This window comes from Adiantum capillus-veneris, chromosome 14, assembly GCF_014529385.1.
Source record: "Adiantum capillus-veneris isolate H3 chromosome 14, ASM1452938v2, whole genome shotgun sequence".
NCBI classification, from domain to species: Eukaryota; Viridiplantae; Streptophyta; class Polypodiopsida; order Polypodiales; family Pteridaceae; genus Adiantum; species Adiantum capillus-veneris.
Window position 1 is genome coordinate 79,983,836 of NC_140944.1, and position 144,179 is coordinate 80,128,014.

General features: G+C 39.9%; 1 pseudogene; it reads right to left on the bottom strand.

Moving 5' to 3' along the window:
• Window positions 1–90,415: 90,415 nt before the first annotated feature.
• Window positions 90,416–91,033, bottom strand: LOC147442656 (transcription factor ILR3 pseudogene; annotated as a pseudogene).
• Between the last annotated feature and the right edge of the window lie 53,146 nt (window positions 91,034–144,179).

The window sequence follows — 144,179 nt, forward strand, 5'->3', positions numbered from 1 at the left end:
TCCAAGCACAACTAGACGAACTCCGCATCTCCATTGAAGCTCGAGTGCCAGGCGTAACGGTAATCGATTTGCAGTGGGAGAGTCAACCAACACGCCAAACGCAGTGGATATACATAGGCCAAGTGCCAAGAAGAAGAAGGAGAAGGTCGAAACCATGTCCGCAACCTACAACCAACCCACAACAGCAAAATGGAAGGAGCTCTACACAATAGAGAATCAACACTATTCTACTTTGAGAATCGGGTAACTCAAGTCACCGAGGTAATTATCACAGTCAGTTTTCAAGTCGCACCTCATATTGCAGCACAGATAACGGAATCATTGGCTCACACTCTCACTAGAGAAACTAGGGATCTACTGAGTTTGTTTCACGAAAGAACACCACCCTCTCCCACAATCAGTACAACCTACCTCAAGACAGATCACACATACCAACACCTGTACGCTCAATCAAGGTAATACTGGATTTGAAGGCTCACTACCAGCACGTCATTGACACCATGCTGGGTGGGGAGCGATTTTTTGAGGTTCTGGAATCGGATCAACCATTTGTCTTACCTTTGGTACAAGGCAATGTACCGTTTGAAGTTTTAATCTATGTTCTAGTATAAGAGGGTATACACGTCTCCTTGTAAAGAAGAAAAAAACTTTTGCAAGTTAAGCAGTGTGTCTTTCTAGCTCTCTCCCAGTAATCATGGCAAGTGTAGCATTTCCAACATTTAAAGGAAACAAGGGGGAGGATTTGGTAACAGACTTCCTAGATGACTTTGAAGTAGCATGTGTAGTGAGCAACAAAGATACGGATGAATCCCGGGTTAAAATCTTTAAGCATCTCATGAAGCTAGAAGCTAGATCATGGTACAATGCACTTCCACAAGCAACCAAGGATGACTGGGAACCCTTAAAAACCGCTTTTAAGAGGTGCTTTGGGGGAGGTACCACTTCAGAAAAGTTGTGGGACAAGTTGAGAGACTTGAAGCAGGAGGGTCTTTTAGAATATGCCACCTATGAGTCCAAATTTGTGGATTTGTGGGAACGGTGGGTTGAGTCACTGGCAAGGGGGGAAGACGCACCCGATTTCCTAAAAAAATATCGGTTCACGCATGGGTTATGGCTGCTTCTCAAGGAGAAGGTGAAAGGTAGATTCCCGGCTACGTACGAGTTAGCCGTTGAGATTGCTCGCCTTAAGGACAAGAACTGCGAATGAAAGCCAAAGAAACCGAGTCAACAGAAGCAGGAACATGGCGTCGACCAGCAACTACGACAACCACCATACCACCACCACCGGTTCTTGGGGGAAGAGATGACCAACAAGATATGTTGGCCCATATTACTGACCAACTGAAGAATTTGTCTGTCCACTTAATACAGCAAGGGAGGAGTCAAGAAAGAGATCAAGACCCTGGAAGAGCACGACAACAAAACAGGGAGTATCATTGCTACAACTACAGAGAAGACGGTCACGGTATGTACTACTGTCCCAAACCACGACAAAACTATAATAGAGGAGGTAGAAGGAACCAATGGTCACCCCCTAGAGAAAGAACACCCCCACCCCGAGCACCACCCCCACCAACACAAATTCTACGTCCACCCCAAACACCACTACAAGCATCCATCCCACCTCTTCCACCAGCCCCACCACCTGATCACCCTGTAAACATCATAAGGCTAGAAGAGAAAGGAAAAGCCGTAGTAGTGGATCCACCCAGAGCAAAGGAGAGGGACAAGGGTAAGGAGAAGGTAACCTTTTTAGAACCACTTGAAGCCATGACTGTGAAAAGAGCTAGGAGGGAGAAATCTACACAATCAGATGATTAGAGAAGCATGAGAGGAGAAGCTAGCAAGAGGCCATCCAGGCCACGACGGAAATTGGGCATCACCGACTTCCAGCTAGGGGAAAGTTCTAAGCCCTATGATCTAACATTGGATGTGGCAGAGCAAGGACCGAAGATTACATGGCCACAACTGCTACATCTTGCACCAAAAGTAAGGCGACAATGGTCTAAAATGGTAAGTACAAGACGCTCCAAAACAAAGGTAGCCGGAGCAATTTCGGGATGCAACATGGATGACATCCTTCCAATTGTCGACGTAAACATAAAAGGAAAGAGAGTTGGAAACACCTACATTGATGGAGGTGCACAAATCTGTGTAATGAGCGAAGCTATGATGCTTCGATTAGGGCTCGAGGTTGATAGGCCTTCTCCATGCAAGGCAAAGATGGCAAACAACGCAAAAGTAAAGTGTGTGGGTGTGGTAAGTGCCGTAAAAATAAAAGCTTTCAACACTGAGGTAGAGGTAGATGTTTTTGTAATGACTACTAAGGGGGAGGGCTATCCACTAATTTTGGGAAGGCCATGGTTGATGGCCATGAAGGCAAAATAGGACTGGGGTACTGGCCTTCTACGCATGACCGGTAAGAAAGGGGAGACAATCTACTACGACATGAGGATTGGCAAGCAGAAGCAAATGAATCTGGAAACATCGGCAGATGAAACCACTAGTGAATCATCCAGTTCTGAGGAGGAGACCACATCCACCGACGAAAGTGACAGCTCCATTGATGTGATGGGTATCATTATGAAGGATCCACAAAGGGTAAGCACAACTGGTGATCCATCACCAAAAGGGAAACCCAATGAAGAGGAGAGAAAATCACCTGGCCTAGGAGGAAGCAGGTTGAAGGGTATGTTGTCTACGGAATTAACACTTGAGGAGAAAGATAGTTTTTTGCAAATGTTGATGGGATTTCCTAACCTCTTCATTGACAACTATCAAAGAATCACAGGCATTACAGTGGTGGAACATCATATTAAGCTGAAGGAAGGGGTAAAACCAGTTGTGCAAAAGCTACGACGACTGGGGGTCATATAAGAAAAGGCACTCTTCGCCGAGGTAAGGAAACTGCTGGACGCGGGATTCATCTATCCTATAGAAAACTCATAATGGGTGTCATCCGTAGTGGTGACGCCTAAAAAGAATGGTAAGTGGAGGGTCTATGTTGACTACAAACCACTAAATGCAGCTACAAAGAGAGACCACTTTCCTCTCCCTTTCTTGGATGAAATTCTGAATGAAGTAGCGGGTTTTGAATGCTATACCGTCTGTGATGGTTATTCAGGATACTTTCAAATACGCATAGCCTTGGAAGATCAGCTAAAAACCACTTTTATCACACCATGGGGTTGTTTTGCATACAGGGTTATGCCATTTGGTCTCACAAATGCACCTGCCACATTCCAAAGATATGCCACATATGTTTTTCAACCGTTCTTTGGAACATCCATAAGAGTGTTCATTGATGATTTTTGTATATATAGCTCCCGTATTTCACATTTAGAAAAGGTAACTGAAGGATTGGCCAGGTTGCAGAGCCTAGGTGGGCAAATAAATGTGGATAAATGTCACATTGGGGAGAGTAAAGTCATTCTACTAGGCCATGAAATTTCAGCAAGAGGTATCAACGCCGACCCAAGTAAGGTGTCCGCACTCATAGCCCTACCTTCACCAACGACCGCACGTCAACTGGTCTCTTTTCTACAGAAGGTGAGGTACTTAAGTAGATTCATACATCTACTATCACAACTTGTTCTACCACTGCAACAACTCACTCAAAGATCAACTTTCACTTGGGACGAGGAAAGTGAACATCACTACAATAAGGTAAAGGAGGTCTTAGCCACTCTGCCAACTATCTCACCACCTAAGTGGGATGAAAAATTCTATGTCACCTCAAGTGTTGGTGATGACTCATTGGGGGCTGTGCTACTCCCAAAGGATACGACGACATCTTTCATGAGGCCAATCTACTTCTCTAGTCGAATGATGACAGCAGGAGAGAAAGGTTTCACCCATGTGGAACACTTAGTCCTACCTCTTAGATTTGCAACTACAAAGTTTAGGTCATATTTGCTGCCTAAGCAATTTGTGATTCTAACCACGGATGAAATATTTCCCTATGTTGTACAACACATGGATGTGTCGGCTAGAATTACTAAATGGCTAGTTCGTCTGCAAGAGTTTGACTACACGGTACAGGTAGAAAGCACGACAAGGGCAAGTTTGGGGGGACTCATGACCTACCAAGTCTTTGAAGGGAAGGAGAAGCAATCTAAGGAAGGAGAAGTCCGATTATCTCCAGTACCACCGATGGTAGAAGGAGCATACTCTCTCTACTTTCATGGAGCCTACAAGCGAGCATCCGACAAAGCAGCTGCAGGCATAGTGGTCTTTGATGACAAAGGGACAAAGGTATTTTTGTTGGGCCAATTGTTAGATTCACATTCTAACAATGAAGCTGAGTATGCAGCACTAACCAAGGGTCTACAATGGTGCGTCTCACAAGGTGTACAATGCCTTAATGTATTTCGGGATGCTCTACTTCTGGTAAGGCAAGTAAATGGAGCATGGACATGAAAGAATCCTAGTTTAAGGACTCACTTAAGTGGTGTAAAAAACTTGTTGGGTAAGTTTGAAGAAGTTCAAATACACCATATCCCAAGGGCTCAAAACCAAGAAGCAAATGCCCTAGCAAGTGAAAGACTACAGGAAGTGGTGGTTGGAGCAATAAAACTAAAGCTCCCTCTATTTCAAGAAAGTGATGCCTTGCCTGACATCATGCATTTTTTGGAAATAGGGGAATGCCCATCAGATTTAACAAAGGGACAGAAGCAATGGCTGACGCGGAAGGCCACAAGGTATCGACTCATCAATGACGGTTCGTACTGTAAGGGTAAGGACCAAATACTCAGGAAGGTCCCTCTCTCTCAGGAAATCACGGGAGTAATTGCTAGTTGTCACGATGGGGTTTGTGGTGGTCACTTTGCCCTAGACATAACAAGTAGGAAAATCTTGCAGGCAGGCTTCATATGGCCTAGCCTCAACCGTGATGTACACCACTGGTGCAAAACGTGTAAGTTGTTTCAAAAGGCCGGCACTAGGTCACTTATGCCTGAACCACAGACACCTATTCTCTCATATGGCCCATTTGAGAAATGGGGTATTGATGCCATTGGGCCATTACCTAGGGCCAACTCAGGAAAATTCTACATTATCATGGGGGTCGACTACATGACTAGATGGGCAGAGGCTACAACCACCACTAGAATAACAGCGGTAGAGGTAGCTAAATTTATCTACGAGCACATATGTTGTAGGTTTGGCACACCTTTAGAGATCATCTCTAATAGAGGGCCAGGTTTCAGAGCAGACTTGGTAGGAGAATTAATGCAGAAACTGGGCATTACAAGGAGGCACTCTTCACCATATTACCCTCAATGTAATGGCCTAGTTGAAAAGGTAAATGGAATGGTTTCCAAAATTATTACCAAGCAGGTAAAAAATCATCCTGGAGACTAGGATAAGTATCTACTTCCAGCTTTATGGGCCTACAGAACTTCATTTTGTACATCCTTGGGATTCACACCATATCATCTAGTATTTGGTAAGGAAGCAATCTTGCCCATTGAAGTGCAACTACAAAGTCTCAGAGTAATGGCAAGCCAGCTTCAACAGCCCAACATGCATTTGAGAGATCACATCATCAACTTGGAAAGACTGCAGCTGGACAGAGAAGAAGGAATAAATTATTATGCAGCACAAGCAGAGCATAGATGGCTTAGCTTTAACGAGCATCTCCAGAAAAAAGAATTGAAGAAAGGAATGTTGGTGCTCCGCTACGACAATCGCTTCGACACGCGCAAGGATAAGAAACTCCTACTCCGATGGGAAGGTCCTTTCATTGGCAAGAAAAAGTATGCCAATGGAAGCTACCAGCTTATGGAGGCTGATAAAAAACTTCATAAAACCAGGGTAAATGGTTGGCGACTTAAACCTTATTTTCTCCATTTGACCAGGCTCCACCAATTGACATTCTAGATGAGGACACACCATCAGCCGCCACCTCCGACGATAATGATCAAACAGATGAGCTAGAGACATGAATGCCTCTAGCCAAAAGGGGAGGGCTAATGATGGGGGCTTTTCGCAAGCCAATCTCCCATACCCCTCTTCTCTCGTCCCCACCCCATGAAAACCCCCTCTTAGGGAGGGAGTGATAAAAGGCATTGGAAAAAGTAAGAAAAAAATAAAGTATGATTATGTCAATATATAAGAAAGGTAAAATAGGCCACCTCATGCCTGCGAGGTAGCCCATCCCCACCTTGCCTCCTTTTTCTTCACTGTTGCCCCACCGTGTGTCCCTTTTCCTCTCATCCACTCAAAAGGTCAACCCCCTCTCTCTTCCCCTTGTCCTTTCTCCTTTCCTCTCCCCTCAAGCTACCCCACCTCTCACCAATAATGCATTATAACTCACCAATAATGCATCCTAACTCACATGCAACTTACCCTATCTTCCAAAATAGTATACCCCACCCCCTCTTTCTCTCTCCTATCATATCCCATGACCCAAATACCCCCCTCTCTCTCTAAAGGGCACCATATCTCTTGTCTTGTAGCTAAATAACCTTCCCCACACTCACACACACTCAGTTTCACTAAAAAATGTGCCCACAGACCCATCCCCACCCAGTAGTTACCTGATTTTTCTTGTGTTCACACACATCTGCACACAGATTCACCTCTGAACACACTCCCCTCTCTCCCCTCTTGTAATTACTTTATTCTCCATGTCACCTCTCACTTTTTTTCATCAAACCATCTCTCTCTCTTAGTCTCTCTCTCATGAGACTGCTATTCTGGCACATATACACACAGCCAGACAAGTGGGGCCCACAGTCACATGGCCTATGTAGATAATGATTTCTTCATTTCTAAATTCTAGAATTCCTCCCTCTCCTCCCCTATATAAAGAGGGGTCACCATCACACTAAATACACACACAACATCACCAAAGAGGACACTATGCACTGTGTGTGCCTAGTGCACACACACACACCCACACCATCACTATCACCACAATCACCATGCTTGTCTTGAGCATGACCTCTACACCCTTGGCTATGGAAGATGAAGGGCAACTAAATGAAGGATGATGGCCATAACCCTCGTGCGAGTCTTCTCCATCAACTCCCACCTATCCGCCATGTGCTCTACCACTCTCTCCCTTCTCATTCCCCTACCCTATGCTCCCCATTTCATAGCCTTATTCTCTAAGTAAAGCTTGAGGTTTTGTGAGTATGTTTTCTTGCAATGTTTTGCCCATGTGAGGTGTGCGGAATCGCCACCTAGTCTTGTGTTTTGGAGTGAGCTTGTGTATGTGTGAAGGGTGTGCGGATTCGCCATCCTTTTGTGGTGCTTAAATACTAAGCCTCTATACCCGCTCCCTCACTCTCTCTCTCTCTCTCTCTCTGACTTGATCTCATTCCCTTTCTTCTTCATCATTACTCCCAAGCATCCATCTCTCTTGGATGAAAACTTTGTTATGGTGGTGTGTTGTTTGCGTCCTAGCCGCAGAAGCTAGGTGGTGGCCCTGTTTGCTTTACCATGATAGGCTCGAGGCGCGCCATTCGGTCCCCGGCGTTTTAGAGGCCGTTGGGGTTCGGGGTTCGCTTTGCTCCCGTCAGAGGGAAACCTATGACCCTAGGACTAGATGGTGGATTAGGTGTGAATGTAAAAGATCATATGGTCCTAAGGCCATAAGATCTTTCATTATAATAGAGGGAAAACTATGGCCCTTAAGCTTCTACATTGGCACCCTATGACCCTAGGCAATTGGATATCGCATGAGAGTAGAGGGAAACCTATGACCCTAGGACTAGATGGTGACCTAGGTGTGAATGTAAAAGATCTCTAACAACATTTAGGCCATTCAAGGGAGTCTACATACGCACCATGGCAGTCCTACTAGGGCCATAGGATCTCTCATATGACATCTCAGTCTACATACGCACCATGGTAGTCCTACTAGGGCCATAGGATCCTATCTAATCAAAATAGATAGATATGAGCATAGAGTCAGATGTGTCAATGTGAAAGATCTCAAAGAGAATTTAGGAAATTCACGAGTACCTACATGCAACACCATGGTAGCTCTGGGGCCGTAAGATCTGTCATTATAATATGAGGCAACCTATGGTTCTTGAGCTTATACATTGGTACCCTATGGCCCTAGGGCCATATTATCTCTCATTAAAATAGAGGGAAACCTATGGTCCTAAGGCTAGAGGGTGGCCTAGGTTTGTTAATGTAAAATCTCTCAAAGTTTAGTATTTAGGACACTCAAAGGCAGGTACCTGCATGGGCACCTTGGTAGCCCTATGACCCTAAGACTATAGGATATCTCATTGGAATAGAGGGAAACCTATGACTTTTGAGCTTGTACATTGACACCCTATGGACTTAAGGCAATAGGTTCTCTCAACTAAACTGCAGAGGGCAACCTATAACTTACCTATGATCAACATCATGTGTCCTAGAAACCATAATGAGAGCCCCTATGGTCATAGAGTGTCAATATAGAGGTGCAAAAACATGATCTTGAGATCCCTTATTCTTATAACAAAGCACATTATGTCCATATGATGATATAGAAAACATCTTATAATTATAAGGCCAAATTGTGGCAATGTAGAGGGTATAAAGTATTCTATGGTCCAAAGAATATAGATTTCTTCCTATTTTATTTATCTATAAATATAAATCCTTATGGAACTAAGACCATAGAAGACATATTTTAAGCTCCCATACAGTCTTCAAGGTACCTATAAAGTTTACCCTATGACCCTTAGGCCATAGGCTAAAATGTGGTTTTCTTCAAGTAGCCTATTATCAACACCTTGTAGTCATAGTCTACCATGCGGCCTCAAGGCATATTAGGGTGATCCTTCAATTTCTACAAGCTATATTGCAATGGCATCAAGGATTATAAAATATATTCTTAGATATCTATTTAATATTTTCTTAGATATCAGATTTGTCATTTGGATACTCTCGGATGAGTGTCTAACCTCACTCGTGTCTTATTTCACATGTAGCGAGAACCACGAATAAATTTTCAATCCATGGAACAAAGCTGAATCAACTAGTGCATAGAGGCTACAAGAGGTTGTCAGTCTCTTGGAAAACAACAAACAACTCACATCTAACTCGGGCTACACTCAAATGACAGAAATCACCAAGAGCCAATCGCTCATCAGCAAACAAATCACATCCATTATAGCATCAAATGACATCCAAACGTAACAAAACTTCTAGGACATGTTTATAAGTCCTAAGCACACATTACTATGGTCTCAAATCTCAATTTAGGTCAAGTGAAAAAATCGAGATTATTAACAGCAGTGAGTTTTGACCTAGTCATTTTTGACCCAGAATGCATCTAAATGCTTAGCGATGATGCCTCAATACCCCACCTATACTTAGTTTTTTATTTTAAAGATTAAATTTCTACTTATGATGAAATTAGACCGCGGGTCGGTGATGCCAAAAGCTACAAAATACCATGAATTGCTTACGTCAATGCGTAGAGCTCTTACCTGTGGTTGCAACGCAATAGACTGCAATGCAATGTGACAACCGGGGAGGGAGTTGGAAGTGCGAGAATGAGATAAGTGGCTGCCGTTAGCTCACACTATGTTTCTATTATCCAAAAAGTTTTTAATAACTTACAAAAATTGGCTTTTATACCTTAGCCAAGGTCTTTGGTGGTCAAAACTAATAATCTAGGAGCTCTAACTAAAGACAAGGTTGACACAATTTAGAAGCTTGTAGCCCCGGCTCATCTATTACAGAGTTTATCCATAAAATAGGAGTTACAATATTCTCGATTCATCAAAACAGTAAATGGTTTTACAATGAGAGCTACAAAAAATGGTATCCGAGTTATCTTGCTGCTAGCATTCCCCCCCTCCTCGCCCATGTCGTCCCTTGACACAGATTTATGGGCTGAAATAATCCTCAAGTTGACGGCTGGCGAGGTGCTCTTCAAGTGCATGTAAAGCTTTCTCATATCTGATCTTTCTTTCTTTGACTGAAACATGCAAAAATTTCATGGTGACTCTGTTCTTGAGCTCGATGGCTAAGTAGCCTACAAATTTGGAGGCTAGGTTGATGATCACTGGCCCAAAGATCTTCATTCGCCAAGTGAAGAACCCCGTATAGAACGCTTCCTCAAACCCCAACACATTGTGAGATGGCAAGAACATGCAGCGGGCGTAGAAGCCATAAAGGACTTCTTTGGAAGGCTGGCCACTTAGGTCGTAGCAAAGACCCTTATTACCCTCAAGGAATGATATCCACGGTCCTCCTGCTTGCTCTGGCTCATGAAAAGCTTCAATGCATGTGAGCAGCATTCGGACAATTTTGTAGAGCATAGCACATGAGAGATCAGGGAGACTTTTGAAGAATGCCATGCCACCCGTTAGGGTTTTCACCATGTATTTCTCTGTCAGTGTTCTCTTTTTTGGAGCTGGCAATCTCGGATAATTCAGCCATGTAGGCCACTTCTTTGTCATTGCTTCATGTGCTTGCCATGTCCTTACCCTTGGTACAGGACAAAAGGTCAGGTATTTTTAAAGTGCTACAGGTGCTCTTGTGAACAAAATCAAGTATCTGGGATTGTTGTTCAACCAGCTCTTTCTCCACTTGGGGTGGACCTCCTGTGCGCCTTCTTCCTGCATATCTTTATATAGTCTTTCTTTGACTTGTAACAGTTGTACCTTTATCAAGGGATATTGCAGTGATTGTTGATGCCATTGTGCATTGATTTGGTTGGGAGTGAGTTGAGTGACGTTGATTGAATGGACAAATCTCAACTCCCGATCCATCACTGGTTTCCATTGTTGATCTGTCTCTTGAGCCACCTGCTCCTTGAGTGCATCTTATTTGGCTTTTGACAGTTGGATCATTGGCACTTGATCAGCATCTGTTAGTGGTACCTGAAAGTCTTCTTCTTGTCCTAGCCCTTCTGCTGGCTATGTTTCCATCTTACAAAAAGAGAATGAGGGAATTTCAATGTGTGGTTTTTTTGATGTACCTTTTTCGTCCTGCATCTCTTGTTGTCTGTCTCGCAGCATCTGATTAACTCGTTTGAGATTTGCTATCTCCTTGAGGAGTTGTTCCTCTCTTTGTACTCGTATAAGTGCAAGGTCTCTTTGTTGTGACTGCTCTAGCTTGATATCTTTATTCTTCTTTTGCAATGCTTATATACTTCATATGTACCTTTGATCGAGGCAACTGCGGGATTTTCCCTTATCTGTCGCAAGAAGGTTTCCTCATCATTCATCCTTTGCTCTGAGTATTGCAATGAAGAATTTGCTACGCGTGCTGCACTTGGATCTTTTGAACTGACAGAGTTGTAGTTAAGAGTTCAGTGGTAACCTCTATCAGTTGTTCGTCTTTGGTCTTGCAGGCATCAGATAACTTTGTGAGAAGTTCGCCTAGTTCCTCCATTTCCTTTTGTTGCTTTTCTCTGGCCAGCTGGTGTTGTTCAGCTTCAGCTCTTAGCTCTTGGATTTGTTTCTGCAAATCAGTGAAGACAGTCATTCTGTCCTCTAGCTCTCCTTGGAGAGCATCGATAACCATCTCCAGCTCTCTAGACTTAGCACTACGGCTAAGTGTTGTTGCTCGTATTTTCTCTGTCATCTCTTGCATCTTCTTGGAATATTTTTTTACTTGTAGAATAACTTCATCATTTGTCTGCCAGTCTTCATGTTCTATAGGTTGTGTAGATGTTTTAGCAATCTTTGTGTGTGGCTCCTTGGGTGGGACTGTGGTTGCTTGGATTTGCATCAGGGTTTCTACCTGTCTTTGAGGTTGTGCGGTTGCTTCCGCTGCTTTGTCTTCTTGAGGCTTCATGGACGCCTCGGCCATTTCCCATTGGGGTGGTTGTAGAAGATGTGGTTTCTATTTCTTGTGCCTTGGGTTGCTCAAAACTGACAGTCTCTTGTGGTTCAGGACTTGACTCCTTTTGTGGTTCAGGCTCCTTTTCTTTGGCTTGCTCACCCTTAGACGTGGGTCTAAGTGCTGGTGAAGGTGGAGGGATTGGCATCGGGTGGTCTTGTTGTTCCATAGCAGGTATGATGGTTTGGGAGACATCTCACCTTGTTCGTGTTGGGCTTCACCTTGTTGGACCACTTCAGCTTGTCTTTTCTGCTCCATTGCATCTTCCTTTGCCTTTGTTTCGCCTTCTTGGGCTTCTTTTAGTTTGAGGGCTTTTGCCTCTGCATACATTCTTTCCAAAAAATCAGTGGGGTCCTCTGTCTCTTTCCTTGCAGGGTTCTTTGCTCTAGGTCCCTTTATCTCTTTTGGTTACCACTTTTCAGGGTCCTCTCCTGCATCTTGGCGGCTTCTTTTGTAGGTTTGTTTCTACCTTTCTAACCTTCCCTTTTTCTACTGAGGTTCCTCTTGGTTTGCAGCCAAAAATTTTCTCTTCATCTCTTCAATCTGGGCTCTTCTTTCCTCGTTGTCTAATCTTTCACTGCTATGTGCTTCAAGAGAGCTCTATGCTGCAGATTCTTCATCGAATTTGTAAACTCTTTTTGTTGACCTTGTGGTTTGAGGAGATGGCTGTGCAGACACAATCCATGTGTTATGATTTGGGGAAGGCAAAAAATTATCTGCCATGCCGATAACATGGTATGCTAGTCTTGTTAGTACCTCAGGTGCACCCAGATAAGTTATCTTACCCTCTTTCTTGGTACCCTTCAGTGTTGATAGCACATAATGCGTGTGATCGATGGGTTGCATGGTTGTCGACCTCAACACTTGGGTGAATGTAGTCGCAACTGCATGATTGGGTTTTGTATACCTTGGCGGTCTCTTCGTTAGAAAATGGAAGTGTTGATGATATAACCGTGCTGGTTCTTCCACTTGCTTCTCTGGATGTGATCAGCAAAGGTTGCCGCAGCAGTCTCCTTGGTGAAGGTACTCGCTGTCTTTCTGTCTCGAGCCCTCATCGTCATCCCTTCTGTTGGAAACTTGAGATCCTCGCCCACAATTTCTTTCCTTATCACCACTTTGACCTTATACCCTTGTTGGTCAGTAATTTGGGCTGATCCATCTTCCTTGATTGTAGACAAGATCTCATAGGATTTGTGGAAGTCTACACCACATGGTCCTTGGTCGTAGAATTCTCTGAGTCCGAGCCTTCTGTTAGCTTCTTTTGTGGCGGGATTTGTCGTGACATCATAGATCTCTTTCGGCAGCAACTGCAGCTCTACCTGGTGTCCTTCTTCACTTTTAAACCTGCCTGTGAAAACTGTGGTATTGTTCTCTTCAAGTTGTTCTTTGGACAGATATGTTGCCTTGGCTGTCTTTACTGAACTAGGGTCCAGTTGGCAGGGTGGCACTTCTTGCAGCTTATCTTTTTGGGATACCCTCTTCTTGGCCTTCTCTGCAACTTGCATTGCTCCTGTTAAGTGAATAGAGTGCAAAGTTATAAAACTTTTACCATTTCCGCTCTGAAATGCCCTTCAGTCGCAATTGCTAAGAAATTGACTCCAATTTGCTTCAAATCCATTTTTGAATTGCAAAAAAAGTAAATAATCGTGACTATTTATAGTTGATGAATTTTTTTAACTTTTTGTAATTTTGGCATCATAGGCTGGAAATACATACCAATTAGATACTCCGAGTGAAATGTGGGCTCATTTGAGTGCATAGGGTGAAAATAGTGCCACATTTAGGCTTTCATTCTCTGAAATAGTAGATATAAAAGGATTTTGAGCTTTTGAGCTCCAAATTTGTTCAAACTTGGTCAGTGGGATTGGGACATCATGTGCTTTGGTCTCATGAAGGCAAAGTTGCAATTTCCACCCATCTCGGCAAAAAATGTAAATAATCACGATTATTACCTTTTTCATCAAAATGAATATTTTTGGGTGCAAATCTAGGCATGATGTAGACCTTGTGTATGTGATATGGGGTGATTTGGATCAAAACATGTGACTGATAACTCAAAATTTGCATCGGAAAGGTTTCTTGGAAGTTTTTGACAATTTTCGAAGTTATCATTGATCATTTTGGCTAGAACTTGAAATGTGGCATGTAATAGGTGTGCACAAACGATGGGTGATGTGAAGGTACCATTTTCAAGCCAAAAAATTGTTGAAATTAGGGTTGCAAAGAAACACACACAGCTTGGAGAAGACGAAGGAAGCTCAAGGAACACAATAGATAGTGTTTAACTTAGTGTGCAATGGAAAGATAGATAGCCCTAGAGTGATGGGCATATATACAATGCACGGGGGAAAAAACCTCCTAAAGAGGGAAAAAATGCCCCTGTGGACCTAGTGTATTCACACACATCACTACCACATGTATATGGTAACAAATCCCCCCTGGAGTGATGCGTTGAACGAGAGCTGGCACATGATTAAAGGGAAGTGACATGCCCTAAGGACATGATCAGTCCACAAAGGCGAGTAAGCCCAAAGCTTTGCGGAAAGCTTCAAGCTTCTCAAGAGACAATACCTTTGTGAAAAGATCTGCAAGGTTATCTTGAGTTGGCACATAAGCCAAGTTGATCTCTCCTGCTGAGAGCCTCTCCCTAACATAGTGGTAATGCACCTCAATGTGCTTTGTGCGAGCATGAAAAAATGGGTTCCTCGCAACTACCAATGCGCTTTGACTGTCAGTGTAGATAGTGTTGGCAGTTTCTTGTCCAACACCCAAATCAGTCGTAAGGCGTCTGAGCCATACACACTCAATCGTAGCTATGAAGACTGTCCTGTTCTCAGGCTCACAACTCGAAGTGGCCACAGTAGGTTGCTTCTTGATCAACCATGATATACATGAACTGCCAAGCATGAAACAAAAACCACTTGTGGACACTCGCGTGTCAAAACGACTAGCCCAATCTGAGTCCAAAAAAGCATGTAAGTTTGGCGGCAATGATCCCCCCTTGGGATAAAACAAGCCAAGATGTAAAGTGCCACTAAGGTAGCGGAAAATCCTCTTGATAGCACGCCGATGCTTGGACCCTGGGCTATGCATAAATCTGCTGACTTGTGAGACTGCAAACTGAATATCTGGCCTCGTGTTGCATATATAAATGAGGCAGCCAACAATAATTTGGTAAAAAGTGACATCAGTAGGATCGCCAACATCATGTAGACTCAACGCAAACCTGTTTCCATGGGAGTGGGAATAGGTTTGCAATCCTCAAGTCCAAACTTACATAGAAATGTCTCTATGTAACTTTTCTGAAACAAGGCAATACCACCATCACACTGCTTAAATTGTATACCCAAGTAATGATGCACCAGCCCCAAATCTTTCATCTTGAAAGTAGCATTCAAATCAGCCTTAAATTCAGCAATATATCTCTCATTTGGTCCAGTGATTACCAAATCATCCACATAAAGAACCACAATGAGAAGTACATCACCCTCACGCTTTACATACAATGTGCTTTCTGTTGGACTCTTACGAAAGCCTTGTTTAACCAAATGAGTGTCATCTTTCTCATACCAAGCACGAGGAGATTGCTTCAACCCATACAAAGCCTTCTTACATCTGCACACTTTGTCTTCTTGTCTTTTTATGACAAAACCGCGAGGCTGCGTTACATAAACTTCGTCAAATATGTCACCATTCAAGAAAGCAGTAACAATGTCTGATTGATGTACATCCCAAGCAAAATGAGCTGCCAATGCACAGTAGTCATAAGACAAGTGGGAGCAAAAGTCTCTTCATAATCTATGCCTTTTTGTTGTGCATAGCCCTTTGAAACAAGTCGAGCCTTTTGGGGATCGATATCACCATCCAGCTTGCATTTCAACTTGTAAACCCACTTTGTACTAATGGCCTTTTTTCCAGGAGGGAAATCACATAAAGACCATGTGTCATTTTCTATAAGTGCATCATGTTCTGATTCCATGGCAGCCATCCAATTTTTTGAATTCTGTGCTTCATCAAAAGACGGAGGCTCCTTAACATCATGTAAGCTAGACACAGCCAAAGCATAACAATCTGATGCATAAGATGCATCGCGAGAGCCTGAACGAGTACGAATAGACAAAGGTGCATCCAATTTACTGTCACGCAAAGTGTGCACCAACCATTTTGGCATACCTCTAGCCTGCTCATTTTCATCCCTTTCCTCATCAAGTACATCATGTACATCTGCATCAGTAATAGGCTGATCTGTAACATTTTCAGAAACCCCCATAGGCTGTACATTTACCTCATTGGAAATTACATTCGTATTTCCACCACTGAAAAGAGGCAACAAAGTGTCATAAATGTCCTGTGATCTTACATTACTGTCTCTAGTACATGACAGCAAGGGCTGAACAGAATCTTCCACAAACACTATATCTCGTGAAACCAGAATACGTTTTGTTTGCGGATGATACAACCTGTAACCTTTGCTTTCAGCACTATAATCAACAAAAATACATTTGACAGCCTTATCATCCAATTTTCTACGCTGTGTTTGTGGCACCAAAGCATATGCCAAACAGCCAAAAACATGCATGTGCTCAATAGAAGGCTTTCTATCATGCCATGCTTCATATGGAGTAATAGACTACAAAGCTTTTGTAGGACACCTGTTTAGTACATAAGTGGCACACATGATGGACTCAAGGCAAAAAGAATGCGGCAAAACTTGACTTTTGACCATACATCGTGTCATTTCCGTCAGTGACTTGTTTTTCCTCTCAGCAAAACCATTTTGTTGAGGTGTATAAGGCACTGTACATTGGTGTTTTATCCCACGACTAGCCAGAAATGCATTAAATTCATGAGACATATACTTTCCCCCTCAATCGGAACGGAGGGTGCCCATAGTACATTTGGAGACATTTTCATCCATAGCCAGAAAGTGTTTGAAGCACATACAAACTTCGGACTTAGCTTTAAGCGGAAATACCCATGCATGCCTGGAGTAATCATCAATGAAAGTCACGAAGTATAGGTAATTGCCAAAGGACGGTGTTTGCATGGGCCCACAAACATCACTATCCACAAGCTGCAACCTGCATGTGGCCTGAATTGAACCATCCTTTGGAAACTTAGAACGCTGCATCTTACCCAAAATACAACCTTCACAAACATGTTTGACAGGTGCTTCAAGAGGCGGCAAAGAAGCAACCATATCAGATTTCTTCAAACACAGCAAACTGACAAAATTCAGATGACCAAAACGTGCATGCCAAAGTTTTGCATCTGAAATAGCCCTCGAATCTGCAACAACATTTGCAAAATTTTGTCCACACTTGTCATACAAAGTGAGCTTATACATCCCACGGCACAAAAGGCCAGATGCAACAATTTTATCACCAAAACTGAGATCATGAACTGTACATCTGTCATCCACAAATTTGACTACAAGTCCAAGTCTAGCAAGTGCCGATATAGACAAGAGATTCTTCTTGATCCCAGGTACATAAAGTGCATCAACATGTGTGAAGGAACTGCCATTAGCAGCAGTAAACACAATCTTTTCAACTCCCTGAACTGGATAAGTGGCATTGTTGGCACAAGTGAGGGACATACTCGAGAGAGGTAAACAATTCACGATGTGAGGTAATATGCTTTGTAGCACCACTGTCAAAATACCACACATGTGAATCTCCAGCAAGTGGCAAGCATGCATCATGAATAGCAGGATTGTAAGTGCACGCTGCGCTAAAAGCCCATTCTGCATCAACATCACCAACACAGTCTCCTTTCATAGAAGACTCAACAATGGCTGCATTTGTAGTGGAAGCAGCATTTGCAGTGGTACCACCCTCTTTCTTCTTAGCCACTTTGGCCTTCAACTTAGGACACGACTTGATCAAGTGATCATTAGCTTTACAATAATGGCAACGCATCTTCTTTTTGCCCTTATCACTAGAATTGCCAGACGAAGTGCTGCCAGCATAAGCATTAGGAAAAGAAGTTGTGTCACTCGTAGTAGAACCATAAGAAGTGGGTGCATTGCTGTACCACCCTTTCTTTGAGAAGCAATAAAAGCCTGTTCAACTGCACGCTGTCTAGTCCTGTTTTCTTTGGAAAGTGACTCTTGCAATAGCAATGTGCATAATGTTGAGCTTATATATGAAGCTACTCAATATATGGCTTCTCTATATATGGCACCCAGGTCCCTTCTATATATACATCATCTCATGTGTGTATTCTACACACTTTTGGGTTCTATTTCTGTGCTCTCTCCTTCTCTCTCAACATGATAGCAGAGCAGTACATTTTTGTTTTCGATTTTTCTCCTTATCTAAAACGATTTTGCAGAAACTACTCGCTTGAGGGATCGGAATCAATGTGGTCTACAACTTTGCAGAAGAAAGTTTTTTCAAATTCTGCACCGATTTTGAGTTATCGTTCGCGGATTGCGTACATACCTGAAAAACAGTTTCCGCTTTTTGTTTTTGATTTTTTGGCTAATTGAAAACGATTTTGCAGAAACTACTCGCTAAAGAGACCGGAATCGATGTGGTCTACAACTTTGCAGATGGAAGTTTTTTCAAATTCTACACCGATTTTGAGTTATCGTTCACGGATTGCGTATATACCTGAAAAGCAACTTTCGCTTTTTGTTTTTGATTTTTCTACTAATTGAAAACGATTTTGCAGAAACTACCCATATATAACACCGAAATCGATGTGGTCTACAACTTTGCAGAAGGAAGTTTTTTCAAATTCTGCACCGATTTTGAGTTATCGTTCACGGACTGCGTATATACCTGAAAAGCAACTTTCGCTTTTTGTTTTTGATTGTTCTGCTAATTAAAAACGATTTTGCAAAAACTACTAGTACAAGGGACCGGAACCAATGTGGTCTACAACTTTGCAGAAGGAAGTTTTTTCAAATTCTGCACCGATTTTTAGTTATCATTCACGGACTGCGTATATACCTGAAAAGCAACTTCCGCTTTTTGTTTTTGATTTTTCTGCTAATTGAAAACGATTTTGCAGAAACTACCCGCACAAGAGATTGGAATCGATGTGGTCTACAACTTTGCAGATAAACTAGCCACTGCAGGCATCGGAATCGATGAGAAACTATTCGCTTAAGCCATCGGAATCGATGTGGTCTATAACCTTGCAGAAGAAAGTTTCTCTAAATTCTGCACCGTTTTTGGGTTATCGTCTCGGACTGCGAATATGTTTGAAAATCAAAATCTTATTTTTTTTGCTTTTGATTTGTCTCATAATTGAAAACTTTTCAATTATATTTTTTCTTCATGAATCATATATTTGTTACTGACGTAACTTTGCTGCAGAAGCCAGTTACACATCGTTCCAATTCAGTCGAGCCGTTGATGATCGTCCAAATTCTATTGAGCTACTGTTGGTACATGATCTTTTGTTATATGATATACTCGTTCATTGATTCTCGTATAATTATTCTTTTAGAGATATAGTTTACATTGTTTTATTGATAATTTCTCATTGATACCATAGTGATTTTGATGGTACCATGATGATGTTTTGTTAATACTTTGGTCATGGTGATTTTCGTTGATGCCATGATGATATTTCGTTGATACCATGATGATGTTTTGTTGATACCATGGTTATTCTCGGTGATACCATGATGTTGTTTCGTTGATACCATGGTTATTCTCGGTGATGCCATGATGATGTTTCGTTGATACCATGGTTATTCTCGGTGATTCCATGATGTTGTTTCATTGATACAATGATTATTCTCGGTGATATCATGATGCTTTTCGTTGATACTATGATGATTTATTCATTTTTATTGATACAATGATGATATTTTGTTAATACTTTGGTTGTATTCATTGATCACTACGTTGATAAATATTGTTTTATGTAGTATATCATTTGCTTCACGTAATCACACAATTTGTACTTTTACGTTCATACTTTATGTACTATATGTTGTCGTGCGTATATATGTCGTCAAAAGAGTGGCGTCGCGAACCATCTCTTATGGCATTGTGAACGTAATTATTTCATTAACGATGCTAATAATTTTCATGACTATGTTTTTTTTTTTTTTTTGAGTCTATGATCTATGTAGGATTGATCAAAGAATTGATTTTATGAAGACAAACTTGGTGACAATAAAAGATTTATGAAGATATGTTTGGTGATGCCATATTGATGACAACATGAAGACATGTTTGGTGATGCGATATTGATGACAAGCTACACAACAGATTCACGGAGACACTTTTGATTACAAGCTAATCGGTAGCCTTTACACCTCTTTATTGAACCTTTGTATTCATTATTGTATTTGATAGGATAGGAGTAATGTAACTCCTCATAAAACATTCATTGTAAAAGGAGTAATGTAGCTCCTCATAAAACATTCATTGTAAAAGGAGTGATGTAACTCCTCATAAAATATTCATTGTAAAAGGAGTGATGTAGCTCCTCGTGAACATTTGCATATTCAATGATTTTTATAATATAACGGTGGGTGTATATAGAGCTGTGGGTTTTTCCCTTGATCCCCCAAGGGTTTTTTCATCCACAGTTAGGGACCATTATTTGAGCGGGGGTGTTGAACTTATATATGAAGCTACTCAATATATGGCTTCTCTATATATGGCACCCAGGTCCCCTCTATATATACATCATCTCATGTGTGTATTCTACACACTTTGGGGTTCTATTTTTGTGCTCTCTCCTTCTCTCTCAACACATAATGCATCAAACTTGACAACTTCTAGATTTCCTTGGGTCATAAGTCTCCAAGTACTAGCAAAAGTCTGGTAAGAATCTGGTAAGGCATCAAGAACAGTCTGCACAAGGGAACTGTCTAAAATGACTTCACTTGCAGAAATAAGTTTCTCATTGATATCCTTGATACTAGCAAGGAAAGTATCCATATTATCTTCCTCATGCATAATCTTCGACTACAGCTCTTTACACAACAAAGAAATTTTAGCCTCATTGCGGCTTGCATAAAGACCTGCTAGAATATCCCAAGCCTGTTTTGCAGATTTTGCTGAACGAATGCAAGGAACAATGGTGCGCTTCACAGACAAAGCAATCAATGCATGAGCCTGCGTATCCTTTACATCCGAGCGAGCTTGTTCTACCGTAGGCAAAACAACTCTAACAGCAGCAATCCTTGCAGCAAGACCTGCAACATCCTCAACATCGCCTACATCCTGAGAACTAGGACGTATATCAATGCTCAACACAATATTCCTGACGCCCTTTGACACAAGAATGTGCTGCATCATATAAGCCCACATAGGGTAGTTGTCCCCATCGAACCTGTCCTCAATAGCAAACATCTTGAACGCATCTGTATTGTTGTTGTTAGCCATGGTAAATGCTGCACCTGATATGAAAACTGCCCAAAAATAGGAGAAACGGAGAGGGAACAACACGTGCTATATAGCACAACCCGTAGAAGAATAAAAGGCACCTATTATGCAGAAAACGACACTGACATAAATTCTGCACAAAATGACGAAATCGGCTGTGCAGACCTGCTTGTAGTGGAAACGGAGACTCAAATGAGCCCGAATCAGAAATCTGAGCAGACTAAGCTCTAAGAGCTTACCTGAAATTTTTGTCGACCTGCGAAGGCTTGCCAAACCTCACTGTAATCGGAGAAAGTGAGCAGGCGTGTGCTGGAGCAGCTAGCGACTAAGCCTGGGAGGACGTAACCTGTTCTGATACCAATTATTGGAATTAGGGTTGCAGAGAAACACACATAGCTTGGAGAAGATGAAGGAAGCTCAAGGCACACAATAGCGAGTGTATAACTTAGTGTGCAATGGAAAGATAGATAGCCCTAGAGTGATGGGCGTATATACAATGCACGGGGGAAAAAACGTCCTAAAGAGGGAAAAAATGCCCTGATGGTGGTAGTGTGTTCACACACATCACTACCACATGTATATGGCAACAAAAAGTACAAAAGTAAATAATCACGATTATTTACAGTAGTCAATTTGTTTTTGCAAAACTTGATAAATTTTGACCTAAACATATTCAATACACCTAAAACAAGTCCTAGATTGAATTTGGTAAAGTTTTGTCTTGTCGGAAATCACTTATTGCTTTCTCGACTCTGAATTCACTGATTTTTGTGACTACATGGTCTATGGAGTTGGTTAGTCACTTTTGAGGCTATGAACTCGTCTGCTACATAGTCCTGAAGCAACTCATCCATTTTTGGCCCATGTGGAGTAAGTTTGACTTCGTATATCAAATTTGACGCTTTGTAGCCTTCGAGCTATTTTCTGCTTTTGGAGAGCTTTCCTTGATTGATTTTATGAAACCAACCATATACATTGTGTATAGACCTAGTCTATAAGTTGTCTGTGGAGTCAGAATCCAATTCTGGCATCTGCCAATAACCTAACTTTTCTACTTGGGACCCTCTTGACCCTTGCCAAATGGTCAAATGTTGATATAGAAGTGTTCTATTATGTAGGGGCATAATGTAGTTCAAGTCTCATCCGATTTGGTTGAGTTGACAGTCCGATATGGTCAATTTTTGGTCGTAGGACTTCGTGCACTGCTCGGATTCTAGGGTGTTTTTTCTTGGTTTTAGACTAGCTACCGGCCATATAGAATGGATCATTGATAAGTATAGAACCTATCCCTTATGTCTCGTGTGAGACAGATCTGTAAACGGGTGACTGTGGACTCTGGAAATTGAACGCGAAGAAGGTAGAAAACTCTCTCTCCAAGGGCGACAAGTGGAAATGAGGTGATTTTAGACTACCTTGGATATCTATACTCGGATTTCCCAAACCATTTTTCCCCAAATTCCCATGTTAGTCCTACTAGGCAATGAAGCCTTTGTTACACTAAAAGTTTTTGCAAAAGTAGTCCTTGGCCGCCTAATTAAGGCTTCCCACTTTCATTTGCCGATTTGATTGAAATTTTTTGTGCATGTCCGCCTTGTCCTTCTGATCATCATTGTATCTTTAGTTTTTCCATCTGAGCTCATTTGTTATTTATTATTAATTTTTTAACATGTTTATTGAAAAAATCAAAGAAAATTTCAAAATGCGCTAAAAAAGCAAAGTAAAAATCCAATAATTACAAAAATCCATTGGAAACATAGCTTTATTATTTTTTATTTGATTTTTTCATTTTTAAGTTTCAATAACCAAAAAAGACTACTTTGATGATTTTCTCATAGTATAAACACTATTTACACTCATCGGGGAGATGTTATCAGTTGAATTTTCCCTGTTGATGATTTGTAAGGGCATTATTAGGTAATTTTGCAAAAAGTCACACGTTAATATCAAAAGTTTTCCTCCGTCTTCAAAAATTTCCCTTAATTACTTAGCTCCCTTCCACCCCTCCTAGATGGCATACTCCGGGACGACTGTGTGCATGGGTTGAACAATCGTGGCTCTACCATGCTTTGAAGATCAATGCAGTGAAAACTCAAGGGTTTCTAATGTCAAGGTTTTCTTTTGCTTATATCTTCCAAAGAGCAAATCTTGTAGCTTGTGTGCTCTTGCTTGGTTGTGCCATCACGATGCTTTGGCACACTGATTCCTGAGCTATTGATATCAATAATGGTTGTTGTTGAGCTTTTAGTGGTATCCTGGTTTGATTTGGTTCGAATGGTGTGGTTGAGTCTTCTAAGACTTCTCTCTCCATTGCTTGATTGGTTTTACAGTTTGCGGAGAAGATAAGTGCTCCTTTTTCTTCCAAATCCATTTCGTGCTCGGTTCCCTGCTCGGAGATGCTCTTCTTTGTGTTTTGAACCTTGGAACCATCTTTGATACAGTCAATGATGTTCTGGGCACCCAAATTTGAATTGGCTTATCCTTAAGCTGTGCTTTTGGTACCAAAATTTGCCTGACTCCTTGCATGCTACTTGTAGCATTTGCTTGTCAATAGGATGGAGAAGATTGATTGCTTCGTGGTTTGGTCTGCTGGTAAGATACTTTCTATTCCTCTTTGCTTGGTGCAATTGTTACAATGAGTTGTCCACCTTTAGGTGATATCTTGAGCTGATTGGTATCCCAATCTGGTACTACCTTGTATGTCCGCATCCATGGAATTCCAAGAATCATTGTCTCATTCATGTGTTCATCTGGTAAGCATACAAACTGACGAGGACATGAACTTCCATGTACTATCACATTTAAGTTGACTATTCCCAATGTTAGTGTTGGGTTCTTGTTGCATCCTTTAATAGTTGCTATTCTTGTTGTCAAAGACTGACTTGTTGCTTTCTTGTACGTGGAATAATTGACCGCATTTACTCAAGCTCCTGTATCCACCAATGCATTTGTGCTCTGATTGTTTAGTTGTACTTTGATGCGAAGGTCCATTCCATCTAACCATTCATCATCTGTTGACATTGCATCTTTCTGCAATTTCCATTGTCGCTCATCTGGTTTCAGAGTTTGGATGGGAATAGGTATTTGTTGATTCTTGAAAGTAGCTTTCCTTTTGAGTACCCAAAGCCGAGCTTCCTCTTGGGCTTTATCAATAACCTGCTGTCGTTTTATCTTTCTCTGCTTAGCTGCATGCATCCATCTAGCAATTCTTTCGTTAGTGGAAAATTTTACGTCTTTAAACGACCTCCACTAATCCAATTAGCCCCATTGGTACACCATCTAGGGTGGACAACATAACAACTCCACTTGGAGATACATCTTCAATGATAAACGGTTCGTTTCTCTTTTTCTTAAACTTGGGAATGTGTTGCTTACATCAAATTTTGTGTGATCACAAGGTCTTATTGACACATTTACATGATCACAGTAAACATGATCACATAGAAACCGGTTTCGGGTGACTTGCAAACCCACAAAATTCCCGTCGGGCTTTTCAGTTTCCCCGGCGGGCCCACCGGGGTTTATTATTTTCCTTGCGGGCCCGCCAGGGAAACTAAAAAGCCCGGCGGGCTATTAGAGTTATATATACGCGGGCCCGATCGGGCCCGCTGGGTGTATTAGCGCTTTCGTCTTGAGAGAGAGAGAGAGAGAGAGAGAGAGAGAGAGAGAGAGAGAGAGAGAGAGAGAGAGAGAGAGAGAGAGAGAGAGAGAGAGAGAGAGAGAGCGCTTGCGCCACCTTTGTAGGTACGTCGAGAGGAGAGAGGAGAGAGGGAGAGAGGGGATCATGTGGGAGCGTGCTCTGTGTTGCACCTGACCATACAATTCGGGTATGTGTTGTGTGTGTGTGTATGCGATGTGTGGTAGCGTGCCTTTTGTCGTAGTGCACGGTAGTAATAAGGTACCTTACCACACAATGGGAGTGTGTGTAAGCTGTTCTATGGAACAATGCTTATCACGGGGGCATCACCTCAGTGACGCGGGGAAGATGGTGTCCTTGTGGTAAGTATTGGCTTACTGTCTGGGTACTACGTCGGTAGCGCGGCGAATCAAGTATCCTTATGGTAAGTCAACTTCCCTTCCCCTTTCCAAAAAAACATATGAGCATCGATCGGTAACGCGGCTATATGATGTTCATACGTAGGCCATTGTTTTTCCTTAGATCAGGCGGCAATCGGTCAGTAACGCGGCTAATAGAGTGTCGTTTGTTAGAAGCATATGTTTTTGCATAAATGTGGCATTCAGGTCGTTAACCTGGCCGTACAAACATCATGTAATTTGGACGTGCATGTGTAGTTAATTTTTTAAGTATTAAATATATGAAATACTTGGTCGGTAACGCGGCTGTGAAGAGTATTTCATATACAAAATGTATGAATTGGTCGATTTTGTTGTTTTTAACTGTCCATTTGAAATTATATACTAGCTAATCATATTCAAAAGAATACTTTATTCATCAATGATCGCTATTTTAAATGTTCCATTTATATAGAATACTTTATTCATCAATCATCACTATTTTAAATGTTCCATTTATATAGAATACTTTATTCACCAATCATCGTTATTTTAAATGTTTCATTTATATAGAATACTTTATTTATCAATCATCGCTATTTTAAATGTTCCATTTATATAAATTACATGCAAAAAAATATTTGCACACAAATTGCATGTTTAATATTCGTTTTTAATCTTTTTAAAGGACTCTCAAGCATTATCGCTAGTTTTAATGCTTCATTTACATAAATTCTCTGCAAAAAATCTAAATACATATAATTTTCATGTTAAATATTCTTTTGTATCTTTTTAAAGAGCATCAATTATCATCGATTTTTAATTGCTACATTTACATAAATTCTATGTAAAAAAGTGTTTCAACACAATTTGCTAGTCCAATTTGTATACTTCCAATGCTTTAAATGTTTTTGAAGATTTTAAGTCGGTGTGTGCTTTTTTTGAATTAGTATGTGTGCACGGAGAAAAATATAAGTTAAAAATTCAATATATGCTGAAATGTTAAAGACCGTTAACATGTATTGCTTGATCTGAATTAAGTTCTTATAAACCACTTGTTTGAACTGCTTTTTACACGTGTAACAGATTGCAGTTTTAAGTGAAGATTATATTCAATTTTTATCAATATTTCCTTGCACATTTGTTAAAGTCTTCAAGTGGTGGTTAAGAGTTTACCTCAGATAGTGTGAGAGCGGTAGTGTCATTCGCAACCATGAATTTGTATTTGATATGCTATTTTTGTATTGTCCAGTGCAAATATGACGCCAGATCAAAAGAAATGTATTATGCGTGCCATTCGTAAAGAATGTATTTTGGAAATCTCATCATGTGCAGCTGATCGTATACATCAGATTAGTGAAAGTGATGTCTACATCAAAGACATCACTAGCACTATATGGGAGAATACAGAGCACAGGTTGCGACTTGAAGGCCAATACGAGTTGTTGAGTCCAGCTGGGATATGAGAAGTTGACCCCACCACAAGGTGAGAACAGTGTTGGGCATTGCAGAGACTTAAAGAAATATATCCCACCTACTTGCGACATGTCAAAATTAGAGCTTTGGGATAAATTGTGGGAAGAACAGAAGGCAAAGATGAAGTGTGTGAAAGCGCAGGACCAAGCAGCTTTACCCAAGAGATTGAAGATGGCCAAAGATGCGCAAGCAGCTTTGGGAGGTTGATCCGATGCCAGCGGCATCGGCCTAATCGTGCGCACTGCTTTGAATGCAAAGTGCGCTCATCTTGTTAGCATCCCTCACAAAGCCTTGGTAGAAGGTATGAGGCCCTTGGAGCAGGCTCCTTTGGTGTGTGCACATTGTACACTATCAAAGGCATCTCATTTTTTCTAGACCACATTACATATGTGGGAAAATGTTACAAGGGAGGGAATGAGGAAAAATTTGACAGCTTTCAGACAGAGTAAGGAATGCAAATGCTTCACCCCTCCATTGTAAGGTGCATTGGGTTTACTACAGAAGCTCCTTGGATCACGATATTCCCATACTACAATGGAAGTACTGTGGGCGACATGATGTGCCGCTTACCGTTTGCTCACGGATTGTTCAGACGACACATGCACAGGCTACAACACGGCTGGAGGTCATTGCCTGTAGCAAACAACCCTCTAAGCGAGATAGACACGGTGCGGATCAAAGCAGTGGTCGAGAAGATGCAGGCAATTTGTCATGCCTTAATCGACGGCGTTGCGCCTGTCCACTTGGCCGGTATAGTGCACAGTGACCTGCACCCGTTCAACAAAATGTTGGACTTTACTCGCACCAATAAACCGCGCGTCCGTATCATTGATTGGGATATGATGTTGAGAACACCTACTAAGCGCGTAGCAAATAATTATTTGTCTCCAAGCGCACAGTCGGACGAAGCAGTTTTGAATGCACAGAGAGCAGGGAACGCCGAGATGGCTAAGCGATCGTGAATTGCTCCCGAACTATACGATCCACGGTGGGTATATGCATACACAAAAGCGAACGATATTTATATATTGGGCTACCTGTTTGACATGCTGACAGATTTTTGGAGTGCAGCCAAAAGAATGTATTTTCCAGAAGAAGTTTTTCACACCCGGACGAAGATGTTATGAGGGCTATTCGAATTAAAGTAGATTGTTGGATGAAGTTAGAAGAGCCGGGCCAAAGAAGGAATTCTTCTTGTTGGAGCTATATATGGCTCACTCTATTGAACTTGGTCTCACCTATATATTTGTATCTTGTCCTCAATATGAATCAGTCTTTGGGAGCGTATATGGTGTGTCTCTTGTCTCGTCTCTATCTCTTTCTCTCTACATCTCAACATGGTATCAGAGCGGTAATGATCACGCGCCGATTCAATTCATGGTGACAAGAGTATGTGTATGCGATTCGCATGTAAGATTCAAAATTGTTACAAATTTTATTTTTGAGCGTTGATTCTTGTTAACTGTGGTTGTGTTGTGTTAAGAAGAATATGATTAGTGTTTTCTTGTTAATGACACCCTGAACTTCATCTCAATTTTTCTTGTTGTTCTGCTCAAACTTGTTCGTCTCCTCGAGCTCTTCGATTTGAGTTCTAGCTTTGTGTCAATCGGAGTTCGCAGCAGAAAGTTATGTTGTTTTCACTGCAATTGAGCTTGACGCAGATTTCTTTGTCCTACTTCTTCGTGAAGCGTCCGCGATCGTTTTTCTTATTTTGGCACTAACTTTTCAGAGAAGATTTAGCTTTTTACTATTCGTATTGTGGTCGTCAATCTTGCGTCTCACGCCACTCTATTTTGAGGAATCGTTGATTATTAACGTCTCTCACATCTTTGAACGTTCCTTGGGCATCCTTCTTACATTTATCGTTGACAGAACGCAATACTCATATCTCTCTCATTCTCAATTGCGGCCTTCACCATATATGGTGTGCAGATTCTGCGATCTTATCTTATACATCTTCTCGCAACAAGATATGGCTATGAATATTCTCGTTAACGGCTTTCCTTTTGGACAGCGTTCTGTTCCTCATTTCCAAGGTCAAGGATTTCCAGGCTGGAAAGTAAAGATGTTGTTAATTCTTGAAGGCGATGAACTCTCCGATGTTGTTCTTGGAAATCGTGTTTGTACGCCTCAGCCTGTTGATACGGATAATGATAACGTGCTTATCACTGAAGGACCTATATTTGAAGATTGGAATGTTGCCTATACGGATTGGCAACGACGTGATAAAGCAGCTCGTTGGTATATTCTTTCTGCTCTTACTGATTCCCTTTTGCTTGATATGTATGAACTGCCTACTTCCCACGACGTATGGAAGTACCTTATTGCAAACTTTCAGAAGAAATCTGTTACACAAATACTTTATTTGAGAGGTTTGCTTAACAAGTTATAATATTAAGTTGGTACTGCCATGACAGGACATATTGAATCTTTCAAATCTATTATTAATCAACTTGCTGCTGCCGGTGATCCTGTTCCACAAAGGCAACTGATTACACTTCTCCTTGATACGGTGAAGGACTCTTCTTATGATAACATTGTTACTATTCTCTCTAATAAAGATGGTCTTGATTTTGACCAAGCTTGCATATCTTTAATTGAATACTCGAAACGTCAAGAACGTCCGAATGCTGGTCACGATACAGGTATGATTTCACAAGAGGAGACTGAGTCACAACAGATGGAACGTGCTTTTTATGCTAGAAGGCATCCATTTCAAAGAGGAAACCGCAGAGGTGGCCGTCGCGGTAATATTTTCTCTCGTTTCAAATTTCCTAATAAGCAATGTTCTTACTGCAATAGAAATGGCCATACTGAAGATGATTGTTGGGCACGTCAATATGATGAAGAACACAATATTACCACAAAAAAACCACGTTTATCTAGAGACTCTTCTTCTTCTTCTTGTGAATATTGTGGACGATCTGATCATCCCACTCATATGTGCTATAAGCGTCGATTCAACACAGATCAGAATAGAGCATATGCTACTGAACATCGAAACAACATTGTACCAGAAACAAGCTGCGTCCTATGTTCAGTTGCTCCAGACAGAATACTTCATGTACATGATGGATCACTTTTTATTGTCGATTCTGGTGCTACAGAAAATATGACATATCAGTCTAAGTGGCTCCATAACTATCATCCACTGCCAGTTCAACGTGTTGTTTATCTTGCTGATGATACTACTTGTCAAGTAAAGGGTATTGGAGACTTATATCTTGGTACCTTATCTTCTTCCACTAGAATTTTGCGAGGAGTATTACATGTACCAGATCTTCAACGTAATCTTCTTTCAGATGCTAGACTTGTTGATCTTGGTCTGTTTGTTGGATTTGATCATACCAAATGCCGAATTGAGAAAGATGGACAGACTATAGCCACTGCTTCTCGAAACGGTAATTTGTTTGAACTCTCTCTCAACGATGCTGTAGCAAATATTGTAACTGCTCCAGGTGATCATGATTGCAAAGTATAGCATCACCGTTTTGTTCATGCTGATTTCTCAAAACTCCTTGATCTTCAACGTCGTGATCTTGTTCATGGCATGGATCTTAAAGCCCATCCCCATATGGGAATTTGTGAATTTTGTGCTCTTGGGAAACACAATCGTAAACCCTTTCCTCTTTCAAATAAAACTCATTCTCATGACATATTGGATCTTGTTCATACGGATATATGTGGACCTCTACCTTCTTCGAGATCACAATATCGCTACTTCATTACTTTCATTGATGATTTCTCAAGGTATACGACTGTATTTCTACTTAGACAAAAATATGAAGCCTTATCTGTTTTCAAACAATTCCACAAGGCTGCGGAACTTCAAACTGGTCGTCGCCTTAAGAAGCTTCGTAGTGACAATGGAGGCGAATATGTTTCTCAAGAGTTTGTGAGTTACTGTGCCGACAGTGGAATTCATCATGAACACACTATTCCGTATTCGCCTCAACAGAATGATGTTGCTGAACGAAAGAATCGCACTATTCTCAATGCTGTAAGATGTATGTTGATTCATTCTGGCTTATCTCGTGTTTTCTGGGCTGAAGCTACTTTGACAGTAGCATTTATTCAGAATCATCTTCCTACTACTGCACCCTCTGGTAAGATACCCATCACAGCATGGACAAGTGACATTCCTTCTGTATCTCATTTTCGAACCTTTGGATGTATTGCTTATATTCATGTTCCCAAAGAAACACGAACAACGCTTGATGCTCCTGGTCTTAAAGTTATTTTTATTGGATATTCTGAAACTTCCAAAGGCTACAAATTCTATGACCCTTCCTCCAAGAAAGTAATTGTGAATCGTGATGCTACTTTTAACGAACAGCTTATGGGAGGCTCATGGTCCATGTATGATTCTGATGATACTAAATCATTGCTTCAGGATTTTCCATTTCTTTCAGAAGATGAAACTCTTCCTAAAGAGCAACTTTCCTCTTCACAACCATCCATTCCAAATGTTGCCAATGATGATATTGATATTTTTGTTGATCTCCCTATTGATTTTGAACATGGCTCATGTCATGTTTATGATGACGATATTGCTGATAATGCTTTTTCTACTTCTGAAGATCCCGTTACTTATGATGAAGCTATCTCTTCACCACAAAAGGATCAATGGCAAGAGGCTATGGAAGCAGAGTACGATTCTCTTATCTCTAAAGGTACATGGATACTAACTGAATTACCTCTTGGTCGTACAGCTATTAAATGTAAGTGGGTGTATAAGACAAAAGTAAAAGCATATGGATCTTTTGACAAGTTCAAGGTGCGTTTAGTTGCAAAAGGTTAATCCCAAGTAGCTGGTGTTGATTATCAAGAGACTTTTTCACCAGTTGTTCGCATTACAAGTGTTCGAGTTTTATTGGCATTTGCTATTCAATTTGATTTAGAAGCTCATCAAATGGATGTGCGAACTGCTTTTCTTAATGGTGACTTGTAAGAGGAAATTTATATGGAACAACGAGAAGGGTTTGTTATTCCAGGTAAAGAAGACCTTGTTGCTCAACTCCATAAGGCACTATATGGTCTCAATCAAGCTTTGCGAGCCTGGTATACAAAATTTGATCTTCTTCTCACTTCTAAAGGATTCATCTCTTGCTCGTCAGACCCCAACTTATACATAAAACGCCAAGGTAGCAGTTTTGTGATTCTTGCTCTTTATGTGGATGATACCATCCTTGTTTCCAATGATTTGGGATTTCTTCAGCAAGTGAAAAAGTTATTGTCTTCTGCATTCGATATGGTGGATCTTGGAGAGATTCACTCTTGTCTTGGCATTCAAATCCAACGAAACCGTACAAATGGTATTTTATTCATTCGACAGTCAAAGTTTATTGCAGATACTATTCAAAAATTTGGTATGGAATCTACACAGTCAGCCAGCACACCTTATCTTGTGAGCTCTACGAAGAATACTTCTGAAAATGGCGGTCAACTTGTCACAAATCAACCTTATGCTAACTTGATTAGATTTCTTCAGTTTGTTGGCATGAACACTCGTCCTGATATTCTGTTTGCTGCTAATTATCTTGGACAACATCTTGCATGTCCTTCTCTTAAGCATTGGTCTGCTGCAAAGTGTGTATTGAAATACTTGAAAGGCACTACAGATTTTGGTTTAGTCTATCGACGACAACTCACATCGGATTCTATGCAATCTCTTTCTCTTTTGGGTTACACAGATGTAGATTGGGCAAGCTCACATTTATCTATGCGATCTACTAGTGGAAATTGCTTCTTTATAAATGGTTGTCTTGTTTCTTGGACCAGCAAGAAACAACGTTGTGTTGCAGTCTCTACGACTGAGTCAGAATATGTTGCGGCATCACTTGCAGCTCGTGAGTTGATTTGGCTTCGACAAATGCTGGTTGATATTGGTCACTCTCCTCTTTCTAGCACACCCTTGCGGTGTGACAACCAAAGTGCTATTAGTCTTGCAAAAGACTATGTTCAACATAATAAGTCAAAGCACATTGTTGTCCATTATCATTATGTCAGGTATGAAGTACGTAAAGGAACCATTATGGTTGAACACTGTCCAAGTGACCAGATGATTGCAGACATTTTGACCAAAGGCCTCAATGAGTCACGTTTCATCCTCTTGCGCTCGGAGCTTGGAGTTGCTTCGGCCTCACTCTTTCTAGATTAGCTTCTTTGCTATTGTAATAGCTGTGTACATATGACATTGTAATCTTTTAGGTGCCATGCACTATGCACACTCCACATTTTCACCTTGTGATATCTAAGTCACTTGAATATTTGTGCATAGATGCACAATTCACTTTCACACCATCACTGCTGGTTTATATTTCACATTCTATAGGGGCTTGGGTTTTTCCCTTGAACTCCCCAAGGGTTTTTTCATCCAAAGCTAGAGACCTTTGTTTGAGTGGGGGTGTTGGAGCTATATATGGCTCACTCTACTGAACTTGGTCTCACCTATATATTTGTATCTTGTCCTCAATATGAATCAGTATTTGGGAGCGTATATGGTGTGTCTCTTGTCTCGTCTCTCTCTCTTTCTCTCTACATCTCAACACTTCTGACGTGTTGATATTTTTCAAAGAACATTTAAAGACAGACCCTAACCCTGTGCAATGTCCACTTGTTGAACTTGCACCATCATTTTATCCGATTTAAACATTTCTATGATATACATGTCTTGTCAAGTGTATTCTTTTTTCTATTGAAGTGTATTATCTGGTTTGAAGTGGTTCACCTAATTGAGTCAATTATCTTTAGTCAATTATCTTTAATCGTTTCAAATTTGTCATTTAACTGTCAATATTTCAAATTTGCCTTGTGGTTCAATTAGTCGCATTTGTTGTGGTTTGATTTAGTGGATTCCGTGCAGTGTCCCAATGAGTGAGAATATATATTTTCCACTCTGTTGACTGCAGCTCTAACAGAAAATGGCCGATCACGAACAAGATATTGGCACCCAATCATTGCCCGATGATCAACAATAAGTGATTGTTAATGCATGAAGTCTTTGGCACACGGCATGTCGGCACAACAAGCGACACATACTGCTCGCCGACTCTCAAAGTGGGAAAATCCAAACCATATGCAGTGGAAAGTGATCACTAAAGAAGTGACAAAGGACATGATCAAGACAATATGGCCATGTGAGGACGGAGAGATCAAGAAAGGAAGGTGGAAGGTTTCGAAGTGCAACCATGATGGTATCAAAGATAACATTGAGAGGATTTATTTGGAGGTTTATGGCCATCCCCTGCACAATGCAGATTATGCGCTATATTTTGCCAAAATGTTATATGTTCACTTTGTGCAACAGCGACCAGTAGAATTCTCGTCAAAGGAGACAAATGTTGCCAGTCATGATTTAAGGGAGAGTTGTGTCACTTTCACCCGAGATGAGCTGGCATTGATAGTGGAAGGCGCCGACCTATAGTTAAAGAGAGAGAAGGATATTTACACAACACAGTTGGAAGAGAAAGATGCAGAAATAACACGTCTTTCTATAGCCACCCAGGCACCGCAACCTTCACAAGTCCGGATGGAGAAAAGCATTCACCACTTAAGTCAGGACGTTCAAAACCTGACACAGCGAGTGAATCCAACACCTATACAAGGTACACACATCAGCCACCTTGTCTTGCATCCGGATTTGGTCCCCTCGTCTACTTCACATGCATCCTCATCTTCCCAATGTCCAGTTTGCTACAAGAATTTTGATGGATGGAGTGGATACTATACATTGACATGTGGTCACTATTATGATTTAGTTTGTCTTATTCGTTTGATGCAAAACTGTAGTCGATGCGCAATATGTTCACAAGATATTCCAGAAGGAATATATATTATGTTTGGCATGGCAAAAGAAAATAAATTGAAGCAAGCACGCCCTGATATCCATAGCACAATTAGAAATCTGTTTGATGAGCAAGATGCTGCTTCAGGGCAACACAATTGATATCGACAAACTATGTAATATCGCGACAAACTATGTACTATTGAGAATATGAAGCATTGTAATTACTCAAAACACATTTGAATACAAGGTCTTTATAATGGTTTTTGACATTTACTCATTCTACTCTCAAGCTATATTGAATGAGTTGAGTTGTTATCTGGTTCTAAGTCTGAGTGTTGTGGTTCTCCTTGTAATTCAACCTCCACATCTATTATCAAATTCTCTTCTATTTTGTCTACACTGCATTGAGATACACCAACATTGAAATCTTCTTCATTTTCATTTTGACAATCATACAACCAGGTTGGCATTTCCTCCTTGTAGCCATCACTTTTGATGTGATTCAGTATCTTATCGCTGCAATACATATACATTAATTTCTCTGCTCTGTCTGCTAATAGTCTGTTGCGAATAGTGATGTGAACATACTTGTACATACTCCAGTTTCTCTCTGAACTTGAATCTGTTGCACATTGTGCGAGTACTTTCATTGCAAGAGGACGTAAGGTAGAGTAATGCTCTCCACCATTCATCATCCACCACTTATATGCAGGTTGCTCTTTTGCCATTACCTGTAGAAAATTGTTCACAAAAGGACCTTCTTTTAATCTAAATGCACTCATTTCTTTGATGCAATCAATTCGGTCCTGAACGTTGGAGTAGAACATGTGGACCATGTGATAGAAATCGCCTACCACCTCTGTATTGGACATCAGATCTAAATTCCAATACTCTCGATCTAGCATGTAAGCCACGCTATGGAGTGGACTATGAGCGCTCTTCCACCTTGCATGAAAATACTTAGCTAAAATTTTTCGTTGTTTGCCAGAGAATGGTAATCGCCACTCCTTCTCTACTACAGACTCTTTCAGCTCTTCACGATTTTCAAGACTCCGTTGGACTGACCACCATGTCATCCACACTTTGCCCAAGTTTGGCGTCCTTTGATCAAGATTGCGGATCGCGAACATAACGGGCATCATTACATGGTATGCATCCATTACACTCCTCCACCAAGCAACCTTGTTTACATTGCCACGTAGACATGTAATTTTATCTTTCACTGTTTCTTTCTGCTCAAGCTGCCATTCATCAAAGGCCGCACAATTGAATGTGTCAATCACATCACATTTATTACGGAGAAGTGATTCCAAGGTATAAAAGTGTGCAGAACTGAGTTTCAGCAGGAAGTTTCAGCATCATTGACATGCTTATCCTATACAAATCGAGCACTCTTTGTCGTTTCAAGATAGATTTCACAACCTGACGTGCTGTATCAATTATTTTGGCGAGCCATGTGGTTTCTTCGCTAGTGTACCAATCTTTCAGCACCAAGTTCAAGCTGTGCGTATTACAACTATTGGCGAAAGTGTGTGGAAAGCACTTCTTTATTAAGTTACTGGCGTTTTTATAATTCTTTGCGTTGTCCATCACAACTTGAACGACATGTTCATCACCAATTTCTTTAATTACATCAATCAAGACCTCAAAAATATATTTGCCACTTTTAATTGCACGAGAACTATCAATCACCTTCATATACGTTTCTCCCCTTGGACAAACCAGCATTACATTGATCAACGGTCTTCTCTGAACATTTGACCAGCCATCACTCATAATCGTACATCCTGAAAGCGAAATGTTCCCAAGTATTATTTTGCCAACACGCTCTATGACTTCGATGTAACATTTGTCCAAGAAAAAAATTCTTATTATGTGATAAGAAGGAGCTGAAAAATCCTGGACCAAACTCACCGATTTTCTTTCAAGTAGCCTTCCAATGATTTCTGTCTACCATGATCAAAGCACTTCTAGTATAGAATATTGCTTTGGCAAGTGCTGTTTGTGCTTCTTCTAGAGACTGCACTCGAAAGCTTTGATGTAATGATTTTTGACGCATTTGACAAAGTCCACCTTCATTGTGACGTTTAAAAGGAACACTGTCTGGAATTTCCTCTCCTTGCGTGGGTTGTTCTCCAAGGTCAGTTGGCGTCACTACAGGATCTACGGAGTTAATATTTGGCTCTGGGAACTCTTGATTCGAAGGCATAGAGCTATATATCTGTCATCTGTTGCCACCCTTTTTGGCGAGCTCTTTTCTCAAAGGCTTTGCAATTGCAGGTGCCTGAGAATGTTCACATTTTCTACAATTGTTTTTAGCGCTACCCAGAAAATGATCCCTAATACATGGTGCACCGCCAGATTTTGTTGTGTGAAAAAATTTACATTGCCACTCCATATGTCAACTGCATATGTTGTGAGCATAATCCCACTCTTTGCCAAGAGCTTTTTTATTCTTTGGCTTCTTCGTACCACTTGTGCCCACAATTTTCTCCATTGCTAAAACTGAAGAGAAAAGAACAAGATGTTCAGTTCTGGAAATATTTTTTGTATTTTCAATATATACTTTAAACCATTCAATATGAAAGTAACCATGATGCACAATATGAGATTTTTAATGCATGCTAGTCAATCCACTTTGATTTGCAAACAATAAGACACATCTAATTTCATTTGCTATAAAAAAAAGAATGAAAGCAATAAAATATATGATTGGTCATTTCATGCACTAATAATCTATCGTAATAAATAATGCACTCTCTGTATAAACCAATGCATGAACTAACGCAAATAAATCTTCAATATAATCACCCAATTGGGGACTACTTGTACCCAGTGAAGGATTGTAGCCCACCCATGCAACCAATTCAATATATAAAAGCTATTTTAATCCAATCAAGGATTATAGCTCTTATATTGTAAATCAACTCAAATGTAAGACTTCAAGGATCTTTATATGCCCGGTACACTAGTAGAGGACATCCGACCCTTGACTATCGACTCGTCATTTACATATGCTCATCTTCTAAAACCAATTACAGCCCTCATTTGGACCAATGGCTTCTTCGCAATGAGCATGATTCCCCAAGTTTTCATTTGTTTTGGTTTTGTACCTTTATGTCGGTAAACGAATTAAAATTTTTTAGAAGTGGTTACCGAATTAAGAATCATGTTCGGCCCAAAAAAAGGACTTGTGACTCTATACCTTAGGTCAATTCACAAGGAGATGACAATACCCAACACTCAGATACACTCCCCAAGGATTTTTCTAGCTAAAAGACCGGGGTTAGCACACTATTTACTATATATAATTACACCCGCTGGGCTTTTTCGTTTTCCCGGTGGACCCGCTGGGCTACTTCATTTACCCGGTGGGCCCGTCGGGAAAATGAAAGAGCCCGACAGGTCCCGCAGGGAAATTAAAAAATCCCGGAGGGCTAACCAACTATATAGGTTTTTGTAGGTCAAAATCAAAGTCACGTTAACAATTAACGTGATCACGTGATTTTTTAATGTAAATACTATAGTTATTTACGTAATCACCCGATCGTGATTACGTTAATGAAATCCCGCATAAAGGAAATTTATTAAAACTAAGTCCTCTTTTTTGAAGATTTTTGTTATTAGATGGGAATCAATAAACTATTTCTGTTTCCGCTTTTGTGCATAGATGTGAGCCACAGCAGTTAGCCTTTGCTCATCAAGATTTTCTAAACCTTCAATCCTCTCTGACAATTCATGTCGAGTCCACTCAAGATCCTTGACTAACCTTGTTGTCGGCAATAGAAATTTCTATTGGCAGTATGGCATCAAGACTGTAAACAAGGTTAAAGGGTGTAGCATTTAAACCTGTTTTGAATGAAACTCTATAAGCCCATAGAGCAGGATGGAGATTCATTTCCCAATTTGTCCTTCCTTAACTAACCACTTTAGTCAATACCGAGCTAAGAATTTTATTCATATGCTCAGCTTGTCCATTTGCTTATTGGTGATAGGGAGCTGATTTGTTATGGATGACCATAAATTCATTTAGCAAATACTCAATTACCTCATTGAGGAAATGAGTTCCCCTCCCCTATCACTAAAAACTTCTATTGACAGTCCATATCTTGTGAACACATACTCATATAAGAATGCGGTTGTGGTTCTGTCATCATTATTTTGGGTTGCTTTAGGCTCGGCCCAATTGGTCAAATAGTCCATAGCTACAAGATATATTGAGCTTGGGTTCTATAAGTAGGTGGCTATATTGGCCCAACAAAATCTATACCCCATTTTGCAAAATCTCTACGTACGCCCCATCATTGGTCTTAAGGGCATGATATCTACACGGGTTGGCATTTTTTCTCGTTGACATGCATCACACCTTATAAAATATTCCTTGGAATCTGCAAAAAGTGTTGGCCACCATATGCCTGCCATTAAGATTTCTCCTGTGGTGGTCTCACTAGAAAAGTGACCTCCAACTAATCCAGCATGTGCTTGTTCTATAATAGGAATGTATTCGTCTTCATTTTCAGAAAGACGCAAGTGTTGATATTTACCCCTCCAATACGACTGGTTTCCAATAAGGGCATAGTCTCTTGCTTCAATTTCAATTTCTCTTTGACGGTGTTTACTTATATCCTCAGGAAATGTTCGGCTTGATAAGTAAGTAACTAAATAGTTACTCCACTTAGGAACAAGTGATATTTGGAACAATGTTACATGAGGTATGGGTGCTTGTTTTTGACATTGAGGATAATTTTTCACGAAATAATGAACATCACTCCTCATAGTTATCCAAACTACTCCAAGTCTCAAGATCCGTCGCATAGTTTCGTCTTTCACAAAGTGAAGTCGTACTATGGTAATATGTGCTTGACTCAGGTATTGGGTTTTCTCCTTAGGATTAATGCATAAAAGAAATATTCCTTCATTAATCCGATTGTAATAGGAAGTGGTACTTGAAAATCCACTTGAGCTATGGTCATCAATGATACCATGTTTTTCGACCATCGAGGTATCATTTCCACGGAGAAAGATATGCATCTGGTAGATCATCATCTACTCCTTTAGGTGGTTCTCCTAAAAGAATACTTGAAAATTGATCAGGTCTTTATTGAGTGGTGCCTTTTCCCACAACTATGGGTGAAATCAAATTCCAGAAGAATGATGAACCATCTCACTATTCTTCTTGTGTTGCATGGCTTGTTGACCAAGTACAATAAGGCTTGGTGGTCCACAAAGAACACAATTTTTTTTGATAATAGGTAATGTCTATACTTTTTTACGGCATAGATCATTCCTAGTCCTTTCCTCTTGGTGGCGGTATAGTTCTTTTCTGCCATGTTCAATTGTCGGCTAGCATAAGAAATAGGAAAATCAATTTTCTCGTCTCGTGGTTGAGCTAGTATACATCCGATGGCAAAATTGGAAGCATCTACATGTATGTTGAATATCTTATTCTGAATCTAGTGCTTTCAATATTGGAGCTGAAATGAGAGCTTGCTTAAGGCTCATGAAGGATTCTTCACACTCATCAGTCCATTCAAAGTGTTGGATCAAGCTATACATGGGTTTTGCAATTATAGCGTACATGTAAATGGGTCGTCTATAATATCCACAATGTCCCATGAAGGCTTGAACCCCCTTGACTCTTGTTGGTCTAGGAAAATCAAGAATAACATGAATTTTATCCATATCAGAAGCTATTCCATTTTTAGACACTATATGTCAAAAAAAATTTCCTTGTCTACCATTAAATGTGAACTTTTCAGGATTTAAGCAAATCCTATAAAGTCTACATTTTTTGAATACCTTTTTGAAGTGTTCAAAATGATCAGCCCGAAAGATTGATGAATGTATACATAGATCATCCATATATCCTTCCAAGAAATTCCAAAGATATTGTTTAACACTAGGTTGGTAATGGGACACTTTTATGTCCTGTTAAGTGACCATTTTCCTTGAATTATGTCAAGAGTTTCAAAATGGATTTTGAGGTGCTATCTATCTAGAAAGTTGTCTCATGAGCTGAAAAAAACTCGACATTCTTTTGGAATATCAATTCTATCTTTAACCTTGTCCTTGGACAACATTTCACAACCTAAACTGTGTGAAAAAACGGGCCCTGTTTTTGGCTTTTTTCAACTTTTTGCAACTATACCACTCTAGAATTCATGTTTTTGAGGTCTATAATGCTAGAGAACTATCTTTAGTAGTCCTCAACATAACCTGATGTTTCTAGGAAGAAATAAATGTTAAAGTTGTAAGTTATGACCAAATTACAAAAATTGTCAAATCCTGTTTTTTAGCCAATTTTAGCTCTTCTATGATTTTTTTGGTGGCTTTCATGATATCCAAATGCAGTTTTGATTTTCTATGTTGCATATTGTAACATAAAGCTAATATTCCTTGAGTTTTGGAGCACCTAATACCCTATTTTGCATAGTAGACAACGATGGTTGATTTTTTTAATTACAGAAGAAAATGAAACATTCTAGTATATCAAGTATAGCCTTTTCAATATTGTTAGTTTCTTGTGACAACTACATGCATTTTGTAGGTAGTAACCATATCTAGTGATAAGGATCAAATTTGGCTAGATATTGAATAGTTTCTATGGGATTCTACAACTCATAATGTTGAACCCAGTTTTTTCATGTTTGCTGTATATAGCACTTCATCTTTGTCCCCAAGATTCCCCTTGGTGAGAGATGCAATATTCTTTTGACATGCTCCATGGCTCCTTATGAACCTAAAGGACAATAGGGAACTAACAAAACATGCATATATTATTTGTATTGAGCGTGGCTATAGAAACTTTGATGATAGCTTTGCAGAATGGTAAAAATTCAACTTTTTTGTACCTATTTCTTTTGGAAAAACAAAAAATAGTGAGTGATAAGCAATCATATGTTCTGATCACCAACCCATTGAAGTTAACTAGGGAATTTATCTCAAGTCCTACAAAAATCCCTAATGTTATTTTTATGCAACAAAACGTAAGAAATGACTGTTTTGATGAAAATGTACTAGTCCATAAACTTTGGAGGCTTGGTGTGACCAAAAGATTAGAAAATTTACAAGTTTATTATTTTTTACATGTGTAGTAGTCCTTGAACTATAACCTCATGAAAGGATTTTACAAAATGAGTGGATCTACTATGGTTTTGGAGGTTTTTTTCAAAACCCTGAAAGGACACTTTTATGTCCTGTTAGGTTACCAACCTAGTGTTAAAAGAATAGATCATCACTCTTTGAAAGGTGGCAAGAGCATTAGTTAACCCAAAAGGCATAACCCGATAGGCAAAAATACCCCATTCAGTTGCAAAGGCAGTTTTATGTTGATCTTTGGGGTCAACCAAAAGTTGATTGTATCCTGAAAATCCATCTAAAAAGCTATAGGCTTTCCCTACAACTCGTTCTAAAACATGCTCAATGATTGGAAGAGGAAAGTTGTCTCTAATGGTAGCTGCATTCACCTTCTTGAGATTGACACACACTTGTAATTTTCCATTTTTCATGGGTACTACCACAATTGGAGACACCCAATTTGTGTGTTCAATTTCATAAATGAATTTGGCTTCCTTTAGCTTTTATATCTCTTCTTTGATCTTCCTGGAAAATGTTTCATCATATGTGTATGGCCTTTGTCTACTTGGTTTTGCATCATCTCTCATGGGTATGGTATGTTGATAGATTTTTGGATCAACACCCTTGAGATCCTTATAAGACCAAGCAAAGATATCTTGGTATTATTTTAGTAAGCTTAACAAAATCTCTTCTTCTTATTCCGTAAGGTCATTTGCAATGTAGGTAGGTCTAGGCTCTTCTCCTGGTTCAGCCAGATCTATCTTTATCGCATTTTCATGTCCCTCATAGGACTCACCCTGTTTTCATAGTTCCTTGACAGGTTGTTTGACTATGATTGTTTGGTCTTGGAGAGTATATTTCTTGTAATGGGATGGGACACTCATTACATCTTTACCCTCCTCGTCATTGGTTTCCATTTGAGTTGTATATATCTCCTTTAGAGTCTTTTTCAACTCTTGATATTTCTTTCTCCATTCAACTCGTGTCACTGTTGAATTCTTGTCCTAGTGTTTTGGCTTTGCTTGAGTTTCCTTTCTTGTTTTTCTCAATGTTTTTTATATTTCCTGCTCTTTGTTGAAAGGATATCTACCAATGATTTTATCCTTGACAGAATCATGTGCATCTATCTGCACATCAGGAACTGTGTTCTACTCCAGTATCCAACCCTATCATAATTGGTGATCTACATTGAAAACCATACATAAGCATGAAAGAACTAAACACGGACATGCTTTGCACTATTATAGGAAACTCCAAGATAGAGAGATAGTCTTTCCAATTGGATTGCTTCTTGCTAACGTATGATAGTAGCATATACTCTAGCACTTGGTTAACTCGTTGAGTCTACCCATCGGTCTCTGGAGTACGATCTACAATATTGATATTGAGTAGTATTGATATTGAGTTGTGTTACAAGACATTTAAACACGTCCCTCCAAAAGTGATCATTCAACTTGGGATCATGATAACTCATAATGCAAACAACTGACTAGCTCTTGAGTCTTAATAGTGGACTTAGTTATAACAAAATCACAAAGTTTAGCCAACCCATTTACAATCCCCCATATCAAGTCATGACCTCGTACAGTGGTTGGTAGAACCACTAAGAAATCCATCAAAATACTCTCCCATTTACCATTGGGAATCTCCAAAGTCACTCTTCTTTATTAACTTAAAATTTTCGGTTGTGCATGCCATAGCCTTGAACATACCCATGCAAACTATCATTGTACAAGTGTATAAGGTTTTGTTATGCCTAGGTGATCTATACTAGGATTGTCATGACATTCATAGGGAATTAAGTGTTGAATGTCTACATCTATTTGATACACAAACTCCTTTTATGAGTAGGTATCCATCATCAATGGAAAAATAATTCCACCTACGCAGCTGATCACTTAAAAAAGGAGAATTGGGTTTGGAGTAACTAAACACACTACCAACATTGGAGTGAGAAGGATCCCTCTTGGTGACATGTCTCCACACCTTGGAATATGCATCAACATGCTCACATATACCCTTCAAAGATTCCCAAAAACTCACTTTTATGTTTTGTAAAGAGAAGAGAGTTGATCTTAAGGGCTTCAACTACCACATTGTATTGTCCCTTACGATACCAATGCTTAGCATCATACTCCTAAAGAATCTTAACCCACCTGGCCTTTCAACACTTCAAGTCAAATTGTTGTGTTAACCACTTTATACTTTCGTGATTAACCGCTATTTCAAATTGAGTCACATACCAATAATGCTGCCATGTTTTCAAAAAAGAAATTATTGCATAGATCTCTCTTTCATAAGTAGAATAGTTTTGATGTACAGAATCAAGATTCTTGATTTCAAAGAAAATTGGCTTGTCTTCTTGTAGAACTATCTCTGTATCTCAATTGCTAGCATTTTGTCTTGAGCATAAAAGGTTGCTTATCGTTAGTGGGTCATCATGATTGGAAATTTGTAGCATACATGTCTGGCACTATCTTAATGTCAATACTCAAGGAAGCAACTCAGACGGGGCACAGAGACTCTTTCAGGGTGTCAACCTCAAGAAGCTATTTGTAGAACTAGCAAATCACTCTCTACTCAAGAAATCTACCTATGACTTGTCTCCATGTTCTCGTTTATCACACAATTGTGGCACTCAAACGAAGTCAAAATGCACCAAAGTTTTAGGAGGAGGTATACATTAGAAAAATATGGACTTTGCATGGGCCTTGTAAGGAAGCTTAATTTTAAGGGATTAAGTCTAATAGTGTGTATAGTTAAGGAGACAAGTGCATTTATTAGGCTGAATTTTCATAGGTTCTCCTAGCATTTTGTTTAGGCCCAAGTAGGGGATGGAGCTAAGAAGTCATCTTTTGAGAGTGATGGGAGAAAAGGTGGAATGACATATCCTTCCTAGTCAATATCTTCCCTTTTCCTTTTCATTGCACGTCATAAAAAACGTGCACAACCAATAGTCAAAAATGATTTTTTAAAAGAAAACTCAGTTGAACCCATTTTAAGTTGAAAACCTATTCCCAAGCCATATATATGTATATATATGTGAAAAAAAGGTTTTTAAAGCTTTTTTTCCTACATCTACACACTCTATATCCTTTTCTATTCTCTTTCTCCTCCCAAAATGTCAAATTCAAATTTTGAATACCTTCCACCGAAAATCTCTCTCTCTCTCTCTCTCTCTCTCTCTCTCTCTCTCTCTCTCTCTCTCTCGCTCCCTCCCCCCCTCTCTCTCCCCCACCCTCCCCCTACATGTGTGTGTGTGTTTGTATGTGTGTGTGTGAAACTCTCTTTCTCCCTCTCCCCTCCCCCTATGTGTGTATGAGTGTGCAACTATTGGAAGGTGTTGTAGAAACGACCTAGTCGCAACACACACAAAATTATCAATCAGTGGATTGGCAACCTGGCTAAGGCATGGAAGCATGAGCATCGGATGAATATAATAAGAGGATTCATGAGTATGCTCATCCAATGCAATAGAGTTTAGTTATTAAATCACTAACTCTAATCACATCATTAATCAATTATCACCTACACGCATTAAGCCCACTGAATTCTGGCTTACCATAGACTAGAAACCCAAAGCACACACTAGTTACATTGGTGTTGGCATCTCCAATAACCACATGCCAATCAAGGTACTTCATCAATAGCTACACACACAGGGTGAATGGTGCTAGAGTTTCATAAAACCTATCCACACACAAGCAAATAATAGGGCACACACACTAATTACAAGATTAAGAACCAACTTAATCAACCTAATTAGTGATGCTAAATATCACAAATTGAATGCTCATAGAAGGATAAGAGTGGTTAATAGCAAGAAGTCATCACACAAACTCAAATCTAGAATAATGAGAAATGTGAAACTACTTCATGACATAATGGAGTAGAGAAGAAGTAGACTAATGAGAAAGTAGAAATTAGATTAAGAATAACTTCTCTACTTACAATGGATTAGTGCTATCCTCTTAAGCATGGGCATTATGCTCAAGGCTAGGACATCCATAGAGTGAACACTCAAGAGAGAGAGAGAGAGAGAGCTCTTAAAAGTGGATCCTCAAGAGTGGATACTCAAGAATGAAGCCTTCTTGCATAAAGGCTTTCACCACAATCCCTTCTACTATGGATTTAAGTTTGAACCCTCTAGCTAGCATGTACAATTTTGGAACTCCCAATGAGCCCAAAAACTTATACAAATGTAGGTAGGAAATATTGTGCATATCTCTTGCTTGATGCATAATTGGTGTAGCCTGTGTTAGCCGCTGATAACGTTCCCCCTTCCTAATTTGGCACATGTCCTCGTGTGCCGATGAAGCAAAACATGGTGACATGGTTGAAAGCAAGCCCATGGAAGAAATGTTGAGCTGCAAATCATAAGAACAAGTAATGAGTATCAAAGGCCAACTCGGATACAAAAAGTGAAGTACAATCATGCAAATTGAAATTTTTGCTTCTAAAACATGGGTTAATCATAGACAAAAACTAAACAACATAAAGCAAAAAAACACTCAAACTATCATGAATATTAAACCACTTGAAATTTCAGTTTTATGCATGAAACGCAAGCAATCAATTAAGACCCTAGGCTAATGAAAGTTCATAAACCTACTAGCCTAAAAACTATGTGACCACGATTAATAAATCATTCAAGTCTATCATGTCTATGGGCTATAAAAAAGCTCCTAATCTATAGTACATTGTCAAAGCTTTTTGAAGCTCATGGACTTTTTGTTTCTGTCATTCATTGAAAAACGTAAAGCACAATCACAAGGCTACCACCCCAAGGCAAGTCTAGGTACAACTCTTGGCTCCTTGAACCCTCAAGAAGGTGTTCCAAAGGCCTACTAGCCTACCAAGGTGACGGCTAACCCCTATCAGCCCCCCACGGCATCGGTTTAGGGCCTTAACCAAGCAAGCCAAGATGGTTCCCCTCGCCTCCCAAGTGCTAATAAGGTGCTAGGCCTCACATAGACACAACATAACATATAAATTTTCTTTTCAGGTGTTCAGTAGCATTTTTGCTACTTTTTTGAACACTTTTTTTCTTCATTGTTTCATTTTTTAGCACTTTTTTATTGCTTCCAACATGAGATGCTAATATCAAATGGACTAAAGTACTAAAGTCTAATCATAGCCCTAAGTCATGTTAAAAATGAATGGAGTATTGAGGCTATCACTAAGAGTCTAGGACTAATGAGAAATGAATCTACATTAACCTAAGGTCAAGGACAATTACCCATGATTAGCACCCATAAAACCTAATTTTTTGTTGAGTTAATATTCACAAAGCAAAGTGTTGAAACTTTAGTATGCTTAGATTTTGAACATGAAAGAACCATAGATTAGAAGCAAAAATTGCTTAAGCCAAGCATAGAGAATGAAGAGATGAACAAAAGAGCTATATCATGGAAGGATTACACCTATTCATGCTCAACCAATTTTTCTTGTTTTTCAAATTTTCAGACAATACGATTTTTTTTTGCAAACTAACCTAGGCTCTGATACCAGCTGTGAGATCCCCTCCCCGTCTCACCTAGACCGAACTAGAGGACACCTGACGATCGCTAGATCCTATGCGGAAGCAAACAAAAAATTGGCTAAGAAGAAAAAGAAGACCAGTGGATGGTCTCTCATCACTTAGTGAATCGAGTCCAAGCCACTAGTGAAAAGGAGTCTAGCTCCGTCCCGTAGGGGAAGCATAATTTCGTACTATCGGTCCTATTCTCATATTCCACGAGGAGAAGTAACCTTAGTGTCTTTTTCCCCATAATTTTGAGAGGCATGTACATCGAGTTCCTTTAGCTTTGGTGTAATGATCTATCTAATGACATTCTCTATTGCGCACGACAGAGAGTTCCCGACTAATCAGAACCACCCGTCTCATAGGCTTTGACAACCATAGCCAAGTCCCCACTTCCCACCCCGCACTCACACAGAGTCTTGTGTGGCCTAATTACTAACACATTGTTGTTCAACACTTAGGGTTCTTTTTTATATTTCCTCGACACAAGTTTGTTAAGACATCCCTTCAAACATTTTCAAATAGGCACCAAAACATATCTTTCTTAGGAAAAATACTCAAAAAACAATATTTCATTAAAAATTCCAATGTACTGGAGTCGTGAGGACCTCCAACGAGTGTTAACTCCATTCGTTGTCAACTGGCCGCCCATAACAACCAGTCCATGATTCCACCCAATTCATGGAGTAACTCTCTGGGTAAGAATCATGTATCCACCGCATAGAAAGCAAGTCGTAGATTTAGCTCATGCGATAACTTCGCGAGCTACCGCTCTCTGATCAGTAGGGGGTTCAGAATAAATCAACATTGGAATAATGAATGAAACTTGCTTGATATAGTTTTTCCTACCAACCATTCTTCCCTACCTCCAAGCAGTCTTTCCATAAAGCATTTCTTCCCTATTTACTTCAACTTGAATTTAAATACAATATTTAAAAGATACCAATGCCGTTGTCTCAGTTGGATTTCAACATAGTTTGGGAATTTTAAACATTCCTAAGTTATCGTAATACAATGTTTATGTAAATACGAAAATTAAATTCATCCAACCTCATGAGCTTCCTCCTCGATGCCTCGTGAGATGGCCGGATTTTCTTCTCTCATCAGTGCTTTACCATTGTTCACCATGTTTCTAGTTCCCGCCTCGCGGTCATTAGCACCACCAAACCGGGTTCTCTTGGGGGCCATATCTCACTACTAAGATTAGTTCTTTCGGAGAAACAAGAAACTATGTGTAATTCCCACAACAAACAATGAGAAAACTTGACAAGCAATAACCTTATTCTTACACATAATGCTAGATTAAATGCCAAGCCTTCATACTGCAAGTATGCAAGCTAACTCAATAATGCCACGAGATGATTATGTCTTAAAAACTCATACCTTATCCTAAGATTATCATAACCAAAACTTCCTTCGTATGCAACATGAGATCAAGATTACTGTAATAATTAAATGAATCATTATAACATACAATGATAGACTATAACCATGAAAATACCCAATATAATAGATGATTCAATACACAATTTGCTAAAGAAACACAATACCCTACTTGTACATCTTTTTTTTTGTATGCAAGAAGTCTCATAATTATGTCCTAATTTCATGTGAAAATCAAGGGTTTAATTCCTTGATTAATCCTCAATTTGGGTGTACAAAAAGTCTCACCGTATCTTAGAGAATCATAGGTAAAGAGCTTCACACATAACTATGCACAACATGCATAACTGACAATGACGACTATATGCATAAACTCATGCTTAATTAAAGGAAAATTAACTATCTTTAAGAAGCAAGGTGCTCCTTAACCCAACAATGGAATACAATCAATGAATGGAAACCATTGAAAATACCCCACATATAATAGAGAATAGAATTATTTAGTGTTGTAGCCAGCTAGCATGGTTAAGCTCTACGTAGGAATCCTCTAGAGAAAAGAGACTATGGAGCAATAGGATTAACATAAATATAATTAAATTACCCTCAATTAAGGCCTCCTTTGTGTGTTATGTGATGTAGAAAAGCTTCACAAAAGAATGATCTAGCAACAGCACTTCCTTGCACTGACTTGGGAATCGTGTGTAAAACTCGGTGGGAATGATCCTTATATATGCTTCTGGGGTTGCTTGATGGCCAAGGCATGCCCATACCTCCCTAGCTCGCCCCCTCTTGCCAAAAGAAGAAGTAGAGGTGTCACAAGCCTCTCACTAACCAGTAGAGGTGTCCCCTTTAACCTAAATTAAGTGATACACCCAACACTTGGCACAAGGCTACTTATACACATGACTCATGGCCATACATGATGGGGTTACATGCCCATGCATACCCATGACCATGCATGCACACCCATGACCATGCATACCCATATATCCATATGCACATCCATGCCATACACATACCTTAGAAAATGCTAACCTTAGGCTAATTTGATCTATACTAACCCAAATTTAATTCTGAAACTTGGTTAACTCAAGATAGACCTGCAGGAAACGGATACGACTGCCTGCCATAAAAAGTAGCTTCCGACGTCCGGACCCTATTTTTAAGGAAATCTGGTTCGGTGCACAGTTTGACAAGCCGATCGACCTTAGACCATATCGAGGGTCAAAAACTTTCTATTTTTGGAAGTTTTTCACCAAAAATAAATTTGACCAGCATTAAAAGTTCTATAAGGATCACAACTCAAAAATGACATCTGATCATTGAAACCTGCTAAAAATAGCATCTTTTGCCAAACTGATATTTAGACTTAAAATTTTACATAGGTATCCCTCTTCTAGGGCAGGTGGAGACCTTACAAAGAAAAATTCATAAAATTAGACACCAACATTGCTTATGCCTACCGTCATCCACATACTACCTATTCTAGTGTTCCATACGACTAGAATAAGCAGTATATGTCATACCCTGATAAATCAGAATATCATTGGTCACACTCATCATCCATCTCATAAATTTCAAGTCTTATCACATAAACACTGCCGAGACATAATAATCATCAGATATGAAATCGCAATCCATTTTTGAAATCCAGAATATAAGTCCAAATCCAAATCACTTTCATTATGTAGACGGGTAACAAAATCATACCAGTTACAGTGGTGGCTAGCCAGTGTAGCATGATTTTGTGATTGGTGTTGCCTAAACTGGCGAATCTACACCCGACATGCTGCCTAAATCGGTGAATCTGCATTTGGTATTGTGTAAAAATCATGAGTCTATAATTTATCAATGTGCTGCCTAAATCGGCGAGTCTACACCAAGATGAGCATTTATACACTACCTAAATCGGCAAATCTGTGTGCTTGTGACCAATGGACTAGACATGGCATAAAAACATAAAAATGTACTACCTAGTTCATACCACATTGGAGTAAGGTTGAGTAACAAAGTACAGACAAATTGTTATTCATTAACTACGGCACCTTGGCTGATATGAGTAGCTGCATAGCTCAACGTGAAATGATCGCAATAGCAATTTCATGTAATACAAGTATTGGCACCATGTTAGAAAATGCAGGTAAGTAAAAGAACCATGCCTTCTTTCAAAAAAATAGATGGTAATCAAGCTGATAAGTAGGCTAGATGTGTTGAATTTATATAACCGTGTTGTTCTTTGTAGAGTGGTATTAGTAGATATGTGTAGGACTATGGGTATCATATATAAAATGTGAGAGAGTTCTATTAGTGTATGATTACTTGTGTTTTCGAGAAGATTTTTCAAAATTAAAAATGAAAAAATGTAGAACTTACATGTTAGCTCTTTGTAAATCATTAAAATCTGGATGATGTACTGCATCTGAAATATGTACCATTTTGTGTGTGGGGAGAGAGGTACAAGTAGGAGACAACTGTAACTAGCAAAAGTCATTTACAATGATTAGCCTTGGGTCGAGTGGATAGTGAGATGGAATTCAAATATTGTCGATTGTTTTTGTTTTAAAATGGAGCAGCCCCTTGGTATCACAAACTGTTATCTCCACTGTATTTTTTTTTTTTTTGAGTTTTTTTCATTAAAAAAATGTGGCATGGTTAGTGTTTAGTCATGATATCACAAGCATACTAATGTTTAGTCATGGTATCAGGAGTATACATCATGCAAAGGCCATACTATAAACAGTAGATTGATCCAACAACTAGAGAAAACAAAGTGAAATTAATTTGATTGTAGCTACTCTATCATACATTTTCAGTTAGACGTCAAAGTATGTAAAAGAATATGCATCAAGAAAATGCCTAGCAAGACCAAAAACTTAAGCTTCTCTTTTAAACTTGTACTAGGTATGTAGTATGAGAGTCTGCAACGTGTATAAATTAAGTAAACTAGGCTAAATAATTCCTTGAAAGTCAGATAATGCAAACCACACGAGGTAGAGCCTTCTTAGTCCAAATTAAGGGAAGTAAATGTGTAATTAGTTGGAATAGAAGAATGAGGATCACACAAGGAGGGATCATGCCAGTTTGTGCATTAACGAGGCACTCATACAGTAGGTGTGTTTGTGTGGTCACAAGTAATGGCCATGGATAGTGTACGAAAAATACAATCAGGATAGATGGGTCGCAGTGTCAGCTTGCTCAAAATAGCATAGTTGGAATTAAGAAGCATATTTTACTAAATATATGACAAACAAGTACATAATTACTAATAAACTATATAAACATAATACTTATCTAAGTTCTAACCAATAACATCAAATATATAGAACTGTACACAATCATTCTCTTTTACTATATATTGTATTTTAATTTATTATTTATAATAATAATAATAATAATAATAATAATAAATTCAATCGTTTGATAATGATACTAATATAGTTTATAACTATAAAATATATAACACTATTGATTGCAATTACCAAAACGCAATGGTGGGGTGAAGAGAGAGGGAGAAATGAATTGTATAGTAATAGTCTTCAAAATGCCAACATTTCTTATGAGACCAATCGGCTAGAATCCTTGTGGATCCAGTTTAATATCCAGGTACATAAATAAAATGAAGTAAAGTGAAAGATTGTTAAGAGAAAAATGTTGTCCGGGAGAGTATTGCACGGGTTGTCGAAGAGCTTCGTCAGTGTGTACTTATGCCACTGTCGTGGGGGGGGGGGGGGGGGGGGGGGGTCAGATGCAGTAGATGAGGGGGAGAGCGAGAAATGAAATGAAATAAATTGTTACATTAAACGCCTTCAAAGACCAAAATTATATATGATACAATCTCGATGGAGCTAATTACAATATCTGGGTATAAAAATAAAATAAAATGAAGTGTGAAACTTAGTGAAAAGCCTAAAATCTGCATGCTAAAATCATCATCAGCATTGTCGTGAATGCCCAATGGTGCTCCACCGTGGGCGGTGTCGCAGAAAGTATTGCAGCGGTCGTTGCAGAGCTGCATCAATGTTTGCTGCTATAGGTAGACGAACTCTATCATTAAACCTGCTTCTCCGTCCCCGCAACCCTTCCTTCGGGGAATAAGATCGAATTAAGCACAAACTCTAGGGTGGCAGGATGGACATCCAGCTTGAAGATGAAGGTATAAGATGGAACCTTCTTGAGGCTAGGTTGCCTTCCTGCGATCAGCACTGCCTCATTCATGATGCTTTGCTAGATCATAAGCTGATTAGGACCTCCGATGTTGATGAAGTGCCTCTCCAAGTAGACATTGGCGGATTCCGAGTCTCCATATTTGGAATATGACATAAGCGGCGATGGATTGTAGGGCAGCAACATACACATTGCAGCAGGAAACTAAACATAGGGGTTCAAGGATTGATTATGTGAGCTGCTGGCAGAAAGCACGAAAAGCCTGAAAATACGAACCAGATCCCTGGTCCTGCAACAAACCTAGTCAAGAAGGTAACGAGCCCAGCTTCAAAGCATGTGTGTGTAGCTCCCAAGATCTGTAGAATTGGAAGCCGATCCCTCCATGAGAGAGAAGAGGAGATGAATGGATCTTAAGAGAGGGAGAAGGAAGGGGAGGGGGAGGTGTGCACACACACAATAGTAGATGCCAAGCTCAATGCTTTCTCTACATGTGTGGCTTGATAACGAGGACACAAAGAGTTGAGTTGTGGTAGGAGAGGAAGAGGGATAGTTGGTAGGAAGTAAGAGAGAGATGCTATTGTTCTGGATGCGCAAGGGAGGGAGGGGGCAGTTGGACTGTAGGTCGATGTAGTGGGTGGTGGTCTGGACTCTGCACAAACTGAAGTGGAAAAGGAGTGGTACGTGCTAATATATATATATATATAAATTTGGTAGCTGATCTTATTGGTATGCACAAGAATGGCGCCCGTCTCCATTGGGTTCAACTTTCGGTGGTTGAGGACGGTTGTCTAGAGGTACAAAACACTGAAGGTGGCCCACCTTTGCATGCAAGGGAGTTGTGTAGCTACAGAAATACGCTGCATGGGCATAGTGATTGATTTATGGCCTCTCATAAACATGGGCTATCCTACTGTCTGCATGTGTGAGGGGAGAGAGAGAGAGAGAGAGAGAGAGAGAGAGAGAGAGAGAGAGAGAGAGAGAGAGAGAGAGAGAGAGAGAGAGAGAGAGAGAGAGAGAGAGAGAGAGAGAGAGAGAGAGATGGAAAGTACTTTTGTGGCTGGAGTTAGTGTTCAAATGGCAACTTGGTGTTGACATGCAAAAAGTTGCTACGCCTACAAGGAAGTGGCTGTCGCTTCTGCTGTTTAACAGAGCCAATTTGGTATGCTTGAAAAAGTGAGGATGTAGTGGAGTTAACTCGCCAACTGTGAGGGCTGGCTGCTGCAAGTGCAGACATTGTTGGTGATAGAAGCTGTTGCTAAGTTGAATCTCGTGTTTTTGCTCATATGATTACATCAACTATGCATGCTCAACATTATGATGCACTGCTCGCACTCGGGGCTGCTCGCCTTGATGATTTGTGTAGGATGACGAGGGTTTGACGAGACTGAGATGAAAAAAATAAAATAATAATAAATCCTTTACAGCTCCAACTTCTTCTTTGAGTCGTCTCCTTCCTAATGGGCTTAATATCCAAATTGCTACCCTACCTTACGTCTTGCCCTCATAAACCGTCATGTTGCTATGCTTTGACAAGAAAATCATTGTTACTCTATATTAATCCCTTGAATAAAGTAATCCCTATTTCTTCCCTATATAGCTATGGAGAACATCTCGAAGGTCTTTTTATGAATATTCTCATAAGATTTAGTTTTAATATATTATTATGTTTAATTATCATAATTACATTGCTAATCACGATATTACGACAACAAAGAAGGGATTCTCTTTCATTTTAAAGACCCCTAACTGTCTTGTTCAATCACACTAAATACTACAAATTAAAGCAAATAACAAACTCTACAAAGATTTTTTTAAAAAACAAGCAAGGTACTTAGCTGTTGATTATCTTTAGTCTTTGGAGCGTAGCATATGCTCTGATGCCACTGCTACAGTCAAAAGCCTGGCTGCCCTACATAATACCCAAAATAGCACACTGCAAATCATAAAACAGAATAATTGACATACCTGGTAATCCCATAAGCGCATAATCATGTGATACACAAAAAGAGAGAGATAGAGAGCAAAAGCGCACGTGCAGACTTACCTCCTAGAGCAGAGTGCTACGCTAGCACGGCGTGAGAGAAGAGAGGAGAGTGGAGAAGAGCAACACAAACACTGGGTGAAATATCCCCCCATGCAAGAATGAGCATTTCCTTCTTGCACGTATTTATTTATAGATTCTTCAATGCTCAAAAATGAATACACATTGGCCAGCCGGACTTAAATGACCAAAGATCATAAAGAGCACTTGAATAATCAAATACACATAAAATGTAATATCCTTCTGCATAATTCATTATCTGTTGATGTTTTTGCCATCTGTCAGCTGCAATAAATGGGTAAATATCAATTCCATAACACTTTTAGGAGTAGAAAAGAATATTTCTAAATATTTGGGCGCATGTTTTTGGATTTTAGAGGTCAAAAATGTTCTTTTGACTATAAAATAGGTATATGGGTGTTTTACAGAGGAAAAATGTGACTCTTGAAAATTTAAAACAGAATCAAATTTTAAGGGTTTTTTCAAATCGAGGTCACAAAAAGGGGGGAAAATAAGTCAAAAGTGGTCCCCCACCTCCCTCTTGCCCCCTCCCACCACCACCTTCTCACTAGGTACTTGAGGCCATCTAGATGTGTAAGACTACTTGTCCCCCTACTTTTTTGAGGGTATAGAGTGTTTCACCACCTTCTTTCTTTTGGTTGGCCTCTAATTAACCTTAATCCCAACGGGCCCCTAAAGGGTTCATATTTTTCCTAATGAAGAGGTCTAGGGGCACTCTCCTACCGAGTCTGGTCACAATTCAACAAGGTACAAAATCACGATCCATCATGATCAAGGTCCTAAAAAATGCAATAGAACCATTAAGACCATATTAGGTGAAGTGGGAAAATCCCAATTCCCAGGTTGGACAACTTTCAATATATCATGTATAAAATATAGAGATTTTGTCAAAAATTTGAGTTTTCTTAAGGTCTCATTCCACTTTATGCACATACAATACACAATGAAAACAACTAAAATATCATGGTTTCAATCAATTGGATTATTAGGAGAGGAGTATATTGCATCCATTATCGTTGTCTATGTTCTACTGTCCTACCTACAACTTATCTCAACATGGAGAGCTTGGTTTCTAAGTCCACCACTTGTCCAAGTTAATGTAAAAGTGACTCAAGGTTCACAACTTGTGAAAACAAGGATCCATTGAGGAATACAATCCACTTGGCTATTTTTCCTTAATTTATTGCATGTGACATTTAAGCAAGGTCCACTTCTAATCTATAACTTCTTAATTTGAGGCATGGGACATACATAAAATATGTAGCATATGCTCTATTGCCTCATAGGAAGGTTGGTTTCAAGGTGCACTTATCCATGCTAGCCTATCTTGGAGAAATGATGGAGCTTGCTTCTCTCCTTGTTTCAATGGAGACTAGCTTGGACAAGTGGTGGACCTTTGCTTCTCTCTATGTTTCAATAGAGTTAGCTTGGACAAGTGGTGATCTTGGAACAAAACCCCCATGTAAAACATATCATGGGTATTCCAAGTGATTAGAAAGATTACCATTTAAGATATAACCTTATAGGTTGGACAACTAGATCTTGGCTTGGAGAAATGGTGGACCTTTGATTCTCTCCATGTTTCAATGGAGTCTATCTTGGAGAAATGGTCGAGCTTGCTTCTATCCATGTTTCAATGGAGCCTAGCTTGAACAGTTGGTGGACCTTTGCTTCTCTCTATGTTTCAATAGAGTTAGCTTAGATACGTGGTGGATCTTCAAAATAAACCAACTACTATCAATGTTGCCTAGCTTGGACAAGTGGTGGAGTGTTTCTCTACTCCATGTTTCAATGGATCTTAGCTTGGACAAGTGTTGGACCTTAAAACAAAAACCCCATGTACAACATAGAATGGATTTTCTAGATTTCAATGGAGTCTAGCTTTAACAAATGGTGGAGCTTGTCTTCATCCATGTTTCAATGAAACTAGCTTGGACAAGTGGTGGACCTTGTAACAAACCCCCCCATGTACAACATATCATTGGTTTTCTAAGTGATGGGAAGGAATACCATTCAAGATATAAACTTATAGCTTGGATAAGTAGTTGACTTTAAAACCAAATTCATCATAATACAATGAAATACAGGTCAGCCAATTCCTAAATCTTGAGACCAAACCTCCCATGCTATTAGAGATAATATATTGGATATGTGGTGGACCTTCTATTATTTTCCCATGCCTAGTTTAGACAACCGGTACACTTCGCAGCTATAAAGGTTGGACGCGTTGTGGAGCCTTGTTTCTATCCATGTTTTAATGGATCCTAGCTTGGACAAGTGGTGGACCTTGGAAAAAAGCTTCCATGTACAACATATATGAGGTTTTCCATGTTTTAATGGAACCTATCTTGGACAAATGGTGAAGCTTGCTTCTCTCCATGTTGATTTTGGAACTACCTTAGACAAGTGGTGGAGCTTTTCTTTTCTACTCTTCATAATACAATGAAGTATATGTTGGTTACATGGTGAATCTTAAGGCCAAAACTCCCATTTTACTAGAGATGATAGGTTGGACAAGTGGATCAACCTTCTATCATTTCTCCATGACTATATTGGACAATTAGTAGACATAACATCTCTCTATGTTGTCTAGAGATGAGCTTGGACAAGTGATGGACCTTGCTTCTCTCTTCCCTTGGTTTACTAGTTTGAAGACTCAGTATATATACTTTCTTAGATCTAGCTTGAACAAGTGGTGGACCTTGCATCCACAATCTTAATTCAATACAAAAAAGTATATGAAAAAATAACATAGGAATCTTGGTTTGAAGGTCAAGCAATTAGGTTCCAAATGCACATAATAATATATTTTCCACCCATATTAAAAGAAAGTTAAATATGTTATTACCAAATTGACAAAGGTAAAGTCCAAGAATTATATCCTTCCATCTTGTCAGATCTAAATCTTCATCAAGGCGACATGCATGTATACATCAACTTTCAAGCCATTCAAGAATACATGCACTTAGATTCCATAGTTTTGTTTTCAAAGTCTTTTAGGTTCTAAAAATCTTTCACATAAAGTATGTAATGACAAAATTCTTGAAGCAAACATTTGTGCCCAAGAAAAAGATCCCTCTCACATATTTAAAGTCCATGAATTCTCTGATCCACACTTACAAGTTTTATTTTGACATCAAACATCAATTATTTCATAGTTCCAAATAAATGCAACCTCGATATGAATTGACAAAAAATGAATTTCTTTTACTATATGACCCAACATAGGCCCCAATCAAATAAAAAATGAGTCCCCAAAAATTTGGGTGCACTCTAGCAATACATCAGAGTCCCCTTACAATAGGATGCACTCCAATAGTACATTGAAGTCCCCTTAGAGTAGGGTGCACTCCATTCAAGTGTTCATAAAATTGACACACCTTTAAAAAAAAAAAAAGACTATATCAAATTATACAAATGTTGAAAGATACACACTAGAATAAAAAAAGCATCTTATAGCCATATTTATTCAATGCTTTCGTGTTGACAAGTACACACCAAGGACATAATTTGACTCAGAATCACTATACTGATTTACAATTGTGTTGTATGTATAGACTCTCTTATCTCTTGCATACAACCATCCTACCAACCATGGAATTATGGTTCTCTGCAAGAAGTTTTGAAGTTTCTCGGAAGTTTGCCTCCACATCTTTGGAAATATAAGATATGTCCCTGGCATGTTCCACATCACCCTATATGGAGTGTCATAAAAAATTAAGGTATTGTTTGCATCCAAATCCTCAAATATCTTCCAAATATCACTCAGATTTTTGTGATAAACCCTTGTAAATCCTAACATGATATTTGGATTTTGGCAATTTTTGTTACTCATAAACACCTTGAACTTGGTATACTGCTCAAGAATACATTTTTGTGTGATGCGTTGCACCCTTGTTAAGTTATAGCAACTCCATATCCATAGCTCAAAGTATTCAGCACAAAAATCCAAAAAACTTTGTGCGTCTGGTCGCACCACATGATAAACTTCATCTTTGTCCTCCACAAGTCGCATGTGTTGAGCCCAAGATGGCATAGAATCTCCATGTTTCATTTCAATTGTCTTGAGAAGTAACCCCTCTAGATCCAAGATAAGTACTCTTTTGATGTCCTTGAAAGCAAGTGGTAGGTGATAAGGAGGTGATTCATTCCTTGGACAAGGTCTTGGAGGAGGTTGGATGGGTAATTCAATAGTTTTCTTCAATTTATGCCAGCATATAGCCAATCCATTTTTCCGTAATGGTTGTGAAATTAAAGAACAAGAACACTTAATGCAAACACAACAATAGACATGAGTTTTGCATTGTCTACCGTAAGGTTTTATAAGATACCAAAATCCATCTATGATCTACTCATTAATAGAAAGAAAGTAAAATTAAAATCCTGACTCTTTTTTATGCTACACTCTCTCTTAGTCTCAATACCATGGAGTTCAACTAGACTTAAGTCAACTAATAACTACTACTTGTTGTTAAAGGTATGCTTGAAGTGTATAAGGCTTAACCAATGCTCTAGTGTAGAATGGGTATTTAGGTCTCAAGGTCTACCATTTATCCAAGCAAAGATCCATTTAGATATGGAAACCCAATTTTTCTTAATATAGTGATATAGAGTGGACAAGTGGTGAATCCTGAGACCAAGCCACTCATGCTACTAGGGATAATAGGTTGGACAAGTGGTGGACCTTGAATGTAAACCTCCCATGTACAACGTATCAGGGGTTTTGGGTATTTCAATGGACTCTAGCATCTTGGAAACATGGTGGAGCTTACTTCTCTCCATGTTTCAATGGAGTCTATCTTGGATAAATGGTGGAGCATCATTCTCTCCATGTTTCAATGGAGCCTAGCTTGGACAAGTGGTGCACGTTTGTTTCTCTCTATGTTTGAACAGATTTAGTTTGGACAAGTGGTGGACCTTGGAACAAAATCCCCATGTAAAACATATCATGGACATTACAAGTGGTGAGAAAAAATACCATTCAATATATAATCTTATAGGTTGGAAAAGTGGTGGACCTTAACACCCAATTATTATTAATATAATGACATAGAGTGGACAAGTGGTGAATCTTGCGACCAAACCTACTAGGAAAAGTACGTTGGACAAGTGGTGGACCTTGAATGCAAACCCCCCATGTACAAAATATTACTCATGCTACTAGGAATAATTTGGTATTAAGGTCCATGTTTCAATGGAGCCTAGCTTGGAAAAGTGGTGGACCTTTGTTTCTCTCTATGTTTCAATAGAATTTGCTTGGACAAGTGGTGAACCTTGGAACAAAACCCCCATGTAAAGCATGTCATGGGCATTACAAGTGGTGAGAAAAAATACCATTCAAGGTATAACCTTATAGGCCGGTCAAGTGGTGGACCTTAGCACCCAATTCCTCTTATTATAATGACATATAGTGGAAAAGTGGTGAATTGTGAGACCAAACCTACTAGGGATAATAGGTTGGAGAAATGGTTGACCTTGAATGTAAATCACCCATGTACAAAATATCATGGGTTTTGCGTATTTCAATGGAGCCTAGCATCTTGGAGACATGGTGGAACTTACTTCTCTCCATGTTTTAATGGAGCCTATCTAGGAGAAATGGTGGAGGTTCCTTCTCTCCATGTTTCAATGGAGCCTAGCTTGGACAAGTCGTGGACCTTTGTTTCTCTCTATGTTTGAATATGGTTAGCTTGTACAAGTGGTGGATCTTGGAATGAAACTCCCATGTAAAACATATCATGGGCATTTCAAGTGGCGAGAAAGGATACCATTTAAGATATAACCTTATAGGTTGGACAAGTGGTGGACCTTAACACAATATAATGACATAGAGTGTACAAGTGGTGAATCTTGAAACCAAACCACTCATGCTACTAGGGATAATAGGTTAAACAAGTGGTGGGCCTTGAAATAAAACCCCCTAGAGTGTTTCAATGGAGCCTAGCTTGGAAACATGGTAAAGCTTGCTTCTCTCCATGTTTCAATGCAGCCTATCTTGGATAAATGGTGCAGCATCATTCTGTCCATGTTTCAATGGAGCCTAGCTTGGACAAGTGGTGGACCTTTGTTTCTCTCTATGTTTGAATAGAGTTATCTTGGAAAAGTGGTGGACCTTGGAACAAAAACCCCATGTAAAACATATCATGGGAATTACAAGTGGTGAGAAAAAATACCATTCAATATATAACCTTATAGGTTGGACAAGTGGTGGACCTTAACACCCAATTATTCTTAATATAATGACATAGAGTGGATAAGTGGTGAAATTGGGACCAAACCTACTAGGGAAATAGGTTGGACAAGTGGTGGACCTTGAATGTAAACGCCCCATGTACAAAATATCACTCATGCTACTAGAAATAATTTGGTATTAAGGTCCATGTTTCAATGCAGCCTAGCTTGGAAAAGTGGTGGACCTTTGTTTCTCTCTATGTTTCAATAGATTTATCTTGGACAAGTGGTGTACCTTGGAAGAAAACCCCCATGTAAATCATGTCATGGGCATTACAAGTGGTGAGAAAAAATACCATTCAAGCTATAACATTATAGGTTGGACAAGTGGTGGACCTTAACACCTAATTCCTCTTAATATAATGACATAGACTGGACAAGTGGTGAATCATGAGACCAAACCTACTAGGGATAATAGATTGGACAAGTGGTGAACCTTGAATGTAAACCCCCCATGTACAAAAAATTATGGGTATTGGGTATTTCAATGGAGCCTAGCAACTTGGAGACATGGTGGAGCTTATTTCTCTCCATGTTTCAATGGAGCCTATCTAGGAGAAACAGTGGAGGTTTCTTCTCTCCATGTTTCAATGAGCCTAGCTTGGACAAGTGGTGGACCTTTCTTTCTCTATATGTTTTAATAGAGTTAGCTTGGACAAGTGGTGGACCTTGGAATGAAACCTCCATGTAAAACATATCATGGGCATTTCAAGTGGTGAGAAAGGATACTATTTAAAATATAACCTTATAGGCTGGACAAGTGGTGGACCTTAACACATATTTCTTCTTAATATAATGACATAGAGTGTACAAGTGGTGAATCTTGAGACCAAACCACTCTTGCTACTAGGGATAATAGGTTGGACAAGTGGTGGACCTTGAATGTAAACCCCTCATGTACAAAATTATGGGTTTAGGGTATTTCAATGGAGCCTAGCTTGGAGACATGGTGGAGATTGCTTCTCTCAATGTTTCAATGGAACCTATCTTGGAGAAATGGTGGATCATCCTTCTCTCCATGTTTCAATGGAGCCTATCTTGGACAAGTGGTGGACCTTTGCTTCTCTCTATGTTTTAATGGAGTTAGCTTGGACAAGTGGTGGGTCTTGGAACAAAACCCCTTTGTCAAACATAGCATGGACATTACAAGTGATGAGGAAAAATATCATTCAAGATATAAACTTATAGGTTGGAAAAGTGGTGATGGACCTTGACAAGTGGTGAAGGATACCATTTAAGATATACCCTTATAGGTTGGACAAGTGGTGGACCTTAACACCCAGTTATTCTTAATATAATGACATAGAGTGGATAAGTGGTGAATCTTAAGACCAAATCACTCATGCTACTAGGTATAATACGTTAGAGAAGTGGTAGACCTTGAATGTAAACACCCCATGTACAAAATATCATGGTTTTAGGGTGTTTCAATGGAGCCTAGAATCTCGGAGACATGGTAGATCTTGATTCTTTCCATGTTTGAATGGCACCTATCTTGGAAAAATGATGGAGGTTACTTCTCTCCATACTTCAACGGAGCCTAGCTTTGACAAGTGGTGAACCTTTTCTTCTCTCTATGTTTGAATAGAGTTAGCTTGGACAAGTGGTGGACCTTTGGTTCTCTCTATGTTTGCATAGAGTTAGCTTGGACAAGTGGTGGACCTTGGAATGAAACCCCCGTGTAAAACATATCATGGGCATTTCAAGTGGTGAGAAAGGATACCATTTAAGATATAACCTTATAGGTTGGATAAGTGGTGGACCTTAATACATAGTTCTTCTTAATATAATGACATAGAGTGTACAAGTGGTGTATCTTGAGACCAAACCACTCGTGCTACTAGGGATCCTAGCTTGGACAAGTGGTGGACCTTGGAAAAAAGTCCCCCTGTACAACATAGCTGAGTTTTTTCATGTTTTAATGGAAGAGAGATTCGACAAATGGTGGAGCTTGCTTATCTCCATGTGGATTTTAGAACAAGCTTGGACAAGTGGTGGAGCTTTGCTTTTTTACTCTTCATAATACAATGATGTATAGGTTGGTTACATGGTGAATCTTAAGGCCAAACGTCCCATCTTACTAGAGATGATAGGTTGGACAAGTGGTCAACCTTCTATCATTTCTCCATGCCTATAATTAGACAATTAGTAGAACTAGCATCTTTCTATGTTGTCTAGAGCTGAGCTTGGACAAGTAGTGGACCTTGCTACTCTCTTCCCTTGGATTATTAGTTTGAAGACTCATTATATATACTTGCTTAGATCTATATAATTACTCATTAGTTAGGTTACAAGTGGGTATGTAATTTGTTAGCCTCAAGGGACTTTGAATATTGAATAGTAAGAAAGTCAAGTGCTGGTTTGAAGATCTTTTGCTTATCTAAACTAGACTCTAACTCAATAATAAGTTTCATAAGTTCCACGAATTGTCCTATCTAGGCTCCAAAAGAGTCTTAATTGGTTTGTGCTAGATTCTAACTTCCTTGATGGGGTAGAATCCTAGAAAAATGAGGCACTATAAGTTTTACCTTAGCTCAAATGGATTTTTCACTTAAACTCGACTGCAATTTGGCTATCTAGTCTTTGTCTCGATAGAGTTTAACACTATATACATAGTAGTGATATTTAAGCTTCATGTCTCTTCACTTGATCGAGATATGAGACCATACTTTCAAGGTCACCACTTGTCTTACCTAAAGACCAATGTGAAACATGGGAGCAAGAAAGCCATCCGATATTGTTTTAAGGACTATTACATAGGCAATCAATAACTTAAGTAAAGCAAAAAGACTTGGATCTTTCACAATTAATAACATAAGTAAAGCCAAAAAGACTTGGATCTTTGACAGTTTTTTTCAAACTAAAAAAGCACAATCTCATGCTAACAAAACTATAAATCACAATTGAAAGGTTTGAACAAGAAAAAGATCAACAATCTTAATAAAAAGGATACTTTTCATTTCATTTTCGTAGATGAGGGGTTTACATTCAAGGTCCACCACTTGTCCAAGCTATTATTAATAGTAGCCTGAGTGGTTTGGTCTCAACATTCACCACTTTTATTAAGAATATGTGGGTGTTAAGGTCCACCACTTGTCCAACCTATAAGGCTACATCTTAAAGGTTATTCTTTCTTACTACTTGGAGTGACCAGGATAGGTTTTACATGGGGGTTTGGTTCCAAGGTCCACCACTTGTCCAAGCTAACTCTATTGAATCATAGAGAGAAGCAAAGGTCCACCCCTTGTCTAAGCTAGGTTCCATTGAAACATGGAGAGAAGGATGCTCCACCATTTGTCCAAGGTAGGCTCCATTGAAACATGAGGAGAAGCAAGGTGCACCATGTCTCCAAGATGCTAGGCTCCATCGAAAAACATTAAACCCACGATATGTCGTAGATGAGGGGTTTACATTCAAGGTCCACACTTGTCCAAGCTATTATTGGTAGTAGCCTGAGTGGTTTGGTCTCAAGATTCACCACTTTTCCACTCTATGTCATTATATTAAGAATATGCGCGTGTTAAGGTCCACCACTTGTCCAACCTATAAGGCTACATCTTAAAGGTTATTCTTTATTACCACTTCGAGTAACCATGATAGGTTTAACATGGTGGTTTGGTTCCAAGGTCCACCACTTGTCCAAGCTAACTCTATTGAAACATATAGCGAAACAAAGGTCCACCACTTGTCCAAGCTAGGGTCCATTGAAACATGGAGAGAAGGATGCTCCACTATTTGTCCAAGATAGGCTCCATTGAAAAATGATGAGAAGCAAGCTGCACCATGTCTCCAAGATGCTAGGCTCCATCGAAATACATTAAACCCACGATATTTCGTAGATGAGGGGTTTACATTCAAGGTCCACCACTTGTCCAAGCTATTATTGCTAGTAGCCTGAGTGGTTTGGTCTCAAGATTCACCACTTTTATTAAGAATATGTGGGTGTTAAGCTCCACCACTTGTCCAACCTATAAGGCTACATCTTAAAGGTTATTCTTTCTTACTACTTGGAGTGACCATGATAGGTTTTACATGGGGGTTTGGTTCCAAGGTCCACCACTTGTCCAAGCTAACTCTATTGAAACATAAAGAGAAGAAAAGGTCCACCCCTTGTCTAAGCTAGGGTCCATTGCAACATGGAGAGAAGGATGCTCCACCATTTGTCCAAGGTAGGCTCCATTGAAACATGAGGAGAAGCAAGGTGCACCATGTCTCCAAGATGCTAGGCTCCATTGAAAAACATTAAACCCACGATATGTCGTAGATGAAAGGTTTACATTCAAGGTCCAACACTTGTCCAAGCTATTATTGGTAGTAGCCTGAGTGGTTTGGTCTCAAGATTCACCACTTTTCCACTCTATGTCATTATATTAAGAATATGCGCGTGTTAAGGTCCACCACTTGTCCAACCTATAAGGCTACATCTTAAAGGTTATTCTTTATTACCACTTGGAGTGACCATGATAGGTTTTACATGGGGATTTGGTTCCAAGGTCCACCACTTGTCCAAGCTAACTCTATTGAAACATACAGAGAAACAAAGGTCCACCACTTGTCCAAGCTAGGGTCTATTGAAACATGGAGAGAAGGATGCTCCACCATTTGTCCAAGATAGGCTCCATTGAAACATGACGAGAAGCAAGGTGCACCATGTCTCCAAGATGCTAGGCTCCATCGAAAAACATTAAACCCACGATATGTCGTAGATGAGGGGTTTACATTAAAGGTCCACACTTGTCCAAACTATTATTGGTAGTAGCCTGAGTGGTTTGGTCTCAAGATTCACCACTTTTCCACTCTATGTCATTATATTAAGAATATGTGGGTGTTAAGGTCCACCACTTGTCCAACCTATAAGGCTACATCTTAAAGGTTATTCTTTATTACCACTTGGAGTGACCATGATAGGTTTTACATGGGGGTTTGGTTCCAAGGTCCACCACTTGTCCAAGCTAACTCTATTGAATCTTAGAGAGAAGCAAAGGTCCACCACTTGTCTAAGCTAGGCTCCATTGAAACATGGAGAGAAGGATGCTCCACCATTTGTCGAAGCTAACTCTATTGAAACATGGGGGGTTTACGTTCAAGGTCCACCACTTGTCCAAGCTATTAGTGCTAGTAGCATGAGTGGTTTTGTCTCAAGATTCACCACTTTTTCACTCTATGTCATTATATTAAGAATGTTAGGGTGTTAAGGTCCACCACTTGTCCAACCTATAAGGCTATATCGTAAAGGTTATTCTTTCTCACCACTTGGAGTGACCATGATAGGTTTTACATGGGGCTTTGGTTCCAAGGTCCACCACTTGTCCAAGCTAACTCTATTGAATAATAGAGAGAAACAAAGGTTGACCACTTGTCCAAGCTAGGGTCCATTGAAACATGGAGAGAAGGATGCTCCACCATTTGTCCAAGATAGGCTCCATTGAAACATGAAGAGAAGCAAGATGCACGATGTCTCCAAGATGCTAGGCTCCATCGAAATACCTTAAACCCACGATATTTCGTAGATGGGGGGTTTACTTTCAAGGTCCACCACTTGTCCAAGCTATTATCGCTAGTAGCATGGTTTGGTCTCAAGATTCACCAGTTTTCCACTCTATGTCATTATATGAAGAATATCTGGGTGTTAAGGTCCACCACTTGTCCAACCTATAAGGCTATATCTTAAATGATATTTTTTCTGACCACTTGGAATGTGCATGATATGTTTTACATGGGGTTTTGTTCCAAGGTCCACCATTTGTCCAAGCTAGATCTATTACATATATATTATACATACAATATTCAACTAGATTCCCTACCTATCATGTCCAGTAGCATGGATGCTCTAGCTTGAAGGTCCACCACTTGTCCAACCTATACTCTCTTATGTAAGGGAGATCTCACTATAAATTCAAAACCTTCCCGCCTAAATTTAAAATATCCCTCCCAAATCTTAAATATCCCGCCTAAATTTTAAAATATCCCGCCCAAATTTTAAAATTCAAACTTTTTTATAAAATTTTAAATTTTTCTACTTAAATTTAAAATATTCCACGCGAAATTGATTTTAAATTCAAGTTTACCACAAGAAGATATCATTATACCACCTAAATTCAAATATGCAAACCTCAAATCATTATATTGTACATAAATTCAAACAAATTCAAATTAACAAGCCTAAACTGATATTAGTTTGCATAGATATGAATTTATCACACCTAAATTATGTCACCATGTTAGAGAGAGTGGTTAGAGAATTTGAACAAGGTCCACCACTTGTCCAACCTAGATACCAAGAAGGATTGAGTGTACAAGGTATTGTTTGGAGGTCCTTATAGTCCACTGGTCTCAAGGTCCACCACTTGTGGTAAGGGTCACCAAAAAGTGTATATATTCATCCAAAGAAATACACGTATTTTTGGTCTACATGTCCTAGTTTAAACCATTTATGTCCTTTAGGTGTATCACTAAACAACACTACTATTTTTGAGAAACAGAATTTACAATCATATCTACAAATGGATTAGAGGAAAATCAGCTCAGCATACATCCAGAACTCGCTACAAGAATCGACTTTAACAGATCACGCAAGTAAGTCTTCCATTCAATTTTACTAGTATTACAATGTGTTAGTTATTTGTGATATTTATGTATGTATATATACTATGTGTGCATATCGTAATTAAGTGTAATTGTGTATCTGCATTATGTATGAGTATTACAATGAAATAACACAGACGCACACATACATGAGCATGTATTTTCAAGAGAGAGATAGCAAGATACAGAGATAGATAGATAGAGAGAGAGAGAGATAAATACCTATTTTTTAGAGAGAGGAGAGAGAAAGATAACAGATTTCACTGTGTTTATGTATGTGGAAGAGAGGAAGACGATGTATGGGAATATGTGCACGTATTTTCAAAAGAGAGACAACAAGATAACAGATTTCATTGTGGTTATGTATGTGGAAGTGAGGAAGACGATGTGTGGGAATATGTGCATGTATTTTCAAGAGAGAGACAGCAAGATAACAGATTTCATTGTGGTTATGTATGTGGAAGAGAGGAAGACGATGTGTGGGAATATGTGTATGTGTGCGGGGATACTTTTAAACTATGTATCTCTGCCTTTTGACGAGAGACTGTGTGTGCAAGAAGAGTTACAGAGAACCATCTTCTCTATATGGAGAAAGACAGAGAGTGAGAGAGAGAGAAATACCTGTTTTTTCTCTATTCGTGAGGTGTGCAATGTGTCCTGAGAAGACTGCCCGATCCTGTCCTTCTGGAAAGCGTTGTGTACGCTGCTGTTTCTTTATCTTGTGCGCGAACTTTCAATCCTGGGCACTCCACCTGTGTGTTGTGTACGATGCCGAGCTTGCTCCTCTACGCGCGCGTATACTCCAACTGTGTGCGATCCGTGTGCGCTTTCTGTGTGTTTGCTGCTCGCCTGCTTTCTCTGTGTGCGTTGCTCGTGCGCTCTCTGTGTGCCTAATCTTGATAGGGTTTATTAGAATGCCACGTATGCTACAAGTCCATGTTTTATCATAGGATTAAAAAAAACAAAAGCAATATAAAAAATATGCCACGTATGCCGCCCCTTGACCCCGCCCGGGGCGCTGCCCCGGACCCCGCCCAGAACAATATCCCAAAATCAACCTCCCAAGCCCCGCCATCGAGAGCGCTATATTCCACATCCCCATCAAGAGCGCTACCCCCAAACCTCACGTGGAAGCGCTGCCTTGTCACCCCATTGTGGCATTGCCCTAAGACCCCGCATCTGGAGTGCTAAATGGGAACATTCTTCATTAGTGAAATTTTGAACATAAATTATATTAGCATATACTTAAATATAATACAAATATTAACATATTAGCTATACTACTAATTTACTATAGCAGTTCTAGATTATGTCCCATACTATATTTAAGGTGCCAAAGGTTTGGCCTTATGGTCCTAGATTTAGCCAAGTGGTCAACACATATAGGACCAAGTGCACACTGTGCCACAAAACTTGGCCACCACTTCACTTGCCAAAGTTTAGGCCACATGGTCAATCCTAAGTTTCCAATGTTCTTATTATGTCACCTTTTGCCTCGTGGAAAACCTAGGCTTGTTTTCACATACTCTTCGGCAACCCTTTTGTTCAAGTCTTTGAAAAAACATTGTTTAAGGCCACCCTAAACCATTTTCATTTAGGGGTGTCTAAAACTAGCTTTTTGGCAATTCGAGAAGAAAATGGTCAAAGTTTTATACTTAGTTTTAACCACTTGACCAATTCAAATATTGGAAAGCAAGGTCTTGTAATGCTTTTCTTTGGACATCACACATTAAAACTAGGTCCCTCACTTGTCCAAGCTATGCTCTAATACAATAAAAGGCTTTTGGTTTCAAGATGCACCACTTTCCCAACCTTGATTCCATTAAAGAAGCTAGCTCTACTTAGACATTTAATAGCAAGGTCCTGCAGCAGTTCAGATTGAACATTTTCCATGGCAGCTAGGTCCACCACTTATCTAAGCTATGCTCTAATAGAGTAAGGGGGTTTTGGTTTCAAGATCCACCACTTGTCCAAAATTGATTTGGGAAGCAAGGTCCTATAATAGTTTGCTTTGGACATTCACCATGACAACTAAGTCCACCACTTCTCCAAGCTATGTTCTAATACACTAAGGAGGTTTTGGTTTCAAGGAGAACCACTTGTACGACTTTGTTTTTGGAAGTAAGGTCTTTACATAGTTCACCTTGGACCTTGGACATTGGATACTACAACTAAGCCCACCAATTGTCCAACATATCCTCTATATATAGCCAAAGGGTTTGGGTTTCAAGATTCACCACTTTTCCAAACTTTCTTCCATTAAAGAAAGGAGGGGCATTATAACTAGGTCCACCACTTGTCCAAGCTATGCTCTGATATAGAAAGGGGATTTTGGTTTCAAGGTCCACCACGTGTTCAACCTTGCAAGACTCAAGGGATACTTGGACATTGGAAAGCATAGTCCTATAGTAGTTGATAGGTGGCAGTGGGTATTACAACTAGGTCCAACCTATGCTCTCATATAGAAAAGAGGCTTTGCTTTCAAGGTCCACCACTTGTCCAACCTTGCTTCCATTAAAGAAATGAGGGGCTACGTAAACATTGGCAAGCAAGGTAGCAAGGTCCTAAGGTGTTTCACCTTGGATATTGGGCATTATAACTAGGTCCACCACTTGTCCAAGCTATGCTCTGATAAAGAAAGGGGATTTTCGTTTCAAGGTCCACCATGTGTTCAACCTTTCTAATATAGAAAGGGGATTTTCGTTTCAAGGTCCACCACGTGTTCAACCTTGAAAGACTCAAGGGATACTTGGACATTGGAAAGCATAGTCCTATAGTAGTTGATAGGTGGCAGTGGGTATTAAAACTAGGTCCAACCTATGCTCTAATATAGCAAAGAGGCTTTGGTTTCAAGGTCCACCACTTGTCCAACCTTACTTCCATTAAAGAAATGAGGGGCTACGTAAACATTGGCAAGCAAGGTAGCAAAGTCCTAAGGTATTTCACCTTGGATATTGAGCATTATAACTAGGTCCACCACTTGTCCAAGCTATGCTCTGATATAGAAAGGGGATTTTTGTTTCAAGGTCCACCACGTGTTCAACCTTGAAAGACTCAAGGGATACTTGGACATTGGAAAGCATAGTCCTATAGTAGTTGATAGGTGGCAGTGGGTATTACAACTAGGTCCACCACTTGTCCAACCTATGCTCTCATATAGCAAAGAGGCTTTGGTTTCAAGGTCCACCACTTGTCCAACCTTGCTTCCATTAATATAGCAAGGAGGATTTGGTCTCAAGGTTCACCACTTGTCCAACCTATGCAAACCTTTTGCATGTTGTAGCATGATTTTTTGTTTGAAGAGTATTTTTCTATAACTATGGATTTAACAATGTAATCTTTTTACTTACAGGATGGACTTCGAATCTGGGGAGAAAGTACATATGATACTTGACAATGAAATCGTTGGTATTGGTTGTGTGTGTAGAACAGATCCAGATTCTAGTTGTGGTGGTACAAAGATAGGGCTGGGAAATGTCTCCATACTAGTGGAGGAATGCTTGAAGGATGTGGTCCTACCTTTTCCTACAATGGATACTTCATCTCTCCAAGGCTCATTATGGAGTGTTGTTCGATGGTCAAAGCTTCTTTTGCAATCTTTTGTATTAAATGGGAACTTAATTGATCCACACGAAAGCTACAATGGTGATGAAGAACATGATCATTCTGATCCTCTAGTTACAGATGCAATACCTATGACAAGCCCAGAATTTGAAGCAATGATTCGAGAGTCTTGGAGAAATCAGAGGGTCCTTTTAAAAGATGACACAATGATGCAAACCATGAATGAAGGGACCATCTTATATGTATTTCCACATGATTATGTCAACTTTCAGGAACTTGGTCCTGATTCTGTGGGTGTGGGTATTGAAAGAGAAAATGCAAGCATTGATGATGTGGTTGAAGTGGGTAGCATCACTTTGCTAAAGTGGCCCATCAAGCAGACAACAATGTTGAATGGGAGCCCATTACAACGCTTTGTTCCTGTTGATGGCATGCATGCTACATATGAGGATGTATCCAATGATGGCAATGTTGGAAAAAAACTTGATGGGAGTAATGTTGTCCAGTTGTCAAGGAAGAGACGATACACTTTCATGAACAGGACTCAAAAATCAAAAGCAGCACCAGCTTTGACTTTTTACCTTTCAAACAAATCAATTCAAAGGGTATCATGCATTGATTGTTGTGCACAAAAATGCTGCCAATTTGCAGATCGTGATATGGTGACAAGGTTACGACAACAATTTTGGGGAGAGTCTCAAAAATCACGCACTAATTATGTTTATGATGTTCTTTCTATATGTTATCATAAAGATGAGAAGTCACGATACCAATTCAGGCTAAATGGCTCTATTGTTTGTTTTAGAGCATGGTATGAGCTACATGGAATACCAAAGACATCATTTTATCGATACAAAGAGAACTTTGAAAATGGTGTGCGCCAATATGTACATGGGAACACATGTACATTGAGAAGGCGACTTCAACATACTAGTTTTGCAAGAGCACTACTAAATGAGTTTGTGGAAAACAACTCTGAGAAGATGCCACATAGAAGTAGAACATTGCTAGATGGCTCAAGAGAGACTCAATTGGTGATTCCATCAACATACAAACAAGTGGATATTTTATGTGAAATCAACACGACACTTGACCAAATGGGTTATGAGAAGAAGCTATCCCAATCTTCTTTTGGTAGAATTTGGAACAAAGAGTACCCACATGTCACTTTAACAAAGACGAGTGAGTTCTCTAAGTGCAATATTTGTAGCTCAATCAAGGCAAGGTTAGAAGCTAAACCTTCTCTTGAAGAGAGCTCTTCTCTTGAGGGAGAGAGAAGTTCACATGGCACAACAAAAGAGTTGCAGAAGCCTATATTATGCATGGCGCACGTATTCAGAAACTCAACCACAAAAATATGTATGCATAATCCATGATAAGATGGATCAAAAGAAGACTGCCATTCCTAGATTACGCATTGTTCCCAAGGGTGTGGATTCAGGATATAATCTGCAGGTGGCATTGATTGGCATGATCACTCATGGACATGGAGAAGGTCATTACGGACACTTTGTCTTGAATGGTTTGTGGCCAGCTGATCCAAATCTTACAATTGGCTCAATTGCTAATTGTTTACATAACCTCCAGAGGATAGATAAGTATCCTCTTGGTGATCTAGTAACAAATGGACTTACAAGGAGCAATATTTCACTACTACATGCTTTGAACTCAAGGGATGCTTTGGACTACCATAACTTGAGTGATGGAAAAGAGCCCATTGTGCAGACGTCAGAAATTGCAGAAGAGGAATTGGGGTCAGCATTTTGCAGATTGCTAGAGAACTTGTTGCTACAATTGGATAATTGTGCAGGGGAAAACAAAAATCGATACTTATTTGCCTATTTGTCAATGCTTGTTGCAAGGGGTGTTTTCAAAACCATCCAGCTGGGATTTTTAATGGTTGGGCATACACATGAGGACATAGACGCCATGTTTAGTAGGTTTTCAGAGAAGTTGAGAGTTACACAAACCTATACTTTGCCACATTTGATGGATACATTACGAAACAGCTCATCTTCATCTCCAGCTCCATTTTTTCTCACAAAGATCCCCGATTTCAAGCAATATTGTGATGGCTATCTTTGTGATGGACAAGACATACTTGTTGGACATTCCAAACCGCTTCAGTTCAGGTTCTTTATGCAGGATGAGACACCAATGATGCAATATAAGGCACATGTAGGTGTATCAAGTTGGAGTGGAAGTATTCGCCTTTGGAAAACAGACACAGAAGGCAAGCCAATGTTACCACATGGAGATCCACCTCTAATACAAATGGCGGAGTATGTCAAGGCCCACGAAGAAGTCATTTTGGGGCTAAAGAACTATATAAAATTTTGGAAAAATTTAGGGAATGGTTCAAGTATTCCGCGATATTATAGACCCGTGATAGATTATTGGAGTAAGGTAATTGAAGAGATTGGAAAAGCAATCATATCAGAGGGAGTCTTGTATGAAATGTTTTGGCCAAAAACTCAAGAATATTCTCACCTACAAAGCACTACAATGAATTTGCAACAAGGAGCAGAAAGATTCCTAGGCCTTGAAGAGTTGAACGATCATTTTTGTGGGCCTCAACGAGATAGGCCAAGGGAAGAGTTTGACCCTATGTCTGATGTGCACCAAGGTGACTTTCTTATGCTTGTTCCGAGTGACACAGAAATCTATCCAGTGTGGCTTGCAATGGCTTTATCTGACATTGATAATGAGCCTACATCACCAAACTACAGAAAACTCTTGATTCAATATTGGGCACCTTGCGCGAGAAAAAGTGGGATGACAGATACTCAAGCTTACAGTAATTGTTGGAAGGGTTATTGGGCTGTCAACTATAAGGACCCACAAGTGGGGGAAACTATAGATGCAATTGTTTGGTCCTGGAGACCCAACAAAGAAGGACCATTTTCTAGAATAAAGATTCCAGAAAGACATGCTCTAAAAGCCAAAGAAGGCCTCACTCGTGCACATCAGCCACACTTGGATCAAAGTTCAGATATGGTATCAAATGTGGAGTAGAATTATGTGGAGCTTCTATTGTGACTATACTAGTCAATTTGTAAACAAAATCTTTTTTGTATCTTCCTTTGTTTTATGTAATTTATAGTTATTATTCAAATCCATGTGTTGTACATCCTCTTGACTTTTGGTGTTTATCAACACCACAATCCTATGAGATTTTCACTTTATTTACTAGCCACACACCTCAATTTTTCCCACTTTAAGTGGAAAATTCCCAAATTACATGAATTCGATCGATTTGGAGATTCCCATAATGTGAGATTTTTACCAAAATACCTAATATGGTCTTCATTCAAAAAGGTTGCCCTATGGTCTAGGAACATTCTCTGGTTGAAACGTAAAAAAAAAGCAATTATGCACTCAAAATAGAATATTTAGCTTGCAAATAGGCCATCATTAACCACAAAAAAATTGAGAATGATTATACTAACTTAAATAAAACAAGACAAGGAACACAATGTAGTTGCCGAAATGAATTTTGGATTACTAGAGCTTGAGAAAAATTGACTACAATATGATTGAGAGTAGCTGCTCTCATCCATACCATCCAAAGCTCCAAAACTTTAGATAATGATATAAAGGTTGTATTAAAACTTAGAAATTTGAGATTTATGTCGAGGGCTCTTAATTTTGGCCAATGGCCGGCTTACAAGTCTTAAAACTTAGAAACAGAGATTACAACTCAGATTTTACAAAGGCATGGCTCAGTAATCATCCGGGTCAATAATCAAAGTTTCTCTTATTTACAAAGATATTTTGAAAAAATTAATAGGTGTAAAAATGATGGCTTTATGACGAGGTGTCCCACTAGGAGGGTGCTTGTTTGATTCATCTACTACTAACATTCCCCCCTTCCTAGCCATTGCATGTCTTCGTGCAAGCTTGATCTCCATCTTTGTTGTCAATAGTCAAAAGTGCATTTTTCTATTGTTTTGGTGATCGCACTGAAATTTTTGATTTTGACCACCATGTCAGGTTGGATTGCTAGATCATTGGATGGATTATTGTGGATCATGCCATGAAAAGCTATGTGTCGGGCTGAAAGATCCTTTGTCATAGGGTTAACACTAGGTTGGTACTGGGACACTTTTATGTCCTGTTAAGTGACCATTTTCCTTGAATTATGTCAAGAGTTTCAAAATGGATTTTAAGGTGCTATCTGTCTAGAAAGTTGTCTCATGAGCTGAAAAAAACTCGACATTTTTTTGGAATATCAATTCCATCTTTAACCTTGTCCTTGCACAACATTTCACAACCTAAACTGTGTGAAAAAACAGGTCCTGTTTTTGGCTTTTTTCAACTTTTTGCAACTATACCACTCTAGAATTCATGTTTGTAAGGTCCATAATGCTAGAGAACTATCTTTAGTAGTCCTCAACATGTCCTGATGCTTCTAGGGAGAAATAAATGTTAAAGTTGTAAGTTATGACCAGATTACAAAAATTGTCAAATCCTATTTTTTAGCCAATTTTAGCTCTTCTATGATTTTTTTGGTGGCTTTCATGATATCCAAATGCAGTTTTGATTTTCTATGTCGCATATTCTTTGAGTTTTGGGGCACCTAATACCCTATTTTGCATAGTAGACAACGATGGTTGATTTTTTCAATTATTGAAGAAAACGAAGCATTCTAGTATATCAAGTATAACTTTTTCAATATTGTTAGTTTCTTGTGATAGCTACATGCATTTTGTAGGTAGTAACCATATCTAGTCATAAGGATCAAATTTGGCTAGATATTGAATAGTTTCTATGGGATTCTACAACTCATAATGTTGAACCCAATTTTTTCATGTGTGCTGTATTTAGCACTTCATCTTTGTCCCCATTCCCCTTGGTAAGAGATGTATTATTCTTTTGATATGCTCCATGGCTCCTTATGAACCTAAAGGACAATAGGGAACTAAGAAAACATGCGTATACTATTTGTATTGAGCGTGGCTACAGAAACTTTGATGATAGGTTTGCAGAATGGTAAAAATTCAACTTTTTTGTACCTATTTCTTTTGGCAAAACAAAAAATAGTGAGTGAGAAGCAATCATATGTTCTGATTACCAACCCATTGAAGTTAACTAGGGAATTTATCTCAAGTCCTACAAAAATCCCTAATCTTATTTTTATGCAACAAAACGTAAAAAATGACTATTTTGATGAAAATGTACTGGTCCATCAACTTTGGAGGCTTGGTGTGACGAAAAGATGAGAAATTTTACAAGTTTCTTATTTTTTCCATGTGTAGTAGGCCTTGAACTATAACCTCATGAAAGGATTTTACAAAATGAGTGGATCTACTATGGTTTTGGAGGTTTTTTTCAAAACCCTGAAAGGACACTTTTATGTCTCGTTAGGTTACCAACCTAGTGTTAAAGATGGTGGAGTCCATCTCAAAGAACCCATTCATGAATGACTCTTTGAAGGTTCTCATAAAGTGCAAAGACAAAAGCATGACTCGGCCATACATTCCCATGACGATATTGCAGTTAGGGGCTTCTGTCTCTAGGTTCAAGGTGATGCCTTGTGTACCTTTGAGGCACACTTGCCAAGGGTGCTTGGAGGCTTCAATATCTCCAAAATCTAGGATACATGTAATAATCATCTTTGCAATCCTGACCAACATTTGACAAATGAGATCAAAAACATCTCGCATTTGAATGATTATTGTCTCCATGGTGTGGACCATGTAAGAGTTTTTTGGTTTGTAGTTTCTAGTGGGCTTTCCCCAAACTAGGTATTTCAACATAGATTGTCGTCTACTTTTCCATAAAATAGTTTTCCGAGGATAGCCTTCTATTGATCGGGCAAAATTTGGGATTGATCATGAGATGTTGTGGCCCATTTTGATATTCTCTTGTGGTTGCTTCTCAAACCACTTCTTGTGCCATAGAGGTTGTTTCTCTAGAATTGCAAGCACATGGTCTATCGAGATTGACACATGTTTATAATCTCCTTTCTTGTTGGGTTCAAGGGCCTCTAGAATCTTTTTTTTTCTGTAAAGAGCTCCAATAATGATAATAGATTTCAAACTTTTAGCGATCAGTGTCTTTTTATTTTTATGGGACTAGACATCTAGAAATTCCCAATTGAAGGAAACCTTACACCTCTTGCAATTTTGAATCAGGTTCCTCTTTGATTATACTCTAAAATGTCTTAGCATCTATTGTATCATCTCTTAGTCATGTTTTTGAATAACCCTTCATGCTTCTAAATAGGAAATTGTCCCCATAGTATGTTTTCCCTAGCTTGTGCAAAATCTTGAGCTCGAATTCCATTAAAAACATCATCCATTTGATTAACCTTCCTTGTATAATAACCTTCTTGATCAGAAACAACAAAGCCTAATAATCGACATAGAAATGAAATAGTTTGCCCAGTAGATAGTCTTTGAACTCACTACAATTGAATATCATTCCTAGTGTTTATTTTTTAGTAGTTAAGTACCCTTGTTCAGTTGTACTAAACTTGTGACTTTCAAAGTGGACTGGATAGTCTGTCTTCCCATCAAGCTGGGCCATCATAGCTCCCATCACCATGCTAGAAGAATTCACATGTACATGGAAAGCTATATCTCAGTTTGGTTGGCAAAGGACTCATTTCCTACTGGTCTCTTTCTTCAAACATTGGAAACTTTATTCACATTCTTAAGTCCAAATAAGTTTTTTCCCTTTCTTGGTCAGCTCATATAAAGGTAATGCCTTAGCTGTAAATAGATGAACAAACCTTATGAACTCAATTTAGATACATTTGTCGGTACTCTTGCTTGTTGGATGCACTTAATCTTATTATTTTCCATCTTAGTTCTATTTTTGGACACTATATATCCCAAAAGTTTTCTATTATGGACCATACATATAGATGTAAATGGGATCAAGCAGATCCACTTTTCCTTGCACCTTTCAAAAACCATTTCTAGAAATAAAATGTGTATTTCTTTAATGGAGAAGACAGTAAACTCATCCATGAAGATGGACACAAACTTATGCAAGAACTCACTGAAAATCTCCATCATCTTTGAAAAGATGTTGGAATATTACAAAGTCCAAATGGGATTATCAAACACATGAATACTCTCCATTTAGTGATAAATATATTTTTTTCCCTATGTCTAGGTGCAAACTTAAGTTTATTGTAGCCACTATAGCCATCCATAATTCTATATATTTCATGGTCTGCAATCTCATCTAGCATCATATTTGTGAATGGTAATGGAAAAGGATCCTTAATGTTCTTGGTAGTTAGATTTCTATAATCGACATACACTCTCAATTTTCCATTCTTCTTACGGACTACCACTATAGGAAACAACTATTCACTACTTGCTACCTTTGTGATGACAACTTTGAGAAGTTTGTCAATCTCTTAATTGACATTTTTGGCATAGTTAGGGTTCATTATGTACCTTTACAACCTAATGGATATGATGTCTAGATTCACTAGTATTAGATGTTGGCACACCTCTAGATCGAGTCCATGCAAATCCATATGTTCCCAGGAAAATACATCTTAGTACTTCTAGAACACTACCTTGGCCAAGATTCCATTCCTCTACCACTTGATCATTTGGAAGTAGCCAGTTCATCCCTCCTCCCTTTCTTTTGGCCATCAACTATGCTTCTATGATGCCAATGGAATAATCATTAAAAGGATTATTAATTTCCAAAAGACCATTCTGAATTTTTGTGGTGGTACCACTGGATTTTTAGAGCTAGTCTTTTCCTCTTGTCTGAAATCAAATTTATCTAATGCTGGGTGTTCTAGCATATGCTTGTCTATTTTCATTGTCAATCCATCATAGAAATGTAAATGTTCATTTGGAACCCCCTCTGAAGGGGTACATGCATCAAAAAGCTCTTCTATACTGTTATAATCATCTCCTTCAAATCTAGTCAAGAAACCATCCATTATGGCATCTTCTTTTGTGATAACAACATCTATAAACATATTGTTAGTAACATTGCCATTCTCAAGTTCATCCTGTGTTGAGTCCACAATCTCAGTCACTTCATCAACTACTTGTTGAGAGAGAAGGAGAGAGCACAGAAGTAGAACCCCAAAAGTGTGTAGAATACACACATGAGATGATGTATATATAGAGGAGACCTGGGTGCCATATATAGAGAAGCCATATATTGAGTAGCTTCACATATAAGCTTATTACCCCCGCTCAAATAAGGGTCCCTAACTGTGGATGAAAACACCCTTGGGGGATCAAGGGAAAAACCCACAGCTCTATATACACCCACCGTTATATTATAAAAATCATTGAATATACAAATGTTTACGAGGAGCTACATCACTCCTTTTACAATGAATGTTTTATGAGGAGTTACATTACTCCTATCCTATCAAATACAATAATGAATACAAAGGTTCAATAAAGAGGTGTAAAAGCTATCGATTAGCTTGTAATCAAAAGTGTCTCCGTGAATCTGCTGTGTAGCTTGTCATCAATATCGCATCACCAAACATGTCTTCATGTTGTCATCAATATGGCATCACCAAACATATCTTCATAAATCTTTTATTGTCACCAAGTTTGTCTTCATAAAATCAATTCTTTGTTCAATCCTACATAGATCATAGACTCCAAAAAAAAACACGTCATGAAAATTATTAGCATCGTTAATGAAATAATTACGTTCACAATGCCACAAGAGATGGTTCGCGACGCCACTCTTTTGACGACATATATACGCACGACAACATATGGTACATAAAGTATAAACGTAAAAGTACAAAATGTGTGATTACGTGATACAAATGATATGTGTATATACTACATAAAACAACATTTATCAATGTAGTGATCAATGAATACCATCAAAGTATTAACAAAATATCATCATTATATCAATAAAAATGAATAAATGATCATGGTATCAACGAAAAGCATCATGATATCACCGAGAATAATCATTGTATCAACGAAACAACATCATGGCATCACCGAGAATAACCATGGTATCAACGAAACATCATCATGGCATCACCGAGAATAACCATGGTATCAACGAAACAACATCATGGTATCACCGAGAATAACCATGGTATCAACAAAACATCATCATGATATCAACAAAAATCACCATGGAATCAACGAAATATCATCATGGAATCACCGAGAATAACCATGGTATCAACGAAATATCATCATGGCACCACCGAGAATAACCATGGTATCAATGACATATCATCATGGTATCAACGAAAATCACCATGACCAAAGTATTAACAAAACATCATCATGGTACCATCAAAATCACTATGGTATCAATGAGAAATTATCAATAAAACGACGTAAACTATATCTCTAAAAGAATAATTATACGAGAATCAATGAACGAGTATATCATATAACAAAAGATCATGTACCAACAATAGCTCGATAGAATTTGGACGATCATCAACGGCTCGACTGAATCGGAACGATGTGTAACTGGCTTCTGCAGCAAAGTTACGTCAGTAACAAATATATGATTGATGAAGAAAAATATAATTGAGAAGTTTTCAATTATGAGAAAAATCAAAAGCAAAAAGTAAAATTTTGATTTTCAAACATATTCGCAGTCCGAGACGATAACCCAAAATCGGTGCAGAATTTAGAGAAACTTTCTTCTGCAAAGTTATAGACCACATCGATTCCTATCCCCATCGCGGGTAGTTTCTTCTGCAAAGTTGTAGAACACATCGATTCCGGTCTCTCACGCGGGTAGTTTCTGCAAAATCGTTTTCAATAAGCAGAACAATAAAATACAAAAAACGGAAATTGCTTTTTAGGTATGTACGCAGTCCGCGAACGATAACTCAAAATCGGGGCAGAGTTTGAAAACACTTTCTTCTGCAAAGTTGTAGACCACATCGATTCCGGTCTTTATGACGGGTAGTTTCTGCAAAATCGTTTTCAATTAGCAAAAAAATCAAAAACAAAAAGCGGAAGTTGCTTTTCAGGTATGTACGCAGTCCGCGAACGATAACTCAAAATCGGTGCAGAATTTGAAAACATTTCCTTCTGCAAAGTTGTAGACCACATCAATTCCAGTCTCCAGTTCGAGTAGTTTCTGCAAAATCGTTTCTAATTAGCAGAAAAATCAAAAACAAAACGCGGAAGTTGTTTTTCAGGTATGTACGCAGTCTGCGAACGATAACTCAAAATCGGTGCAGAATTTGAAAAAACTTCCTTCTGCAAAGTTGTAGACCACATCGATTCCAATCTCTCTGAAGGGTAGTTTTTGCAAAATCGATTTTGATCAGGAGAAAAATTGAAAATAAAAACGCACTGCTCTTATACCATGTTGAGATGGAAGGAGAGAGCACAGAAGTAGAACCCCAAAAGTGTGTAGAATACACACATGAGATGATGTATATATAGAGGGGACCTGGGTGCCATATATAGAGAATCCATATATTGAGTAGCTTCACATATAAGCTCAACACTACTGTGTATATAATAGCTTTATTTATGCAATCATCTACAGCAAACATGTTGTCCTGTGGTATAGTGCCTATAGTTTCATTAGTATCGTGTAGAAGCTTATCTACTTGATTAATTCCTTCAGAATAACCCATGTCAAGGTCAACAGCTTGTGAACCACTTGCTGTATAGTCTACGTCTTTACTAGGACCATTATTGGAGGTAGCGTCCATGTGAGTAATCTTTGAAAAAAATTCATATAATTCAATTTCAGCATTAAATTCATCATTTACCTTTTCTACATTGCTCAAAATATGCTCCTCTAAAATTAAAGCTGCTACTTCCAATTTTTCATTCTCTTTGTCTTTGCTTCTTGCAAAAATGTGTTCCCAAATTCATCATGGTCAAGCAACTACATTTGACCCCCTTCACCTTTATTGAAGACAATCTAATTTCATTCACTAACCTCCTTTATTTCCAGATCTAGAATCCTTGAGCTTTCGTGAATAAATTCTTATGCACAATAGTCCCACCGTGTGGGATATGCCTCTGCTAGTTCTTGAACCTGGTTTTTAAAATCTAAGTTTACAAACTCTTCAAAAGCTGCAATCATCCAATTTTTTGGAGCATTTTGGCTCTTCATCTTGGCTTCATAACATGCAATAAAACCTTCTGGATCATATCCGTGAAAAACACCTTACTGCTCCCATACAATATCAAGTGCTAGCTCTACAGCATCATCAATCTGCTTTTTTATCTACATGGCTTTTGCTTCCTGCAGACATCCCTAAACTAAGAGAGTCTTTCCGATCATGTTTGAAAGGAAAGCTACATTGCAATCCTCACAAAGAAACTAATGAGGATTATAATAGTTTATTACAATATTAAGGTGTGATGGTAGTCAAGAAATGATGATGGTGGCCCAAAGGGTGTGACCCTCCTCTTTGTAGTAGTTAACCTCGACTTTGGCACAGCTACAGGTGGTCTTTTGAAGGGTGGGCAGTTGCTTCGAGAGTATCTGGTGGTGAGGGTCGTTGGAGTTGTAGTAGGAGGGGTGGATTTTTACTCCAGTGTCGGAGGAGGGGAGATCCACCAAGATGTCGTACCATCGCTTGTAGTTGTGAATGCCCAGTGCCACCACAAAATACTCACCTTGTGAATTCTTGAAGCCCGGGGTGCCGGAGGTGCCACTACCACCCATGCTTAGCATCTTCTCACCATCCACCTCACTCCACTCACCACCATTGGCGTACTGCCACACAGTCTTCTCCACGATGTTGAACCAGGCGGAGGGCTTGCTTTGGATCACTCTAATGTGAATGGTGTAAGACATTCTTGCTGTATGTTACTCAATCGAGTGAGCCTAGGAGCTCACGACATAATCTCAAAGGGTGCTTCTTCTTATATACACGAAGCCCCTACTCACAAAATCGTGTGAAGCTTAGAGAGAGAGAGAGAGAGAGTATATTTTTGGTAACAAGATGAGGAAACACTAAAGGCTTGCTATGTTAAGGGGAGGATGAAATTTATGGAAGAGTGAGTTTCAATGGGTGCCCAAAATCACATGGAAATTTTTTTGTCTTTTAATATAAGATATATTATCCATTATACATACATAATCACAAATTCCTTCTAATTTGTGAAAATTCCCAAAATACCCTCAATATTTTCGTCATAAATTTTCAAAAAACCTTTCTTTCAAAATTCTCAAAATACCCTTGGTTGTGAGATTAAATATCTCCAAAAATAGAAAAATTGTGGTTTTTATAAGAAGACAAATTATCTATCAATACAAGATGCTAAAACTAGAATTTAAGTTGGTTATGTAGGCTTTAGAGATGAATTGCTTCATTATTTTTAGACATGATTGTCTTTTTTGTGAGGTGATTTGTGACAAGCTACACGCTAAGCATTCAAAAACAGATCTCAATTGTCAAAAAGAAATAAAAATTAAAAGAGCTTGAACAATCCAACGAAAGAACATACAAAGGTAGTTTGGGAATTTTTGAAACTTGAGGGATATTTTGGGAATTTCCACAAATTAGAGGGGTAGTTTGGTAATTTATCAAAATAATAAAGTGAAAGGTGCACATTGCACATTATCATTTGAAACCAAAACAAGATGAAAATAAAATAGAAAAGCACTTTAAAAAAATAAAACAAAATAATATTTTAATATCTTTATAAAAGAATAGATTCAATATGCATAGAAAATAATCAAACAATCTAATGATATAAATTTTTCTAAAGTCTTTACATGAAAAGACTCTTTATAAATCAAAATATCAAAAAACAAATAATTAAGTAATACTTCACATCCTGGATCAAACTCTTATGGATAAACTCTTTATTCTTTTGTTGGCTTTCAGAAGGGCATAGGAGAGTGGGTGGAGAATTGGTGCACTTTCTAGATTGTTGAATAAGAATCAGGGATTTGTGACACATGTTAAGTGAGCTTGTTTTATAATGTATGTGGGTCTTTCCATCATTGTAACTTGGTTCCTTCTTTTAATGTTCAATTGACTTCCTTGTTTTATAAAGGCAAATCACATAAAGTCCATGGGTCATTTTCTATAAGTGCATCATGTTCTGATTGCATGGCAGCCATCCAATTTTTTGAATTATGTGCTTCATCAAAAGACAGAGGTTCCTCAACATCATGTAAGATAGACACAGCCAAAGCATAACAATCTGATGCATAAGATGCATGGTGAAAGGTTGAATGAGTACGACTAGACAAAGATGCATCCAATTTACTGTCACGCAATGTATGCACTAGTCATTTTGGCATACCTCTAGCTTGCTCATTTTCAGCCCTTTCCTCATCAAGTACATCATGTACATCTGCATCAGTAATAGGCTGATCTATAACATTCTTGAAAACCCCCATAGGCTGTACATTTTCCTCATTGGAATTTACATTCAAACATCCACCACTGAAAATAGGGAACAAAGTGTCATAAATGTCATGTGAGCTTACATTACTGTCTCTAGTACATGACAGCAAGGGCTGAACAGAATCTTCTACAAACACTACATTTTGTGAAACCAAAATACGCTTTGTTTGCGGATGATACAGCCTCTAACCTTTTCTTTTATCACTATAACCAACAAAAATACATTTGACAGCCTTATTATCCAATTTTTTGTGCTATATTTGTGGCACCAAAACATATGCCAAACAACCAACAACACGCATGTGCTCAATAGAAGGCTTTCTATCATGCCATGCTTCATATGGAGTAATAGACTGCAAAGCTTTCGTAGGACACCTGTTAAGTGCATAAGTGGCACACATGATGGTCCCAAGACAAAAAGAATGCGACAAAGCTTGACTTTTGACCATACATCGTGCCATTTTCGTAAGTGACCTATTTTTCCTCTCAGCAATACCAATTTCCTGAGGTGGTTAAGCCATTGTACATTGGTGTTTTATCCCACGACTAGCCATAAATGCATTAAATTCATGAGACATATACTCCCCCCCTCGATCGTAATGGAGGGTACCCATAGTACATTTTGATGCATTTTTAGCCATAGCTAGAAATTGTTTGAAGCACATAAAAACTTCAGACTTTGATTTAAGCGGATATACCCATACATGCTTGGAGTAATCATCAATGAAAGTCACGAAGTAAATGTAATTTCCCAAGGACGGAGTTTTCATGGGCCCACAAACATCATTATGCACAAGCTGCAACCTGCATGTGGCCCTAACTGAACCATCCTTTGGAAACTTAGAACGCTGCATTTTACCCAAAATACATCCTTCACAAAGATGTTTGACAGGTGCTTCAAGAGGTGGCAAAGAAGCAACCATATCAGATTTCTGCAAATGTAGCAAACTGGATAAATTTAGATGACCAAAACATGCATGCCAAAGTTTTGCATCTAAAATAGCCTTTGAATCCACAATTGCATTTTCAAAATTCTACCCACACTTGTCATACAAAGTGAGCTTATATAGCCCACGGCATAATATGCCAGATGCAACAATTTCATCACCAAAACAGAGATCATGTACTGTACATCTGTCATCCACAAACTTGACTACAAGTCCAAGTCTAGCAAGTGCAAATACAGACAAGAGAATTTTCTCGATCCCAGGTACATAAAGTGCATCAACAAGTGTGAAAGAACTACCATTTCAGCAGTAAGCACAATATTTCCAACTCCTTGAACCGCATAAGGGGCATTGTTGGCACAAGTGACAGAATTCCCATGAGGGACATACTCGAGAGAGGTGAACAATTCACAATGTAAGGTAATGCATGCATCATGGACAGCAGGATTGTAAGTGCACTCTGCACTAAAAGACCATCCTGCATCAGCATGAGTATCACAGTCTCCTTTCACAGAAGGCTCAACAATGGTTGCATTTGTAGTGGAACAAGTATTTGCAGTGGAACCACCCTCTTTCTTCCTAGCCTCTTTGGCCTTCAACTTAGGGCATTGCTTGATCAAGTGATCATTAGCTTTACAATAATGGCAACACAACTTCTTTTTTCCCTTATCACGAGAATTTCCAGATGAATTGCTGCTAGCAGAAGCATTAGGAAAATAATTTTTGCCACTCGCAGTAAAACCATAAGAAGTGACTGCATTGCCGTTACCACTCTTTCTTTGAGAAGAAATAAAAGCCTGTTCAACTGTACGCTGCCTAGTCCTGTTTTTTCTCGAAAGTGACTCTTTCAATAGCAATGTGCATAATGCATCAAACTTGAAAACTTCAGGATTTCCTTGGGTCATAAGTCTTGAAGAACTAGTAAAAGTCTAGTGAGAATCTGGTAAGGCATCAAGAACACTCTGCACAAGGGAGCTGTTTGAAATGACTTCACCTGTAGAAATAAGTTTCTCATTGATATCCTTGACACCAGCAAGGAAAGTGTCCATATCATCTTCCTCATGCATAATCTTTGACTCCAGCTGTTTATGCAACAAACCAATTTTAGCCTCGTTGCGACTTGCATAAAGACCAATCAGAATATCCGAAGTCTGTTTTGCAGATTTTGTTGAACGAATGTGAGGAGTAATGGTGCACTTCATAGACAATGCAATCAATGCATGAGCCCACGCATCCTTTACATCCCAACGAGCTTGTTCTATGGTAGGAAAAACAACTCTAATAGCAGCAATCCTTGCAGCAAGACCTGCAACATCCTCAACATCGCCTACATCCTGAGAACCAGGACGTACATCAATGCCCTCCACAATAATCTAGACACCCTTTGACACAAGAACATGTTGCATCATATAATTCCACATAGGGTAACTGTCCCCATTAAACCTGTCTCAGCAGCAAACATCTTGAACACATCTGTGTTGTTGTCAGCCATGGTAAGTGATGCACCTGATGTAAAAACAACCCAAAAAGGGGAGAAACAAAGCCGAAACAACACGTGCTATATAGCACAAACCGTAGAAGAGTGTAAGGCACCTGTTATGTAGAAAATGACACTGACAAAAATTTTGCACAAAATGACAAAATTGCCTATGTAGACCTGCATGTAGTGTAAACGAAGGCCAAAATGAGCCTGAATCAGAAATCTGAGTAGACTAGGCTCTAGGAGCTTCCCCAAAAAAAAATTCGACCTGCAAACGCTCGCCAAACCTCACTAAAATTGGAGAAAGTGAGCAAGCATGTGCTGGAACTGTGCGCTGGCGACTAAGCTCGAGAGGATGCAACCTACTCTGATTCCAATTGTTGTAATTAGGGTTGTAGGAAAACACACACAGCTTGGAGAAGACGAAGGAAGCTCAAGGCACAAAATAGAGAGTATATTACTTAGCGTGCAATGGAAAGATCCATAGCCCTAGAGTGATGGGCGTATATACAATGCACATGGGAAAAAACCTCCTAAAGAGGGAAAAAAGGCCACGGCGGTCCTAGTGTGTTCACACACATCACTACCACATGCATATGGTAATAGTCTTCGCCAATGATTTGGATCAACAAGGAGCTTACGACAAATCAACTGAAGGTAAAAAAGAGCGAGCTCAAGAAGATGCACGAAGCCCGTAAGCAAGGTAAACGGGCAGTCTACCGAGGTGGTAAAGCCATCATAAAAGAGTTTCGAGCCCCTAAAAATGCTCTACCCCACCCTCCTTAGATCTTTTTTCCTTTTTTCCTTTTCTTGATTGAACCCTCAATTCATAGCTGATATGTATTCAATGGCTTCACTTAGAAGCAATGAGCCGTTGTAATGTTTTTATGATGGTCCCATGGGTCATATTTGACCTTTGTGGATGATAAATCACTCTCTCTCTTTCTCTCTCTCTCTCTCTCTCTCTCTCTCTCTCTCTCTCTCTCTCTCTCTCTCTCTCTCTCTCTCTCTCTCTCTCCCCCCCCCCCCCCCCCCCCTCTTCATTCTTGCATAGGTCATGTTGGCTTCTAAAGAAGGGTAATATGAATTTTTGTGTGTGTGTGTGTGGGGGTGGGATGGGGGGGGAGGGTATATGCGAGATGCTATGTATAGGTTTTTAGAATGCGGTAATTAGACAGGTTTTTGAGGAGGCCTATATTAGAGAATTAGAATCATTTGAAGTGTCTAACACAACTAATATAACTCCTAGATACATAGGGACCTTACATACGTATGGAATCAACCCCCCCCCCCCCCCCCCCCCCCCCCCCCCCCCCCCGCCCTCCCTTGTCTCAAACACAACTCTTCAACTGTTGAGAGTTGCTCTTGCATGTGATGGTAACAACTGGAGACACCGAAAGGTATGGATTTATTGGCATGGCATGAACTTGCGAGGATGTGTTGCAATGAATCTTGGAAGCAACAACGTCGTCGTGGTAGAAAGGCACAACAATTCCCAAGAGCTAGTGCACGCACTATTGTCACTTGTAACTACCACTACTTCATGCTCAATGTGTGACACCGTGTTTGTTTTTGGGTGTTAATATTGAGCATTTAAGGGGTTTTAAGTGGTGGAAGTTTCCCAGGTGGATGGCTCAAACAATAGGGGTGTGCTACTTGGAGAGAAAGAGCAAGGCAATGTGAACCATATAATAGCAAAGGTGGAGCAGCAATGCATGCCTGGGCCCATTTATTTTTGGAGGTTAACTCTCCTCTAATGGATGCAAATAGCATTTTTGAAAACATTACTATCTAAGATAGTGTGCCTACCATTGAAACCTAAGAAGTCATTCCCAAGTGCATAGACTCCATGCACATTGAACCATTAACGATTTGTGTTTCCCGCATGTACTTTCTCTCATCCATTGGAGAAAATAAGAAGGGAACTGTACCGGAGCTAGCATCTCTCTCTCTCTCTCTCTCTCTCTCTCTCTCTCTCTCTCTCTCTCTCTCTCTCTCTTTCCCCCCCCCCTCTGCGTTGAGCACATTGCCCCTTGAAGCCCCCTTATCTCCTCACCACAGCTTCAAATAGCCATAGAGCATTACCTTGGCCTCACCTTGCACGTGTGTTGCCTTCATGCGCACATGGGTGTTACAAAATACTTTCCTTGCATGCTTTTTTGCACAATGGGCACACTCTGTAATCACACAAGCTCACTCATGTTCCCCTCATGTATAGGACACAAAGTGTCAAGTCAAGCTCGACTATTTGGCCATTGATCTAAAGACTGTTACAATTATTTATCTATTCTAATGCGGGGAACACAAACTGTTAATGGTTTTGTGTGCATGGAGTTTATGCCCTTGGGAATGACTTCTCAGCTTTTGATACTAGGCACACTATCTTAGATAGTATCATTTTAAAAAACTTCATTTGCAAATATTAGAGGAGAGCTAACCTCCAAAAAGAAAGAGTCTCTAGGGTGCATTGTTGCTCTAGGTTTGCTATTATTTGGTCCACTTGCCTAGCTTGTGGTCTCCAAGTATCACACCACTATCTAAGCCATCCACCTAGGCAACTTCCACCACTGGAAAACCTGTAAACGCCCTCACAATCTTTCTCTCTCTAGGATATGGGATGTGAACGGTTCATCTTCCACTCTCTCAACTCTATATTTCACTCCCCCTAGGCCACTTGCTACATGTTCACCTCCCACTTGATAGTCCGTCTCACATGCACATCAATGGTGCTCGTGCTTAAAAAATTCTTCGATTTCTGTTATGCCATGTGGTGTGTCTGAAAAGGGCTTACCATTGTAGGATCAAACAAAATATAGTTGCATGCATATGATTTTGTGTGGGATGTCCATGAGGGAATTGTTGGTTAAGGTGCTCGACATATTTCTTGTTTCCCATTAATATTTTCAAGTTCTTGCACTATGCACCGAGTCTTTAAAATCCAAGCATAGGTGATGATTGTATTTGGAGAGCAATCCTAGCTTGCAATTGCTAGAAACACCCCACTTTCTTGCATTGCCATGTATATGTTCATTAAATGTACTCCAAGAGATGACATGGTAATGGGAAACTAGTCAAGACCATGTTGTGCCTTCAAAAGTACACTACGCTCGGCATGCATATCAATAAAAGCATTATAACTTACATGCTCTCACCTTGATATACCATATGAAATGTCATTGGCTTTTACTATTACCCCACTTAGCCATACTTTGTATATGCGTCTCTCTCTCTCTATTTATCTATCTCTCTCTCTCTTTATTTTTTATAGCAAGCAAGTTTTTGCCTACTCAATGCCCACTAGTATTACCCCACTTAGCCAGACTTTGTATATGCGTCTCTCTCTCTCTCTCTCTCTCTCTCTCTCTCTCTCTATTTATCTATCTCTCTCTCTCTTTATTTTTTTTATAGCAAGCAAGTTTTTGCCTAGTCAATGCCCATATTTTTACTTCAATCAAAATAAATTGATAGGGAAGAAAAGATCGGAGATAAACAATTTTGTTTCACAATGATACTTCATATGAATTGTGACAAATGATTTATAATATAATTGGCACCAATCGTGTCCAAATCTGAGCAAAAGTCATGGCTCTTAACATTTAGGAAAAATTGGGCATTTTCACATAAAGCACCCAGAAGCCTATGCCACTGGCGGCCTCAACATGTGATCATGAGACCTATCGAGTAGGCCGGAGGCGTCCATCGATACATGCCTAGTTCCATACTTGAGAACCTGGAACAGATGCAACCTTGCACTAGCAACTTGGACTTGAGTAGCAAATGCAAGCAAAGCAGCAAGGTGTGATAGATATCCTACTCATTAACTTCATATGTTTCTCCAGCCTCTCTTTCTTTGTCTCTAACCTTTGCTTGTCATATTGAAGCTTGCCCTTTTCTGTCTTCAATCTTTTATAGATTCTTGAAGCTTTGCATTCGACTCATTCAACTACTGAGCTTGAGCCTTTTGCTAATTTAGTGTACAAAGTGCATCCAAAATAATCACTATCTTGTCTATTTTGGGAGTTCTACCAGGCTCTAGAAGAGTGCTCAACTCCAAAAACTTGTCATTTAGTTGAATATCACGGCGCATCTTTTTGCGACATGCCTTGCGAGAGGTCCCTCCACCGTGGTCATCTCATGCTCTCTTCTTTGATCCTAATTTTTCATGACCATAAACATTGGCCACACAATAGCTATTGTAATGGAAATGGCCTATGAACTTTGAGAATAACGGAATTAGGAGAATTAGAGAGAGCATTTTTGTGAGACTACTTTGAGAACATCGAGGGTGATCTTATTTAGTGATAGCAGCTTAACCATAATACTTAATTAACTTGGCATGAACAATACTTTTTCAAGAGAGAGAGCTTATAGAACTTGACAAGAGTTGAGGACCGGATTTATGTGGAGCCTATCTCCCCTCCAATAGGCTTTTGTCTAATAGATTCTCCCATCAAGAGAGAATTAGTACAATACAATCTTTGTGTTCCTTGTGACCTACATGGTGCAATGAAGATGGAAAGCTTCCTGCATCATGAGCATCACATAAACTTTGTAAAAAGCATTAACCATCCCCAGTCTCAGTCCCAAGGCCTCAAACACCTTCAAACGTGGAGAGAGCTAGTGGGGAATGAGGGTAGGGAAGAGGAAGACAAAAAATTCATAGAAGAAAGAAATAGTTCCTCACTTATCATCAATATTCTTGCTTAGCATACAGAACAGCATAGTAATGAAGATGGAGAAGATGGCAAGATTAAGCATTGGAGCATAGCTCTTGGTTGTATTTTCATTACATAGCCAAGAGTGTTGCTGTAGGCTCTCAACTTCTCTACAATATTTGGAGAAGGATATGGAGCTCTTGCACTTTGCAACTCACACAATGAGTGTGTGTGTGTGTGTGTGTGTGTGTGTATGTGTGTGTGGGAGAGTGTATACTGAAACCAAGCCCCCTAGTTCTTGGGCCGGCCAATAGGCTTTGGACACTCCTTGAGGGCGACCTAGCTAGCCGCTTGACATGTGTCCTTCTTGATCGAGTTTTCTTGTTTGATGGAAAATAAAGAAGATCCAATGATCATGCTCAAGATTTTGTTCTTTTGCTTGAAAGAGGATGGAAGGATATGGTATGATGAGTATGAGTTTTGGTTGAAATCATCTCAACCTCCATTGGTGATGACTTATGATGCATTAAAGAGGGCTTTTCTTGAGAAGTTCAAGAAGGTAGAGGACCCAAAGGATGTATGGCACTCCATTAAAGGACTTGTGCAATGTGATGGTTAAAGTGTAGATGCTTTTCTCAAGGATTTCAATGCTTTTGTGGAGAAGATAGTGTGTTTGTTTGGGAAGTGTTTCTCCTCCTCTTATGCTTAAAAAGTGTATGTTTATGCAACTTTTGAGGGCTGATTTGAAGTTAAAGTTTGAGCTTAAAAGGCCACTTACATTTCATGATGCATTCAAGGTTGCAAAGCATAAGGAATGGAAGCTAGAGAGAGTGAAGCAGCTTGGATTGTAGAAGATGTGAATCCAAATGTATCTTATGTTTTAGACATAAATATGGACAATGTATGCAATGCAGACTTCCATGGTTCTCATTCTGTTGAGCATGTGAAAGAAGAATTCCATATGCACAATGAGATCAAGAAGAATGCTCAATGTATGCCATCTTTGTTGTTTAAGCGATTTGATGTCAACATTCATGTCAAAGATGATGATGCCAGTAAGATGGATGTAAGCAACAAGGATACCATGGTCATGAATGAGTCTCAAATGCAAGGAAATGAGAATTTTGAATATCCAAGTCACATGGATGATGCTTGTAATGTATGTTCTAATGAAGAGGAGTATGTTTGTGACACAAATTTAACTCTTGGGAGTTCTCTTTGTGTAGATGAATTAATCAAGGATCACATGATGGAGGTCAAGGAAGTTAGCAATGGGAAAGATGGTGATGTGTATGATGAGGGTTTGCAATTATATGCTTTGGATGATTGTATGGAAAAGGGTGATGAAGCAACTAAGTATACTACTTGTGTTGTTGATGAGGACCCTATCAATGAGAAACTTGATGATGTGCATGATGGTGTGGGTGATCCTTCCTTAATTGATGAAGAGAATATTGAGGTTTTAGAAGATATGGAAACTGATGGATATTGTCTTGTTATGACTCATGTGAATATGGTTGATGCTACCTTGTTTGATTCTCTTGTTAAGGAGCCTAAGGTATATATGGAAGATGGCTTACCTATCAAGCATGGTATGGTTGAATTGGTAGAGGCTTAATAAAGAGAGGGGAGAATGAAATGGATATGGATGAGGATATAAGAATGGCTGAGGTAAAAGTTGAAGACTTTTTGGATGAGATGTTAAAGGCTTCCTTGCATGCTATAATAATGAAAGGGTCTTTCTCTGTTGTATTGGTTAAGAGATTTATGCTTAAACATGATTTGGAATCTACATATGGTTTACGCTTTGATATTGGGAGTGAAAAAATTGATATGGCTCGTGTTTCTTCATGCCTTTTGTGCTTATTTTGTATCGCCCTTTGATCCAGGTGTACAACATGTTTATGCTACTACTGAGCATGAATGCTCTAGCAAACTAGGGGGTTGGCAAACTATGTTGGGCGCATTTCTAACACCCCTTTTTTGTAAATTTGTACATACGGACATGAAGCCCAATTTCAAAAGGGTGTGTGGGCTTTCTTTTTGTGAGATTTTTAACTTGGTTTAGCAAGCACATGTACATGCACTGCAAGTCGCTAGTCTAGTGACAACTGTCGGGCTACTGTAACTGCCCGTGAGTGAGTATTTTGAAGGGCGACTTGTATATAAATTAAACTCATGTGAAAACTTAAAAAATTTCAGTGAAAGTTCAGAATTTTTCGGGTCTGAGCTCGTTCTGGCTTCTTGATGCCTTTGGATGCAGTTTTTTGCCCTCGACTAGCTCTCTCTACACCTTGTCTTCCTGCTACAACATCTTGTTCGCGTTGATTTTGCACATAGTTGTGCGTGGGTTTGATTGGAAGCATTTCAACCCTTTTGCTGTAGGGTTTGCAGAGATTATTTGAAGTTTGAAATCATGTCTTTTGGAGTTGGGGTTTTGGGGTTATGCTCTATTCTCTCCAGCCTATAGTGTATGGCAGTGATAGCCATTTTTCGGCTTTCCACAATTGCCATAGTAAGCTACCTCACCCTATCAAATCACTTAAACATTTTTTTTATCCCTACCATTTCACTATACATAGGTGTGTGTGAGTTAGGGGACTTTTCCCATATCTTCTTAAAAACCCTTAATTAGCTAGTCACTGGGCTAGTTCAGCCAAAAAAATAAAAAATATAAGTATATTATGGCCCATTTGTGTGTAAATATTTCATTGTATATAGGGCCTAAATATAAGGATTTTTCATAATTATTTTGGTATTTATTTAAATATTTATACTTAGGTGTGTGTTATTTATGCTATGTACATTGACTCACCATTACCATATTTTTTCTTACCATTTTTCATACTCTTTATTCCATATAAAAATAATTTCATGCAAGGTTCTCTTTTTTTTGGTGTAACTCTATCCCAACAAAAATCCAAAAAAACTAGTTTTGTTTATGTATTGTGATTTTTCCTTCCTACATCTATTCTCTTTTACTCTCATAAATTAGAACACCAAAAATATTCATCTTTTTATGGTAGAATTATAATGAGAGAGATTTATTTTGACCCCTTTATATTTTTTCCACCTATATTATTTATATTTGACATGTACATATTTTTTTAGACCCCTAAATATTTGATTTTCTTAGTTATACTATTCACTTATATCATGATCTCAACAATGTCTTCAATTATAGACCTACCAAATAAGGTCAAGGGTATATGGCATGCATGCATGCACCATGGGGAGCTCACTCTTGGAGGTATTCAAAAGAATCATTCAAAGAAGGACCTCACAAGGACCTTGTGAAATGGAAAAAACAGTCGGTTTTGCTGAATTTTTAAAGATCACATGCTCCCTGAATTTGGAAAAGTGATACAAACAAAAGTTGTAGCTCCTAAGATGAACTTTCACCTCAATTTTTTTCCATATTTTTTTGAGCTACGAGCTGTGAACTATGATTTTATTGGTGGACCCCAGTTTGCCCATGCTATGCAGCCACACTCCCTCTTCCACTTTATCATTTTCCTCTTTCACACACACTCCTCCCTCTCCTTCCCACTCCCAAACCTGCAACTCCCATGTCCTACTTCACCCTCTTCACCATTTCCACATCTCTCACACCTCCATAGCCTTCATCCTCCATTTCTACACCTTATGTGTCCCCCTCTCTCTCTACATATATGTCCATATTACCATACTCTCTTCAACTTTGTAAAGAACTTCAAAAAATCAGTGAAAATCCAAGGATAAACCCTGTAAATGAAGGCTTTTATCATGAATTTTCCAAGGTTTGAAGATAACATAGCTTCATCGAGACGCGCTACTTCGCCATGCTGACCGCTTCTTCTTCCGGTGCTGTAAATATGTGAATGTCAAAGCTTCAACCTCTCTTTACAAGCTCATCCCTTCTCTAACTTTTCTCATCATATATCTCACCATTTGGTGAATGGTTTTGTAAATATTTTTTAGTGATAATTGCTAACTACTAACCACTAACCTTATTGTAAGATGCACCCTCTACAAGAGTAGGCACTCCCAAATTATTCACTCAATCCTCTCTCCTTTCATCCTCAATAATTCTTTTCCCTGGAGCGCACATCCATGTGAATCAAAGGACAAGAGAGACCCACCCTCATAAAAAAAATTAAAATATGCATAATCTTTTATTCCTTCAAATAAACTTGATTAGGCCTAATCCTAATCGGGGCTTCTAAAACCTATAAATAGAGCCCTTCTCTCCATTTTAAAGCATCACATGATCACACTACACCACACCATTTTCGACACATAACACACCACTCTTCAAGCCTAGTTGTGTAGAGTGTGTGTATCTGAGTGCTCTATTCCATCACTACTCATAGGTGCATGGAGAAGCTTGAAGTTAGTTATGCCATCTAGAGGAGTGGAGTGTATGCCATACTCTTCACCACACTTGTAGCCTACTCTTGGGCATAAATAAGATTTATAGTTTTGGGTGCAATTGTATGCTGCAACTACGACTCTTCTCTCCAAATTGACTTGATAAGTTGGCTAATCAGGTGGTTGAAGGTATATTCTCCTTGAAGTTTGTTGTGGCATTTCATGCTTGGTGGTTTGAGGGCTTGTTGAATTGTTTGCCTAAAAGGTCAATTGTAAGAGGGTGCTCGGTGAGAGGGCTCCCGTGACCCTAAGACAATTTGTGTATTGGCAACAAGGTCAAGTTTTGTGTTGTCTCTCTATTTCTCATCAAGCTTTATGTGCATCTAGTCTTTAAGGCTAATACTGAGTTGCTCAAGTTGACTTGTGCTCTTTACCTCTCTCTGGCGTGGTGAATGTTTGTGTTTGGTGTGTGTGGATATCTTGCATTCCCCTCTCGTTGTGCGTTTGAGTACAAGGAGATATCACGTGCGTCCTAGTTTGCATCTACAATTAGGTGGTGCCCCTTTTCTTGTTTGGTTTCTGGCCGTGGGTTGTTGTTGTCTTTGATTGTGCTTGTCCCAGCCCCAATTGAGCAGCACGGGAGTCTCGAAGGGTGTTTAGAGGCCGATCTTCTTGTTGCCCGCCCCGGACCGCCTCAAATTGGTGCCCCCACTGAGGACTGACTTTGTGCTTATTGTTGTTTGTATTGAATGAATGCTTGAATTTAGCATAATCAAGAAGATTATATGAATCATGAAAACTTGTATGACTGAGTTTAATTTCAATGCAACAAAAACTTGATCTAGAATATGGTTTGGATTAGCATAACATAAGAAAGGAAAAAAACATTTTCACATAAGAATCTAGAATTCATGCTAAAAGACCTTTCAAAACTTTGTGTAGTTAGTTGATGTCATGAGAGAAAATGATTGTTTGGAACTAATCTTTGTGTGGTTCTAGGATTGAGAAACTTTGACACGCTATACCTTTGATGATATCCCAATCTTCTTCGGAAATCTAGAAGAAGACGTTGATGATTTTCTTGCTGATTTTAGAATGGTTTGTCGTATCCTTGGTAAAAGGGATGACATTGAAAATGGAGATTTTCTATTGCTATGCCTTAGAGGCAATGCTGAGCAATGGTTTTGGAGTATGTCTTCTCAGATTGAAGATGGATATACCCAAATTTCCAAAGCTTTGAAGACCAGATTCTCTAAATTTCCAACAACAGAGACAGCATGGGCTTCATTAGGGAGACTTCAACAACATGGTGAAGACTACTATGCTTATGAGGATATTTTTTCTCGTCAATGGGGAAGATGTGGATTTAGTTCTACATTTCCAGATTATGTAAAAATGGAGCAATTTATTTCGGGTTTGTCTCCTTTCCTAAAGACTAAGGTTACTTGTAGTGGACCCTCTACCTTTGAAGAAGCGGTCACTATTGCCCGAAGGAAGTTTCACAAGTACTTCTATATAAAAAATGGTTTCCATCATGCTGGAAGAACCAACCATCATGAAAGTGTTTCTATCAAGGAGTCATCTCCTTTGACATACTTGTCTCCTTCTACTCCGACAAATGTTGAAGAAGTTACTTACATGCCAATTGATTATTCAAGTGCTAAAGTGTGTGGCCAAGACTCAAATGTGGAATCTCTTTCTTCTACCTTTATCACAAGCATGCAAAAATCGACACAAGATATCTCAAATGGCATTGATTATTCAATAATGGATACATCCAACCTTTTGGCGGAGGATCAATTTCTAGTTCGAGCAGACGAAGCTTTTGTGCAACATGACTCTATGGAGGATGAAGACCTTGAAGGTAACCTTGATCTTATGGAATGTTCTCAGAGTGTCTCTTGTCTAAAAGAAGAGAGTGAAGAAGAAGATGAGATCATAGGTGGGGAGATCATAGACCACATTGATCATAAAGAGATGATTGTGTACATGGAATGCCAACTCCAAAACAAAGTAGAAGAGTGTGAGTTGAATCCATGTGAGGATAATCTTCAAAAAGTGTTTGAGGATGTTGAAAAGCATTGGTATGACCCATATATGTTAAGCATAGAGGAACCTATCATGCAAGAAGCCAAAGTTTTCACAAAATCAAACAGTAATCCATCAACCTTCAAGGTGGTACAATGTGAGGAGTTACAACCTTGCCAAAGGGGGGGCTTTGAAGGGGATGAAGAACATGGGAGAGTAGTAAAAAATAAAATCATAAAAGGAAACTGTCAGAAGGGTATCATTCTCTCCAATGGTGTTTTAGTGGGTGGCTCTTCATTCATGGGACAATCTCTTAGCAAGAAAATCCAAACTTTTGAAGCCCCAATCATCTTCACATTGGGTTTCACCTCTTCAAAGTCAACTTCTCCTCTCTTCACATATACCTTTCATCGGGGACACCATACCTTCTTAAGTGGAAGAGGACATGAATACTTGGTGATGAACGGATGTTTCCAAACCTTCTTCATTTGGTTCTTTGGTGTATTGAGGTCGCACATTGTGATGCTTCTGGTCTTCATCATAGAAGAAAAACTTGTTGATTGCTACATGTGGATATTTCATCAATCAGTACCAAAATCTATTCTCTTCCAATGTGTTGGAAGCAATAGGAACCTTCATCTATTATCTACTTATGTGGTAAACTATTTTCAATATCTTCCAATAGCAGCTGGAAGCATGGATCAAACTTTCCTAAATCATGAAGGTCATAGAAATTTTGACTTGATGAGCCTACCCAGGTTGAATGAATTTTATGAGCTACAGTTCAAGAATTTTCTCATACAAGCTCTTGAAGATCATAGCAGATACATCAACTTTACACAGGAGGAAGAGGAACCAATATTTTATATCACATTCATAGTGATAGATGCAATGATGGACAACAATAAAATCTACAAGTTTCTTCAACTAAAATCAGTAAGTGATTCCATACCATACATCTCTCTTTGGGAAAGATATTTCAAGATCTTTGATCCTGGGGGGTGCTTATGGAAACTTTCTCAATGGAGGAGGTTTACTCAGTCACTTCATCCTGCTATTGGCTATGAGAACCTTTCATATCACACAAGGTTTTCTAATCATACAACAAAGGTTCTTCAAAGATGAGAGCAGACAAAGACAGACGTTACACAATCTACATGCTGTATGGTCGGATAAATGGTACATGAATGTACCATTATCTAAGGGGGGGCCTAATGATGGCCGTTTTTTGGCTTTCCATAATTGCCATAGTAAGCTACCTCACCCTATCAAATCACTCAAACATTTTGGTTATCCCTACCATTTCACTCTACATAGGTGTGTGTGAGTTAGGCGACTTTTCCCATATCTTCTTAAAAACCCTTAATAAGCTAGTCACTGGGCTAGTTTAGCCAAAAAAATAAAAAATATAAGTATATTATGGCCCATTTGTGTGTAAATATTTCATTGTATATAGGGCCTAAATATAAGGATTTCTCATAATTATTTTGGTATTTATTTAAATATTTATACTTAGGTGTGTGTTATTTATGCTATGTACATTGACTCACCATTACCATATTTTTTCTTACCATTTTGCATACTCTTTATTCCATATAAAAATAATTTCATGCAAGCTTCTCTTATTTTTGGTGTAACTCCATCCCAACAAAAATCCAAAAAAACTAGTTTTATTTATGTATTGTGATTTTTCCTTCCTACATCTATTCTGTTTTACTCTCATAAATTAGAACACCAAAAATATTCATCTTTTTTATGGTAGACTTATAATGAGAGAGATTTATTTTGACCCCTTTATATTTTTTCCACCTATATTATTTATATTTGACATGTACATATTTTTTTAGACCCTTAAATATTTGATTTTCTTAGTTATACTATTCACATATATCATGATCTCAACAATATCTTCAATTATAGACCTACCAAATAAGGTCAAGGGTATATGGCATGCATGCATGCACCATGGGGAGCTCACTCTTGGAGGTATTCAAAAGAATCATCCAAAGAAGGACCTCACAAGGACCTTGTGCAATGGAAAAAACAACCGGTTTTGCTGAATTTTTAAAGATCACATGCTCCCCGAATTTGAAAAGGTTATACGAACAAAAGTTGTAGCTCGTGAGCTGAACTTTCAACTCAAATTTTTCTTTTTTTTTTGAGCTACGAGCTATGAGCTATGATTTTATTGGTGGACCCCAGTTTGCCCATGCTATGCAGACATTGGAATTGTCTTTCTAATTCTTTTAAGGTTTTTCTACAGTCAAAATCAACAATAAGGTTTTTGTGAGGATGAAGGAAGAGGAGGTGGTGGTTTTTTGGTTGATGGAGAAGGAGGAGGAGGAGGAGATTTCGGCAAGGGAGGAGATGGTGATTTAGGCGAGGGAGGAGGTGGTGATTTCGGCACTTCTTGGACATGCCTCTTTTTCGTTGTATCTTCCCTTGGCTGTGAAGCTGACGCTTCCGCTTTTCTTTTCTTTAAAATCTTTATTATTCTTTGGCGAGTCAAACTCGTCGCCCGTCGTGCTTCCACATTCCTCTCTCTTTGAGTTTTCTTTAATTTCTTTGCTTGGTTCGTATCATCAGCCGCTTCTTTTTCCTTTGTTCCTTCAGTGAACTGCGAAGAAATGTCCACTTCTGCAGCCTTTTGTTCCGCTTCTAACCTTTGCTTTTCAGCCCGTATGCAAGCTGCATTTTCTATTCTTTCTTGTCTTTCCTTCTTGAACCTTCGTTTCTCTGCTTGTTGTGTTGCAGCAACTCTCGCTTTTCTGTCAGCCTGCAACTTGGTCCTTCTTTCCTCAACTCTTTGTTGGGCCTCTGCATATGCTTTTTGAAGGTCAGACTGTAGCATTGTACTTCTTTCCCTCTTTCTTTTCTCAAGTGGTGTTCTGGTGTCTTCCTCCTCGCTTTCCTCAAACTCAGATGGTCCTTTGTCTTTAGACCCTTGAGAGTTTCCCTTTTCTTCAGTACCAGTCTTTTCTTCATCACTCGAGCTTTTGTTGGATGCCTTGGCCGAGCGCGATGATGTGGTGCTAGTGGTCATCCTTACTGAATAAGCAACCAGCTTTGCTTTCTGAATCAGTGCCGTTTGAGAACTGGCCACCGACAAATCTTCAATCATTCCCAAAGCTTGGTATGCTATTCTTGTTAGCATTGGCCCTACAATCATGAAGCTTTTGTTCTTTGCCAAGCTTTTCAAATTTGCTTCGATCGAGTTCTCCAAGATGTAAGAACCATAATCGCAGCTGATGGTTCTATTTTCAGCTGTTGCTAGAGCCATGACCACTGCAATATGCAGGATTGTCTTGGTGTAGCGAGGAGGCTTTTGTACTCTAAAATGTTGAGAGATCAATCTCATCGGTAACTCCAGCTCATCGTATACCATGTCACTATATTTGTACTTGTTTCCTTTTGCTTTGATGAATGCCTTCTCATTATCCAGTGACATGCTCTTTACCAGCAAGTCGTGTTGCCCTCGAAGGAAATGCAAAGCTTCGTTGATGATTTCTTTTGTGATCTTTACCTTTACCTTCGATCCATCCTTGTCAGTGAGCATTGCTTGCCCATCATACTGTATCGAGCTCATGAGTCCCCATGGCTGCAATTTGAAAAACTGCTCCAAATGCACACCCCGCACGGCTTCTGTGACCTCCGGCCTTCGGTGGAGATTCCATATTTCCCGTGGCATGATAGTCGTCTTTACCATGTCACCATCAGCATCCCTAAACTTCACGATGAAAATGTGAGAAGGGATCTGAGCTAGTATTTCATCCGAGATGTGAGGTTTTTCATTTGTAGCGAGCTCATCCACTTCATATGGTGCAGCTGTCCATTGCCTTTCTTTCTTTTGGTGAGGCATTCTGTGTCAGTAGAATCACAAGCTCTCAAGATTTTCCTTTCGCAACCAGTAGAATGTAGACTTTTAGTAAGAAGCAATTCAAAAATTAAAATTGATCATAACTTGAACAAATCTCATCCATTCTTGTCCATATTTCATCAGTGGGACTAGGAAGACTAGAGCTATGACTGATTGAAATCTGAGCCAAATCTGGGCCTGAGGTACACCGATCGCGATCGTAGTACAGAGGCGAAAATGAGATTTGATCACATGAATGGTTTGTTGATAGCTAGAGGATCATTTTGGTCCACTTTGTCTTTTATTTGAACCACTTTTGAGTTTATAAGTCCCAATTTTGGGTTACAAGGGAGTTTTGGACTAGACTTTGATTTTTCATGGGTTTTTGATGTCCAATTGGCTTGAAACTTGATGGGTGACTTGAACAAGATGTGTACAAGAGATCTGTTAGGTTTTGGTCAAATTCTGATGCTGAGATACACCGATTGCGATCGTAGTACCTGGGATTTTTTGGGTGAAAACTGGATGGCCTTGGTCCCCTATGCCTGCCTAGCCCACTGATGATTTATTTTCATGTTTGGACTTAAAATGAACAAATTAGAGAAATTTTTCATTGTTTGACCTTATTTTACTAAATCTAACCGTATTGGGTTTTTCCTGATGAATTTTGGTTGGAGCCTGGACTTAGTTGAAGTTAGTTTTTGAGCTTTCACTGCTTCCATGATGTGTTGCTATCATCACCCTACTCCGCTGTCTGATTCTGACTTGATCACACACTTTTTACCCCGTCTTTGGGGATTTTCCAGACTTGTGCATTTTTCTAGCATTCTTTGGATACCAATGGGATATTATGGCATCTCTAAGTCGCCTTTTAGTCTTTGACAATAGTTCGGACAAATTCTTCCCTTGTGTGATCACTCGAGACTGAAATGGTCATCTCTGTTGTTGTAGGGGACTCTGAAATCCATTCGGGGTTTTCTACTACCGTGCTAACTTCTAGTTGGACAGGTATGCCCTTCAAACCACCCATCATAATTTTGAGTCGAATTTTGGTAATTGTAGGTCAAACTTTCCTGTTTCGGTTGTGTTTGACAAATTTGGCCCATTCTATGAGAAAAACTTGTGCATTTTCCATGAAAATTCAAGAGAGCGTATCTTTCACTGAGTTCTAAGCCTGGGCCAAGCCAAAATTTACAAAACCTGCATCTAGGGGCACGGATCGCGATCGTACCCTGGATCCCAAAATGAATTCTGACACCTGCAGTTTGTTGGCGAAGCTGAGAGGATGCATTTTGCAATTTTTGTGGCAAATTTGGTCAGTGGGGTACACCGATCGCGATCGTTGTACCACCACCAAACTAAGAACTGGTCATATTTCTTTGTTCCTGACATTGTGGGGAGCACATTGATGTGTTTTGTGCTTGGAAAAAGTTTTGTTTTGATGCCTCTAAGGGCCCTTGAACTATTTGACTCAATCCGACTTTGATTTGATCCATTCGCCCATTGTTGCAATGCTTCACGCTTGCATGAGTAATAGACTTCATCCTTACTTGATAAGGAACATACCTATGAAATTTGGTATGAAATGTTGGCTCCAACCGTCCGTACGGGGTAGAAATGTGGTAGCTCGCTCTAGGTCAAGAAGCTCTCTTCTTCTCTCTCAAAATGTGAAAATGAACAATGAGCTAGAATTTTGGCCTACCTGACCTATATCTCCCCGACGTTTTCGTGACATATGGCTGATTTTCCTTACCTTTGATGTCGAGATAATTTGCATACCATCTATGGGTCGAACCGTTCGTCATTCTGGCATCGTATGACCATTTGATGCGATTCTGGCGAAATGTGGTCTCGATCATTAAGGCTGAACTTCGAAATCTTCATATTAGCTTCATATCTTCCATGCTTGATAACCTTATCATGATACTTCGGCGTTTGCTTCCAAAACTTGATTTCGACACTATGGGCGATATTTTTTAATTTTTGGAAGATTATTAACGAAAATCAAACTAAACAAATTGAAAATACTTATTAGCTGGCGAAAATTAGCCAAAAATTATTATACTCACCCCTAAGCATATATTTTCACTAGAAGCATCCCAATGCTCCAGATTTTGTCATTACAGCTCGTTATTATGCTGGTTGGATGATAAAAACACTAAAAAATGCCAGATTTTGATCAAATTTGTTCGAAATTGAACTCTAAAAAATGAAAATAAACAACAAACACACTGATTATTTACATATATACACATTGGACCCCTCAATGGTCCTGACTGCTGCTAGATTCAACAGTTACTCTCCCTTTCCTAAACTGAGTCGTCCCGGACGAAGGTTGTGTGCATGTGCATGGGTTTTGAAATCTGTGTCTATGCACGGCCGTGTAATGTGGCTCTATCCTCATGTTTGAGATAATGCATTGGGTGACAAGGTGCTGTGCAAGATGCGGGGACTGAATGTAATTTTCAGTGGCTTTGGATGGCAAGTCTAGCTGTTTATGGAACAAAAGAGCTTGCAGTTCAATTGCTCTTTCCTTGATTGTTGGTGTTTTGAGTGGCAACTATTTTTGGAACCCATTTGTATTCATTTTTTTCCATATTTGCCGATTTTGATGTAGCTTCCTCAATTTTCTTAGGTTTCCATTGCCTATTTGTTAGTTCAGGCTTCCCGTGTTGACTTTTTGGTCACCGTTCGATCTTTGTCTCTGAATTTTTTGTTGTCTCCAGCTTTTGTTGCCATTGCCACTCTGGATTATCTCTTGAAGGTCTTTGATATGGTGTTGCTTTCATCAGGAGTTGTGCCTTGGGTAGCCATATCTGTCTCTCTTTGTTGTGCATGACGAGTTTCTTTATCCAAACTTTCCGAATAGCCGTTTTCGGTGTTTTTGACTGATGAGCTGATTGCTTTTTGTCGACGGGGATAATCGGCCACGAGTGATCTGTTTTAGCGAATGGATTCATGTACGTGTTAGATTTGTGTGTACATCGGCGCATGTTCTGACCATTCAATAGCTACATTGTATGTTCTCGTCCATGGAACTCACAAACATAGTGATTCTCTCATTTCTCCGTCTTTCATTATGAAAAATTGATGAGGACAACTATTTCCATCAATATTGATTGTTAAGTTTGCTATCCCCAATGTTGGCATTGTTGCCCCGTTTGCAGCTTGTAAATCTCGGGCGGGTCGCACTAGGGGTTCGTCAGTAAGCATCTTGTAAGTGGAGAAATTGACCACATTGACTCTTGCCCCTATGTCAATCAATGCTCATTGATATCTGCCATTCGGAAGTCGGACATTCATGCGAACATCAATTTCTATTTCCCATTGCTCGTCAGTGTGAATTATAGAAAGAGGAATTTGAGCCGTATCTGCTGGTTGAGGAAGTCTTTGTTGCTGTAATTTTTGTTTCCGCTTAAGAATTTGGATTCTGACCTCCTCTTGTGCTTGAGCCTTTGTCTCATTTGCTTTGTTCTTGCGCTCCTTTGGAGTGTGGATTTTGGCAAGCATCTCTGAGGTTAGTGGTAGGTTGTACTTCTTTAATCTGCAGCCACTAATCCAATTAGGCATCTCCTCTCCCTCTAATGTTGCAAGCTTAATGGCAACACTAGATGATATGTCATGAATCACATAAGGTCCATTGCCTCGCTTTTTGAGTTTCCGGGAATGTTGTTTCAGGGTATACATTAAGACGTAATCCCCCGTAGCAAATTCCTTGCTGATAACATGTTGGTCAAAGAATGATTTCATGTTTTGTTTTTGCGCGTAGATTGATGCAACTTCTCTCAATCTAGTTTCATCCAGTTTTTCCAGGTTATCTATTTGATCGGATAATTCATGACCCGTCCATTCTAATTCTTTAGCTACCCGAAGTGTGGGGATAAGAAATTCAAGTGGCAAAATCGCTTGAATTCCATAAACCATGTTGAACGGAGTTGTTCCGATTGAGGTTTTGTACGCTACTCTATATGCCCACAAAGCTAAATGCAGCTTCTGATCCCAGTCAGCTCTCGATTCACTAACAATTTTCGTGAGAATTATCACCAAAATCTTGTTCGTACTTTCTGCTTGGCCGTTAGCTTGCGGATGATAGGGAGATGACTTCCTGTGAATTACCATGAATTCATCCAATAGGAATTCGATCACTTCATTGACGAAATGAGTCCCTCTATCGCGCACTATCTCTATTGGTAAGCCATACCTAGTGAAAATGTTCTCATACAAAAATTGTGTTCTCGTTTTCGCATCATTTTTGGTTGTTGCTTTCGCTTCAACCCATTCGGTGAGATAATCTATTGCCACAATAATGTATTGAGCGTGCGTTTTATATCCAGGAGGCGCAATTGGTCCTACAAAATCTATTCCCCATTTTGCAAACGCTCTTGTCTCCATCATCGGCCTCAAGGGCATGTCATCTCGTGCTCTAGGAATTTCTGTCCTCTGGCAATTGTCACATCGTTTCACAAACTCTTCAGCCTCCATGAATAGTGTAGGCCACCATATGCCAGCAACAAGAAGTGCTTTGGCCGTTTTGTCAGCTCAAAAATATCCTCCAGCTTGTGCACCGTGTGCTTGCTCTAAAATAGGAATGTATCCCTCTTTTGTCGCACACATTCTCAATTGATTGTCTTTTCCCCTCTTGTAAATATTGTCCTCAATCAATACATAGTTTTCAGCCTCTTTTGTGATCGTTTTGATACGTGATCTACTCATCCCTTCAGGAAATATCCCGGTGGTGAGATATTCAACAATGTAATTACTCCATTGGGGTGCTACAGATAATTTGAATAGAGTTGTGTGTTCTATCGGCTTTTGAAAAAGTGCAGATATCACATGATTTGATATGCATATGAACACTTTGTTGCATTTTTGGCCAATATGCACACATTCTCATTAATTTTTGATACGTATGTGCATGCCCATTGTGAATCCCCGTGGTTTGCACATGAGACTGGTGTAGATACAACTCCTGTTCACTTGATTCGACACAAAGCCTAAGGATTTGATCCGATCCCTGTTTGTTTAGCCTTCCAACCAGCATTACCAATGATCTAGATGCTGCAATGGTAGATGGTTGTCTTGTCAAATTCAATGACCCAATAGTCAACAAAGGAATTACATTCTCGCTCCATCTTGGAACCATTTCTATATTGAAGAGATATGCATCTGGAAAATCATCATCAACTCCTACAAGGTTTTCTCCATGCACCATTCTAGATAAATGATCCGCTCTTTGGTGTGTAGTTCCTTTTTTGACTACAACCGTGAAGTCAAACTCAAGCAGTATGATGAACCATAGTACAATGCACCCCGTATTGCAAGGTTTGTTTACAAGTACAGCACTGCTTGGTGATCAACGAAGAATACAAATTTATTTGAAAGTAGGTAATGTCTAAATTTTTTCACAGCATAGATCATACCCAAACCCTCCCTTTCAGCTGTTGTGTAATTCTTCTCTGCACTGTTTAGTTGTCTAATGGAGTAACTGATTGGAAAATCCATGTTGTTTTCTCTAGGTTGTGCTAGTATGCATCCTATAGAAAATGTTGATGCATCTACGTGGACGTGGAATATCTTTTTCCAATCCGGAGCCTTCAAAATTGGAGCGAATATCAATCTTTGCTTCAAAGTTTAAAAAGTTTCCTCGCATTCATCTGTCCACTCAAATTTAGTTATCAACGCGTAAAGTGGTTTTGCAATTATAGCGTATGAGTAGATAAATCTCCGATAATATCCATAATGGCCCATAAATGCCTGTACCTCCTTTACCTTTAGTGGTCGTGGTAGATCAACAATTACACCGATCTTCTCCATGTCTGTCGAAATACCATTTTTGGACACTATATGTCCCAATATTTTGCCTTGTCTTACCATGAAGACACATTTCTCTGGATTCAAGAAAATCCGATACAGTCTGTATTTTTCGAACACTTGGTCAAGTGCTCTATGTGCTCCAATCTTACGAGAGAGTGAACGCACAAGTCATCCATGTAAATTTCTAGGAACTGTCTTAGATATTCTTTAAAAGCATGACCCATCAGCCTCTGAAATGTGGTTGGTGCATTGGTTAAGCCAAAAGCCATTACCGTGAATGCAAAAATGTCCCATTTGGTTGCAAAAGCCGTCTTGTGCTGATCCTCTGGCTTTATTGCGAGTTGGTTGTATCCTGAAAAGCCATCTAAGAAACTGTAAGCTTCTTTTCCTGCCACTCTTTCTATTACATGATCAGTAATGGGAAGGGGATAGTTGTCCCGAATTGTAGCAGCGTTTACTTTCTTGAGATTGACGCACACTCTCAACTTTCCATTTTTCTTCGGGACCACCACAATCGGTGAAACCCAGTTAGTGTGCTCAATTTCGTAAATAAACTCTACCTCTCTCAGCTTATCTATCTCCTCCTAGATCTTCCTTGCAAACGTCTCATTGTAAGTATAAGGACGTTTTTTGCTTGGTTTGGCATCATTCTTAAGGGGTATTGTGTGCTGACAGATACTTGGATCCACCCCCTTAAGATCTTTGTATGACCAAGCAAACACATCTCTATATTGTTTAAGAGTAGCTATCAAAATTTTTTTCTCTTCTTCAGTAAGATCCGTGGCAATATACGCAGGTTTCGGATCTTCTCCTGGCTCCTCTATATCTATTGGTTTGGCCTTTTCAAGACCATCGTATGACATACCAGGCTCCTTGAATTCCCTCATCGGTTGTTTCACTATGATTTTCCTATCTTGTATGGTATACTTCTTATAATGGGACGGCACATCCATCTTGTCAGAATTCGTGTCCTCATTTGTTTCCATTTCAGTTGTCCATACGTCTTTGAGGGTCCGTTTGAGCTTATTGTACTCTGTTTTCCCCCTCCTTATGTGTCTCAGTCATTTGCTTTTCGCACTTGTTCTTCTTATTGTTTTTCCATGGTTTAGTTTTGATAAACCAGCCAGTGACCTCGTCTTTGACACAATCGTAAGCTTTTACAAGCCTTAGATATTCCGTTTTGTCATTGACAAGAGGCATGGGTTTCTGCTTATTCGCTCTTGCTTTCCGTGTTCTCTTTGATCTATACCGCCCTTGTCGACTAGGTTTTTTGTTAGGAAACTCGTAAAACCTGTCCTGTCTCGACATGTACTTCCTATTCGTCTCTGATCCACTTGATCTTTTATCATCACCATCTATCATTTGGATTTCATCACCCAATGATGGAGGTCACCGCTTAGTGAATCTGTGAATTCCTCCTCTGTTCGATTCCTATCGTCCACTGCAGATATCGCATCAACTATTCTTTTACACTCACTCTCACATAGTGGTTCTTCTTGTTCCTCGCTCTTTGATCCTCACTCAAGGATAACGCTAGCCATTTGCAACGTTACTAGGTCATATCCTTTATCGTCACAAAATTTTGTAGGCGTGCATTCGTTAACACATACATCCAAGGTTGACAATATTTGAGTCCACCCAAATGGCTCAAATAAATGTTCAGGGAAAGGTTCTGGTAGATAATCCTCGTCTTCTACGGATCTTTCTAATACACATTCCTCTTTTATTAAGTCTCCACAATCAGATACTCCACACATCCAGACATGTGGTTTCGTTTGTAACCACACAGGTATTTCTTTTCCGTTCACTGTGATTGAATCAAATTCTTGCACTGGTGTTTTTGCAACATCTCTATAGTTGTGATCTTTCATGTTGATTTTTGTTATTAGCTCCTCATGCCTGAGGTAAATGTGGTCATACCCCCAATCTTGTATCATTTTGAGTTGACTCATAAAAGGTCGCCCCAAAATAATGTCAAAGTTGTTCATTTTCCCAAAATCTACCACGGCAAACGTATGCTCATAGTTAATTCCACACAAAGTTACAACTATTTGGTCCAGGATTCCCAATGGTCTCTCTACATACCCATCTGCGAGTTGCAGTTTCATTCTCGTCTTTCTGAGAGCTGGACGGCCCCATTCTCCCATATTTTCTTTATAGCAATCGCAACTCTTGCTCCACTGTCTAGGATAGCTATCGTCTTTATATCCCGATACTCGATAGGTAAGGTTGTATTACCTTCCTCACCTTCATAGTAATCTCCGGCCTTGTTTATGGGCACAGGTTGGGCTTTGGGTTGACCTTCCTGTTTGTTTTGTTCTACCGTAGGGTTTGTCTGAAGAGGAATCTTTATTCCTTTGTTCACCAAATGTTTCCCCATGTCAACCCATAATTGTGGTCTAACTCTCAAGAGTTCTAACAGGGTGATTGTGCATGTTACAGGTGTTGGCAGCATCTCTTGAAGACCCTTTGAGTCAATCATTTGTGTAATAGTTCTCATCTGGGATGGAACTAATCTTATCTCCAATTGTGCCTCATGTTCACATATAAATGAAGGCAGGGTTTTCAGGGATTGAGCTTTGCTTTCCATCGAAACCTCCATTCCTGCATCTCCATACAGTGATTGTATCTCTCCTGGAAAAAATTCGTTGTCCATGTTAACCTCAGAAATTGGTGCAGATTGTAACGTCGCGCTTCCGTTCTTTCTATTTCTAATGGTTTCCCATAAGAGTTCTGGCCATGGTTCTTCCACTTCTCGAATTGGCATTATAGTCATTGACTTAACATCATCAGTGGCGTTCGGCACCACTCGGTGATCCTATGACAATATCGATTCAGGCCTGGGTCCATTTACATGTTCCGATTCATCGATCTTCAATTTTTCTCGCTCTTTGTGAATCAGCACTTTTTGTTCTGGGGTTCTAATGGCATTAGGTTCCATCAATGCATGGGTTGTTTCAATGAGGTGTTTACACATTTCCAAATGCTTCGTTTCCACTTCTGGTTGAGGATAAGTCAACCATCCTTGCTCTAAGGTTTGTTTTGTTTTGAGCATTGCTTCATACGCTTGTACTAGATCCTCTAAATGCTCTAGCACTTTCTCGACCAAGATTGATCCCCCTGTGGATGCTTTCCTTGGCTTGTTGTTGTCCTCAGCAGTTTTACTATCTCTCTCTTGTTTCAGTTGCTCTTTCGTTTCATGTAACTCATTTTGCATGGCAATTTGGGTTTTTATCCTTCTTGTTTTCATTCTGTCTCATTTTGCCTTCCAAGATTTTTGTTGTGTTCTCACAGATAAACTCTCGTTTTCTGTGGGTATTGGCAACTCGACCTTTTCTTCCAATGGATTGTTTTTCTCTAAGTCCTTGGCTTGGGCTCTGGTTACCGCCTTGCTTGCACTTGGTAACACCCCCACAATATTTATAGTTGTTTTTCCCTTGTTGTCCGGATTCCTTGGGAAATCGGGCAATATGTGATTCACACCACACCTGTCACAAAACCCCAAAAAAAATCACTCTTTTGTCTTTGAAAGGACAATTACGCTCCCAATGATCAGTACTTCCACAGCTATAGCACGGTCCAATTGGTGGTTGATTTTGAGGAGGTGGTCCCATAGGTTGTCCCGCTCTATTAGGGTATCCTCTTGGTTTGTAGTTCTGGTTTGCAATGAATATTAGCGTTCTTTCGTCCACCAAATACTGATCCCTCGAAGGTTGTGCTACATACTTTGGTTGTGCCATACCCTCGTTATTTCTCCACGGTTGATAGGCTTCGTCTGCGTACATCTGTGGTTCAGGTTCAGCTACGTAAGGCTCATTCGATTCCTCATAATAAGAAATTTCAGGCGTACTATTTATTCCTTGTGATGCTTCGTAAGCTTGAGCATACCTAATCATGGCCCTATTTTCCTGTGGTAATGGAGGTTGTTGACCAACACAGGTTGAGGTCTGTCTGCTCCTCCTACCATATTCACATTTGGCACAACTTTATATTGAGTGGCATAAAATGGTAACCATGTTTTTGCAACATTTTTCAGCCTACTCAACGTCCTCTTCCTCATACGTGTATATATCTTTCTACACTATTAAATTATCTATAGTAAATTACCCCTCTTCGTTTAACCTTTGTGGCGACCCATACATTGTACTCTTCCCAAAAATGTCACCTTAGTCATATATTTATATTACCACCCTTTTCTTTTTTGCTTTGTAAATAAAAGTAAGCATGCAATAACCAACTATCTACCCCCAAACTTTCTTACCTCTTGTGAATTAGTAGTAGAAAAATTATATATCCATCTTACATCCCATATAGATAAATTACCATGTAAAATCAACTCTCCACTTGTCTTTACCAAAGATTATGGCCCATCTCTACAAGTCTTCTATGCCCCCCTACATAGGTGGCCCAATATCTCTTAAGAATATACATACAGTTTTTCTCCTTTCAAAAAGACTCAAATTGTATATTCTTTTCACAATAAAATAATATTGGGCCCTCCTCTATTTTTTTAAGCATCATACCCTTTTGAAAAAGCATGATTCCCCTTGGATGCATACAAGCAAAGGGCCCATACAAGAAGACTTGGAAGCAAAAGGTTCCCTAGCCTAGTGTGGACCTTCCAAACCGAATTCCTTGGTGCATGGGCGTTAAGAATAGTCCAAATTCATATCAAACATGTTGAGAAGGTCAAATTTTCCTTTTGAAGCATGTCATTCTGAGCTACAAGTAAAAAGTCATGGTCAAAATAGTGTAAATCTGTTAGATTCGCAGCAAAGGGGAATTGTAAATCAAGTAAATCAAGAGAGTGAGATCTTATTTTTCCCCTACTCATCTTCTAGAAGAGCAATGAGTGTTCAATGTCACTTGCATGTGATGGGACCAGCCTAAAGATGCTTTCTAAATGCCAAGACAGACAAGTTGAGATACCCTGCAGGAGCCACCCGTAGGGCCTCATGGTGGGGCCCACCTACATTATGCACCCCTATGGAGCCTTCACGGTCTAAGATGATATTTTTGGTGAATAAATAGTCCCTTTTATGTCCAATATTGAATGAGTGGTCAAAGGACACTTAATTAGGGCTAATCACTCACCCTAATTAAGTGTAGCATAATCCCACTCCTACACAACTATAAATAGCCCCCCTTGGAGAGACTCAAGGACATACACCTATATTTTCAACTTCATGTTGTTTCTTGATCAATAGTAGATAAAACCCCAACTCTTCCTCTTTCACATCCTCCCTCATAACCCTCCTCTTTGGAGAAAGTGCAACTCTATCCTCCACTCTTTCTATTCTACAATCTCTTACTCCATCAACCCAATAAATCATTTGTAGCACCTCAATAACTTGTAAATACATCATGATCTCTCTCATGGTTATGTTAATGATCATTAAATCATCTTCAAAACTTTCAAGTGTCGCAATTCGTGATGGTTAGCCAGCGTCTGTCCTCCCCTTAAAAGGTGTGCGAGAAATCAAGTAAGTGTTCTATTCTCAATTTACCATTGGTTTGTTTCTCCACACTTATTCAATTGGTCTAAAGAAATTCCTCACTCCAACTCTCTTTTGATTCATTACATATGCATGTGGCTACCTCTCATGGTGATTTTATTTGTGTCACGACATTGCATAGATGGAGATGAGCTCTCTATGCAAAGTGTGTTAGTTTGATGTAAGTGATTCTCTTGTGTGTTTGAGAGGCAAGTCTTGAGCGCATGATTTTTTGATGAGTGCTTCAGAGAGGAGGAGTTTGGATGTATTATGGGTATTCTTATGCGGAGAAGGTGAATGCTATTCCACAAATTGCATATTTCATTTGATGCACGGCATTGGGTTGCATAATCGTTGATGGTGTTCAAGTGTCCAAAGTGTATATAGAGTAAGGGGGTTTTCAAAGTGTGTTGCTTGAGTGGGTAAGTGCAAGTGTTATTTTGATTGGTCTCCTTATCCACTCCCAAAAGAAGGTGGTACCCCAAGTAGTGTGCGTACCTCTTTACGAACATTTTGTGAGGGTAGGCCCATTGGTTTGGGTTTAGAGGCCCCATTTCAAAAAGCTCGCCCTCATAAAGTGGTGCCCCCACTGAGTAACATATTTCCAAGTTACCTTCAAATTTTTTAGTGATGAACAATGGAGTTCCCATCTATCCATTTTATTTTGCACAACACATTAGAGTAAATGTTCACATAGATAGAAAAGTCTTTTTCCAGCAATGCATTGTTTTTATGTTTGGTGCAGAAAGACTTAGAGAAATACTGGCATCACCCAATCCAATTATACTTCCAATCATCAATTATGAAACTTATTTTGATGTTCACATTTTCATTTTGTTTTAAAGGCAGGAACAAGGAGTGGTGAAGGGGTGCTCAAGGGCCATATGAAGGAACGAGGTCTTCAAACCAACAACGAGGAGTAGCACATGAATCATGATCAAAACAATGAACCTTTTAGGCCTATTGCTCGGCAATCCATTCATATAATCATTGCAACTAAGTTTAGGTTTCAATCTATCATAAGGAGGATATTTGGATCCACTCGCCTCAATGAAATCAATGCTTCAATTAATCCATTTATTCTACCTATGATAAAGTACGAATTAACAATGGATGTGTACATCTTCATTTTAATGTAATTAGATTTATAGTGTCAACAATCTTGTGCGGCCCGTAAGAGAAAAGTTTCTTTAAAAAAAGAAATTTCAAAAAGTCTAAACAAAATGTCAAGTTCTTTTCCCACGTTCTATGCAAGAAGTGGGGAAGATGCGCAAGAGTTTCTTGACAGCTTGGAGATGGAACATCTCATATCCGGGAGAGATGAAGAGGAAGTAAAGCTACGAGCCTTCCCGTTGGTTCTAAAAGCAGAAGATAAAGCATGGTATGAGACCTTGCAACCCCAAATCAAGTCCAACTGGGAGAGACTGTGAGATAGATTCCTCTCCAAGTTCGGGCAAGGTGATACTTCTGAAGGACTATTGAAATGTCTTATTGGACATAAGCAGGTATCACTTGAAGACTATCCCTCTTATGAAGCAACCTTTGTCAATCTATGGGGTAGGTGGGAGGCTACATTAGAAAATCATGGTGGTGCACCTAACTTTCTAAAAAAAGAGAGATTCATGGTTGGCTTGTATCCACTTTTAAAGGCTAAAGTAGAGCTAAAATTCCAATCCACCTTCGAAGAAGCACGTGAGGTAGCCATCATCAAGTTTAGAAAACTACACTTCCAAACACATAGAGCAAGGGGTTTGAATGAAGTGAGTGAGAGGTAGTCTTCACAAACCATGGAAGCACCAATAAGGGCCCCTCTTGCACAATCTTCACAAATAGGAGATAACTCTCAACAAGAGGTTTTACAAAGGCTAACTCAACAGCTTGAGAACCTCACTCTGAATCTAGTACAGGGACTACCTCAACAACGACAACCAAGAGAAGGGAATCGCAATCAACGAAGACAAGCTCAAGAGTTATGATGTTGGAATTGCAATGAAATGGGCCATGTCATGTACAATTGTCCACATCCAAGGCGACTTCCGGGAGACATATAACCCCCCAGACCGCCTCCTCTCACTGTGCAGCAAGAACTAGCTCAAGGCCCACAAATCCTTCGTCGACCACCATCACCAGCAAATATACCTCCCGTCCCACATGAGGAGGAAGAAAGAGGAGTCAACATCATCAAGCTAGAAGAGGTAATAGATGAGCATACTCTAAACTTTGATGTTATGCTGGCAGAAAAACGCACAAGAGCACATGATAAGGATGAAGACATGAGAAGTGAAGGAACAAATTCAGCCAGAAGGGACAAGAAGAAGAAGTCAAAGATGGAAGAAGCTGAAAGTAGCAGGAAGAAAAGATGAAGGCGAAGGGAAATTGGGAAAGGAGCTAGAGCCCTACACTATCCTGGAGGATTTACAAACCCAAAAGCCAAACATTTCATGGCCTCAACTTCTACACCTATCAGCCAAAGTAAGAAGGCAATGGCCAAAGTTGGTAAGTACAAGAATTCCAAAAAAGAAAGCAAATATTTCCATTAATGTTGTGGCCTCAAAGCTATAAAAAGATGTGGAACCCATTGTGGATGCTTACATAAGGGGTAAAAAGGTGTCTAATGTATATGTTGATGGTGGAGCTCAAATGTGTGTGATCACGGAAAAATCAATGAACAGGTTAGAGCTTGAAATTACAAAGTCCTCTAATTGTCAAGCTAGGCTAGCCAACAACTCAAGTGTGAAGTGTTTGAGGATCATTGAAAATGTAAAAGTCTCTGTATGTAACATAGATGCATGAGTGGATATGTATGTCATGCCAGCTAAGGGGGAGGACTATCCCATCATCCTAGGGAGGCCTTGGCTCATTGCTGTGAATGCAGATCAAAAATGGGGAAGTGGTCGTTTGATTCTTAAGAAGGGTCAACCGGTGGTGTATGATTGGCGAGAAGGAAAGCAACTAGATATCAACTATGAAACCACGGTAGATGAAGAGAGCGAGGAGGAGAGTCCTTACTCAAGTGATGAGGAAGCATCAACCAGTGAAGAGGAGTCTTCTTTGGAGGTAATGGGAATTTTATTCAACGCCAACACCCAAGATGTTTCTATAGAAGAAAAGCCAACAGACAATCACACACGAGGGGATGAAAGATACGACCACCTTGAAGAAGGATTTGAGAAGATGCTTGCAAAAGATCTTACTTGTGAGGAGAAGAGGTCCGACATCAATATGTTAAGGAGGTATCCCAATTTGTTTATCAGTGACTACTCATAAATAAGAGGTGTAGATGTAATAGAGCATCGAATTGAATTGAAACCAGGGACCAAAACCGTGGCTCAAAAGTTAACGCAACTAGGATCTGTGCAACAAAAGGCTCTCCTACGAGAAGTGAATCGACTCTTGAAGGCTAGCTTCATCTGTCTAGTATCCAACTCCGAATGGGTATCACCTATTGTAGTCACTCCCAAGAAGAATGGTAAGTGGAGGGTCTGCGTGGATTACAAACCCCTCAACGCTCCGACAAAGAGGGACCACTTCCCTCTCCCTTTCCAAGATGAAATTTTGAATGAAGTAGCAGGTCACGAATGCTACACTCTGTGTGATGGGTATTCAGGATATTTTCAAATTAGAATAGCAGAAGAGGACCAACCAAAAACCACCTTCATCACACCTTGGGGATGTTTTGCATTCAGAGTAATGCCTTTTGGGCTCACCAATGCTCCTAGAACCTTCATGAGATTCACAATATTTGTATTTCAACCATTCTTTGGAAAATTGTGCGCTCCTTGCTGCATTGTCGAAGCAAGGGACTTGCCGATACACCGTGTGCGAGCCAAAAATGGCTCCAAGCACACAACAAGCCTAAACTAGCAAGCTCAAGAGAGCAAAGGGTGTGTCACTCACCGCTCTACGCTCGCCTTCGTGGTGGATTCCTCGCCGTGATGAAGAAGAAGCTGCAGTCGTGCCGCGCTCAACCGCTTCGTCGCCGTCGTGCCTTTGTAATGCTCGATCGCACACACACTCTCACTCTCTCTCTCTCTCTCTCACATACACACACACACAAGGAGGTGAAGAAGAAGAAGATGGAGATGGAGATGGAGCAAGAGCACTCTTCTATTACACAAATGAGAGAATAAGTGAATTTTAGGTTTAGTTGGCTTTTATATGAGCTCACCCCATTCACACTTGGGCGCCCATGCTTAGCCAACTAATCCCTTGAATGTCCCAGTTAGAGTGCGCCTCTCATCGGCGATCACTCTTACCCTTTTCCTATTGGTCCGACAAGCCCGGTACCTGACTCTACCAAATAAATAATACATGTCAGTCGTAGGTGATGGGGTGTCCGTGCGCCGTGAGGGTTAACATGCCCCCCTTCCTGATGTAGATTCCGTCCTCGGAAGCTATTGAGTTGAAGCTCGTTGGTCGAGGTGGAAGAGCATTTGAGATGAATGTCCTTAGCCTTCTTCAGTCACTGCAAAATCAAACAACATTGGCACAATAATTGCATTCTCATAAGTGATTAAAAAGCATATGCAGTTTTAGGTAGACAAATTGATTGGTAAAAGAATTTCAAACAATTTGTCATCAATGAACATTAAATTGCAATGTAATCAAATGCATAAACAGATGTAAAGGTAAAAAATTAAACAAGTCTGGGGTCGCTAATTTGACGGTCGAAAGGCACTAGAGATCGACTATTAATACCATGGGTAAGCTTTTTAATTTTCTGTGGTCAATTAAGTTGTTTAATCGCGAGAGCCAAGTATTCATGTTCGAGGGCTGACTAGAGGCTATATCTAGAAGACCTTATAGTTAAGCTACCATAAAAGGAATTTCTCATGAAATCATCGCCTGATTGATTACTTTTTCTTTGACCCCCCAAAGTCTTTTCACAGTGATTCAATTTGATGTGTGTGCTTATTTTGTATGCCTTGGGTTTTTTGCTTTTCAAGAAAAAGCGCCCATACTGGGAACCTCTAGGGCTCTAGTACCATAGGCGATACATGTGAGTGAAGTACCCAATCAAGCTGAGATTTCTCTTCAAGCTTAAGATTTTACAATGTGGCACTTTGATTTTTTGTTTGTTCATTTTCATCATTTTAATTTTGTAACTTTGGGGGGTCATATAACACTGATACACCTCCCTAGGCTCATCTCACTAGTAAACTCCCTTTATAATACTTAAGCTAAAGGTCAATAGGGTCAAGCCCACTAGAAAGCCCTAGTACATTTCACACAATGCTGCCTAAATCGGTTTAAGAACCTAAGTAACCATTGATTATTAGGAAGGCATTCCCCATGGTATTAAGAGAAGATCTCTAACACCTAACTTGGTCAAACTAGCTTAGTCGAACTTGCTTGATTTTTAAACCTAGACAAGTGATTATGACAAAAAATTACATTGAATTAAATGTTTGATACTAAGCAAATGCGGTGAATATTAGGCTACCAATCACAATTAAAGGAGACAATCATAGATGCAAAAAAGATAAGGGGCAATGCTAATGGACAAGAAACACCTGTTTGTGTCGATGGTCGCACTTGATTTGAAGAATGAGTCGAGATAAAGATTCCATGAAGGTCCAAATCCTATCAATCTCAACACGCTCCTGTACACACTAGGAAACAAAAGGAATACCTCCAGGAGTCACATTAGTGGGAAAAGGTACCAACACTTATTAAACACAACAAAAAACATAAGGAACCCTAACCTAATTATTTGCACTCCCCTAGAGAGTCAAGGGAATAGGATATTGTAGAGGTTGGGGGGAAAACCTAAGGCTAAACCCCTAGCCTCGTCGTCGAGATAAACAAAGTCATCATCCATGAGACCATATGTGCCATCCGTGTAGTCCTGTAAATTTTATTCTTCATCATAGGTGCCCATGTTTACTAAGAAGTTCATTAGACGCCTATAGTCATCTTGGTCAAAAGGGTAGGCTTGTGCAATGGGAGAAACGCTATCTACTAAGTATGGATCAGACGTGGTCAAGAGACGTATCAGCCATTCTAACTCCTCAAAATTCCTCTCACATGCTAGCGTACCTATCAAATCCCATTCACATGCAAGCACTGGAAAGACCATGTGAAATATTTGTGAAAAGTAACGAGGGTACCTCTCACCCAAGGCAGGAGTGGATGACTCTAGCGTACTAGCCATATCTGTACATGCAAATAGATGATGGTTAGAGTGCAAATATTACAAGGGTTTTGTTCTTGTGCATAATTTGTTTTTATGATTTTGTGTTATGGCTCTTGCTCTTTTACTTTTTTATCTTGTTTTTGTGAGTATAAGGTTTTTTATATACATTCCCTAAGATTGGAGATTAAGGGATTAGGGGGAAAGTGAGTGAGTGATGATTGCCAGCAAACACTCCCCCCTTCCTTGGGTAGATCATACCGTTTGAAATGAGCTCGTCACCCTTTGAAACCAATTGTTCCAGTTGGTAATAGGTGAGGATTTTTGCCAGTAGTTTTCTATTACCCTAGGTGCCTCGTCAAGTTGCAAGGGTGGTAAGGTACTCTCCTAGGATCAAACTTGAAGTGGTTCATCAGGTGATTCTTGAACACTGGGAGGTGTGGATTCTTTTGTACCTTCATGGAGGTCCACTACTATAGATGGAGGCTGTGTAGAAGCTTTTACCTCTATGGATGAATTACATGAGGAGCTAGAAGCTTCAGGGAACTCCCCCTTTCCTGAGCTAGGTGGAATAAATTGGTTTTGCCTTGGAGCCCAAACTAGCTCTGGACTAGGTGTGTAGCATTCTATGATCTTTCCCTTCCCACGGTCTGCCATTGGCTTTAGCATTACACTGTTTGACTCATATGGGTTTGTTGTCGATAGGGAAGGACACATTTTACGTTTAGGTACCCAAATTTGCTCATTTCCATCATAGTAGCCTTGGGCTTCTAATAGTCGTTTTGGAATCCATCGTGATTTGGTCTTGAATCTCCTAGAGCGTGCTCTTGGTTCTCCAGGGAAATTTTTTCTTGAAATGGATGGGAGGGTTGAGGTAGTTGGAAGTAAGGCCTTGGGGACCCATTGATATGTACTCTTAGGTCATGCAGGTTGAGTACTTGCAATATTACTGCTTGCTGCAACTACAAGTGTCGAAGTGCTAGGTTCATGGGTAGCCAGCAAAGACGAGTTAACCACCTTGGCCTGTGAATGTTGGCTATCCTTCAACTTTGCTAGAGTTTGCAACGTAGGTGACTTTGCTTGAATGATAGGGGTAAGAGTCGGTGGTCGCGTCGTGAGACTACCAGTATCCCAATCAATAGTGCATTTGGTTGCCAACATCCACGTGCGTCCCAGGTTTACGTTGTCTTCCATAGCTCCCGCGGGCATGACTAGAAACCTTTGCACTATGCTTCCATTGTCATAGACAACTGGGGTCTGAAGGACTCCAAGAATAGCAGTTTTCTTTTTATTAATGCCCTTAACTTGCATCGTACTCGGGGATAGGGTCGATTTCCCTAATTGACACCAAACTCCATAGGATAACAAATTGTGTTTAGCTCCCGTATCTAATAAGGCATTGTATAGTACTTTCCCATAGGGGCTATTTAGCTCAATTGGGTATCGTAGGGGTGGCTCAGATTCTAATGAGTCGTTATCTATGTCCTCAAAAAATGCTTGCGTGATTCCCAGATTAGCCTCTCGTTGGTGTGTAAGACGTTGTTGTCGTTCTCGAGCCTCAACTCTTGCTTGGATTTTTTTAAGCTCTGCTTGTTCCTTGGTAGCCTTCTTTTGATGGATGGCTTGCAACTCTTCCTGGCTTAGAGGATCATAATATCTTTTGAATTTACTCCCATTAAGGAATCCAATGGTTTCAACTCCATCTAGAGTCTCCACACGAATGGTACCTTGCGGGGTAATTTCACACACTCGATATGGTCCCTTACCAGCGTATTTCAATTTCTTGTTTTCATTACGTACCCCGTACATAAGAACTTTATCACCAACCTTGATGTCTTTATCCTTTAAATGGCTATCGAACCACTTCTTTCTCCTATCCTTCTCCACTAGAGCATTTCGCACAGCTAATTACCTCTCTTCATCTAGCCTTTCCAGGATATATAATCGCTCAACTAAGGGGTTACCATCTCAACCTTCTTGAGAAGCTACTCGAAGACTAGGAATGACAAACTCCCATGGCATAACTGCTTCTTGGCCATACACCATTTTAAACGGTGTGCAATTAATAGCAACTTTATACGCAGTACGATAAGCCCATAAAGCTGGTGTAAGCTTTAGGTCCCAATCAGTGCGATTAGCCTCAACTGTCTTTGTCAAAATGGAGATGAGAGTTTTGTTGGTACTCTCAGCTTGGCCATTTGCTTGGGGATAATAGGGTGTAGACTTGTGGTGAGATATCATGAAGTTTGATGTGAGTTCTTTTATTACTTCATTTATAAAATGAGTTCCATTGTCACTCACAAGTTCAAAGGGGCATCCAAAACGTGTGATAATGTTCTCAAAGAGGAACTTAACTGTTGTTTTTGCATCCGCCTTTTGTGTTGCTTTTGCTTCAGCCCATTTGGTTACATAGTCGGTAGCCACAATGATATATCGTGATTGCGTGTTACGTGCAGCCGGACTAATCGGTCCTACAAAGTCTAAGCCCCACTTTTCAAATGGTTGGGTTACCTTGATGGGATGTAGAGGCATCCTATCACTTCTTTGTGGCTTCTTGAAGCGTTGGCATTCATCACATCCCTTTGCAAAAAGTGATGCATCCTTAAACAGAGTGGGCCACCAATAGCCTGACTGTAAGATCTTTCGGGCAATCAACTTTCCTGAAAAGTGACCACCAGCTACGCCCATGTGTGCCTCTTGTAGAATATATAAATACTCATCCTCGCGAGCACAGCGTCTAAGAACATCATCTTTTCCTCTCTTATAGAGAGTTCCAGCCAGTAAGCAATAGGGTTCGCATTCCTTGATTAATTTTTGAGCTATATCTTTTCACAGCTCTTTGGGTGGAAAACCATTAACTAAGAAGTTAACAATCTTTTCACTCCATTCAGGCATTGTCTCAACAATGAACAAAGGAGTATCAGGAAATTCATCATCAACCCCCGTAGGAGCTTCGCCATTAGGGATACGAGATAAATGATCTGCCATGATATGTTTCCTCCCAGGCCTCACAACAACGGTGAAGTCAAACTCAAGAATAATTAACAACCATCGTGTAATTTGACCTGTGGAACACAGCTTGTTTACCAAATATAGCAATGCTTGATGATCAACATAAAACACAAACTTGGTAGCAAGAAGGTAATAGCAAAATTTCTTTACTGCGTAAATCATAACTAGACCTTCGCACTCTGTAGTAGTGTAGTTCATCTCGGCATCATATTATTGGCGACTTGCAAAGCTAATAGGGTAGTCCAATTTATGTTCTCTTGGTTGAGTTAGAACACACCCAATAGCAAAATTTGATGCATCAATATGCACATGAAAAGGTACATTCCAATCAGGTGTTCGCAGGATAGGAGCACTTGTTAGGGCCTTCTTTAATAACTCATAAGATCTATGACATTCTTCCGCCCAGTGAAACTCGATAAGAAGCTTGTACAATGGACGCGCTATCTCGGCAAAGTTTAAAATAAACCTTCGATAATAACCAACATGGCCCATAAATCTTTGAACCCCTTTATAGTTAGTAGGTGGTGGAAAATCGGCAATGGCTTTAATCTTACTCTCATCTGTGGATATCCCGTTCTTGGACACTATATGCCCTAGGATGACTCCATGCTTAACCCAAAATTGGGATTTGAAAGGGTTCAATGAGATGCGATAAAATCTGCACCTTTCAAATATTTTTCGTAGATATAACAAATGCTTCTCCCAAGAAGAATAAACACAAAGGTCATCTAGGAAAGCTTCACAAAACTCCCTTAGAATTTCTTTAAACGCAGTGTTTATTAATCGTTGGAATGTAGCAGGGGCATTTGTTAAGCCAAAAGCCATAACACGAAATGCAAACACTCCAAACTCTGTGATAAAAGTAGTTTTAGCTTGGTCCTCTAATGTAATTGTGATTTGATTGTAACCAGAGTACCCATCTAGAAAGCTATAAGCTTCCTTGCCCGCAACTCTTTCAAGCACATGTTCTGAATATGGCAAGGGATAATGACCTCTCCTAGTGGCTGCATTAACTTTCTTGAGGTCCACGCACACTCTTAGTTTCCCATTCTTTTTTGGCATAATGAATATTGGAGAAACCCATTCTGAGTGCTCAATAGGGTATATGAATCCACATTGGATAAGTTTTTCAATCTCCTCTTGTACAATTTTGGCGTACTTAGGATTCATTGGATAGGGTCGTTGCTGGACGGGTTTAGCAATGTTGATCATGGGAATTGTATGTTGCACCACAGAAGGTGGAACTCCCTTCATGTCATGATATGTCCAAGCAAAGATATCCTTGTATTCCTTGAGGAGCTCCTTAAGTACAGCCTCTTCAGTTTCGGTAAGGTCTTGAGAAATAAAGACTGGTTTAGACTCCTCAACTGGTTCTGCTAATTCTATCTCCTTAACTACCGCTGGACCATCATAGACTCCACTGCTTCCATTGGTAGGTATTCGTTGGGCTTTGGCATACACAACCTTTCGCTCCCCCATGGTATAAGATTTAAAATTTTCAGGAGCCGTATGTAAGTCAGCAGGCTCTTGTCATGACGGAGACCTTTCTTTTAGTTCTGCCTCCTTTTGTTGTTGTGCTAACTCTCGGTTTTGACGTCTTCTTATAGTTCGACTCAATTTCGGCTCTGTAACCTCCAATTGTGCGAGGTCAATGGGTCGCGGGCTGCACCACATGACACTCTGGAGATGTTCACCCCAATTGTCTACTAGCTTTCGATGAGCATCACATGCCCCTAGATAGCTAAGCCATTGTGCAGTAGATCTGTCCTTGTTTATCCTAGCTCTCACATTTGCTCGATATGGTCGTCTCTTATATGACCTTTGTTTCTTGTTAAGGTTTTGATTTTGGTAAATGTTTGAACTCGACTCACCTGATAGGTCTTCGCTTGTATCTTCTTCACTCTCATATAAATTACCATAGATGGTCGTACTAGGCCTTGAGTGTTTAGTTTATATACTTGGTTCACTCGATGTTTCTTCAGGTTCTGAATCCATTTCTCCCTGAGATTCCGTTTCTGATGTGTATTGGCCTGAAGCCTTTGAGGAAACATCGGTTTCACTCTCAGGTAGGTGTGCCTCTTTCTTATCATCGGATGTTACATGCGCTACACCTAACATGTTTACTAGTGCAATGTGTGGTATCTCTTCCCCATCTGGTGTTACCCAGGTTGTTCCTCTAGCTCCCCATGTATCTACAGTTGTCGCTAGGTGTACCCAATCGACATTGTCTGACTCAGCCATTCCGGGTAGGATATCCATATAAGGAGAGTTCTCCCCAATATCCATGTCTTCGTTACACGTGTAACAATACTGTAATGGAGCTGAGTGAATTGTTGTGTCTGATCGATTATCAATGATGAATTTATTTACTAGAGGATGCGTTCGACCACTTAAAAGATCAACTCGAATGACAGAGTCTTGGAACTGTAAGTAGACGTGGTTTTTGGACCAGTCATGCACCATTTTTGCTTCCCTCATGAATGGATGCCCTAAGATCAGCTCAAATGACATAGGATGCTTGGAAAAATCCATAACAATGAAAGTGTGCCTTACCTTGTGTCCCAAGACTTTGATCCTGAGATCCTTTAGCATTCCAATAGGCGTAACAATAGATCCATTAGCCATTTTTACCACTACACTTGTGGCTTCAAGGTGAGGTCACCCCATAGACTCCCAACAACTCTTTGTCACCATGCTGACTCCCGCACCACCGTCAAGGACCCCCTTTACAGTTAATCCTTTAGTAGTGATTGGTAGAGTAGCATTAGATTCATCACCTTCAAAGTATTGCCCCAACTTGTTAACGGGTACTTCAATTACAGATTCATGTCCCACTAGGTCAGATGGTGGTGCTAAATGTTCCTCATCATTCATTACCGAGTCAGGTTTGTTCATATGTGCAAACTGTGGTAATCCGACCTATAATTCTCCATTGAGGAAGACTCGAAGAGCTGAGACTAGCTCGGGGTCTTTATATAGTTTGGACATGATGGTGGTTCTAACTTCTAAAGACATGAAATCCATCAATTTGGCAACATTTAATGGCATCTTGTGGGACATAGGACCCTGACAAGAGAATGGTGAAGATGGAATCTCCACTTCCTCAAGGGGGTCGGGCATTCCCTCACCAAAAATTCTCTCTAGTAGGAAAGGTGTGTGTCCACTTTCAGATGTACTACCCTCACTCTCTTCCCGAATGATACTGGGTATAGCTAACAGCCTGTAGTTCTTGTGAGGTTGAACTTGTGTGGGAAACACTGTGTCCGACATCTGGATATGTTTGGGTTCAGGTTCTAATGTTCGTTGAGTTGCTTCCACCAAACCCCTCAGTTGTTGGATTCCTTCAATTTCCACTGTTGGGTTTGGATACGTTCCAATCTTTCTCTTGCAATCCTCATTTTTTGTCTCTCGTGGCTTATCTTGGGGGTTCGCAACTGGGTGGTTTAACTTTGAATACTCTTTTGGTGTTCGTCGTAATTCCCTCTCGTGATCCTCCTCACTGTCTTTTTCCTTTGTAGTAATAGTTTTGGTCTCCGTGGTCTCTATCGAATCTGAGTCATCCTAAGGGTCATTCATATACACGGGATCCTCTCCTGTCCCTATGTTAGTCTTTGAACTAGTTTTTGAGCTAGAAGCAATAAGGGATTTCTTTCTTCGTGTTTTCTTCTTTCTCGCTTGGCCAATGGATGCAGCATCTCTCTCTTCGAGGATGTAATTTTTCTTTTGGAGCATCGACCATGTGAGTGCATTCACTGGTGCTATGTTTATAGTTAGTGGTGTCCTATCAACAATCTCTATTAAGTTCAATGGTGTGATTTTCGGCGCGTTTGGATTGTTAGGACACTGTGCGATCAAATGATCTATGCCACAACGATTACAAGTGAGTATTGGCATTGCCAATGCACTCCCTTGACTTGTTTGCATTAGTGCGGCATTCTTTTGCATTCTAATGGGGCACTCAGCTACTCGATGTGGTCCACCACATTCGTAGCACTAAAGAGGTGGTCTCCTAGCAAAACTATTAATGTTTTAGCCTCTTGCATTAGTGCGGCATTCTTTTGCATTCTAATGGGGCACTCAACTACTCGATGTGGTCCACCACATTCGTAGCACTGAAGAGGTGGTCTCCTAGAAAAACTATTAATGTTTTAGCCTCTTGCTGCTAGCGCAGTAGCTTGATATACCGGTTTGATTTGTCCCCAATGGTCTTCCATATAGTACATGGGACACTCCTCAAGCATGTCGACTCCATAGGTGATACTAGAGTCTATGTCCTCTTCGCAATCTACATAAGTACTAGATGACTCGCAACCTATTTGGTTCATAGGTGTAACTCTTGGATGAGGGGGTTGCGGTCCTAGCACTGGAGGTGGCAACGGTGTGGTTTGGACCACATTTTGGGTTCTAGGGACCATGTGATGTAATGGCAACTGTCTATTTTCCATGATGCATTTAAGCATTAGGCAATCCTTCGCTTGATGGCCATACCTACCACACGCGTTACAAGTCCCGTTAAACTTTACTCTGAAAGTAGGGCATTCACTCATAGTATGTGGGCCCAAGCAAATTGAGCACCATTGTTGCTCCCTTCTTGGATACATATGAGTGTTTTGTGGAGCACGATTACCCCTAAGGCTTTCTTGGATGGCCTTGGTGAGATCTGCCAAAGTCATCTCAGATATCGTTTTCTCTTTCACGATTGGCTTTATCTTCATTGGCTCATGCCCTGACGCTTGCGAGCTACTAGACTTTGGCTCGGCGGACACTCTTTCTCCTGCAAACATTAAATTATTCTCCAATTGGATTGCATTCATGGTGACTGCTTCCCAAGTAGTGATACCTCTAATGACTAGGCCATTATAGATACTTTCATGTCGTAGTCCCCTAATAAATCTATCGAGCGATTGGTTGTTGTTGAATCGCTCATTTGGATTGCATTGAGAATTCAAATTCTTTAGGCGACTAATGAAGTCTCTCACGGATCCACCTTCTTCTCGTTGGGTTTTCTGGAGCTGAGAGTCTACACCCCAAAGTACTCCCTCTCGTATGTATTCTTTTAAGAACAGTCTCCTAAGAGTAGAGTAGATCGTTTTCTCTTCTACTCTTAAGGTTCTATACCAATCTCCAGCCTTTCCGCTTAGGGTCAAACTCAAAGCCTTACACTTATGTAGCTCATTGTGCTCTTCCAAGGAATCGCACACATGTTCAAAGACTTCCATATGCTTTGTAGCATCTCCGTCTCCACTGAATTTCTGTGTGAGCTTAGCTACTTGAACTGCCTTGCTGATAGTTTGAGCAAATGCTCCCAAATCTCCTATTTGAGCAGGTATAATGGGTGTATGTGCTCCTGGAACCACATGTGAGATGGGAGTTGTCCTTGGCCTTGGCATACGCGCGGCTCTTGGGTCCCATATTTCGTATGGTGGTGTACTAGACGGTGGTCCAAAGTTTACAGGCATGGCCGTAGGCATAGGGGGTGCCTGATATGGCATGTTATTATTAAATGGCATGGCTCCACTTGTATAAGATCTTGGATAATGCCATTGTGGATTGTAAGCTCTTGGAATAATCGGAGGTGTAGGAGCTACATGAGGCTGAGGTACGACAGGTGCACATGATTGATACATACATGTAGGTATAGTTGGGGGCACTATGCTACTAGGCATCGACGCAGTGTTAACAAATGAACTCCATGGTGTATTTCTTGCCATGCTCACCAGTGGGATATGCATGGTAGCCGTAGTGTCATTAAGAGAAAGATGAGCTAGATCTGGGAAGGTAAAGCTGCCACTTGTGGGCTCAGATTGTACTGAGGCTCCTGGCAAAACAACATATGGAGGATCAATGGGGCTCATTGAGGGAGTCTCCATTTGTGATAGGGTTGGTTGGTTGGCCTTTCCCGTATCCAAGAATCTCATTAGGCCTGTTGAAGGCATGTTGATCCCTGTGTTCTGTCTTTCTAACTCGACAATCCTATGGAGAACATCACAGACTTTCTGTTGTTGCTCATCTATGCTAGTAGCACCCATGTGGATTGTAGAACATCTAACCAACCCACATGATAGGTGTGTTCTGTGTACCGATCAGTTAAAGATTTTGCTTGTAGGTCATACTCCCAATTTTCATTTGGAAATATCCCATCTAGGCCTGGCGTGCTGGAGGTTTCCCTCAAGGTGGAAGCATTATTGCTCCCCATTCCTTGCCCCTCCGTGACTGCTACCTTGGGAGCACTCAGTCGCTCGTCTGGCATGATTGTTGTCATAGGAGCCTTTGCTTTCAGGGCTGGACTTTGTTCTAGCCTTCGTAGGTTCTCAATTTCCCTCTCCCTTGTTGCTTGCATATAGCGTTCGATCTCTTGCACTTCGGCAAGACTCCTACCATCGGGTAGTAGAACCTCAGAGGGAGATAGTCCTAAAGGATCAGGAGGTGCAGTGGATGGAACATTCACATGCACACTCTCAAGAAGCATAGGGTCTATTTTAGGCATGAATGACGAATTTACTTCCCCACTCCCTTCATTTATTTCATTAACCGCATGTTCGGAGCGAGTAGCTCTACTAAGGGTCTCTTTTAAGCGGCTAAACACGCTAGACCCGGGCCGTGGGCCCATGTCATGCATGTCTTGACTTGAACTATCAGGGTTTGGTGTAGGATACCCCTCCATGACTTCGTAGTCAGAGGAAGAATCACTAGACGTGATATGAGGATCTTGGTTCACGCTACCTTGAGTCCCGGCTGAAGGTCCAGAACCTAGGGTGGAGGAATAATGGGTGCCCGTGTAAATGGAGGCACTACCAATATGATCGTGCTCTAACACTCGTCCACAGCGTAGGTACATGTGACCTCCACACTCTAAACGCGTTGGTGAGTGCCCGTGAAGGCCGCTCACTTAGTTTTTTTTTTTTTTTGGTGTCTATAACCCAAGTTTTTCGTTATTCTTGGTTATTTTTTGTAACCAAGCCACAAAATATGGCGTGTAATAGCTCAAGATGAGCGTTTTGGCTAAAGGAACGTGCCGTGCTTGACAACACCCTATTCGGCTACGTGAAGCCCTCGAAATCCTAAAAATAGTCTTTATAGTCCTCGAAATCCTAAAAATAGTTTTTAAATATAAAAAGGTGTATAAACTATATTTTAAAACTGAGGACTGAGGTATGGGTTTGGGCTTGAGCTTGGGGAATGATCCCCAGCCTGATCCTTCTTTTTAATATATATATATATATATATATATATTAAGTCGCCGCACGCGCGCACACACACACTTAACCTACACCTAACTTATCTACTTACAGCTAATAGAGATACTGCCACACACACTCTAACACTGTTTACACAGTACTACTGTAGCTAACAGATCTACAAAACTAACCTTATAGAACTAACATTGAACCTTACAGAACTAACATTCCATAGCTAATACCTTAATTCTAACAATACATTGCAAAAAAATTGTAACTCCTTCTTTACAGAAAACAAAAAAGACAATACAGTGTAACAAAAATCTTCTCCACACAACCACACACCTTCCTTCTTCACAAATCCTTCAATTGAAATTGCATCACAAGCTTAAGAAAGCGTAAAGTGCTTAACCGAGCTTAGTGTAGGGCATTTCCTCGACAACGGTGCCAAAAATGTGCGCTCCTTGCCGCACTGTCAAAGAAAGGGACTTGCCGATACACCGTGTGCGAGCCACAAATGGCTCCAAGCACACAACAAGCCTAAACTAGCAAGCTCAAGAGAGCAAAGGGTGTGTCACTCACTGCTCTACGCTCGCCTTCGTGGTGGATTCCTCGCCGCGATGAAGAAGAAGCTACAGTCGTGCCGCGCTCAACCGCTTCGCCACTGTCGTGCCTTCGTAATGCTCGATCGCACACACACTCTCCCTCTCTCTCTCTCTCTCTCTCACATACACACACACACAAGGAGGTGAAGAAGAAGAAGATGGAGATGGAGATGGAGCAAGAGCACTCTTCTATTACACAAATGAGAGAATAAGTGCATTTTAGGTTTAGTTGGCTTTTATATGAGCTCACCCCATTCACACTTGGGTGCCCATGCATAGCCAACCAATCCCTTGAATGTCCCAGTTAGAGTGCGCCTCTCATCGGTGATCACTCTTACCCTTTTCCTATTGGTCCGACAAGCCCGGTACCTGACTCTACCAAATACATAATACACGTCCGTCATAGGTGATGGGGTGTCCGTGAGCCGTGAGGGTTAACAAAAATCTATAAGAGTCTTTATGGATGATTTTTGTATTTATAGTTGTAGATCACTTCACTGCCAAAAGGTTGAAGAGGGGCTTAAGAGGCTCCATCAATTTGGGGGACAACTCAACCCAGAGAAGTGTCATATCGGTGAATCTCAGGTGGTTTTGCTAGGCCATGTGGTTTCTTCACAAGGAATTCAAGTGGATCCCTCTAAAGTAAAGTCCCTTTTGTCATTATCTCCACCAACAACAACTAAGGAGCTAATGACCTTCAACCACAAAGTGAGGTACATGTCTTGCTTCATCCATCTCCTAGCAGAAGCCATCGCCCCTTTGCATAGGTTGGCAAGCCAATCTACATTTAAATGGGGGAGGGAACATGCAAAATTTTTTGAGGAAGTGAAGGGCATTCTTAGCTCTCTCCCAATCCTAATACCACCAGATCCAAAGGAGACCTACTATGTCACTCCAAGTGTAGGTTTCGAAGAAATTGGTGTTGTTTTGATGCAAAAAGATCCTAAAACATCATACATAAGGCCGATCTATTTTGCAAGCAAGGTGATGACTCCGGCCAAGAAGGGATACACTGAAATGGAGAAAGTGGTCTCTGCAATCTTGTTTGTGGTAAGGAAGTTTCGATCGTATCTTCTCCCTGTGCAATTTTTTTTTCTCACCTTAGAGCACAATCTACCATATGTAGTACAACAAATGAGCCTATCATCTAGAATAGCAAAGTGGGTGCTTGAACTCCAAGAATTTGAATACACTTTCCTTGTAGAAGATAGCACAAGAGCAGGACTTTCAGACATTCTCACCTACAAAGTGAGAGAAAGGGAAGGATCACGACTAAAAAGAGAGGAAGGCTCAAAACAGTTCAAATTGAAGGAGATTGATCATGCCCATACTTTATGCTTTGACAGAGCTTATCAACGCCAACAAGACAAAGCAGCCGGGGGGATAATCATTTTGAACCCACAAAAGGAGGTAATGGTTAGAAAAGGTATCACTCTACCCAACATTCACTCTAACAATGAGGCTGAGTATGCTGCTCTAACCCTTGGGTTAGAAGAATGCAAAGAATTAGGCATACAAAGACTTATTATAAAAGGTGATTCTTTGCTAGTGGTCATGCAAATCCAAGGGACTTGGAGGTGCAAGAATCGTACATTGTTTGAGTGGCTTAGTAGTGTAAGAGCTTTGATGAAGGGTTTTAAAGCAACACGGATACAACCCATTGTGAGAACTCATAACAAGGAAGCACACTTACTCGCAAATGAAAAGCTTCAAATGGCGGTAGGAGGTGTGAAACTATATGAACCCAAATATCAAGGTCAAGAGGAGCTAAAAGACATTATCTTCTTTCTACAAGCAGGTGAGTGTCCCAAACACTTAGACAAGGTGCAAAGACATAGACTAGTTAAGAAGGCCACACCTTACCATTTGATCGGGGATGATTTATATCACAAAGGGAAAGATTTGGTCTTGAGGAGAGTACCAGGTGTGCAAGAGATAGAGAAAATTCTTCTTTCATGTCATGATGATGTCTGTGGTGGTCACTTTTCTCAACATATTATAAGTAGGAAGATTTTACAAGCAGGGTTTATTTGGCCGAGCTTACATCGTGATGTCCAATATTGGTGTAAGGCATGTAAGCCATGCCAAATTGCTGGGGATAGATGACTAACATATGAGCCTCGAGTCCCAATAATATGTTATGGCCCTTTTGAAAAGTGGGGTGTGGATGCAATAGGTCCCCTACCTCGTACTTCTACAGGGAAGGTTTTCATCATCATGGGTGTTGACTACATGACACGATGGGCGGAAGCAACAAGCACAACCCGAATCACAGCTGAAGAGGTATCAAAGTTTATTTTTGACCATATTTGTAGTAGGTTTGGAGCACCCCTAGAAATCTTATCAAATCGAGGCCCGGGTTTTAGGGCTGACCTTCTAAATGATCTCTTGAGGAGGTTAAAAGTGAAACACCTGCATTCCACACCCTACTATCCTCAATGCAATGGATTGGTGGAAAAAGTGAATGGAATGATATGTAAGATCATTTCTAAGCAGGTTGTGGACCATCCTAATGATTGGGATCTCCATTTGACGGCTGCTCTTTGTGCGTACAGGACATCTTTCAAGGTATCTACCCAATTCACCCCTTTTCATCTAGTTTATGGACAGGAGGCACTTCTCCCCATTGAGGTAGAGCTCTCAAGCTTGCGCGATCTTGCAAGAGTGGCAAAAAAACCAAAAGAGGTTCTACATGAAAGGATCTTAGATCTCCAACGACTTGAGCTAGATAGAGAAGATTCCATTGATCACTACATCACCAAAGCGACAATCCAAAAGGACAAAATCAACAAGAAGCTCAAGGGGAAAGGATTGAAGGAAGGTATGTTGGTTCTTCTCTATGATAACCGACTTGATACTCAACTTGATAAAAAGTTTTTGCAAAGATGGGAGGGACCTTTCATGATAAAAACAAAGTTTGGGAATGGTAGTTACAGATTAGCAGATTTATCAGGAAAACTCCACAAGACCAGAGTCAATGGATGGAGATTAAAGCCCTACTTTCAACGTATATATCCGTTGATAGGAAGTCATCTGCCTACATCGCCTAAGCTACAAATTGGCATGGCTCCCTTCGGCTTGGCAAATGCTCCACCTATTTTTAAAGCTTTGATGTGCAAAGAAGAACCGGCCTTTGAATATGAACATACCCAAGGCAACCCTCCCATCTCCGATTTATGGGATTGAGGTAATGAAAAGCAGGTCTAATGGAGTAAAAGAGTGCATGACACTCCTCCTATTGAAAAAAAAAAAGTGGAAAAGGAAAAATGACAAAAAAAAGAGAAAAAAAGAAGAAGCAACACCGTCCTCCTAAAGATATGAATATCTCTAGGCTTGGGGGAGGGCTAATATGAGTGGCATAAAATGGTAACCATCTTTTTGCAACATTTTTCAGCCTACTCAATGTCCTCTTCCTCATACGTGTATATATCTTTCTAGGCTATTAAGTTATCTAGAGTAAATTCCCCCTCTTCGTTTAGCCTTTGTGGCGACACATACATTGTACTCTTCCCAAAAATGTCACCTTAGTCATATATTTATATTACCACCCTTGTCTTTTTTGCTTTGTAAATAAAAGTAAGCATACAATAACCTCTTGTGAATTAGTAGTAGAAAAATAATGAATCTTTCCTAAGGACCACCTCAAACATTTCTACACGTTCTTGATCAGTTACTCTCCTCTTGATATGGCAAGACATCTTGAAATTCGCTAAAAATAATTCTGCATCCTCTCCAGGCTCTCCAAAGAAAAGAGGATATCCAGACATTTGGCGTTGGCTCGAAATTTAATTGATTTCAAAGTGATGCACGTTTTTGTTTTTTCTTTCTTTAAAAGATTTACACAATAATATTTTCTAAATTGCAATCTATTCTACAACAAAATAAAAATATTCACATCAAATGACCTATGATAATCAATAAGAGGTAGGATGACACGGTTTGGTGATGCGAGAATTTCTCCTACTCTTTGGGCACCAAACATGAACACCATACGTTGTTGAAAATGGATTTTTCTACTAATTGCGATGTTTACTCTAATGTGTGGAGTGAAATGGAAGGGGAAAACCTCTATTCCTTGGCCATTGTCCATGGTCTATGCATGCCCTAATTCTTAAAACAAAATAAAAATATAGACGTCCAGACTAAGGTCGTACCTAATGAGAGGCAAAATAAAAGGATTTACTGAAGCGTTTATCTCGGCCAACCTAAGAGGATCTAAAATTGTACGAATTACACGTTGAAATTGCAACTTAGTACTAACAATTATGTGTACCTTTTGCCTTGCAATGGGAATGAAGGGATCATACAAATTCTCGTGATTCATGCAAACTTCTTGACTATGCTAAAAAGTTGATCCTACACCTAAATACACAAGCCATCCTCAGTGGGGACACCAAAATTGAGGCGGTCTGGGGCTAGAAATAAGAAGAGTGGCCTCTAAACACCCTTCAAGGCTCTCGTGCTGCTCAATTGGGGCTGGGGCAAGCACAATCAAATATAGCAACAACCCACAGCCAGAAACCAAACAAGAAAGGGGCACCACCTAGTTGTAGATGCAAACTAGGACGCACGTGATATCTCCTTATAATCAAACACACAAAGGGAGGGGAATGAAAGATAGCCACACACACCAAACACAAACATTCACCAAGCCAGAGAGAGGTAAAGAGCACAAATCAACTTGAGCAACTCCGTCTTAGCCTTAAAGACTAGATGCACACAAAGCTTGATGAGAAACAAAGAGATAACAGAAAACTTGACCTTGTTCCCAATACACAAATTGTCTTAGGGTCACGGGAGCCCTCTCACCGAGTACCCTCTTACAATTGACTTTTTAGGAAAACAATTCAACAAGCCCTCAAACCACCAAGCATGAAATGGCACAACAGAATTCAAGGACAATATACCTTCAACCACCTGATGAGCCAACTTATCAAATCAATTTGGAGAGAAGAGTCGTAGTTACAGCATACAATTGCACCCAACACTATACATCTTATTTATGCACAAGAGTAGGCTACAAGTGTGATGAAGAGTATGGCATCACTCCACTCCTCTAGATGGAACAACTAACTTCAAGCTTCTCCATGCACCTATGTGTAGTGATGGAATATAGCACCCACAACGCACACACTCTACACAACTAGGCTTGAAGAGTGGTGTGTTATGTGTTGAGAATGGTGTGGTGTAGTGTAATCATGTGATGATTTACAAGGGAGAGAAGGGCTCTTTTTATAGGTTTTAAAAGCCCCGATTAGGATTGGACCTAATCAAGTTTATTTGAAGAAATAAAAGATTACGCATATTTTTATTTTTTTTAAATGAGGGTGGGTCTCTCTTGTCCTTTGAGTCACATGGATGTGGGCTCAAGGGAAGAGAATTATTGAGGGTGAAAGGAGAGAGGATTGAGTGAATAATTTGGGAGTGCCTACTATAATAGAGAGTAGAGGGTGCATTTTTACAATAAGGTTAGTGGTTAGTGGTTAGTAATAATCACTAAAAAAATTTTACAAAATCATTCACCAAATGATGAGATATATGATAAGCAAAGTTAGAGAAGGGATAAGCTTGCAAAGAGAGGTTGAAGCTTTGGAGAAGTTGACATTCACCTCTTTACAGCACCGGAAGAAGAAGCGGTCAGCATGGCGAAGTTACACGTGTTGATGAAGCTATGTTATCTCGAAACCTTGGATAATTCATGATAAAATCCTTCATTTGTAGAGGTTAACCTTGGATTTTTGCTGATTTTTTGGAGTTCTTTAGAAAGTTGAAGAGGACATGGTAATATGGACATATATGTAGAGAGAAATGGGGGCACATAGGGTGTAGAAATGGAGGATGAAAGCTATGGAGGTGCGAGAGAAGTGGCAATGGTGAAGAGGGTGAATTAGGACATGGGAGTTGCAGGTTTGGGAGTGGGAAGGAGAGGGAGTAGTGTGTAAGAGTGAGTAGGTGTGTGGAAGGGTGAGAGAAATAGGAAGATTTTTTTGGTGTATGAGGTGGCACTTTTGAAGTCGGCCATAAATTTCATTTAAAATCACCCTTGACTTCAAAATTTCTAAAAACTTTATGAAAAATACTTCAGCTCACGAGCTACATCTTGTCTTTTGGAAATATCCTCAAATTCGGATCATAAGAAGGTGCCAAAATTTGAGCAAATAGCTGATTCTGCAGCACCTAATAAAGCTTGAAGTGGGCCACTATTTGATTCTTTTTCCTTTGTAGTCTTCCAAGTGAGCCCCCCATACATCAACCATGACATAATATTTTCAAGGATCTTGTACACATGTATGGTATAGGATAAGTATCAGATATAATATATACTTGTGGCATAAAAAGATAAGCTAGCTAGTTATGAAAAATGGACAAATGGGATGCATGGTGGTGAAAAATATAAAAAATAAAGGGAGAGAAATCATGAGGGAAGGGACCCTCAATTATTCTCTACTTTAAGTGATTTATGGAATTTATTTGAAGATGAAATCTATTTATTTGTGAATATTTAAGTAGGTGGGATGGAAAAAAATATGACGGAGCCGATAAGTTTATTGGTATATTTTTTCGGTGAAGTCACATAAGGGTTTTTCAAGGATTGTGTGAGTAGAGCTTAAGGGATAGAATGATAGTAAAATATGTTTAAGGAATGACATGCGATGGAAGCTAGCATACTTAGGCTTGATAACGTACGCCTAAGAATATATATTTATATAAATATAAAAAATTTGAAAAAAAAACCCTTTAAACTTAGGTCCTGTATTTGATAGAAAATATTTACATGTAAAGAGGACCGTAATATTATAAATTAATTTTTTTGTCTCCTAGCCCAATGACTCGCTCAATGATTTGATTAAAAAAAAGATAAAAACCCTAAACGCATGCACACTATTTACAATGAAAAAGCGAGCCTAGTCATTGTGCTAGGGTGTTTTTGTGGTGTGAAGTGGCTTCTTAAAATATTTTATGAGAGCCAAAAAATGGCTATCAACGTCTTCTTTCATAGGTTTTCTTTTCGCTTTCAAACCTTGTCTTTTTGTGCTGAGGTTCCTCTTGGTGTGCAGCCACTGTTTTTTTTTTCATCTCTTCTATTATGGCTCGTCTTTCCTCCTTGTATGAGCTTTCACTACTATGTGCCTTATGAGATCTTTCAATAGATTCTTCATCGGATTTGTAACTCTTTTTGTCGACCTTGCGGTTCAAGGAGATGGTTGTGCTGACACAATCCATGTGTTTTGATCTGGGCAGGCGGCAAATTGTCTGCCATGCCGATATCATGGTATGCTATTCTGGTTAGTACCTCAGGTGCACCCCAGATACGTGATCTTACCCTCTTTCTTGGTACCCTTCAGCGTGGATAGCACATATTGTGCGTGATCAATGGGTTACCTGGTTGTCGATTTCAACACTTGTGTGAATGTAGTCACCACTGCATGATTAGGTGTTGTGTACCTTGGCGGTCTCTTTGCTAAGAAGTGGAAGTGTTGGTGATACAACTATGCTGGTTCTTCCACTTGCTTCTGGATGAGGTCAATATATGTTGTGGAAGCAGTCTCCTTGTTGAAGGTACCTGCTGTATTCTGGATGAGGTCAACAAATGTTGTGGTAGCAGTCTCGTTGTTGATGGTACCTGCTGTCTTTCTGTTTCAAGACCTCATCGTCATCCCTTCTGTTGGCAACTTGAGAGCCTCGACCACAATTTCTTTCGTTATTACCACTTCTACCTTCTGCCCTTGTTGGTCAGTTATTTGGGATGTTCCATCTTCCTTAACTGTAGACGAGAGCAGGAAGTCTAAAACTTTGGAGACAGTACCACTGTTAATGCAAGGACGAGCCAAGGTGTGGTTTGATGGTCTAAAGTGCAGTGCTTGAGAAAAATGGGAGAGATGGCAAAGTCAGTTTCTGGAGCAGTTTTGAGAGGTGATTACGCCGAAAGAAGCTGGTGCAAGGGTGAAGGCAGTACACCAAGACGTAAGTAAATATTTCTCTATTTTTATTGAGTAGTTTGAAGCTTGTTGGAAAAAGTTAGAGGTTGTTACTGGGGTCAAAAGCAATGAGTATTTGAAGCTGTCGAAGCTGCTAGCGTGCTTGCATCCAAGGATTAGAGAAAAGGTGGAACACGGTGCAGATACCTATGAAGACATGGTCTATCTGGAAAATATAAAGAGCAAAAAGGTGAAGCGAATGCTCGAGTTGGGCATGTTGAAGCCAGCAGATTATATGCCTGTTGTGGAGGTAGCAATGTGCTCTTTGGTCCAACCAATTGTTCGAAATACAGAGCCTGTTGAGGTAAGGCCTACTATGGGCTATGTTCCTTGGAGATATTCGGTCTGTGATGTGCATGTGCCAAGGGTGGACGAGCTTGTCAATGAAGACAAGCTCCATGATGAGGTGAACCAAGGTGCGAAAACCCCGGGGGGTTCACTATATCACGTGCGTTCAGGCTCTTTTTCTAAAATCCCTATTCTATGAATTTTCTAGGAAATATAATGAACCCTTTTGTTTTAAATATGTAAATTTTTTGAGATTTGTAAAAAACATATCCTTATGTAAATTTATTTTTTGTAAGTTTTAAGGGTCACATACTATGTAATTTGAACCCCCGGGGCAAAAGCGGTAGTAGCAGATGTGGAGGTTCCGATGTGGATGGAAGAGGTAAAGCCTGTTCTTGTGGAAATTTTGCATGAAAAGATAGCCAAATGCAATCAAGATGCAAATACCGGGGGTTCAGAAGCTGATGAGGAAATTTAGCAAAGTTGTGGTGATGGTCAAGCTTTTGTGGAGCAGCAAGCAGACGAAGATGCAGATATGAAGTCGGTATATGATGCCCGTGATGATGGAGATACAAGCTTGAATTGCTGGGAAACAAGCAAGGAGAATAGAGCGGATGAGTCCACATCCTATGACAAGGAGATGGAGTCTGATGAACCTCATCTGGTAAAGGTGAAGTTTCCCTCTTATGTATTTGATGATATGGTAATAGCCCATGTGGAAGAAGAGTAGGGAACGGAGCAAGCCAAGATGCTTGATGAAGACCAAGTGGAGTGATCCAAGTCTAAAGATGATGATATACAAGTAAAGATGGTGTGTGGTTCCATGCTAATGGGCTGTGCTGATGAAAGTGGCGGTGCAATGTGCCATGGTGGTGCAACAGGTGCAAAATTTTTCCGGAAGAGATAGATCAACAGTGCCTATGGAGGAAGTCGAGGTGGATGCAGTAGAGAACAAGTTTCTCTTTTCCTTGGCGGAGCATGATGCAGCGGTAGAAGAGGTGCTTGAAGAGCAGGTGGTTGAAGTTGAAGAGCAAGAGGTGTTGATCGACCTTGGAAGGCCGATAGACGAGGAAGGGCTCAATGATGCTAGAATTGGGTGTGTAGTTAAAGAGGAGGTTGTGATGCCAAACACGGTGGAGATTTCGATGCAGATGACATGTGGAATGGTGGAGAAGGAGAATCCCAAGAAGTGGCTTCAAGTGAAGGTATGTAAGCTATGGTTGATGAATATGGTGGTAGATGCAGCTATGCGACAGTTGGTTCAACAGATGCAGGGGTCTATGCTTGAAGCCTCCACTTTATTTAGTTGGGAGGAAGGGTAAGACATGTGTCGGAGCTCGGTGTCAGGTACATGTTTTTTTGATGGTATGCTTGATGCTTCTTGGTGTGGAGTAGACAGCTTGTAGAGGGATACAAGGAGTGATGAAGGTAGGCAGGCTATGCGTAGCCTACACACATGATGGTCTATGTGCAGGGGTACGGCACTATGGTGAGCAGTTACAAATGGGTGAAGGATATCCAAGGCAGGTTTTTGATCCAGGTGGAAGCTATGTGATGCAGGGGGTGGGGCAACCCACTTGAAGGTTTAGCAGTAGGCAGAATAAAACTGTGTACATATGGTTTTGGTTTTCTCATAGTGTCTCGCAACTAGAAGGTGAATAAAGCTCTTATATGGTTGAGCATAAATGCTCAACTAGGGGGTGGGCAATGATGGTACATCCAAAGTTTGTTGACCATAGAAGATGTCATGGGCAGATATGTGCAGGCTAGCAGCAGCATGGCAAAAGGGTGGAGCAACTAGGAAGGTCATGGGCTGACAGGTAGCAGCGGAGATGTATGACTGATGCGCCTTATAGGCCAAGAAAGGCTCCAAAAGGGGCTAGTTTGGGGAACAAGTGAAGGAGATGTGAGGTGCAGTATTTGGGTCCAAGAATTTAGAGCTTGAAGAGCTCAAGGAGCAGGTCCAGATGGATCATCAAACCGAGCTACGGAGCCCAAATTATGGCCAATTGAATGTTTGCCAGGGGCTAGGTTGGTGCCCACCTGACCACATGGGGAATTGTGCAATCTCGCATCTTTTGATCCTCAACAAGGTTCTAGAGCAGGGTATGCATCATATGGAGCTAGTAGGAATTGATTGCTCATCAAACGGAGCCCGAAGCAAAAAGATAAAGAAGTCGGAAGATTGGGGCTTTTTGCCATGGTCTTGTGGCCATTGGAGGTTTTTGTTTGTGTAGGCTTTTGAGCCATTGTTTCCGAAGTTCATGTCGGCAGCGTATTGGTTGTATATGGTGTTGCATAAGCGAGAAGACTTCTCTACCATCTTCGGGCGTCATTCCCCCTTCCTCCTTCTCTTCTCTACTTGTGTGCGTGTGGTTCCGGGCGTGTGTCGGTGTGTGTGCCCCTCGAAGTTTGTCGTGCAAAGAGAGACTGTGTGAGTGTGGAAGGATGTGAATTAAGCATAGTGGGGTGACTAAGTTTTTCTGGTGCATTGCAAGGCATGTGTCCGTATGGTTGTGTTCAAGTGGTGGTCTGCTTGCGGTGTTGGGCGCATTTCTGACACCCCGTTTTCTGAAAACTTGTACATACGGACATGACGGCCGATGTCAAAAGGGTGTGTGGGCTTTCTTTTTGTGAGATTTTTAACTTGGTTTAGCAAGCACATGTACATGCACTGCAAGTCGCTAGTCTAGTGACAGTTGTCGGGCTACTGTAACTGCCCGTGGAATGAGTATTTTGAAGGGAGACTAGCTCTCACTGCACCTAGTCTTCCTGCTACAACATTTTGTTCGCGTTGACTTTGCACATAGTTGTGAGTGGGTTCAATTTGAAGGATTTCATAAATTTTGTTGTTGCAGAGTTTGCAGATATTTTTTCAAGTTTGAAATCATGTCTTTTGGAGTTGGGGTTTTGGGGTTATGCTCTATTCTCTACAGCCTATAGTGTATGGTAGCTTTGGGGCAAAACTATGTAGTTTGAGTTGTGGAAACCCATATGTCTTGTGGGTGACAGTGTATGCTTTGAAGGGGGACTTTTAAAGTGGTTTTATATGAAGGGGAAAGATTTTTTTTCAAGATCATTGGTAGGCAACGTCCGTATTTCCGTACCTAAACAGGTTTCTTCCTTCTCTGTGGCATAGTCTCTTGGGTGGGCGACGGCTAGTAAATTCCCAAGGGGACTACTCTTGTTGGATTTGTCATGTTTCAAAGGGGTTTGCCAAAGATTTTGGTGTTCTTGTAGAGCTATGTCAACGCTCTTGGATGACATCGCTATAGAGGTGTTCCAATTTGCTTGTTTCCCAACAATGTTTCGGTGCCCGCCACCAAGGATCTTCTTCAGGTGACCTTTAATTGATAGCTTTGATGGCTGTGGTGACAGATTTTCCAAGGTTGTATAGCCATGTAGGTGAGGATGTTGATGCATTCATTGAGAAGATGGAGTTTTATTGTTTGATGGAAAATAAGGAAGATTGAATGATTATGCTCAAGATTTTGTTCTTTTGCTTGAAAGAGGATGCAAGGATATGGTATGATGAGTATGATTTTTGGTTGAAATCATGTCAACCTCCATTGGTGATAACTTATGATGCATTAAAGAAGTCTTTTCTTGAGAAGTTCAAGAAGGTAGAGGACCCAATGGATGTATGGCACTCCATTGAAAGACTTGTGCAATGTGATGGTCAAAGTGTAGATGCCTTTGTCAAGGAGTTAAATGCTTTGTGGAGAAGATGGTGGGTTTCTTTGGGAAGTGTTTCTCCTCCTCTTATTCTTAAAAAGTGTATGTTTATGCAACATTTGAGGGGCTGATTTGAAGTTAAAGGTTGAGCTTATAAAGACACTTACATTTCATGATGCAGTAAAGGCTGCAAAGCATAAGGAATGGAAGCTAGAGAGAGTGAAGCAGCTTGGATTGCAAGAAGACGTGAATCCAAATGTATCTCAATATGGACAATTTATGCAATGCAGACTTCCATGTTTCTCATTATCTTGAGCATGTGAAATAAGAATTCCATATGCACAATGAGATCAAGGAGAAGGCTCAATGTATGCCATCTTTGTTGTTTAAGCGATTTGATGTCAACATTCATGTCAAAGATGATGATGCTAGTAAGATGGATGTAAGCAAGAAGGCTACCATGGTCATGAATGAGTCTCAAATGCAAGGAAATGAGAATTTTGAATATCCAAGTCACATGGTTGATGCTTGTAATGTATGTTCTAATGAAGAGGAGTATGTTTGTGATACAAATGTACCTCTTGATAGTTCTCTTTGTGTAGATGAAGTAGTCAAAGATCACATGATGGAGGTCAAGGAAGTTAGCAATGGTAAAGATGGTGATGTGTATGATGAGGGTTTTCAAGTATATGCTTTGGGTGATTGTATGCAAAAGGGTGATGAAGAAACTAAGTATACTACTTGTGTTGTTGACGAGGACCCTATCAATGAACAACTTGATGATGTGCATGATGGTGTGGGTGATCCTGCCTTAATTGAAGAGAATATTGAGGTTTTAGAAGATATGGAAACTTATGCATATTTTCTTGTTATGCCTCATGTGAATATGGTTGATGCTACCTTGTTTGATCCTCTTGTTACGTAGCCTAAGGTGTATGTGGAAGAAGGATTACCTATCAAGCATGATATGGTTGAATTGGATAGAGGCTTAATGAAGAGTGGGGAGAATGAAATGGATATGCATGAGGATATAAAAATGGCTGAGGTAAAAGTTGAAGACTTTTTGGATGAGATGTTTAAGGCTTCCTTGCATGCTATAATAGTGAAAGGGTCTTTCTCTATTGTATTGGTTGAGAGTACTTTATGCTTAAACATGATTTGGATTCTACATATGGTTTACGCATTGATATTGGGAGTGACACAATTGATATGGCTGGTGTTTCTTCATGTATTTTGTGCTTATGTTGTATGGTCCTATGATCTAGGTGGACAACATATTTATGCTATTGCTGAGAATGAATGCTCTAGCAGACTGGGGGGTTGGAAAAGGGGGTTGGGCAAACTATGTTTGGCGCATTTCTGACACCTCGTTTTTTGTAAATTTGTACATACGGACATGACACCCGATGTTAAAAGGGTGTGTGGTCTTTCTTTTTGTGAGATTTTTAACTTGGTTTAGCAAGCACATGTACATGGACTACAAGTCGCTAGTCTAGTGATAGCTGTCAGGCTACTATAACTGCCGGTGAGTGAGTATTTTGAAGGGAGAATTGTATATAACTTAAACTCATTTGAAAAATTAAAAAAATTCAGCAAAAGTTCATAATTTTGCAAGTTTGAACTCGTTCTAGCTTCTTGATGCCTTTGTATGCAGGTTTTTGCCCTCGACTAGCTTTCTCTACACGTAGTCTTCCTGCTACAACATCTTGTTCGCGTTGATTTTGCACATAGTTGTGCATGGGTTTGATTTGAAGGATTTAATAAATTTTTTTTTAGAGTTTTCAAAATAAATTTGAAGTTTGAAATCATGTCTTTTGGAGTTGGGGTTTTGGGGTTATGCTCTATTCTGTGTAGCCTACAGTGTGTGGCAGCTTTGGGGCAAAACTATGTAGGTTGAGTTGTGGAAACCCATATGTCTTCTGGGTAATATATGCTTTAAAGGGTTCCTTTTAAAGTGGTTTTTGATGAAGGGGAAACCTTTGTTTTCAAGAGAATTGGTAGGTGACGTCCGTAATTCCGTGTCTAAACAGGTTTCTTCCTTCTTTGTGGCATAGTCTCTTAGGTGGGCGACGGCTAGTAAATTCCCAAGGGGATACTCTTGTTGGATATGTGGTGTTTCAAATTTGTTTCCAAAAGATTCTGGTGCTCTTATAGAGCTGTTTCAATGCTCTTGGGCGACATCGCTATAGAGGTGTTCAAGTTTGCTTGTTTCCCAACAGTGTTTTGGTGCCTAGCACCGAGGATCTTCTTCAAGTGACCCTTAATTGACAACTTTGATGACTATGGTGACAGAGTTTCCAAGGTTCTATGGACATGTAGGTGAGGATGCTAAT